This window comes from Microtus pennsylvanicus, chromosome 3, assembly GCF_037038515.1.
Source record: "Microtus pennsylvanicus isolate mMicPen1 chromosome 3, mMicPen1.hap1, whole genome shotgun sequence".
NCBI classification, from domain to species: Eukaryota; Metazoa; Chordata; class Mammalia; order Rodentia; family Cricetidae; genus Microtus; species Microtus pennsylvanicus.
The window spans coordinates 143,758,946-143,901,583 of record NC_134581.1 but is presented as its reverse complement, the minus strand read 5'-3'; the positions used below and the strand labels follow the sequence as shown (position 1 = coordinate 143,901,583).

At 45.2% G+C, this 142,638-nt stretch overlaps 4 protein-coding genes, 1 non-coding gene and 1 pseudogene across 7 annotated transcripts; 4 read left to right on the top strand and 2 right to left on the bottom strand.

The window, feature by feature from the left end:
* The first annotated feature begins 32,690 nt into the window (after positions 1-32,690).
* Spink4 (serine peptidase inhibitor Kazal type 4) lies at positions 32,691-38,351 on the top strand. Its single transcript, XM_075967498.1, has 4 exons — positions 32,691-32,808; positions 34,494-34,534; positions 36,098-36,210; positions 38,102-38,351. The coding sequence occupies exons 1-4, from the start codon at positions 32,733-32,735 to the stop codon at positions 38,145-38,147; spliced, it is 276 nt and encodes a 91-aa protein (XP_075823613.1). The 5' UTR covers positions 32,691-32,732; the 3' UTR covers positions 38,148-38,351.
* A 6,841-nt stretch (positions 38,352-45,192) lies between these two features.
* Positions 45,193-57,183, bottom strand: Bag1 (BAG cochaperone 1). Its single transcript, XM_075967497.1, has 7 exons — positions 56,643-57,183; positions 55,381-55,509; positions 51,641-51,723; positions 50,517-50,630; positions 47,672-47,779; positions 45,919-45,981; positions 45,193-45,453 (listed from the first exon to the last, which is right to left on the bottom strand). Exons 1-7 carry the CDS (start codon positions 56,917-56,919, stop codon positions 45,364-45,366), a joined length of 864 nt encoding a protein of 287 aa, XP_075823612.1. The 5' UTR covers positions 56,920-57,183; the 3' UTR covers positions 45,193-45,363.
* Positions 57,184-57,442: 259 nt separating this feature from the next.
* Chmp5 (charged multivesicular body protein 5) lies at positions 57,443-73,288 on the top strand. The gene is made up of 8 exons (XM_075967499.1): positions 57,443-57,615; positions 58,403-58,507; positions 59,445-59,491; positions 61,573-61,666; positions 62,259-62,330; positions 68,260-68,368; positions 68,871-68,983; positions 72,599-73,288. Exons 1-8 carry the CDS (start codon positions 57,547-57,549, stop codon positions 72,647-72,649), a joined length of 660 nt encoding a protein of 219 aa, XP_075823614.1. The 5' UTR covers positions 57,443-57,546; the 3' UTR covers positions 72,650-73,288.
* Positions 73,289-81,390: 8,102 nt separating this feature from the next.
* Positions 81,391-81,860, bottom strand: LOC142846904 (large ribosomal subunit protein uL23 pseudogene; annotated as a pseudogene).
* Positions 81,861-85,555: 3,695 nt separating this feature from the next.
* Nfx1 (nuclear transcription factor, X-box binding 1) lies at positions 85,556-142,345 on the top strand. Of its 3 annotated transcripts, XM_075967509.1 has the most exons (25): positions 89,905-90,015; positions 90,073-90,389; positions 91,249-92,232; positions 98,403-98,561; positions 100,084-100,161; positions 103,528-103,633; positions 107,024-107,095; positions 107,959-108,098; positions 111,979-112,078; positions 112,176-112,393; positions 114,268-114,365; positions 117,726-117,756; positions 120,738-120,817; positions 122,800-122,908; positions 123,381-123,500; positions 126,101-126,180; positions 132,245-132,475; positions 133,073-133,146; positions 134,743-134,844; positions 135,324-135,365; positions 136,731-136,829; positions 137,321-137,387; positions 138,804-138,949; positions 139,545-139,649; positions 141,689-142,345. In XM_075967509.1, exons 3-25 carry the CDS (start codon positions 91,794-91,796, stop codon positions 141,759-141,761), a joined length of 2,769 nt encoding a protein of 922 aa, XP_075823624.1. In that variant the 5' UTR covers positions 89,905-90,015; positions 90,073-90,389; positions 91,249-91,793; the 3' UTR covers positions 141,762-142,345. The 3 variants fall into 3 exon arrangements, with proteins under 3 accessions (XP_075823623.1, XP_075823626.1, XP_075823624.1); XM_075967508.1 differs by lacking the exons at positions 89,905-90,015; positions 90,073-90,389 and adding an exon at positions 85,556-85,665; XM_075967511.1 differs by lacking the exons at positions 89,905-90,015; positions 90,073-90,389; positions 132,245-132,475; ... (6 more) ...; positions 139,545-139,649; positions 141,689-142,345 and adding exons at positions 85,556-85,665; positions 128,824-129,374.
* LOC142847444 (small Cajal body-specific RNA 4) lies at positions 122,101-122,228 on the top strand. Its single transcript, XR_012910198.1, has one exon.
* Positions 142,346-142,638: the final 293 nt, after the last annotated feature.

Sequence of the window (142,638 nt, the reverse complement as noted above, 5' to 3'; positions counted from 1 at the left end):
AAATCAAATACCAATGAATGTGGTTCTCTGATGGCCTCCTTTTCCTCTCTCTTAAAAAAATGTTGTGTGTGTGTGTGTATGAGAGAAAAAGAGGGGGGGGGGGACTGAGTGGACAAGTCTGGATCCAGAGTCTGGCCTCTGATGTCACTTTATCCTTGAGCTGAAAGTCTCCAAAGAAAGAACTGTATCTCTGAAGCCCTGGAAGTCTGTCTTAGTTAGGGTCTCTATTGCTCTGAAGAGACACCAAGATCACGGCAACTCTTATAAAGAAAAACATTTAACTGGGGCTCACTTGCAGTTCAGAGGTTCAGTCCATTATCATCAAGGCAGGAAGCAAAACAGCGTGCAGGCAGACGTGGTGCTGGAGAAGGAGCTGAGGGTTCTTACATCTTGATCCGAGGGCAACAGGAAGTGAACTGAGACACTGGGCATATCTTGAGCCTCAAAGCCCACCCCCACCATGACACACTTCCTCCAACAAGGCGGTACTGACTTCAGCAAGGTCACACCTCCTAACAGTGCCACTCCCTATGAGTTTATGGGGCCAATTACATTCAAACCACAAAGCTCCATATCAATCAGCTACCAGCTGCCTGGCAAGGTTCCCTGAGAGAACCCCAGCATCCTGCTGGCCCCAGGAAGCTTCAAAGCTGCAAACCAGGCATGCCCAGGCAGAGAAGACATCAATGGGCCTGCAGGTGAAGGCAGAGTCAAGCTGGCCCAGCAGCTAGGCTGTCTCACCCACAAAGAAAGGGAGGGGAAGAAAAAGGGAAAGTCAGGAGGGAGGCCATCAGGAAGGCAGGTCCTGGAAGGGAATCCAGGGAAGCCTGACCTGGGATAGGTAGAACAGAAGTCAGGGGTGAGGGTGGAGTGGATGTACACTCCCTGTCTGCCACCTGGTCTTGAGACCCCTGCCCACACCTCCACCTTCACCTCCATCTCATCTCATGCCGTGCTTAGCTCTTCCACAGAGCTACTTACAGACAGAGCCACTCAATATCCAGACAGATGTATTGTTATGTGCTTTCGAGTGTATAGTTCTTCTGTCTGAATTGCTTTTCTGTTTCTGTAGCTGAAGGCTTCCTGGGAATTATCACCTTCTCCATGAAGTATTTGCCACATCGGATATTTGCCTCTGTGCTAAAATCCACAGGTATCAGACAGGTATGGTGGCTCACACCTTTAATTCCAGCACTAAGGAGGCAGGGTGAGGTCCAGGACAGCCAGGGCTACACAGACTCAGGACAAAACAAAACAGAACAAAAATCCATAGATGTTTTAGGATTAATAAAATGGTCATTTATTAGCTCACTACAGTATTCCCAAACTTTCGTGTATAACAGAATCACCCAGATTTGTTAAAACTCAGATTGCTGATGTTGATTCCAAGTCTTGGTTCTGACCAGGTATAGTGGTGCACGCCTTTAATCCCAGCTCTTGGGAGCCAGAGGCAGGAGGATTTCTGTGAATTTGAGGCCAGCCTGGTCTGCATAGAAAGTTCCAGGCTGGCCAAGGCTATAGAATGAGACCTGTAGTAATAAGTGTGGAGGGGCTGTGTCCCCGGCACCCGGCCGCCCCCACGGCTAGCTTTACCCGAAATAATTACATGGACACTGTATTCTTTTAATCACTGCTTGGCCCTTTAGCTCTAGCCCTTACTGGCTAATTCTGATATACCGATCAACCCATCTCTAATAAACTGTGAGCACCGGTCTTACCGGGAAAGATTCAGCATGTCTGACCTGGCGGCTTGCTTCATCGCATGCATCTTCCCAGGAGGCGGGGAGCATGGTGTCTCTCTGAGGCATCTGCCCCCGAGAGGAGAGCTGTGGAGTCTGAGCTCACTTCCTCTTCCTCCCAGCGTTCTGTTCTGTTTACTCCTCCCACCTATCTTCTAACCAATGAGGACCAAGCAGTTTCTTTTTATTTAACCAATGACCTTCCTCCATCAGAGACCTTGTTTAAAACAAAACAAAATCAGGTTTCTGATTCTGATTCTGGTCTTCTAATGAGCTCCCAGATGTTGGTTTTGCTGCAGATCCAAGGAAAACACTAAAAGAATCATGAATTTAGCACAAAATCCTATAATTCCTGGATATATCAGGTGTTTATATGCTAACTCGTTCATTTCTTTTTTTTTTTTTTTTTGGTTTTTCGAGACAGGGTTTCTCTGTGGTTTTGGAGCCTGTCCTGGAACTAGCTCTTGTAGACCAGGCTGGTCTCGAACTCACAGAGATCCGCCTGCCTCTGCCTCCCGAGTGCTGGGATTAAAGGCGTGCGCCACCACCGCCCGGCTTGACTTGTTCATTTCTTGTCTACTGAGGATATATGCCTTGTGCTAGACCTAGACCAGAGGGTGAGTGTTCACTGATGCGTACCTTGGGCAGAGAATTTGCCCCACAGAGCTTCCAGTTACCTGGAGGAGACAAATTCAGCAAATAAATGTTATCACGAAGTTTGTGATGACAGGGATCAGTTTAAAGGTGGAAGGAGAGAACAACTCCCACAGATTGTCCTCTGCCTTCCACGTGTGCACTGTGGCAAGTGTGCACATACATTGCACATATGAAATAAACGTAAAAGAAAAAGAATACGACAAGACATTGTGGTAAGTGCTCTGCTGTGAAATTAGAAGTGTAAGAGAAAGAAGAGCAAAATTGATTTCGGCTGCTTGATCAGGTGAGACCTTTTAAGGGAAGGGACATTTAGTCAAGCATCTTTTCTTTTTTGAAACTCTGTGCCACTGTGCCCCTCAGGCTGGCCTTCTTCTCCTGGGCTCAAGCAATCGTCCTGCCTCAGTATCTCAAGTAGCCGCCACTGCCATCCCTGGCTCATACGTGCACACTTTCAGCAAACAGTTAGAGGGAAACTTGCCGAGTTGTCTTGCTTTCATAAAAAAAAAATACTGGAGATTGAACTCAGAGCCCTGTAGATACCAGACAAGGCCTCTACCACTTATTATCTACTTCCAAATGGCCAGGATAATAAGCTGTGTGTTTCTTGAAAGTTAGATTCTTGACTTATTAAAATTTGTGCTTTCAGGGCTTGGGATGCAGTTCAGTCTGCAGAGAGCATGCATGAAGTCCTGGGTTCAGTCCTCACCACCACATCCACCAAGCTGCTGTGGAATAATCCTGTGCACTGTGAAAACATGTTGCTCTCACTGTTAATAAAGAGCTCACTGTTAATAAAAAGCCAGACAACACACTTAAGGATGTTGGGATGAAGTGGGGAGTAAGCCTGGTTCACTGCTGCTGAGACGTTCTTACATGAGATATCAGGCTGTTATCACCTCTCAGCAAATGTTATTAATTGGTCTAGAATGATGGCCAAAGGCTTCAGTCCGACTCTGGATGAAGGGTTCCTTCCCTCCCCGTGTCTCCATAGTTTCCCCTTTGTATCCTGCCTCCTCACCAAGGTTCTGGTGGTACCAATGAGACGAAAGTAGACACTTAGCTGACTCCTTTAGAATATGTCCAAATCCTGCCCATAATGTCAGGTAGCCAACAGTGTTGACTCTTCCCTAGCAGCTCCCTGGATTGTGGTTGCTTAGTCCCAGCTCATACAACTGCCGTCACCTCCCATGCTCCTGAATACACCACACAATCACACAACTGTATAAAAACTTGTGTACTAGTCAGGGTTCTCGAGAGTCGCAGAACTTATGGGATGAATCAGTCTCTCTCTCTCTCTCTCTCTCTCTCTCTCTCTCTCTCTCTCTCTCTGTGTGTGTGTGTGTGTGTGTGTGTGTGTGTGTGTGTGTGTGTGAATGTATGCATGTATGTATATAGGGAATTTATTGGACTGACTTGCAGGCTGTGTTCCAACAGTGACTCGCTGTGAACAGCAAGTCCAAGGATCCAGTATCTGCTCAGTCCCCCGAGGCTGGATTTCTCGGCTGGTCTTCTATATAAGCTGGAATCCCTAAGTAGGTTCCAATGCCAATGAAAGAATGGATGTGCCGACAAGCCCGGGGCAAGCAGGCAGAAAACTAATGAACCCTTCCTTCTTCCATTGTCCTTATACACACTTCCAGCAGAAGGCGTGGCTCAGATTTAAGGTCTGTGCCATCCCACCTCAAGATCCGGTTCAAAGGCGCGTGGTCTTCCTACCTCAAGATTCGGATCACAAGTGTGCCCTCCACCTCTGGATTGTAATTCATTCCAGATATAGTCAAGTTGACGACCAGGAGCAGCCATCACAGTCTGTAATCTACTAATCAACTGTGTGCAAACTATACGGGACACACATGCTCTCTGTGTCAGTCTCAAAAGGGCTGTGGTGAGATTCTTGCTATGATAATTTATCACACGACTTCAAAACAAAAATGTAACAAGGCCTAGTAAATAGTGGAGTTTATTTAGATGCTAAAATTGAGTCATGATAAAGATAAGAAAATACCGAGACCCCTCTGGACTGTTAGGAAACGGAAGAGAGTTCTGACCAAACTCCTCTTCCCCTGAAGGAAATGACGCAGAGATAGGGATCACCCAGCTCAGCATGCTTCAGACTCCCATACGCTTGCTCATGGGCTCATCCACACTGCTAGGCTCCCAAGTCCTCCTCGTAGGTCAAGAAACTGGAATTCAGCAGAGAAATTCCAAAGGATCTGGAAATAGGAAGAGAGCCCCTCTCTATCTAAAAGGGACAGAAATTAAACGTGAAGGTTCTCAACAGACAATTCTCAAGAGAAGAAGGCAAAAGATTAACAACTTGGACTTGAATACCTAACTCCAATATCAGCTACAGAAATGCACAGAGATTTCAAGTGTCTACGTTTGCAATGTATAACACACACACACACACTTGAAGGCCTACATGCACACCCTTTCTTTGTGCATGTCAGGGTGTCCTGGGATGGTTTAAATTGGCCCAGCAGAATGAAATTTTCACAGTTCTTCTGGAATCATTGGATACTATAGCTACAAATAGTCTCTGTCCCTCTGCTTCCCCTGGACTGGGTTTTCTCCACCCACCTGTTCCTGAAGCCACTCATAAAATAACCATTCTAAAGCTTAATAATAATTACATACTCTTTGTCCTATTAGCTCAGGCTTCTTATTAACTAACTCTTACATTTAAATTAACCCGAAATTAATATCATTTTATATTTTACCACGAGCTCATGGTTTGTTACCTCACATCTTGCTTCTTGCAAGGCTACATGGCATCTGCCTGGCTCTGCCTTCTTTCTCCCTGCATTCAGTTTAGTTTTCCCACCTAGCTACCTTCTGCCCTGCCATAAACCAAAGCAGCTTCTTTATTAACCAATGGTAATAAAACGTATTCACAGCATACAGAGGGGCATCCCACATCAGATTACTAAGTGTTAAAGGTCTATAAAATGTCTTAATTTTTCCCAAGAAAAGAGCAGGCTGGGCGTCCTTGCATAGCATGTACAAAGCCCTGGGGTCCATACCTGGTACTCTGTAAACCTGGGATGTAGAACATGTCAGTAATCCCCAAATTTTAGAGGTGGAGGCACATGGATCAGGAGTTCAATGTCATCCCCAGCTATATCATGAGTTTGAGACTAGCCTGGAACACGTAAGATTCTGGGGAGGGGGGAGAGAATGGGAGAGGGGGACTGGTATTTGCCATCACTTTATTTCTCATTTTGATCTGTCCTAAGAAAATCACTTGAAATCCATAAACAAAAGGCAGCAGAGACAAGCACAAGACGCCAGCTCAGTGCTAATCACAAAAATGTGATTACGGTTCTGGGCAAAGGTGAAGGCTGGAAACAGCCCAAAAGCTCCTCAATGAGAAGCACACATTAGCAGAACAAGCTGCAGCCATGCCCAATTACGAGTCCTGCGGGCTTCTTTCCTGGAAAATTTATTAGCAGCACTGTCTAGGGTGCGGGCTCCAGAGCTTGCAAGGAAATATCTTGATTGCGTCCCTGAGACCAACACCCAGTTCTCGGCCTCTCAGAGTCAGAAACAGCTTTTCTAGTTAAGAGTGGTCTTTGGGGAATGTTAATTTAGCCCATTTCTTAGTTCAGTGTGGATGACATCCCTTTCTAAACAGCATTGTACGGCCACTGGGCCTAAGCTGCTGCTGAGATGGTGTCGGAAGAGGGGAGAAAAACCCGAGGTTCTTGGTGAGCACCATGTGTGAATAAAAAGGAATGCAGAGAGCCTTGCTGGATTTTGCAGACCGTGGCGACACCTGCTGAAATGTCCCTGAGCTACAGAGTTAGGAACTGGTGCTTACCTCAGTGTTTTTCCCCAAATGAGACACAAGAGGCCAGCTTCCTTTTCCACACCCTCTGGCCCATGCTCACCGATTCTCTTTTTATTAACTCATTTTTGTTCTTCGCAAAACAAATGAGGAAGTATCCAGGATGGGAGCTGCTAAACCAGCTGTCATTTCTTCTCTGTGCACGTGGCTTTGGGATTGTGCTAAGTTTCAAGGTATTGCCTCTCCGCTCCAAATTCAGTGTACGTGGCTTGCTCTAGGGTAGCGGTTCTTGACCTGTGAATCGTGACCACTTGGGAGGTTGAACAGTCCTTTTATGGGGCTCCTGCAATCCTGCATATCAGATATCTACATTATGACTCATAAAAATTGCAAAATTACAGTTAAGAAGTAGCAACTAAATCATTTTGTCGGGGGGGGGGGGTCACCACAGCATGAGGAACTGTGTTAAAGGGTCACAGCACTAGGAAGGCTGAGAGCCACTGCTCTAAAGAGATACTGTGGGAGGAAGGAACTCCCCCGCCCCGCTTCTTCTGCTATGGTCTACTCCTGTAGCTTGCTGCATCTGGCTCCCACACCACAGACAACTTCTCCAGCATCCAGCCCCTCCATGATGTCAGCATTGGGTTTATCAACACAGATGGCTTCTCCAACACACGCTTACTAGAGCACATGGTGACCAATAGCATCTAAAGGCCAGTAGCTTCCCCTAATACCATCCCTACATGGTCTAATAGAGAGTAAGTCTGGCAGGCACCTCCCAAGTACCTAGAAGACAGATTTCAAGTGGGCTCAACTCCTATGGAAGCACAGTGACTACCATCCAGTGCAGCAAGGCACACTATCTAGATCTTAACCATGCTAATGATCAGACTAAGGAGGGATTGGCAATTAAGGATGAGACCTCCTCAGGGTATAGCAAGAGCTTTGTAAGGAGCAACTGTCATCCCTAAGACTGGGACAGAGCATCCAAGACAGAAGTTCCATAGCTGGGACCCAGGTCTTGGAGTTTCTGTCTTGGATTTAGGTTAAACCTTCCCTATTCTAATTACTATATGGAACCTAACTGGTAGAGGATCTAAGCTATACAATTTAGTCTTTCTATCTGGATGATTAAAAGTGACCTTTCAGCCATGTATACTGAAAAGTGGAGAAGGAGCTGGTCTGTGGAGCACAAGAGAAGAATAAAATAGGTTCTGAGTTGGGCACAATGGCACATGCCTATAATCCTAACACTCAGGAGGTAGAGGCAGGAAGAGGTCGAGACTAGTCTAGGTTACACAGTAAGTTTAGGTCAGCCTGGGATGTAGTGATATTTCATTTGTATTTTAATAAATAAAACTTGCCTGAAGTTCAGAGAGTAAAACAGTCTCACTGACCAGCCTTACAGACCAGGCAGTAGTGACACACATCTTTAATCCCAGCAGCCAAACTAGTTTGCCATAGAAACTGGGCAGTAGTGGTGCACACCTTTAATCCTAGCATTGGAGAGGACTATAAAATGGGAGGAAACAACTCTCACTCACAGTATCATTCTGAGATTCCTGGAGGCAGGATCGCCATTTCAGACTAAGGTAGAGGTAAGCTGCTTTGCGGACCGACCTCAGGTTGAACCCCAATATCTCTCTCTGGGTTTTTATTAATTGTGCTACACTGGGATACAAAAAAAGCAAAGAGCGAAACAAAATGTAACAGTAACAACAGAAACTGGAGAAAGTGCTTAGCACTTGCTACTTTTGTAGAGGACCTGGGTTTGTTTCCCAGCACCTACACCACAAAATGCAAAAATCTTTTGTAATTCTAATTTCTGAGGATCTGAACCCCTCTTCTGGACCCTTCAACATCTGGCTCTATTGGTGCATGTATATACAAGCAGACACATATTCAACACATACAAAAATGAAAAAAAAACTTAAAAATAGCAACAAAAAGATGATGAAACTCTATGATAATCTAATAATTTAATAATTAATGTATCCTATCCCCCAACTTAGGCTAGCTTTTGTATATTTCTGTAGCTTTTAAACAAACAAAAAAATTAATATATTGACTCTGAGAGATATTGTCTCTCCACAGTCTCTACTCAATCAGAATATTAAAAGTTTAGAAATGTATCTTTGAGGTAATATTTTTTTAAAGACATTTCTTTTTTTAATTAATTAATTAATTTATTATGCGTACAACATTCTGCTTCCCACACACCAGAAGAGGGCGCCAGATCTCATTACAGATGGTTGTGAGCCATCATGTGGTTGCTGGAAATTGAACTCAGGACCTCTGGAAGAGCAGTCAGTGCTCTTAACCTCTGAGCCATCTCTCCAGCCCTCTTTGAGGTAATATTTATAGAAGTCAAAATGATAGACCACTAAATCTAATAATAAAGAATGGGAATATTACAGTCTTTAAGAAATTCCTCGTCTTGGTCTCCTGGGTAACTGGGGTGGGGAGGCAGTAAAGGTCAGGGGGTAGGGGATGAGAACATGAGGGAATGGGGGATGGTCGAGTTGGGGGAGGAGTGGGATGGGAGAGCAAGGAAAGGGACATCTCAATAGAGGAAGCCATTATGGAGCTAGAGAAGAATCTGGTGCCAGGGAAACTGACCCCAGCTAAGACTCCTAGCAATAGTGGAGTGAGTGCCTGAACTGGCTTTCCCCTGTAATCAGATTGGTGACTACCCTAATTGTCACCATAGAACCTTCAGCCAGTAACTGATGGAAGCAGATGCAGAAGCCCACATGCAAGCACTAGGCAAAGCTATAGGGAGTATGGCATCATGATGTGGGATTCCCCTCTGTAAGCTGTGAATACCATTGGTTAACAAAGAAACTGGCTTGGCCTGATAGGGTAGAACAGAGCTAGGCAGGGAAAACTAAACTGAATGCTGGGAGAAAGGAGGCAGAGTCAGAGAGAAGCCATGGAGCCACAGCCAGAGACAGACATGTTAAAATCTTGTTGGTAGGCTACGAGCCTTGTGATAAAATATAAAATAATGGAGATGGGTTCATTCTCGATGTAAGAATTAGCTAGCAATATGCTTAAGTAATTGGCCAAGCAGTGATTTAATTAATACAGTTTCTGTGTGGTTATTTTGGGAGTCTGGGCTGCTGGGAAACAAACAAGAGGAGGGCGCCTGGGAACACACTAGCGGTCTCCCTACAACAGCACCAGACAAGCAGGAATAGTGCTGGAACAGTACCTGAGAGCTTACATCTGAGCAACAAGTGCAAGGCAGTGTGGGTAGGGAACTGAGCCTGTCATGGGCTTTTAAAACCTCAAAGCCCCCTCCCAGTGACATACCTCCTCCAACAAGGCCATGACTCCCAATCCTTCCCATGACAGACAGTTCTACCAACTTGGGATCAAGCATTCAAATATATGAGCCTATGGGGGCCATTCTCATTAAGACCACAGCAATCTCCAAACACATTTTTCTTAAAGCAGGTTAATACTTGCCTACATGTGAGTGACCATAGACTTGATTGCAGCACAGAAACCAGAGAGAGAGAGAGAGAGAGAGAGAGAGAGAGAGAGAGAGAGAGAGAGAGAGAGAGAGAAGTTTCTGGTTGGAGTCAGCATAGTAAGTGCTGTCCAATGGGAACTCATGTCCTGAAACAAACTAGAAAGATGGGGAAGTTAAGGCAACATGGGAAGGAAAGGATTCTTCACTCCAAAATCAGGTTGAAATTTCTTTCCTCCTGAGATTTAAGAAGTTCAGCATAATAACAGAATTTCAAGTAAAGCTTGCCCACATATAGGCCATGCTCCTCTTATGTAGAGTATTTCAAATAAGAATGTTCAAATATAGTCTGAAGAGATGGCTCAGCTCTTAAGAACGCTTGCTGCACTTGCAGAACTGGTTTCCTTCCAGGCATCTACATGGTGCCGCACAACCACTTGGGATCTGGACCCAAGGGATCCCAAGCCTGCCTCTGATCTCCACGGGCACCAGGCATGCTTGTGGTACATACACATAGGAGCTGAAATTCTGCAACCGTCTAGGAATCTCACAAGCTCCATTTACACAGTTAAAGAGATGTCAAAACCCCCTTGTGCAGCCTCTTGTGACCCATGGTTTTATTTCATCAGATTGTAACCCTACCCATGTAAGGCACCTCAGAAATCACCTATAAAAAGGAAAAGAAAAAAAGGATGAAACTGAGGTGTAACTTCAATAGCCACCAAAATCATATCCACGACTACTGTGAGAGCTGGAGAGCTGGCTCAGTAGCTAAGAGCACTGGCTGCTCTTGCAGGGAATGGAATGTTTAGTTCCCAGAACCCACAGGGCAGCTCACAAATATCTGTAATTCCAGTTCCAGGGGATCTGATGTCCTCTTCTGATCTCTGCAAGCTCTGCATGGAAGTAGTGCGCGAACACATACTCAGACTCATATGTACATATAAAATATAAATAAATAAATATTTAAAAATAAAAAACAGCTGGAAGTATATATATAATAAAATATTATATATATAACTAGTTAATAAAAATATATTATACTTATAATAAAATATATACAAAATGCTTGAGATTTTTCTTTACTTAAAAAAAAGAAAAGATGTCTCAGTATGATTCTTTAGGAACTCAAACTCACATTTGAGTTGGAGTATCAGTTCCCTAAGTCAGTATCCCTCTATCTCTCCCTCTGTCCCTCCATCCCTCCTTACCTCTCTTCCCTGTGCTTAAAACTGTTCAAGAGCTGGGCGGTGGTGGCGCACGCCTTTAATCCCAGCACTCAGGAGGCAGAGGCAGGTGGATCTCTGTGAGTTCGAGGCCAGCCTGGTCTACAAGAGCTAGTTCCAGGACAGGCTCCAAAGCTACAGAGAAACCCTATCTTGAAAAACAAAAACAAAAGTGTTCAAAATCTCCAGGTTGGGGATGCATGGAGCAGCCTCTAAACCCTGCCCCATGGCCTCTCACAATCTTATTTTGTAAATTGGAAGCTGTCTCAATTCATGAATCACAAATCAAGCCAATCAGATCTGTAACTAAACAAGCTATGGGCTTTGACATGGCTCCCCACCCTACCCCCAGTGCTAGAAGACCCAGTGCAGGGCTTGGTAATGCTAGGCAAGGCTCTGCCACTGAACTGCATCACCTCCAGCTCGTAATTTTGTCTTTTGAACCGTAGAGCTGGGTATTGTCCGTTTGTCCCTTCAGATCAACCTCCACTGTTTTCTGCTCTTCCTTGCTCACTGGGAGGTTGACTGGAGAATACTCAGCTGTCTGCCTTCCAGTTCGGGTCTGCTGATCAGTGGTGCTGGAAGGAGGTGTGAGGACCACAGGGAGACGTCAAGGTGTTACTACCCCCCCATGCCCTCCCCCAGACTGCCTGGCAGGCCTCAGTGCATGTCACCACCTGAAAATTAAAAGTTCCTGTCCAGCCTTCTCTCCCAGAACAGCTTCTGCTGTTGTTTCTTCGGGCCTCCTGGGAGGACATCTTCATCCCAGGACACTGGGCCCAAGTGCCTCCTGGATTCCCATTTGTTACTTTAACCTCACTGGCCCCACATAAACAGTCCCAGCATCAAACTCCTCAGTAACACCTTAATCACCTCCGTTGACATCCCAGCGGAGGAGGGGAGTAGAGGGTCAGTGTGCTTTACAGAGAGACAGATGGAGCTTTCTGACATGCATGTCAAAGGAAGTAAATGCTTAATTAAGATCACGGTGAGGCGGGCCTTTAATCCCAGCACTCCAGAGGCATGGTCATGTGAGCTCTATGAGTTTGAGGCCAGCCTGGTCTACAGAGTGAGCTCCAGGATAGACAGCCAGAGCTATGTAGTAAAACCTTGTCTCGGGGCTGGAGAGATGGCTCAGTAGTTAAGAGCACTGACTGCTCTTCCAAAGGACCTGGGTTCAATTCCCAGCACCCACATGGCAGCTCACAACTGTCTGAAGATCCAGATCCAGGGGATCTGACACCTTTACACCAATGCACATTAAATAAACCATAAAAAAAAATTTAAAAAAAAAAAAACCTTGTCTCAAAAACAAAAGCCTTTAGAGGCAGGTGTTTAAATTATCGCTTCATATTCTTCTGCTGTTAGGTGTTTGATTAACTTTCCTTGTTAACTGTTGTGGGGAGAAGGGGACTGTGAGAGAAACTTCATCAGTTAGAATGAAGAGTTTAGAAATCTCAGAGCTGGCACATTGGCTCAGCAGCGAGGAGTGCTTGCTGCCGAACCCATATCCTAAGTTTGGGTCCCCAGGATCCACACTGTGGAAGCATTAATGGGCATGGATAGAATCTAGGGGGCAGACGTGGAAATTTCCAGGCTCTTGTGCCACATCCCTTCCTTAATTATTCATTAGTTTGAACTTTATGTGTGTGGGTGTTTTGTCTCCTTGGATGTCTGCCTGCGTGCCAGGTACCCACAGAAACCAGAAGAGGGATGGATCCCCTGGAACTTGTGCCACAGGTCATTGTGAGCAGCCCTATGGGTGCTGGGAATCGAACCCGAATCCCCTGGAAGAACAGCCAGTTCTTTAACCAGAGAACCATCTCCCCAGAGCCATGTCTCTTATGAATCGTACAGAGGCTTGTGGAAAGTTACAAGAAAAGGGAACGTCTGTTAAGGAAGAGGCACAGAGGAACCTAGAGGTGCACCAGGCCTCCCCAGGGGCCTGACTCCCAGAGGGCAAGAAAAGAGAGAAGGAACTGAGAACTGAAGTCCCCTTTTATGGCTCACTAATGTAATAGTAACACCTGCCTCCTCCAAGTTCATTAGCTGGCCTTGGCTCTGGGCTACTGGTCTTTTGTTTCCTGCCACCTTTGCCTTCTGCACATTGGCCTCTAGAACCTTCATCTCCCTTTCTGACTTCCTATTCGAGAATCAACTCGTGCAAATGGTCCTCTGACCTTCGAACCTCCATACAAGCACCGTGCAGTCTCTCTCTCTCTCTCTCTCTCTCTCTCTCTCTCTCTCTCTCTCTCTCTCTCTCTCACACACACACACACACACACACACACACACACTAAATGAATAGTGTAATTTTTTAATTTATTATTTTAATTTCATTTTGCATTTTGACCACAGTGAATAACATAATTTTTTAAAAGTTTTAAAGGAGAAGAAGGGAAAAACCCTCAGCAATCCTCCCAGCTTCTCAACACAGCCGCAGTCACAGTGTGATGTCCATCTGTCCCCGCTACAGGGCCATGGCTAATCAACGTAGAGAACCATAAGATAGCGTGTTAATTATGATTACAGAAATTCTAACAACGAAGAGTTCATAGTGCACTAGGCAGAAAAGCAGGGAGTGCAATGCATGGCTCTTATAATCTCAGTTACGTTAAACCTGAACAAATACACACGAGGCAAAAAAACTTGTAAAAATATTTTTCCACCAAAATATACAGCAATTGCATATATATTTTGTCAGGGTAACCTCTTTCTCCAGAAAGGGGTTAGGGAGAGCCTGGCGAGATGTGCGTGCCTGTAGTCATGGTGCTCTGAGGGACTGGGAGCTCAAGAGTAATCTGGGTTATTGAGTCAGAAGTTGTCCAAAGAAAGGAAGGAAGAGAAGGTTGGGGGGGGGGAAGAGGGTAATGGAAAGATGAGAGGGAGGAAGGGAGTGAGGGGAGAGAAAGAAACAAAAAAAGAGTAGCCTAGCTTAGTTAGAATGAGTAGAGATGTAAATTAGTACCCTCGTCCTTTCCATAGAAACATAGTCATGCCTCAGGGCGGTCTGCTCAAGATGTGCTCTCCCCATCCCATCTGTTTATTATGTTCCTACCTGCCTCTCTTCTGAGTAGTTGGTGGAATTAAGAGGTCTACTTATCTATAGTTACTGAACATTGGAGAACCCACATCTCTTCTGGTTCTATGGAGATGGTAGACAGGTTCCCCCCCCACTGGGAAAAACTAGACCTCTCCCTAGGGGCAGGGAAGGGGCAGGGTGGGCACAGGGGCAGGTGAAGCGCTGTAGGGTGTTGGTGTGTCTGTATGTTTTATTTTGTTGAGCTTATCTATGTCCCCGTTTTCTGTTTCCCTTTCTGATAAGTACTTTCCTCCTGGGTTAGGCAGCTATGGCATTTGAATGAAATGGCTCCCATAGGCTCGAATGTCTGACTGCTTTGGCCCCAGCAGTGGAACTGTTTGTGAAGGATTGGGAGGAGGTCTGACTTCATTGGCGGAGGTGTGTCCCTGGGGATGGGCTTTGATATTTCAGAATCCTAGCCATTCCCAGCCAGCTCTCCCTGCCTCCACCTTGTGGATCCGATGTGAGCTCTCAGTTACTGCTCAGCACCATGCCCGCCTGCCTGCCTGCCTGCCCACCCAAACTCCCTACCCTGACAGCCATGGATTTTCCCTCTGAAACTGTAAGCCCTGTTAAACGCCTTCTTCTATGAATTGCCTTGGTCATGTTGCCCCTTCATGGTAACAGAAAAGTAACTAAGACAGCAGCCTTCACCCAGCACAGGCTCAAGGGTGTGGCAAAAGCCTTGCTCTTGCTCTGGAACCTGCTTGCCCTAGCTGTGTTCAGGGCCAGGAAAGAACAGCTTGCTCAGCTTCTGATGTACACACCCTGAATGTTCCTGTGTTCTGATGGGTCAGGCTGCCCCAAATCCTCCTACAACTTCTCTCGTGCCCAGTACTAAAGATCAAGAAAATGTAGGGGAAAAAAAAAAACAACTTCTTCAGCTTTGGGCTCTGCAGCCCTGTGCCTGGCCACAGGCCTGGTTCTAACCAAGAAAGTATCTCTGAGAAGGCGTTATGGTTCTACCGTAAAACATTTTCTACAGGTTCGTGTGTTTAAACACCTGGCCCGGTGAGCGGGGATGTTTTAGAAGGATGAAGAATCTTGGGGACATGGGGCCTAGTGAAGCAGAAGCATGCCGCTGAGAGCAGGCCTTGAAGGTGGTGTTTACTTCTGGTTCCAGCCCCAATTCTCTACTTCCTGATCTTCCAGAATATGAACAGCTGTGCTGCAAAGCTCCTGACAGCACAGGCAGAGCCCCGGCAGCTGCCGTGTTCTTTCCCCACCACGATAGCTGAACCGCCTGGGCTGAACATATAATCCGAAATAAACTTCTTCCCCAGGGAGCTTCTCTCAGGCTTCTCTCACGGCAATGAACATGCAGGAGTGACGGGAACAATCTTTTCCACCTGAGCCCTCCTTATCCCTTCCCCAGCCGTCACAGGCGGCTTGGCAGGAAGGACCTCAGGCTTGGCTCTGTTTCCTGCCCTTGCTTCTTGCATGGCTGCTTAGCTCTCTGTGCCCTAGCTTACGGAATCAGTCACTGTTAGGTTCAAGCCAGGAGAGAGAGATGCTTTTCTCATAGCCTCCGCTTTTCTACTTCTGTACTTCTTTCCTGCTCTCCCTGCCTGGTCTCCCTTAGAAACCGCTAAGTCAGCCTAGGCCTAGACCACCTCGGATCTCCTTAATGCTCAGGTGCCCGCTTAGCAGCTCTAGGGTGGAGCCTGAGGCTCCGTGTTTCTATCAAGCGCCTGACACTGCCATGGCACCCGGGACCCAGATATGAGTTCTGTGTCTCAGGGAAGATTGTCAGAGCCCCTGGGGTCGGAACCAGTCACACCAGGACACTGTTCTCAAGCACCTGCTCCCACCTTTACTGTGTCTTGTCATAGTCCTGGCCGTGGTTGGACTCTCCTGAGTCTGCCCATGTTCCCCGCTAGTATTTGGGCCCTTGGAATAAGGACTCATTATAGCCTGAATCCCTGCCATGGAAGATGCTCAACAGCTTGCTGATGGATAGCTCTTGAAGGCAATTCACAAAAGGTATAGATGGTTAATATCTAAGGCAGCGTTTACTAAACTGCTAATCAGGATCTTGATTCTGAAAATTGTTTGGGGGAAAGGGGTGAAATTTTTAGAATCACTTAAACTGGACAGAAATTGAATACCTAAAGAACTAATGAGCTACTGGTTGTGGCCGGTGTCTAAGAGAGAGACCCAGTGCACAGATCAGCCTGCTCTTGACCACGGAGTACATCTGGAGCAATCTGGTGGGTGAGGGCCCTGAGAGGGAATGCATGCTAGCATTCACCAAGCAGTGTGGTCTAGCCGAATTGGCAAGCTTCTGGCCCCATGAAGAATCCCTGTCTCAGAAAGAAGGCCTCAAGTGCCAGAGAGATGGTTCAGCAGTTAAGAGTGCTTGTTGCTCTTTCAGAGGACCCGGGTTTGATTCCTAACACCCACATTTGGCTCACAACCACCAGTAACACCAGTTTCAGGGGATTCGGTGTCCTCTTCTGACTTCTACAGGCACCAGTCAGGCCCCTGGAGCACATATGTATGTGTAGGCAAAAAACAACAACAACAACAAAAAAAAAACATGAAATTTAAAAAAAAATCTTAAAAATGTTTAATTAATAAAAATTTAAGTTTAAAAAGGCAGTAGCAAACAATAGAAGACACCCAATGTTGACTTCTGGCCTCCATATGCACCCCTACACACACATACACACAAACACAGCTATACACACACACACACACCTATATGAATTCTAGTTGTTCTTAATAAAAACCTAGAGTCGGATATTAGGGGGTGAAAGCTGAGAGATTAGAGAAGCAGGGAAGCCAGCCACTAGACCTTTTACCTCTACCTAATCCTCAGACTGAAGGGGCGCTCCTGTTCTCAGACTGCTTCAGATTGCTCCTCAGACTGCATCCTCCGTCTGCCACGGTATCCACCACACCTCAGACTGCATCTGAGCTCCTGTCTCTTCCCACCTTATTTCCTCTCTCCACAGCCATATCCCTTCCTGTCTCCACCTCCCTAGTGCTGGGATTAAAGGTGCTGGACTCCCAAGTACTGGGATTAAAGGTGTGAACCATCACCTCCTGACCTATAGTGGTTTAGCTCTACACTCTGATCTTCAGACAAGCTTTATTTGTTAAAATACAAAATATCACTACACCTATACACACATAGGCATACCCCATATATATCTACACACACATACCTACACACGCACACACACCTACATACACACACATACAGGTTATCCCCTTACACACACACCTACACACACAGGTATATCTCCCTATCTCCCTACACACACACACACAGAGGTATATTCCCCCTACACACACACACACACAGGCATACCTCCCAACACACAAACACAAGTACACGAGAACATAACAAAACTTTAGGACATTGCTTGAATTCAGCTGTACTTAGCACCAAAAGAAATTTGTAGGTGATTTATTAAGAGAAAAAAAGGGATAATGTGTGTGAATGAAAAAAAATGAGAATTAGAAGCCTCCCATTCCTGGCTATATAGTCAGAGAAATTGGCATGCAGGTCCAATAGAAGACACACAGGAGAACATTTTGTCACTAAGGCATTTGTGGGTGCTTGGAGATCTGGATGCAATGATGGATCCACAAGAAAGGAAACAGGGATAGCACGTGATGTGTTGCCTGTTTATCTCATGATTTTCTTTATAAACAAGATAGCCCATGCTGGCCTCTAACTCATAATCCTCCTGCCTCATCCCCCAGGAGCCTGCGGTTACAGGTATGAGCCACCATCTCTGCCAACCTCCCACTCTCCTACCACAGTGAGGATCAATGAACTAGATGCACCTACAACAAAAATGGTTCTTCAAGCAGGTGCCACGTGGAGGAGAAAGAGTAAGAAAGAGAAAGAGACCGCCAACACAATACTAATGATGAGAGTGAAAAATACACGACCACAAAACAAGCTTCCAAGAAAACCATTCACACCTCTAATCCCAGCTCTTAGGAGGCAGAGGCAGAGGCAGGAGGATATCTGAGTTTGAAGCAAACCAGGTCTACATAGTGAGTTTCAGGCCAGACAGGGCTATACAGAAAAGAAAAGAAGAGAAAAGGAGGAAAGGAGGAGAGAAAGAGAGGAGAGGAGAGGAGAGGAGAGGAGAGGAGAGGAGAGGAGAGGAGAGGAGAGGAGAGGAGAGGAGAGGAGAGGAGAGGACTCACTAGCCAGTCGTAGAGTGCCTGTAGTTCCAGCACTTTGGAAGTAGAGGCAGAAGGATCAGGAATTCAAGGTCAGCTTCAACTACATATTGAGCTCAAGGCAATCAGGGCTGCATAGCTCAGAAATAAAATGCAAAAACAAAAACACTCACAATAGATTGAGTTACAAATCATCATTCAACATTTCAACTTTTAAAAATTAGATCTCACTGCCACCTTGTGGTAGTAACTCCAAATTGAGCCAGAACTCCAACGAAAAGGGAGGGGAGTGGAGAAAAACATATAATGCAATAAAAACAATTTAAAAGAAAAAAAAGTGTTTTGTAGCTGGATGGTTTCTTATTATATCCCTGGCTGTCCTGGAATTCACTCTGAAGACCAGGCTGGCCTCAAACTCAGAGATTTACCTGCCTCTGCCTCCCAAGTGCTAGGATTAAAGGCGTGCGCCACCACTGCCCAGCTACCTTTGTCTTTTAAGATCTGGGAGGCCACTTTACCCTTTAAAAACAAACAATCAAACAAAACAAATAAAATTTATATACAGTCAATAGTTCAGGTCAGTTGTACATTTTGAGACGACATCAGGAGGCTATTGTGTGAATGTTATAGTATTTTTTACAGATCAAGCACATGCTGTGTCCTCCGAGGCAACCAAGAGAGGCAGTAAGGATGGACAAGGTGACCACAGTGCACCGCTTTCCATAATTAGAAGCAGTTTATTTTAATCAAACAAAAAACATATCCTGGAGCCAGGCATCGTGGCGCACACCTTTAATCCCAGCACTCAGGAGGCAGAGGCAAATTGGTCTCTGAGTTCAAAGCCAGCCTGATCCATAAGAACAGACAGGAGGACCAATGGAACCAAATAGAAGACCTGAACATCTTCAAACACTTGATCTTTGATAAAGAAGCAAAAAATATCAAATGGAGAAAAGAAAGCATATTTAACAAGTGGTGCTGGCATAACTGGATATCAACATGTAGAAGAATGAAAATAGGTCCATATCTATCACCATGCACAAAACTCAAGTCCAAATGGATCAAAGATCTCAACATAAAACCAGCCACACTGAATCTTATAGAAGAGAAAGTGGGGCGCCGGGCGATGGTGGCGCACGCCTTTAATCCCAGCACTCGGGAGGCAGAGGCAGGCGGATCTCTGTGAGTTCGAGACCAGCCTGGTCTACAAGAGCTAGTTCCAGGACAGGCTCCAAAACCACAGAGAAACCCTGCCTCGAAAAACCAAAAAAAAAAAAAGAGAGAGAAAGTGGGAAGTACACTTGAACTCATTGGCACAGGGACCCACTTCCTAAATAGAACGCCAGCAGCACAGACACTGAGAGAAACAATTAATAAATGGAACCTCCTGAAACTGAAAAGCTTCTGTAAAGCAAAGGACATGGTCAACAAGACAAAACGACAGCCTACAGAATGGCATCAGACAGAGGTCTGATCTCCAAAATATACAAAGAACTCAAGAAATTGGACATCAAAAGATTACACAATCCAATTTTTAAAAAAATGGAGTACAGACCTAAACAGAGAACTCTCAACAGAGGAATCTAAAATGGCTGAAAGACACTTAAGGAAATGTTCACCATCCTTAGTCATCAGAGAAATGCAAATCAAAACAACTCTGAGATTCCATCTTACACCTGTAAGAGTGACCAAGATCAAAAACACTGATGGCAACTTATGCTGGAGAGGATGTGGGGAAAGGGGAACACTTCTGCATTGCTGGTGGGAATGCAAGCTGGTACAGCCCCTCTGGATTTCAGTGTGGTGATTTCTCAGAAAATTAGAAAACAACCTTCCTCAAGACCCAGTAATACCACTTTTAGGTATATATCCAAAGGATGCTCAATCGTGCCACAAGGACATGTGCTCAACTATGTTCATAGCAGCTTTGTTTGTCATAGCCAGAACCTGGAAACAACCTAAATGCCCTCGAAAATGTGGTACATTTACACAATGGAGTACTACACAGCAGAAAAAAATAACGACAGCTGAATTTTTCAGGAAAATGGATGGAGCTAGAAAACATTATTTTGAGTGAGGTAACCCAGACACAGAAAGACAATTATCACATGTACTCACTCATAGGTGGTTTTTAAACATAAATCAAAGAAAGCCAGCCTACAAACCACAATCCCAGAGAACTTAGACCACAATGCAGACACTAAGAGAGACTTACATAGATCTAATCTACATGGGAAGTAGAAAGTAGAAAAAGACAAGATCTCCTGAGTAAATTGGGAGCATGGGGGGACCTTGGGGGAGGATTGCAGGGGAGAGGGGAGAGGCAGGGAGGGGAGCAGAGAAAAATGTAGAGCTCAATAAATATCAATAAAAAATGTATTTTAAAAAAGCCAGCCTGCCGGGCGATGGTGGCTCACGTCTTTAATCCCAGCACTCGGGAGGCAGAGGCAGGCGGATTTCTGTGAGTTCGAGACCAGCCTGGTCTACAAGAGCTAGTTCCAGGACAGGCTCCAAAACCACAGAGAAACCCTGTCTCGAAAAACCAAAAAAAAAAAAAAAGCCTGGTCTACAAAGTGAGTTCTAGGACAACCAAGGCTACACAGAGAAACCCTGTGTCAAAAAACCACACACACACACACACACACAAAGCATATCTTAGTAAAGCATACACTAATAACATAGTAATTTATTTTTCTTTAATAGTGTTTTTTGTTTTGAGATGGAATCAGTCTATGTAACCAAGCATAACTCACAATTCTCTTGCTTTCCCTCTTCTGCTGGGATTATAGGCATTCAACTTCAAAGTGGGCCACGTGCTCATTTATTGACATTGCCAGGCATCATATATTGTACATAATTGTAGGAGGTGTAGTTTTATTGTATTTAACCAGTGTGTGTGTGTGTATACATGCCACAGCACTCACGTGGAAGTCAGAGGACAATGGGCAGGAGTCAGTTCTCTCCTTCCACCATGTAGGTCCCGAGGATTGAACTCGGGTTGCCAGGTCTAGCTGCAAGTCTTTGCCCACGGAGTCATCTTGCAGGGCCCGAGCCATACTTCTATACAATTGGCTCTGCATGGGTTTGTCTGTCAGCATTCCCACAAACATGTGAGATTGCACTGTGCTGTTACAATGGCCAGGACATCTCCGCATGTTAAGAGTTTTCCAGCTTGCTTCTGATCTTCCTTCCTTCCTTTCATTTTTTATTTTTATTTATTTATTTTTTTGAGAGAGAAAGGGTTTCTCTGTGTCAACCCTGCCATTCTGAAACTTGCTCTGTAGACCAGGCTGACCTTGAACTCATAGAGATCCTACCGCCTCTGCCTCCAGAGTTCTGGATTAAAGCAGCCCCCACCACCACCAGGCTTCCTTATAATCTTATAGATCTTGACTGAATATATTGCCTGTGGCCTGCCCACTGTTGAACCATCGTTATGCAGCACATGGCTGTCTTTAAAGGGTCTTGTTTATTTGCTTCATTTTTCTCAGTCCTTGGGATGAAGCCCAGGGCCTTGCACGTGGCAGGTAAATGCTCTACTGCTGACCTATGACCCCAGCATTAATTTGATGATTTTTTGACAAGTGTATGCACCATTGTAATCAATGTTCCAAGCAAAAAGTATGGCACACAGGGCATGGTGGCTCACGCCTTTAATCCCAGCGCTCGGGAGGCAGATCTCTGTGAGTCTGAAGCCAGCCCGGTCTACACAATGAATGCGGACATGACTAGCTGTGAGAATGTGTTGTTGAGGGAACCCTTTCCTTATGAGGACTGTATTCCAGGTATCTAGTTAGGGTATTGTCCTCCCACTCCATTTAAATGTCTTATACATGCATCTCTTTAGGAAGCCCCTACGGTAATAGGTTCTCAAATGACTTTTCACAAGTCCTCTAGTGTTAGTTTTCTCTCTCCATGCATCTACTGTGCCTCCGCATCCCCTAGCACATTTAACCCTCCGTGTTCTATTTCTCCCTCTTCATTTCTCTATAACACTTTACTTCCCCATCTGTGAAAGATCTCCTCCCCAGTGGTCGGCGTACAGAGAACAAGAGACTTTGGAACGTTCAGCCCTGAAATGTCTGCCTCACAGCCCTCCCCTCGGACTCAAGGACCTATGAGGAAGAAGGGCCAGAACTGTAAGCGCCAGAAGTGGTTGCGGACTCAGAGGAAAGAGCATTGTCCAGACACACAGTGCAGGTGCACATGAATCTCCAAAGACTGTGACCAAGTGTCCAAGACCATGCAGGCTTATGCCAGACAACAATCCCAGCATGGAAGAGGGGAGGTGAGCATGAAGCCCCACGCCTGTCCAGAGAGCTCCCAACAGTCATCTGATTGCTGCTAAGAGATAGAAAGGCTGATACGAGGTGGTGCTTCTGGGGCCTGTCAGAGAGGAACCTGTCCTCACCAATCAGGTCCACAAATCTGGGACTGAGAGAGCCACCATGAAGAGACCCTGTCAGTGTGTCAAAAGCTTGGCTGCAGCATTTATATTGCCCCATTAATCCAGTCTAGCAGGAGGGGACTCCCCCTCCCCCTTTGAAAAAAGGAAAACCAACACGCAAGGTCACATGACAAATAAGACACAGCTGTACATCAAAAGACAGGTTCCTGCTCTTTCATGTTCCCAGCCTGGCTTCAGTGGAAATCCAGGAGGAAGAACTCGCAGCTGTCGGACAAGTTAAGAGGAAGGGGTGCTGGTCAGGGTTCCGGGACCCCTTCCGGCAGTGGGAAAGGACACGGAGAGCCAGAGACTACACCCTGCCCACACCCACCGCAGAGAGTGGCAGCAGGATCTTGGGCTAGCTTTCAGGCTGGGCAGGAGGCAATCACCAGGGATGGGCTCACCAGTTCTGACACCTCACCCGCCGACTCTCCAGCATAGTAAATATTTATCAAGTGACACTGGAACAGAAGAAACCCCTGCCTCGCCTGTCTCTGGACCGATGCCCACAGATGTGAAAGGTCCGCTTGGAAGTGAGTGGCTTCTTGAGAGGAAGTGGACCAGGCCGGGTCCCTTGAACAAGAGATGGCTTTCTCAGGCTCCCAGGACCAGCACTGAAAACATTAGCGTTCAGGACCCTTGGGTCAGGACTTCTGCTAAACCACATAATGGTCAATTATTTCACTCTGCTCCTTTGAGAACAAGGTGGTACATGCCATCTTGGCCGATGATAGAAGACTAGTTCCCTGGCCACGCTGATTAGCCAAGGGATGAGCATGTGCTGTGAAAAACCCAATCTCAGTCTTTGCTTGGGTTTGGAAGGTTTGTTTTTGTTGTTGTTTGCTTTGTTTTGTCTATTGAGACAGGGTTTCTGTGTGTAGCCTTGGCTACCCTGGAACTCACTCTGTAGATCAGGTTAGCCTTGAACTCGCAGAGATCCTCCTGTCTCTGCCTCCCAAGTGCTGGGATTGATGGTATGTGGCACCACAGCCCAGCAGGTTTGGAGTTTTGGTTGTTGCTTGCTTGGTTGTTTTGACACTTCCTGTTTGGACTTGATTTGGTTTTGGGTTTTTGAGACAGGGTCTCTCTATGGGCCTTGCCTGTCCTGGAACTCTCTATGCAGACCTTGCTGTCCTGACACTCGCTAGTGAGGCACTCTTGCACCAAGTCATCGCTCAGCCTGGCCTGGGATTGCAGCTTGCAGTCATGTCTGTCCCCTAGTGGTGTGGATTAAGCTACAGAAGGTGAGCATGGTTACAGCCCCCAAGAGATGCCCTCTTCTGGTCTCCTCTCCTGCATAGGTGTGAGCATGTTTGCACTTCCCCCAAGTATATGCGTGCACACACCTCTGTGTACGCTCAGAGGACTCGGCCCTCTAGCTGGCCTGTGGGTGGCGGTCCTCTAGCTGTACTGTGGGTGGAGTTGTTCAGGTGGTGCATGCCTCAGAACACCAGGTCTCTCATGCAGGTCCGTTCTGAAGGCAAGACCTAGACGATAGCCCTTCCACCTTTGTGGTATCGAGGCAGAACTCCCTCCATGCACCAGTAGAGAAACTGCGAGCTGTGACCCAGAAGATGGTCTTGGAGTAGCTTTTGGAGAACCACATGTAGGTTTTGGGGAAGATGCTGGGTTCATGGACACCCAGACAAGCTGGCCAAGAACAATAGAAAATGTGTGGTCCTTGGAATAAAACACCACCTCCTTCAGACCTGTATGCACACAACGCAGCAATGACCAGTGTTGGGCCCTTAAAGCCCCGGAGTCATTGGACCAGCAAAGACTCAGGAACTAGGTTCCTTGCTGCCTCGAGATTTTGTCCAATGCCAGACATATTCACGGAATTAACTAGAACATGACATGCCAGAGCTTATGCAGAATTCTCGTTGGGGATGTGAGGTGGACTGGATGTCCTTGTCCCTCTCTCTCAACAATTATGACATTCACATAGTCAAGACAGAGTCAGGAGCAGTGTAGGTAATATAGAGATAGTTATCTGGGCAGATGGTATCCTGGCTGGGGTGGGCTGAAAAGAAAATCAAGGCGATTCCTAGTGTAATAGCGAGAGAAGCACAATGACAGATATCCACGCAGAAGCCTAAAGGTAGCCTGTCTCTGCTTAAGTGTTCAGAGTCTGAGAGCTGAAGTTTGAGGATTCATCAGCTGTCCACTTACAGAGGAACTTTCAGGTCATACTGAAGAATTTGGTTCTCATTTTTGAACCAATGGTGATTAAATAATTCTCTTTGGATTGGTTAATTATAATGGAACAACACTAAACACAGATATGACATGGCCACTTTTGAGTTCTAGAGAGATCGCTCTGGACCTAAGTGTGTAACTAAGTGGTAAAGTATATATATATATATATATATATATATATATATATATATATATATATATATATATACACATACTCAGTGTGTGTAAGGCTCAATCCACAGCCTGCAAAGTAAGAGGGAGAGGAGGCAGAGAGGAAGGAGAGGAAGAGGGGGAGAAGAGGGAGAACAGGGGACCACTGCTCTGGAAGCAAAGGGTTGTAAAATAGAAGAACGTGGAGGTAGAGAAATAACCTAACTAATGGAGGTGACAAGTCCCAGAGGCCAAACTACAAGGAATGTAGAGGAAGTGAAGGGGTATAAGAGAGGCCTCGTTGCTTAAGGTGAGAAAGACACTCAGGGTGAAGCCCACCCAGCTCTGCCAGGAGAGCACTGAGTACCAGGAACATGGGATACTGACTACCTGTAAGTGTGAGCAGTCTGGGTAGATGCCCAACTGACTTTTGGACACACTAAGTAAAGGAGTCTATAGGATACCGAGGAAGAAGAAATATTCCCTGTGTGAACTGCAGTTTCCAGGATTAAAAAATGGTGTAACTATGTTTAAAGATTCTCCAAGGCTGGCTGATTAGAACTGTGACTGTGTAGAGCTGGATGTTTTGTGTCCAGAGCCAAATTATTCTGGGCTATCTTCAGTTTCCAATTATTCAGCGATTTATCACCCACCTGTTTCTGGCCCAGCTTTCTTGTATCTATCTCTGAAAACTTCTGGAATGTTCTTTAACAGACCACTAGCTTTCACCAACCCCAAAGCTAAGAATGTCCTCAGATTGTATCTGAGACCATGCCAGAGACTTCCCCCTTTCTGCTGTAACCCGCCTACCTGACGCTCCCACCTAGGTATTTGAAAGGTGCCTTGATTTATGACTTTCTTTTGTTCTGTAACCATAACAACTCATGAACCTGTCTCCACATTGCAACATGTGATTTAGGCTAATGTGAGTTCATGCTCAGGGCTATAGTCACTTACATTTGACTCAACTAAAACCACAACTGCCTTCGTGTCGAGAGCTGGGGTTTGCAACACCCGACATTCTGCTATTGCTCTGTCTACAGCTTAACTGTCCCCATCCCAAGCACCCACCCTCGAGAGTGCCAATGCCTTAAGACTGGGTTCTTGGCCTTATTGGTCTCTGGAGTTCTAGGAACTGGCACAGGATTGGTGTGCCACATAGTAGGTGCCCTGTTCTGTCCACTGTGTGGCAGGATGGGATGTGCCTATGGGGAGATGATCTCAACCATAATCTAGGCCAAGTCCTCTTTGGATGACAAAATGGTAAACAGAACTACCCAGCAACCAGGTCTGTGGGAATGAGACTGCTAACCCTCTCTGTTCGAGGAGGGAAGGAGGGCCACAGATTCACCCCTATGATTCAAACCTCCACTCCACCCTGCCCCAGTTAGAAGTGCTGACATATGTCAGAGCTCCAAACCCTGAGAGAGGATGGGGCTTTGCGGACTCCTGTATATAACATTAATTTTAACTTAGTAATTTGCCAAGCTAGACTTAATGGAATCTCCTTTTTAAAAATTCCTCCGTGGGACTGGAGAGATGTCTCAGCGGTTAAGAGCTGTGGAACTGCCTGGTTTCAGACCAGGCCTCTTTAATTGGAGTGAGTGCTGACCCCTGGGCTCCCTGCAGCAAGTACATGGGCAGGTGAAGGCCCTTTAGATTTCAGGAAGGGTGGAGCAGGATATGGGCCAGAAGCCAGGGAAAGTGGGCTAAAGACAAGCTGGTCATATTGACCATGCCATCTGGCAGGCCCGAAGCCTGCTTGAGCACAGTTAATCCATCCCAAGCCAAACAAGATGCTGCTCCCTCCACCCATAAACTGGACTTATGACTCAGAGCTTATGGACGTGATGCTGCTGGTGTTGACGAGGGACGGTACCCCCAGGAGAGCTAGCCCTGTCCCAGGCTGAGCAGATGGCATGAGGATCCCTGGTGAGGCCAGGAATATTGGCCTAGCCAAAACAGATGTCCTGGTCTTTACCCTAGTCGGGCAGATGAAGAAATGGTGCCCAGGTTTAGGCATCTCTGTACTAATTGTATCATCCCAGACCTGTATAGGCCTTGGTCAGGCTCCTTCCAGGCATCCCTGCTCGGTTCCCTTCCCTGCTGTCATCATGGCTGCTCCTACTTCATCTCACATTCTTCTCTCCAGGGCCCTCACAGCCTCTGGGAGTTAGCCTGCTAGTAGTGTGTATTTTCAGACCTATTTTTTAGAAGATTTTATTTTTAATTATGTATATGTGTTGTGATTTGCATGTGAGTGCAGCGCTTTCAGAGGCCAGAAGAGGGTGCTGTAAGCCCTGGAGCTGGAGTTGCAGCCGCTGTGCAAGAGCAGTACCTGTCCTTCTCCACTGAGCATCTCCCCAGCAAACTCATTCTCATTTCTTAGATGAGTGACTATGTGTAGGACCAAAGAGGAGGAGGGGGCAGGCGCTCAAGTTCCCCCAAGGACCTGGTGCCTGGCTGGGACTTGAGTGTGGTCTAGATTACATCTCCTGCAGGTTATTTTCTTATTCATTTCACCCCAGCTATAATGGACTTCCTGGTATTTACTTTTTGAGATCTGCTCCCGCCATTTACATGCCTCTGCTTGGGAAGTTCTTCCCTCGACCCTGCAAGGCTTGTTAACTTCAGTAGATGTAAGAGCCTTATAACACGGATTGTTATCCCACTTATAGCTGAGTCCCTGAGTGCCTATGATTCAAAAACTACACAACATGAGAGACACTTAGTAAATGCTTGTTGAACAAGGGAACAAATCCAGTCTGCCTCACTCCTGATCCAGAAACTGTCTGCTAGTCCCTTTGTGCATCAAAAGAGCAGCCAAAGGAGAGGTGGGAGGAGAAGAACTTGGCTCAGGATCCTGGAAAGCAACCTTATCCTTTGCTAAAGACACAGCAAACACCCTGACCCAGGTCACGCCCCTGTACCTGGCTGTTTCGGGGCAGTCAGAAGTATTGAAGTATCAGCAGGAACAACATTTGCCCTCCACTTCAGAGGAGTTGGTGTCATATCTACCATGGTTTCTCTGCCTTCTGCTTTCTCTTAGGCCAAGAGCTCGGTGTTAATTGAGCACCTACTGTGTGCCAGGCTTAGGGCAGATAAACGAAGTATCACCCTGTATCTCAGGGATCTCAAAGCTGTCAGCAAAGCAGACACGCCAACATCATCAGAACACGAGGGAGATGGAGCCATGGGAGCAGGGCACTGGGGGCGGCCAGTGACCGCAATGCCAGGCTGACAAGGGGCACTCGGAAGGTTTCAGAAGAGCTTCTAGGGCTTGCTCTGAAGGGTTGGGATTGCAGTGGAGAGTGGGCAGCATCATCCGAGATCACACATGGCGTAGGGCTAGCGGGGTGACTCAATGGGGAACACTCACACAGTGTTCAAGGACCTGGATCTAATGATCCTCAGGACACTCCTGCGCTCCTGCACACAGAAGAGGGTGGGGGATACATTCCACAGGGGATACAGTTGAGCTAAAGTTATGCAAGTTAAAGGAATTCAAGTCTTGTGAACAGTGAGGAAACCTGGATGGGGTTAGATTTTGAAAGGCTTGAATGTCGGAACCAAATGCAACTCTGCAGCATTTTGGGCTAAGGCAAACCAGTTACCTTTTTAGTGGTTTATCTAGGTCACTTTACTCAGGGGAGTTTGGAGTGGCGGATGGGAGCCAAGGTACTGAAGGCCCTGCCGCAACAACTGGGATGCAGACAGTATAGCGGGCTGGGCTACACCAGTGGGCTTGGGGGGGGGGGTTTCAACAGTGCTTCAGGACCATTGGCCATGGCAGCTCATACCTGTCATCAGAGCACCTGAGAGGCAGAGGACGGAAGATCAGCAGTTCAAGGTCAGCTTTGTCTATATAATGTGTCTGAGGCTAGCCTGTGCTATAGAAGACCCTGTCTAAAAGCAAACCAGAAATATTTAGGACGCAGACACACACACTCAGGGGTAAGGCAAACAAGGGTGAAGGTTAGTTTATGAGATCCCATTGTCGGATGTCACTAGAGCATGGGGTGGGCATGGGAAATCAAGATAGGGTTGACCCCAGGGCCTGTCCCAGGCTCATCCCACAAACATTCCCAGCTCACTGACCTTACCCTGCTCCAGGACTTTTCTAGTCTTTGTTAGAACAGGGCAGTCTCTCACATTGTTTCCTCAGTCCGCAGCACCATTCCAGGAGGTTACAGTCTGCCTTACCCCGGGCTTTCTTGACCCATCCCCATAGATAGGCCCATCTTCATTTCTCTCATATGACACCAGGGTGTCTCATTTATAGGATCTGCTGAGATGGTGACTATACAGTTCTGCTGCTTGACTAGATGCTGTGGAATGTGTGTTTACACTGTGAGAATGTGTCTTTGCCAAAGTCTCTTCTGATTGGTTTAATAAAGAGATGCCTGGCCAATAGCTAGGCAAAAAGAAGGTAGGTGGGACTTGCAGGGATAGAAAGGACTCTGGGAAGCAGAAGGGTGGAGTCACTGGCCAGCTGGAGAGGAAACGGGAGGTACAAGATGGAAGAACAGCAATGCCATGTAACAGAACATAAATTAATATAAATGGGTTCATTTAAGGTGCAAGAGCTAGTTGAGGACAAGTCTAAGCTGAAGACTGAGCTTTCATAACTAATAAAAGTCTCTGCGTTGAACTTGTGGTCCCAAGGAGAAAGTACCATTACAGTTAGAACCTGCCACCCCGCTGCTGAACCTAGGCCGGAAGGAGGACTACAGCCGTTATTCCCAGATGCATTGATGCTTTCATCATTGAGCTGCTTGTTAAACACATATTAACGGATGGGCTGTGCATTCGTGAATGAGGTTCGTTTAGATGGATTGACCATCATGGGCACCATACAATAACAGGCAGATGGGATGGTAGAGGACTCAGCGTGATGTGGGCTGCTCCGCCATGTCCTTGGGAGGATGCACAGTTCCAGGTTCCTGCTTCCTTGCAGCAAGTAGAGCCATTGGTAGCGTCTTAGGGTTTCTATTGCTGGGAAGAGACACCATGTTCACAGCAGCATTTATAAAGGAAAACATTTGAGGTGGCCGCTTACAGTTCAGAGGTTCAGGTTATCATCATGGTGGGGACCATAGCCGTATGCAGGCAGACAGGCAACAGGGAGTGGGCTGTGACACTGGGCAGTATCTTGAGTATATGTGAGACCTCAAAGCCCACCTCCACAGTGACACACTTTTTCCAACAAGACCACACCTACTCCACAGGGCCACACCTTCTAATAGTGCCACTCCCTTTGGGGAGCATTTTCTTTCAAACCACCACATTCTACTCCCTGGTCCCAAAAGGCTTGTAATCATATCCTAACACAAAAATGACAGCATCCTGCCACACTGATAGAAGTCTGAAGTTCAAAATGAGGAAGAGTCAAATTCCTATGTCCCCTCTGTTCCTTTCTTCCTCTGATGTGGGACAATGACAGACAGGGAAGAACTTAGGTAGGCCCGGAAAACTAAACTGAATGCTGGGAGAAAGGAGGCAGAGTCAGAGAGAAGCCATGTAGCCCCCTATACACAAACACACACACACACGTATACACAGACCCCGGAACTTTACCCGGTAAGCCACAGCCTTGTGGCGATACACAGATTACTAGAAATGAGTTAAATTAAGATAGAAGAATTAGCCAGTAAGAAGGTAGAGCTAATGGTCCAAGCAGTGGTTAATATAATATAGTTTCTGTGTAATTATTTTGGGGCTTGGCATCCAGTAAACAAACAAACGGCCTCCTTACAACAATAGTATATGGGGGGTCAGAGGACAGTTTTCAGGAGCCCGCCCTCTCTCTGCTGAGCCATCTCAACAGTATTTTTGATTCTCTGAGATAGAGTCTCAGGTGTAGTCCCGGCCAGTCTTGAACACCTGGAAGCAATCCTCCTGCCTCAGCCTCCTAAGTACTGAGGTTGCAGGTGTATGCCACCGCAGCCAGGTTGGCATGTCTCTCTTATGTTCTATTGAAAGGAGGTTACAAGGTATGGGGCTGAGTTTAGAGTATGTGAGCCTGCTGTAATTTATTTCATTTTGTGGATGTGTTTATTTTGTGTATGAATGTGCATAACTGGTGTTCGAGGAAGTCAGAAAAGAGCTTCAATCCCCTGCATTACTAGAGTGATGCTTGTGAATCACCCTGCAGATGCTGGGAATTGAGCCCAGGTCCTCTGCAAGAGCAGTCAGTGTTCTTAACCACTGAGCCATCTCTCCAGCATGCCATAATTAATATATATGTGTTAGTTGTACCCACTTGGTGGTACCAAAAAAGAGGGTGGAGGTGGAAGGCTCATTAGTTAAGAGCATATACTGCTTTTGCAAGTTCAGTATATATCATATCAAATGACTCAGTCGCCTGTAACTCACACTAGTGGATCTGATGCCCTCCTCTGAGCTCCACAAACACCTGCATTCACACATACACACACACACAGATACACACATACTGACACGCATACACACACCCACACACCCACATGCAGACATACACACACATTGACACACACAGACACACCCACACACAGGCACACATACCTAAAGGAAAAAAAAACATTAAAAATATTTTTTAAAAAACAAAAGTAAGTTTCTGGGGCTAGAGAAATGGCTCAGAGGTTAAGAGCACTTGCAGCTCGTGCAAAGAACCCGGGTTTAGTTCCCTGCACCCATACAGTGTTTCACGACCATCCTTAACTCCGGCTGCCGGGGAGCCAACATCCTTTTTTTGTTGTTGTTTTGATTTGGTTTGGTTTTGGTTTTTCTCTGTGTAGCCCTAACTGTCCTGGAACCAGCTCTTGTAGAGTAGGCTGCCCTCAAGTCAGAGATCCGCCTGCCTCTCTCTCCCAAGCGCTTGGACTAAAGGTATGCATTACCTTACTGCCAGGCTTTTTCTGATCTCTGAGGCCCCATACACACACATGGTGCACACACATATACATAGGCAAACACTCATACACATGAAATATAAATACATCTTTTTTAAAAATCTCTTTTAAAAAGTTTTTAAAATCAATTCTACTTACATTTCCCTTTTTCCACACTTGGCATCCCTGTGTGCTGTCAACAGCACTGACCTCAACGCAGCCCTGGGAAGTAGGCAGAGCCAGACTCACCATCTCTGTCTCGTGCATGGGTAAACTGAGACCCAGCTGGACAGCCCTGGCAGTACTATGTGGAAAGATGAGGCAGAAAATTCAAGTTCAAGGCTTGCCTGGTCTACAGAGCAAGTTTGAGGTCAAACTAAGCAACCAAGTGGAACCCTGTCTCAAAGAGGGAAAAGAGGGCTGGGGATTTATCAGCAGAAAAGCATTTGCCCAGACTCATGAGGCAAACCTCAGCACCAAAAACAAATAAACACGCAACCGAGGTCCAAGTAAGCAAAGTGGCTTTTCTGACGTCACAGATTTGGCAGAGGTGGCGCTGGCAAAGCCACCATGACTCTCTTTCCTAGTGTTTGTCTCCTGCTGCCCCCCACATACTTCTCAACCGCCCCCCATCTCTGCCTTGTTCTGTGTTTCTCTCTACTTCCACGCCTTCCCCTTGCTTTAACCGACAAACGGAGTCAGCTTTGCAAACCGTCCAAACCTTTGCACGCTCTGGAAACCAGCCCAGTTCTAGCCCTGGCCCTGGCCCCAGCACCATGTCACTACAAAGCCGGCGTCATGCCTTGAACAAGCCTTTTCCAGGTGTCAGGATGAAGAGATTAACTTGGGGTGACACTCTGGCTGCCAACTGGCCCCAGATAAGATAAGGGTGGAGATCAGTGCAATAAATAGGCCCCAGCCTCGCTCTTGGCCCAGGCCGTAGTTGGCTGAGGTCATGGTCACAAGCAGCATGGCTATGCACCTGTGGATGGTCACCCTGACCTTGGCTGCCTTCCTTACCATGGACGGGGGTAAGTGGGCAGAACCTGGTTTCTCTGAAGCTTGGTCTTAGTAGGTGAGCTTGGGTGTGGGGACAGAAGCAAGATCTGGAGCTTCCTGTGAGCCTGGGCTTGCTGAGTAACTCTTTCTTCAGCATTCATCTGCTACATAGGCAAAACACGGACTGAGAGAAAAGAAACCAGTTCAGTCCCGAACCCAAACTGCCAAGTCCTCGTCCCTTGGCACTGTGAGGTAGGATGCTCTTCCAGTTCAAAGCTGCATTGAGAAACTATGACCTGGGCAGACAGAAGGTGCGATCAGGTCTCAGGTTGGCTGTGGGGTGGCGAGTGCTAGGAGAGACTTGGCCTGCACCCCCTCAGGTTCCTAATCTGCTTTGATAAGGTATAGTATGGGACCCAGGACAACCATTTAATCCTGTGGAGGGGGCCCTTGAGTGGCTAGACAGCAGAGGTGAGCTTCCTCAGACCTGGAGCACCTCAGCAGTCTCAAAGCTCCTGTCCCAGATACTTTTCTAGCCTTTTAACACACGAGGGACCAAAACAAGAAACGGTACCATCCCAACAGGGCTTAAACCTAGCGGGATTGAGGAGGGGAATTGATCATACATAGCATATAAGAACATGAAAAAGGCTAAGAAATATGAAGCTGCGCGATGGGGTTAGGAGGGAGCTGCAATTTTAAATCGGAGGAGGTCTCTTAGGGAGGTCCGGGTTGGAGGAAAGCTTGAAGAAGGTAAGGGAGTGAAGATGTTTTAGACAAGAACGGTCCAATGGAGGGAGCAGCCAATACAAGGGCCCCGCTGGAGAAGCATGTCTGGAATGTTTGGGGTACTGAGCGGATTGAGGGAGCAAAGAGCATGGTACAGAATGAAAGCAGGGGAGAGGAGGGCAGGGGAGGGGAGGGAAGCAGCTGGGAACTATGTCAGGCAAAGGAATTAACGTGAGAACCTTGTGCTCGGAGAGTGGGAGCCAGAGCTGCAGCGGAGTCAGACATGGAAAGAATGCTCTCGTTTGTATGTTGAGAATAAGCAGAACAGGGAAGCAGAGACCCACTGGGACTCCCTAGACAGGAGTCATAATGTTATAAAGCGGGGCCTGGCAGGACCTCAGGGGCCTGGACTCCATGCCCAGTCCCTCCTGTTAGTCACAGATCTGGCAGCTGGGTCAACAAGGATAGTCCTGCAGGCTCTGGTCAGATGCTTACTCCCTCCCACCCCACCCCTCCCCTGCCCGTTCCCCATTCCCCAGCACCCCCTCCATTAGGAACATTAAGCAGCCTACTTTGAAGGTCCTTGTATACATTTCAGATTCCGGTTAAATGAAGGATTCGCCTGGGTGAAGGGCAAGGGATGCCTGGGTTAAATACAACCCTTCACAACCCCAGGAAGAAATTCTGACCCTGTAGGGTTCTGTACTCTCCTTTCCCTCAACACTCTTCAGTGCTCAACTCCTGAATGATCTCTGGATGGAGCACCGAGGAGTGCACAGGAGCCCCAGAAGCCTGGGTTCGTAGGGAGGCGGGGTGACCCCTGTGACAGCACTCGACTTAGCGGCACAGCTCAGATCCAGTTTTCTCCGTGAACTGTGGGGACGGGAAGGAAAGCTTCTGAGCCTTGAAGGATGGGGAGAGTGGGAGTGGAGACAGCTGAGACAGTGGATCCGCATGAAGTGTCCTGTTGCTCTTTTTTGTCTTTCAGAGGTGCAGGTGGCAGCAGGAAGGATTGTCTTCTTGAGAATGGTAAGGTCATCCCTCTGCAGGAGTCCCATCATGCATTCTATACATCCACCCTTCCGCTGACACCTTCGATGGTACCAAGGGGGCCAAGGTGACCTCCCGAACTCACACTCTCCTCAGAATACCCCCTCCAGATTGAGCAGGCCCAAGTTCGGCCCTTGGGATCTGCCCCAGACCTGGTCTCCAAGGTCTTTTCCTCGGCGGGTACTCCCTCGCAGCAGAGCAGGACACTGGCCTGCTGTACTTTGTGTAGCACAAGAGAAGCTATAGGTATTAGGCCAGAGGAGTCCCCAGCTCAGCGAATGGCCCTGTGGAGCCTGCCAGCCTTTCCGAAGCACAGCTCATCATTCGTCCGCTGCCCTGCCTGACTCGGCCTTGGGTCTCAGACCCTCGGAGACAGGGCATCTGCAGGGCCCTCAGAGCCACCTTCCCAAGCAGCTTCTTCCGTATTCATTAGTCCCTCGGAACCCAGCCCCACTTATTTGGTACCAAGAGCCAAATACTTTATATACATGACTCCAGCTAATCCTGCATTGAGAGGGACACCATTATCCACCCTTTTCACTGAGGAGAAAACTGGGGCCTGGAGAATGAACTAATTTGCCTAAATTTACAGAGCAAGTCAGGGTCTCCAGACTGTAGACTTTAGTTGCCTTGTGTAGCACTGGCTGATTTTCTACTGGTTGAGTTGATAAGCTTGAGCTTCTGATCCTCCTGCCTCCACCTTCCAACTGCTGGGATGGCAGGTGTGTGCCACTATGCTTCCCTCACCTTCTCCTTCACCCAGGCTCCAACCCCAGTCTTAACTGTGTTCTCTCTCAGCCGGGAACCTTTCAGTCTGAAACCAATTAAGCTATAAGCCCTGCACCATCCTTTCAGCCTTCCCACGAGGGCCTACATGACCATGAAGGGGGTTGGGAGAGCTCTGCCAGTAAATGCTTGCCTTGCAAATGTGAAGACCCAAGTTTGATCCCCAGCACCCATATAGTCCCAGTACTTGTGAAGTGGAGATAGGGGCATCCCTAGGGCTTGCTGGACAGTTGACCTAGCCTCCTTGGTGAGTTCCAGGCCATGAGAGAACCTGTCCCAAATGAATCAGGTGAGTGGCTCCTAAGGAGCAACATCCAATGTTTAATGGCTTCTGCATACATGCAGCCCCCCCCCACCACATACATGTACACAAAAAAGACCATATTGGTATTGGTGAGTAAAAGAGCCCATAGGATATAAGACATTCCCTAGGAATGATGGATGGCTGTTTACTAGGCTTACAACGGACCAGCAGCAGAATTTCTAGATGCATTCACTAAAGAGTATGTGAACCAATCCCCAGGGGCTTGAAGGCACAAACTTTCTACAAGCACACACACACGAGACTAAGCAGGATGCCACATGTGACCAGGGTTCAACAGACATAGGCTCCAATGTATGTACACATTCAGCCACATGCACTCACACAAGCAAACATACCATAGAGTCCTGAATAGTTGATTTCACATTCCAAGCAGAGCCCCTGGGCCCCTGACCACTGCCTCTGAATCTCCCTACTACTTCTGTTTTCCACAGCCCATCTGTGAGCACATGGGAGAGTCTCCAAAGTGCCCCAAGACACCTAAACCGATCTGTGGCACGGATGGGGTGACATATGAAAATGAATGCCATCTCTGCGTGACCCGGATGTAAGTTCCCTCCTCCATCCAACTAATTGGGAGGCCCCCTCTCTGGTACATGCACGTCTGAAAGGAACAGGGCTTGAGCTCACCTTCGCCAGAGAAGAATCCCCAAACATTTGTCTAACTGAATGAACTAAACATAACTCAAAGGAAGCTCAGGTTTCCAGGACAAAAGGAGGCAGAAACCCTGAGTGATGGTCCTTGTTCTGCCCGAGTGACGAGAAAATCTCGTCTGATCTTTCATGCCTCTAGCCAACTATTATTTACTGAGCACTTACTATGGCTAGTCCCCAGAGCCTCTCTAGTTTTCTCAGAACCAGGCTAAGAGAGAGAAGTCAAGCCAACAGCAGCACAGCTCAAGATTTGGAGCACACAGGAAAGGAACAGGGCCAGGGAAGACTAGAGGTAAAACCCAAGCTCATCCCTGAAATGTAAGTAGAAATCGGCTAGAAAAAGAAGAAAAATAATTCCAAGTAGAAAAAGGAGATTTTGAAAGGCCTATAAAGGAACATTAGTTTATACTTAAGGAAGTACAGGAAGTTGGGCATACTAGAATATGAAATGGGGGAGAGGTGATAAGCGAGTCCAGGCTAGACCACGACCTTGGTATATTAGATCACGTATTTGGTCTCAGTTTTCTCACCAGTAAAATTATCAATCAAACTGAGAGCCCAGTGAGATCATGGGGAGAAATCTTTGGCAATGCAAAGCTGTCTAGGCAGATGTGTAAGTCTGTATTGGAAGAAATGTAAGAAGATACAATACTGGCTTTGAAAAGGTCTTGGTCAAGATTCATGGGTAGGAGGGACATTGCGGGCAGAACTGTCAGGCACAGTACAGGATTGGATGTGAAGGGTGAGTGGAGAAGGGGTAAGAACAATTGCCCTTCCTCCCTTCTTTTCCTTCTTCTGAAACAGGGTTTTGCTATGTTGTCCAGATTGGCCTTGAATTCATGAACTCAAGGAATCCATGGTTTGGTTTGGTTTCAGTACTAGGAACTGAACACAGGACTTTCGATTCTAGGCAAGCACTCTACCATCTAAGCTACAGGTCTTCCTCTAAACAGGGCCTTGTTAAGTTGCATAGGACTTGAACTCATTATATAAAGCTCGGGGAGGCCCTAATGCCAGAATCCTTTGCCCAGCCTCTTGAGTAAGGGATTCCAGACCTCTAGTTCCAGGTCTAGTAACATATTCACTTACGGCCTCGGGTGGCTAAGATGGGGCTACAAGGGCAGTTCTGGGAGGCAGTGATGACTGTGGATGTTGGTCCCTGGTATATCTTGGTGGGGCCATGCAATAGGTGCAAAAACAGGTAGGACAGAGGTTTGGCAGTGATGTGGGAGGTCCTTCTGTCCGTGTGTTGCCTTTATTGGTTAATGAATAAAGAACTGCTTTGAGCCTATAGCAAGGGCAGAACAGAGCTAGGCAGGGAAGATGGAACTGAATGCTGAGAGAACAAAGGCAGAGTTAGACGCCATGGAGCCGCTGGAGATAGACTTGCTGAAACTTTGCTGGTAGGCCACGACCTCATGGTGATATACAGATTAATAGAAATGAGTTAAATTAATATAAGAGTTAGCCAATAAGAAGCTAGGGCTAACGGGCCAAGCAGTGATTTAAATAATATGGTTTCTGTGTGATTATTTTGGGGCTAAGTGGCCAGAACCAACTAGTGGATCCTTGCAACACGGCAGCCATCAGCAAGCAGTGGTAGTTGAGACACCAGTAAGCTGAAAGTTCTCAGGATAGGTTTAAGAGGGTCAGTTTATAGGGTTATGTACACTTAGATCTGGACATTTCCAGGAGGGGCTCAGCAGGGAGGATGGGCTGGGCCTGGCTTCTACCCTTATAGTTCCCACAGTTAATGGCCTCATCCTTACCTTCTCTGGTGCTAGAGAAACAAAAGAGGACATCCAGATCATAAAGAACGGCAGGTGCTGAGCCCAGAGACGCACTCCGGCCATGAGACTTCAAGCTAGAGAACAGCAATGCTCCAGAGGCTATGATGCGAAATAAAAGATGCAGCCCAAGCCGGTGAAGGGGACCAGTCTTTGGGAACTCTGGGGAGGAGGTGGCAGCAAGAGATGGGATCAGCCCTGACAGCTCTCTCAGCTGAATCTATCAATAGAGTTATTATTAACAGAATCATTTTCATTGCTGCTTTATGCCTAATTTTGTTAGTGTTATGAATCATAATGTAAATATCTGATATACAGCCCCCAAAGGGGTCACAGCCCATAGGTTGAGAACCACTGCTCCAGCCCATAGTATACAGTGAATAACCTCTATTGGTCAAAACCTATAGAAGCATTTGGTTTATTTTGTTTTTGTTTTGAAATAGTCTATGTAGCCTTGACTGGCCTGGAATTTGCTATGTAGATCAGGCTAGCCTCAAACTCAAGAGAGATCTGCCTGCATCTGCCTCCTGAGTGCTGGGATTAAAAGTGTACCTTACAACGCTCAGCAGAATTTGATTATCTACGGATAGATGTTTTCTTGTTCATATGTCTGCGTATGAAGAAGCCAGAAGAGGTCAGCGGATCCTCCCCCTCCAGAACTGGAGTTAGTGTGAGCGGCCATGTGGCTGGCTAGACATCAAACCCAGCTCTCTGGAAAGTGGTCAGTGCTCCTAGCCACTGGGCCACCTCTTCAGCTAGAAGCCTCTTGATATGATGGCAGGGTAACGAAGTGTGGCGGGACCTGGCCAGGTGATAACAGTTTTACCCAGGTTCAGATTCCCGCTCTAGGGGTCCAAAAAGGACAGAAATGCTCCGGAAAGCCGGTCAACAAAGGCAAAAAGCCAACATCCCTTGGACCAGTGAGATGAGAAAACCAAGCAGCGGATGCTGATTTACAGGTAGCAGGGGCTTAGGTCATCTACCAACAGACCTTTCCATTGCTACTGATCAGCTGTTCCCACCTACAGGTGACAGTATAGCATTAGGTATTGGTTGTAAAACACAAAACCAAAATAGTAGACTTAAATACGTAGAACTTAGTTTTCCTCACACGGATCTATGCAGACTGACAGCTCTGTGCTCCCTCTGTATTGTTCCTCAATCACCCTCGCCTCTGCCTCTGTCTCTAAGTATAAGGCAGCTGTTCTGACTGCAGCCTTCATTTATATTTCAGGGCCCAGATAAGGAAAGGGCACCACCCACCTCCAAAGACGCTTCATGCAACACATAGTATGTTCATATCCCAATGTCTAAAATATCATCTCTTGGCTAAGTAAGAGCAAGGAGACTGAGAAACCTAATCCTATTCTCCGTTAAACTAAAAATTTGGAGCAAGTGTAGGAGGGGGAAAAAGCATACTGGTGGCATCTGGAAGTTTCCATCTCAAGTGGCCAGTCTCTCACATAACACACATAAACCAGCCAAGCGTTTCCTCAGTGACCCGTCCTTCTCAGGACTCCATTTGCTCCAAGGAATCACAAGGTTAAAACTTCGACAATGTGCCTGATACCCCACTGGAAGAAGAGCGTAATTCCCTATTTACATCTGTGGTCTGAAATGCAGGTGTGGGCTCTAAAGACGATATAGTGTGTGGGGGGGGGGTGTTTAGGAAAAGGTGTTGGTGCCAGGTGTTACTAAAGACAGAAACCATGACCTTGCACTTACCCAGCCAACTATCACTGAGCTACATCTCCAGCCCCTCCCAGACTCCGTCCTACAGCACACGGCCATGTTGACCATTGCCCACTGGTCAAAAGATTCTTCTTCAGGTCTTGGAAATAAACAGAAACAAGTTCCTCTGAGGCTGTGTGGGGCAGGAAGGTGGCTCACAGCTAGGTTTCCTGTCTTGAGGAAGAGCAACGCTGGGAGAATGATGAGGGCAACAGAAGGGGTAACACCCGGCTGTGGGTAACGTGGGAGCTCCTCCAGCCCAGCTACTTTTGACCTTCCAAAGCCACATGGCCTAACTTCGCTGGTATCTTCTATTTCTATATTTAGTTAGTTTTTGTCTTTTCAAGACAGGGTTTATCTGTGTAACCCTGACTGTCCTGGAACTTACTCTGTAGACCAGGAACTCACAGAGATTCACCTGCTTCTGCCTCCCCAGTGCTGTGATTACAGGCGTACACCAATACCTGGCTTAATATTTTTATTTTCTGAGAAAGGGTCTCATAAGTAGTCCAGGCTGGCTTTGAACTCAGGATCCTCCTGTCTCTGTCTCCAAAGAGCTGGGTCTATAAGCAGATATATTTGCCTATAAAAAAATTATGGGTTCTGCTCATTTTTCTCTTTCACTGTATCTCTTCGGAATTAAGTTCCTGGTACCTTCAAATAAAAAGAAGCCCTGACCACCACGTGGAGGAAGGCTTCTCAGGAGAGGCGGTCAGCGGTGATGGTGCCGTCTCTAATCCCACTTGGGAGGCCAATACAGGATTACAATTTGGTACCAGTCTGGGCCACATAGCAAAACCAAACCTTCAGTGATGAACAGCGATGAGCACAGAAGGGGAAGAGGCTGAGGGAACACTGAAGCCACAGTGAAGGGCACGTAGAAAATGCTGACGAAATAAACATGCGAGGGAAGTCTTCCAGCTCTGAGGCTGAAGGACAAGTTTGTAGAGTTACACTCCATGGTCATCCTATGTAGAACTAATCTAGTCCTGGAGAAGTTGGTTCCTCGTCCTGAGGCAGAGCCGCCCTGCAGATGGACAGGTCTATGTGGGCGGGGCCTGTGCCCTTGCCCACCATGCTATACACCTGCAGCCGAAGTCTTAGGGCCTCTTTTCTCAACCTCTAAACGAGACATCGGTCAATGCCATAAAACCCAGTGCTGACAAGAGCGCTTCCGGACCAAGTACAGCTGTGGAAATTCCACACTCACTCTGGATGGACACACTCACCATCCACTTGAGAACCTACTAACGTTAGGCAACATGCTTGACCTGTGGTCAAGACAAAACTCCCCACCAAGGGAACTGCAGTCCAGGTTAGAGGCAGTCAGATGACTCCACAAATAAGTCAGCCTGTGATTGGGTGCTGAGGGAAAAGCTATGGGCAGCACAGGACACCAGCTGCGCCTAAATGGTCTCAGCTAGGGGCAGTTTTCCCTGTGGAAGACACTTAATGATATCCTGAAAGACAGCAGGAGCCACCTAACAAAACAGAGAGGAAAGTTGGAGAGAGGCTGTCCACACAAGAGAGAGCAGCGGGCACAAAGGTCCCGGAGCAGTAAACACCATGAATCTCGGAACTGGCTGACCAGTGGGGGCTGAGATGAGTGAGACAAGACAGAGGAAAGGACTCTGGTTCTTTCTTCTGAAAGCTACAATGGCTGTTGAGACAGGGTCTCACAGCATGCCTCAGGCTGGCCTTGAACTTATGGCAATCCTCCTGTATCAGCCACTCTGGTGCTAGGATTATAAGTGCAAGTTACCATGGCTGGCAAGGACTGTAGGGTCTTTATCCTAAGTGGCACTGGAGCCACTGGAGGTTTCCAGATAGAACTCAAACATACTTTAGCATCATTCAGATGAACTGGAGAGCGGTGGAGGAATTGTTTTGATTTTGTATCCTGTTGTTATGATAAATGCCCTGACAAAAGCAACTTGAGGAAAAAGGGAGTTATTTGACTCAAATCCCAGATTATTCCATCATGGGAGAAAGTCACAGGAACTTAGGGACGATAGTCACTTTGAATCCACAGTAAAGCAGAAGGAAGGATGGATGCATGCTTGTTAGTGCTTGGCTTGCTTCTACTCATAGTTCAGAATCCTCTGCCCTGGGTATGATGTCACCCACAGTGGACATGTCTTCCCATCCCAGTTAACATAGTCAAAATGACCCCTCAAGGGGCTGGAGAAATGGCTCAGTGGTTAAGAGCACTGACTGCTCTTCCAGAGGTCCTGAGTTCAATTCCCAGCAACCACATGGTGGCTCACAGCCATCTGTAATGAGACCTTGGAGCCCCTTTCTGGCATGCAGGCACACATGGAAGGAATGCTGCACACATAATAAATAAATAAATCTTTTTTTAAAAAAAAAAAAAACAAAATGACCCCTCAAAAGACATACTCACAGGCCAAGCTAATCTAGACAATCCATCGGTGAAACTCCCTTCCTGAGTAATTCTAGATCATGTCAGGTTGACAACACTCACCTGCAGGGAGATGGAGAGGACTGCTGTGCAGGTAAGAGCACAGACTGCTCTTTCCAGAGTACCCAAGCTCAATTCCCAGCACTCATGTCAGGCAGCGCATAATCACTAACTCCAGCTCCAGGGGAATCCAGCACCTCTGGCCTCTGTGGGTACTTGCATAAATATATGCATGCACGCATGCATGTGCACATGTCCAGATACACACACACACCAGCTTACAAAAATACATCTTAAAAACCAGAACAAGGGCTGAAGAGATGGCTCAGAGGTTAAGAGCATCGTCTGCTCTTCCAAAGGTTCTGAGTTCAATTCCCAGCAACCACATGGTGGCTCACAACCATCTGTAATGGGGTCTGGTGCCCTCTTCTGGCCTGCAGGCAGACACACAGACAGAATATTGTATACATAATAAAAATAAATAAATAAATGTTAAAAAATTACTTTAAAAAAACATAACAAAACTACCCACATCAATATAGGGTATAAACAGGAAGTTAGAATGAGAGTGTGTATGACTCCATGCCAATTAGGAGGACGATCAGGGATTGAAAGCATTGGCTCTGTTTGGAGGACATTAGCATGCTTGCCTAGCATGCACAAGGTCCTTAGTTTGTTTCCCAGCGCTACAGAATGTGGGGGGGGGGGGAGAAAAGAAGAAAAAGAAGAATGCTGGAGGGATGGCTGGGCAGTTAAGAGCACTGGCTGCTCTTGCAGAGGACCTGGGTTCAGTTCTTAGCACCCACGTGGCATTTTACAACTGTCTGTAACTCCAGTCCCAGGGGATCTGATGGCCCTTTCTGGCCTCTGTTGCCACCACACACACATAGCACCCAGCGTTGTGGTGTAGCTCTGCCATTCTTTCCCATTTCCTCCACCTCTTTATTATTATATATGTGATCACAAATATATACAAAGAACAGGGCCCAGTGCTAAGTAACTTTGTGTGCTCGTGTGTGTGCAGGGGCTAGAAGACAACCTCAGGCTTTGTTCCTCCAGAGCCATCCACCCTGTCTATCCTTTTTAAAACAGGGTCTCGCGCTAGCTAGACTGGCGGGTCGGTGAGCCCCAGGGATCGGCCTCTGTTTATCTCCCTGGTGCTAGGACTATAATATGCACCACCACTCTCAGCTTTAAAAACAAATAACAACAAACAAACATGGGTTTTGAGGACCTCTTGCTTATGTGACAAACACGCCCCCAAGTCCCACAGTAACTTCTTGCTAACTGTGACCCAGGGCCAAACAGCTGTCCCAGAAAGGATGGTGGAACTGTTCCAGTAAGTTGGGGATGGGTTAGGTTGGGCCCTGAGTCCTGTCTACCTGTTTACCTCTACTCCCCCCAGGTCTGATGTCTTACCTACCCGGTCCTAAGTCCCTGGGACTTCAGTGACCCCCTCTTGGTAACAAGATAAGCCTCACTGGGCCTGTTGAAAGCCTGTATCCTGAGTACCATGCTAAAAGTGGGTGAGAGCAACCAGCTAGCTTAAAGGAATTCTAACACACAGAATCTCTCAGCTTCATCAAACACAAATGCTGACAAGCCACAGTCGTCTTTCTCACACAACAAAAAAATCAACACTGTACACAGTTGTGTATACCTATAGTTCAAGAACTCAGGAGGCAAAGGACCAGCCTAGGCTGTATAGCAAGACTGTGTTTAAAGGAGGGACACACATGGGCAGCCATGAACATACACACACACACACACACACACACACACACACACACACACACACACACACACACACGTACATACACACACGCGCACATGCACGAGCAAGCAGGCAGATGGACAGACGGACAGACGCAGAGGAGAAAAATTCCAAATATTCTTGTGCTTGATGACAACACACGAACTGGTTTTAAAGCAATGGAGGATCTGGAGAGATGGCTTAGCAGTTAAGAGCACTGATTGCCCTTCTAGAAGAGCCAGCGCCCACATGACAGCTTGTAACTCTCTCTAGCTCCAGTTCCAAGGAGCTACGACATCCTCTTTGGGCCTCCATGGGCACTGCATGCACACAGTAAACAGGCATTCATGCAGGCAAAACTCAACTGTACAAGATAGAAATAATGTAAAAATATTAAAAAACAAACAATGGAAGGGGACGTCCAGGACTCAACAGGAACAGTCTCAGGGAAACCTGGAGCTCAGAGGGTATGGCTAACGGAAGCTGCCAGCTGGCTTTCGCCCCTACTTCTCACACTCAAACCACCATGCCTTCCAGAGCCATGGTTTTGAACTGATTTCAGGCAGAGACTCAGTTGGCACTGGGTTCTTAACAGTCTGGAGACTTGTCTGGGGGCAAGGTCATCCACATATTAACCACAGGTTCCACCCCAAAATAGCACCTTGAATGTAGGCATAGTGGTGCACACCTTTAACCCCAGTACTTGGGAGGCAGAAGCAGGCAATCTCCAGTTTACATAGTGAATTTCAGGATAGCTAGAAATACCCAGGGAGTTCCTGTCTCAAATATTAATAAAATAATAATAATTATAATGACTGTGGCTGGGGAGGAGCAGGGGAGGATGAGGACAAGGTCTTTAAACCCACAGTCCAGTCAGATGTTCTGAAATCAGGACAATAGGGCACTCTGGGGATTGTCCACGTGCCAAACTTCTATCTGTCACTTCTACCTGGGAGCAACTACCTGGTGATTCTGGACTGAGATCACAAGGTCACGAATCTGAAGATTAGGGGGCCCTACAAACCTGGAACTAGCTCCAGATGAACTAGAGCTCTGCCCAGCCCAGAAAGTTCCTGAATGTCGAGAGCCAGTAACCACTGGGTAGGAAGGCCCCTCTCCTACAAAGGGAACTGCTGGACAGCACAACCACACAGAGCCAGAAGGAGAACACAGGAGCTCTACTTCAGAGTTGCAGAGATAGTACTTCTTCATTGAGAACCGATGGAGGAGTAGGGAAATTGACATTTAGCCAGTTGCTTCTGGCAGTGCTGGAGAAACAAGCGGCTTCTGTTCCATAGAGGGCAGAGCCGTGAAGCTGCTCTTCAGGCCAGTACAGTCACTCTCTCCTACACTTCATTCAGCGAGCGCCAAGTTTGTAGACTGCAGCCGCTCTGTCTCTTGGCAGATGTATTGCTCCACCGTGTCGCACTCAGCTAGGAACACCTATGAGACAGACACAGGCAGTGAAATTCCAGGCCTTCCGAGGACAAGCCAACCACTGCCCATATGAGGCTCTTTATTCAGTCATCTGAGGAGCCTGTTGATCAGATGCCCAAACTGATTAAATCAAATACACAAGGACAAGAATCCCCATCTCGGGTCATGCTAATAAATAAACAGTAACAACAGACCATGCCTCTTAGTTAGTTCATTTTTTGAGACAGGGTTTCTCTGTTTAACAGCCCTAGCTGACATGGAACTAGTTCTGTAGACCAGGCTGGCCTGGAACTCACAGAGATCCACCTGCCTCTGCCTCATGAGTGCTGGGATTAAAGGCAGGTGCCACCATCACCCAGCCAGACCATGCCTCCTAACCACGGTTCTACACTTCCCTGTTTTGAGCAGATAAACACACATACCAACACACTAAATATATTACAGCCTCTCATGTATTACCATATAACTCACCTGAACCTTTTTTACCAAATTCTTCCTTTTTAGCCTGCTGTCTTTAAAATTTTCTGGTAGGACCTATGGAAGAAACAGTTCACAACTGACATCTGTAATGGCAGTGACAAGAGACAATACACCCAACAGGTCCCCAATATAAGTAAGATGTGCACTTTCAGGCATCATCTCTCCCATTCTGCATCCTATGAGGCTCCTCTCATGGCTCTTGTTCCTATGAATGGTCCCTCCCTTGATTGCAATGTCTGGGCTGTAACCTGATCTGAAACACAGATTTTGTTTCTTTACTGTTTCCTACATACAGATCCTAATATGCCAGGAAAAGTACCTTCTGTTGTTTTGGGGTTTGCTTATTTGCTTGTTTGGCTGGTTTTTCGAAACCGGGTTTCTCTGTATATCCCTGGCTGTCCTAGAACTCACTCTGTAGACCAAGCTGGCCTCAAACTCACAGAGATCTGCCTGCCTCTCAAGTACTGGGATTAAAGGTGTGCACCACCGTCGCCTGCCTGTTTTGTTCTTTTTAACCCCTCTGTCACAACAGAACTCCAAGCCCAGAGGAATTCACTCTCAAGAATACAGCATCAAGCTAGAGATACCCTTACATTAATCTGTTAAAGAAAGCTTGGGTCAGCGATTCAACAGCCTCCCAAGATCTGGCTATGGTTGAAGCCTGTAGAAGAAGCAAGCTCAATGACATCACAACCTGAGGTTTAGAAAAACAAAGACCCATGTTTCCTTAACCACAAGATTATAAAATTCTTGGGTTCCGGTCCACAACCACACACACACACACACACACGTTTGTCATCTATATTACAAAGCCCTGTGTTGGTGGGCTGTGAATGCCCAGGTCAGAACAGAAATCCCATATATTCACCCAGAAGCTAGCATGCTATCCTAGTTTCCCCCTGTTGTGTGATAAAACACTCTGATCAACTGGGGGAGGAAAGAGTTTGTTTGGCTTAGACTACCAGATCACACAGTCCGTTATCAATGAAGCCAGGGCAAAAACCATGGAGGAACGCTGCTTGCTGGCTCACACTTTAGCTTTCTTTCTAAGGTTTATTTCTTTTAATTTTTTTTTTCGAGACAGGGTTTCTCTGTAGCTTTGGTTCCTGTCCTGGAACTAGCTCTTGTAGACCAGGCTGGCCTCGCACTCACAGAGATCCGCCTGCCTTTGCTTCCCAAGTGCTGGGATTAAAGGCGTGCGCCACCACCGCCCGGCTATTTCTTTTAATTTTAATGGATGTTTTGTCTATATGTCTATCTGCACCATATGCATGCCTGATACCCAAGGAGGCCAGAGATGACATAGATCCCCTGGAATGAGAGTTAAAGATGGTTGTGAGCCACTATGTAGGTTCTGGGAGTCAAACCCAGGTCCTCTAGAAGAGTAAGCAGTAGTATTAACCACTGAACCGTCTCTCTAGCTCAAAGCTAGCTTTCTTATCCAGTCCAGGACCAGCTATCTAGAGTGATGCAACCCATAATGGGCTATTTCAATTACCCAAACAACCTCACCCCCTCCACGTGCCCATAGACCACCCTAACCTGGGTACCATCAATTGAGAGGCACTTCTTAGGGACCTCTAGGCGGTGCTGACAGCTAAAGCTAACTAGGACACACAGTATCTGGCACACAATAGTAGATGCTCACATCCCCGAGTAACAATAGAAGTGCTATGCTGGCAGAGCAAAATGGACGGAAATACTGTCATTAAGAGCTAGCACCTCTAAGCTGAGTATTACTTACCATTGTGTCAATCTCTTCCAAGATCTTCATGAACTGCTCAATTGTGGCCTTTACTTTCCTATCAAGTTTGCAGAGAGCCTCTGCTTGCAATTCCTTAGCCAGAAAACCCTGTGAAGGAAAAGGGTGTTACCGTAAGTGTTTCTTGAGAGTTGTGGAAAGCCACGCCACTATACTGATGAAGTGACCCAGAGTTTACCTCTGCTCTAATAAGCCAGGCTGAATCCCTTTTGACAATTAGAAATGCTGACCTTGGCCAGTCTAAGAATCCTAGCAGGCTGCAGGCTACAGGCTGCAGGCTACAGGCTACTGTTTCTCATGTGGTCCACTGGGCTCTGAATGCCTGTAAGGCCCAACTAGAGTATAGCCCTTGGTCACAAGGGTACACATGCACTTAAGAGGCAGACATCAGGGCTGGAGAGATGGCTCAGAGGTTAAGAGCATTGACTGCTCTTCCAGAGGTCCTGAGTTCAATTCCCAGCGCCCACATGGTAGCTCACAGCCATCCGTAATGAGATCTGGTGCCCTCTTCTGGCCAGCAAGCATACAGACAGACAGAACACTGTATATATAATAAATAAATCTTTAAAAAAAAAAAGAGGCAGACATCAGAGCACAATATGTGGACATCGAGGTCGGCATGAGGTGTCTTTGTCAAACACTCTCTGTTTGGTGGTTTGAACAGGAATGGGTACCCTCAGCTCATATATTTGGATGCTCAATCTTGAGGGAGTGGCACTACTTGACAAGGACTAAGAGGTGTGGCCTTGTTAGAGAAAGTATAGCCTTGTGGGAGGAAGTATCTCACTGGGCTTTGGGTGTTCAAATGCTCAAGCCAGGCCCAGTGCCTCTCTCTTCCTGCTGCCTACACAGACAGGTCCGTATGATAACAGAGGATGACTATATTTATTTTAGTTCTGTTTTGAGACAGGGTGGTCTCCAAGTCACTGCTTAGTCAATGCTGCCCTTGAGCTCCTGATTCCTCCACCTCAGAAGAGCTGGGATTACAGGTGTGCAAAACCACACCTGGCTCAAGCGGCACTCTCCTTATTAAACCACCTTGCTTGCTATTCATTCACATCTCTAAGACTAATGATCTGCTAACTGATGGCTGAGCAGAAATTTCTGAGGATGGCTATCAAAGCAGTGACAAATGCATATTTTACAACACACAGCAAGAAGTTCAAAATTACTCAGAAATCCAAACTCAGTGGGAACTCCTTCTGTACCTGTGTTGCTTTTATTGGTTAATGAATAAAGCTGCATTGGCCTATGGCAGGGAGAACAGAGGTAAGCAGGAAAACTAAACTAAATGCTGGGAGAAAGTAGGCGGAGTCAGGGAGACACCAAGGAGAAAGATGCCAGCCAGAGCCTGCCAGAACCTTGCCCATAGGCCATGACCTTGTAGTGAAGCACAGATTAATTAATTAAGAGATGGGTTAATTTAAGATTACGAGCTATCTAGAAACATGCATAAGCTAACAGACCAAGCATTATTTTAATTAATACAGTTTCTGTGTGATTATTTTGGGTCTGGGATGCTGGGAAACAAACAGGCAACCTCCACCTACATTATCAAAAACAATCATAACTGTTCAAAAAAATTCATGTCTAAGGGTATTCAAAGAAGCATCATATGTAACAGAAAAAAATTATTAGGTAAAACAAAAAAGAATAGAAACTAGCTTAGATAAAACATGATATGCAACAAAATATGACCATTTTCAAAGACACCAGAAAATGTTAACTTTTTAGTCAATAAAAGAACAATTTACCAAATGTACATCATATTGAAATTTTTGATAAAATGATAAAAAATATTTTTCAGAACAATATCTCTGGATCACAGGTACATACTTACACACAAGAAGATCAGTAAGGTGAGAACTCAAGAACAATGGCAATGGGTTTCTGATCCTACTGCACATACTGGCTTTGTGGGAGCCTAGGCAGTTTGGATGCTCAACTTACTAGACCTGGATGGAGGTGGGGGTTCCTTGGACTTCCCACAGGGCAGGGAACCCTGATTGCTCTTCAGGCTGGGGGGGGAGGACTTAATTGGGGGAGGGGGAGGGAAATGGGAGGCGGTGGCGGGGAAGAGACAGAAATCTTTAATAAATAAATAAGGAAAGAAAGAAAGAAAGAAAGAAAGAAAGGAAGGAAGGAAGGAAGGAAGGAAGGAAGGAAGGAAGGAAGAAGATCAGTAAGGGCACGGAGTTTAGGGAGTGATGGGCCTTGGTCTGAATCTATTTGTACGTACATTTAAAACTCTTGTATAAGTACCACAAATTATTATTATTATTATTTTATTATCTGGTTTTTAGAGACAGGATTTCTCTGTGTAGCTCTGGCCATCCTGGAACTCACTCTGTAGACCAGTGTGGCCATGAACTCAGAGATCTGCCTGTCTTTGTCTTTTGAGTGCTGGGATTAAAGACCTGGTTGTCACTGCCCAGCACAAATTAATTTTATAATCAAAGGACAAAACAGGACAGGGGAGATGGCTCAGTAATTAAGACCTGAGTTGTGCTCCTAGCATCCACATGGAGGCTCACAACTTCATGTAGCTCCAGCTCTGGGAGAATTGGAGGCCCTGGCCTCCCTGGCCACCAGGACTCCCATGCACATACTCTGGGAGAATTGGAGGCCCTGGCCTCCCTGGCCACCAGGACTCCCATGCACATACTCTGGGAGAATTGGAGGCCCTGGCCTCCCTGGCCACCAGGACTCCCATGCACATACTCTCACACATACGTACATAATCTTAAAATTAAATAAATGGTTTTTTAAAAAGCCTACTAGGTAATAATATCATACCACTAAATTAGAATTGAAATGGCTAAGTTACCTGTTGGATGCCAAAAAGTTCTTTGTTCAAATTTTCCAAGTGGTAAGCTGTCTTCTCTACAGATACTTCCAAATCTTTCAACTTCTTTAACTCAACTTCTTCCTCTGGATTGCTCTAACGCAAAGAATAAAAACAAGGTCAGTAATCCCAAAGACTAGCTGCCTCTGTGAGAAGAACATCTGACCACCACTGCGCTAAGCCACTCTCTGAGGAGGACTGAACCAACCGCTGCAGTGAAGTGACCTAAGATCCCAATGCCCAAAGGGGGAACGTACTAGAATCCAGATGTGGCTCCCAGCTCTTAGCCAGCTCCAACTGAAACTACTACAGCTTCCTCAAACTGACCATGGGTACTGCCTGCTGCCCACACTGTTCTCACAGACCCTTCTCCTTCCTCTCACCCACAGCTGCCAGAGCCAGCAGCTGCCTGCTTTCTTACACTCCCCTACACTGTTCATTCTTCTCCACGGCCAAATCTCAAGCCTGGTCCCCCAGGTGCCACTGCATCACAATGCAGGGTGGGCACAGTGCCCATCATGGCAGGGCAGGGCCACAGCCCTCACCTGTCACCAACGCTTTCTCTTGCCCCTTAGTTCAGTCTGAACCTTCTCACTCAGAGAGCGTTTTCTTCTTGTAGAATGGAAGGCAGCTCCTAAGACCCAAGCAAGAGTTCTTCCACGTAGTCTACAGCTCTAACAAAAGCTCTCCTGAAAATTCTAAGTACAGCCTGCCCCTGGCACATTTTAACTACATCAAGGTAGCAGAAGCTTAATCACCAGAGTAGAAAAGCACAGATACTGCACCTACCAAACTGGTAATCTCACCAGACCTCACTCAAGGGAAACGTCGCCAATTCTGAACCTGGGTAACCAATTTGGTCTCTCTTATTTTTTTTTTTTTTTTTTGGTTTTTCAAGACAGAGCTGCTCTGTGGAGCGCTGGCTGTCCTGAACTCGGTATGTAGACCAGGTTGGTCTCAAAGGCAGAAGTTCACTTCCTCTTCCTCTCAAGTGCTGGAGTTAAAGATGAGCGCCACCACCGCCCAGCCAATTTGGTCTTCTATACTGAATCATGTATGGTTCTTTAGTCATTCAATTTAAAATTTTGACGAAAAAAGCAATTTACCTTTTCCCCAATTAGCATGACTCGGCAACCATTTTGTATTCCAAGTGCTGACAATGGTGTCTCCATTTCTTTCAGAGATTTTCCTGAAAAAAGCAAAGGCATGCCAAATTGTATCATCTGTACAACACTAAAACTAGACTTTGGCTAATGTACATGAGAAAGAGGTGGGATTGGAGCCCCACCACTAGCAGTGGCGCTACTGACATTGAATAGCTGCAGGAAAGAGTCAGTTTTCTTTGAGGTGTGACCCCTCATAGGTCTGCCTCATTCAGGGCAGGCCCTGTATGGACTCAAATGGAGGAAGGGGCGAGGAAATGAGTATGAGCAAATACATTGTGTGAATTTATCATAAAACTATTGTTAATTAAAAACAGAAATACAAATCTAACCTAAAAGGGGGCCTGAGAGATGGTGCAATGGTTAAGAGCAGCGGTTGCTCTTCTAGAGGAAGCCTACTCAGAGCACTCAGGAGGCAGAGGCAAGCAGATGTCTGTGAGCTCAAGCTTAGAACAGGCTGTGGACCAAGACCACGTTCCAGGCCAGCACAGACTACATAATGAAACCCTGTCTCAAGAACCAAAACCAGGGCTGGAGAGATGGCTCAGAGGTTAAGAGCATTGCCTGTTCTTCAGAAGGTCCCGAGTTCAATTTCCCAGCAACTACATGGTGGCTCACAACCATCTGTAATGGGGTCTGGTGCCCTCTTCTGGCCTGCAGGCATATGCACAGAATACCGTATACATACTAAATAAAAAGATATTTAAAAAAAAAAAAAAAGGGGGCTGGAGAGATGGCTCAGTGGTTAAGAGCATTGCCTGTTCTTCCAAAGGTCCTGAGTTCAATTCCCAGCAACCACATGGTGGCTCACAGCCATCTGTAATGGGGTTTGGTGCCCTCTTCTAACCTGCAGGCATACACACAGACAGAATATTGTATACATAATAAATAAATAAATATTAAAAAAAAAAAGAACCAAAACCAACCAAACCAACAAAAAGCTTCATGTTTGCTAACAATAAAAAGATAAATTGGAATTCTTTTTAAACGTCTTTATCTGATAATGTCATTTCTTGATATTTATCCTAAACAAATAACTGGAAATATATTTATATAACAACTATTAAAAATAAAATATTAAGGGACAAAGTATTAATATAATTCATATAATAGACATAGTCCTTTAAAATTTATTATTATTTTATGTATAGAGGTATTTTGCCTGAATGTATGCTTGTACATTACATGTGTGGCTGGTGCCAATGGAACTGGAATCCCCTGGAACTGGAGTTATTGACCAGTTTAGAGCCTCCATGTGGATGCTGGGAATTGAACCTGGGTCCTTCAGAAGAGGAGCCAGTGCTCTTAATTGCAGAGCCATCTCTCCAGTCCCTAAAGGTTTTAAGATTTATCTTTATTTATTTGCTTTTTTTCAAGATAAGGTTTCTCTATGTAATAGCTTTGGCTGTTCTAGTGCTTGCTTTGTAGACCAGGCGGGCCTGAGACTCACAGAGATCCTCTTGTCTCTGCCTCCCGAGTGCTGGGATTAAAGGCATACACATACCACCACCTCTGGGGATTTATTTTATTTTTAATAATGTATATCTGTATGCATATGTTGGTATGTGCATGTGGCTACAGTTTCCATCTCTCCAGCCCCAAGAGATCACTTCTATAAAATAAAAGATTTTAGAGTCATGAAAGCTCTTTTCGGGGATGAAAGATGGCTCATGGGTTAAGAACAATGACGGTCCTTCCAGAGGTCCTGAGTTCAATTCCCAGAAACCACATGGTGGCTCACAACCATCTACAATAAGATCTGGTGCCCTCTTCTTGCCTGCAGGGATACATGTAGACAGATGCTGTATACATAATTAATAAATAAATCTTTAAAAAAAGCTCTTTTCTGCTCAGGATATTTCAGTGAATGCAGGTAAACTCAATATTATAAAAAGAAAATGTAAAATACATGGGCTGAGGATAGGGCTTAGTGGTTTGGTACTTGCCTAGCATGTTTGATTAAACCACAATATCATTTAAAAAAAATTGGGAAGACCCAAAAAGACAAATATGTACTCACTCATAAGTGACTTTTAGACATAAATCAAAACAAACAAACAACAAAAAAGCCTACAATTCACAATACCAGAGAACCTAGACAACAAAGAGGACATGGATCTAAACTACATGGGAAGTAGAAAAAGACAAGATCTCCTGAGTAAATTGGGAACATGGGGATCAAGGGAGATGGTAGAAGGGAAGGGGGAAAGAAGGAAAAGGGAAGAAGGGAGGAAGAAGAAGGGAGGGGAGCAGAGAAAAATATATAGCTCAATAAAAACAGTTTTAAAAATTAACAAGTAGTATTATCCACGAAAACATTTCTTCTTTATGCTTTCTGTTTTGAAACTTGATCTCTTGCCATTCTCTGTTCCTCTCCCCCCTCCCCTTTCTCTCTGGCAGAGTCTGACTTATTACCCAGGTTAACATGGAACTGGCCTGCGTCTCCAGAGTACTAGGGTTATAGGTGTGTGTTACCATACTCAACTTTGAAAGATACGTTTCTATTATCTTTCTAATTCAGAAAATTAAATTATTTAAAAAGGAAAAGACATGGGGCATGGTCATTCATAATCAGTTCCGAGATGGCTTGAGCTCTAGGAAACTATCACTTTCCCACCAAGAAAAAGGCAAAGATCTATGCTATGAAATATACATAAAATGCTTCCTATTACTATACTCTAAAGTTACGCCCTTGCCATAATGTTCATTATTAAATTCTTTACAATGACCAAAACCTAATGAGATAAATCTGGCCCTATCATGTACTAGAATAACGGGTTCTAAGGGAGTGGGGAGGCCGAGGATAGGAGGGGTGGGGAGGAGTTAGTGCCTCAGAAATCAGCACCAGCATCATAAACACACCCTGCCCATCCAGGCTCCTGTTCAGTTTGTTCAAAGCCTCTCTAATCAGCACTATGTCAAGTACTGGCAAGAACACTATCTCTGCTGTCATACTAACAAATCAGATATTAGGCAACTGAGGTGACTTTACTTAGTAGTAACTTCAATACAATCATGCAGAACATATAAAGGGAAGGCTGTCCATATGTTTTCTCAAAAAAGGTTAACATCTGTCATCATGTTACCCCAAATCTGATACTCATCCAGATGTTTGCAATGTCTAGTTAGAGCAGGTCCTTAATAAATACCTGGTAAATGAATGAAAGAAAGAAAATAGCTCTGCTTTGAATACTGAAAGATGGGACTAGAGAGATAGCTCAGTCATTAAGAGCATTTACTGCTCTTACAGAACATCAGGGTTCAGGTCCCAGCACCCACATGGTAGCTCACAACCATCTGTAACTCCAGTTTCAGAGAAACTGACACCGTCTCCTGGCCTTCGTGGGCACTGCACAAATGTGGTGCACAGACATGTATGTCAGGCAAATACCCATGCACACATTCACACACAGAAAACTGAAAGTCACCAGTAGGTAGGACTAAGCAACTTAAAATCTGTCCTTACAGGGTGGTGGTGGCACATGCCTTTAATCCCAGCACTCAGGAGACAGAGGCAGGCGAATCTCTGAATTTGAGGCCAACCAGGTCTACAGAGTGAGGTCCAGGACAGCCAGGACTACACAGAGAAGCCCTGTATCCGAAAACTAAAATAACAAACAAATAAATAAAATGAAATCTGTCCTTTGGCCATAAGTACTCAAAAACAAATAAGAAGCACCTACCCTTAAATATGAGCTTCTGAAAAGGCAGTGGAACCCCCGTGGCCTCTTCCACATGCTGAGCTAGGTCTTGCACACATGGTTCACTATTACCCTGCTGTGGGGTAACAAGAAGGTCATACCTCTCATTGCCTGGAGGGAAAGAAAAGCATTCAATGAAGACAATGCTTTCACATAAACCAAAAAGTAAGCTGATGCTGTTTTATGGTGCTGAGGATGGAATTCAGTGCCTTGAGCTTGCTGGGAAGGGCTCTACCACTGAGCTATGGCCCCAGCTAGAGTCACACTTGCATGCAATTGTATGCAATTACACATATACAATTATACAAGACTTGTTGCATGCCCTATCTTAAAACCCCAGGACAGCACCATACTGCCGCTATCAGTCTAATATAGACCTCCTTGAGGGAAACCTTCAACTGGCAGAGCAGAATCAGCCCTTAGATCTAGTTTATTCCAAAGTCCACACTTTACATCACAGCCGCCCGACTCCCTATTGTCTCCCCTGATTCACCCGCAAGGGGCTGTTGTCCTCCACATCTTTCTTCCTGGGCACACCTAAGTACACCATAATTAGTGCTTAGTAAAGACAAACGAATAAATCCATTTTTTAAAAACACAGGTGCCAATTCTTTCCTAAGTAGGTGGAGTCCAGGTCCAGCTTATTAGACTACTCTCCCAATTGATCCAGGGTCAGAAGGAGCCCTAGTTCCCATCTGTGCTTCACAGACCAGAAATCAGAGGCCTTTAAAAAAAGAGACGTCCATCTCAAGGTCACTCAAAGCTGCTGGACACAGAATCATGGTTTCCAGATGGCAAAGTATGTGGTTCTTTCTCGCGTACTTTCCAGTGATTGGTTCTGTTTTAATTTCACCAGGTGTCCAGAGAGTAACTCTTGGACCCACTGCCCACTGAACCTGCGGTTCTGTGACATTCAATACAGAAAGTACTCGGCAAGTTATGAACAGCCCGAAAAGGTAAGTTCAGACTTAGAGGTAGATGTCCAGAACCACAAGAGTTCCACACACAAGATGGCCAAATACAAGGCTGACACTTTATTACTGACGGCACACACTCAACTACGCTTCCAAAATAGAGGGCCTAACAGATGTCCAGGGACAAAACAAACTGGCCACACGGAAAGATGTCCTGACACCAGACCCAGGCAAAAACAAACCATCCACACGAACATAGCCCATGCTTGGCTACAGATGGCCAAATTCACAGATCCCAACCCTACCTACGGAGCCCATCCTGGTACTCACTGTGGGTGACGGTCACGCTAACCCCAGTTGTTTCTATTTCCTCGGTCTGGACCATCTCCTCAATCTGGGCCATGCCCTCGGTCTGGGTCACTTCTTCGGCCACGGCCACCTCTTCGGTCTGGGTCGCCTCGTCGATTGTGATCACCTCCTCTAACTGGGTCACCTCCTTGGTCCCGGTCCCTTTCTTGCTGCGGGTCGCTTTCTTACCCCTGATCAAATCCCTGCAATGAGCCACCTTCTCGCTTTGAGCAGAGCGGGGACGGACTTTCTTCTTCATCCGCGGCAAGTAAGCGCCGGCGGCGGCGGCGCCCCCGGTGGATCGGTCATACCCGCTGACTGCACTGTGGACAGACGAACGCTGAGAGGGAGGCGAGCCGCGCTCGGCCAGGGGCTCCGACTGGCGCGACTCCCGGCCAGGCCGAGGGGCGCGCAGCCGGGGTCCCAGCGGCTCCCGGTCCCCTCGCGGTCTCCGAGGGCTGCTGCGATCCGCCAGGCCCGCGTTTGTTCACCGCCCCGCGGTGGCCGTCGACGGCGCAGCCTTGCAACCCCGCCCTACTACTCACCGGCCCCACCCCATATGCTCGCCACGCCCTCGGAACTGACCCCGCTCCATGGCCCCGCCCTATCCGCCCAGCTGCGTCTAAGCCACACCCACTTAGCCGAGGCACCGCCCCATCCCTCCCCCAAGTCCCGCCCCCAGAAGTCTTTCCGCCTCTCCCAGAGCTCTACGCTCCTTCTCTGGCAGGAGGAGCTGAAAACCCGGAAAAAGGATTGGGAAACTCCAGCGAGCCCTCTGCGCTTGCGCTTGGAGGGGGGGAGGGGAGGCCGGAAACTGAAACCAGAGCGAATACGCTTCCGTCTCTGGTTTTCCTCCAGTGTTTGGGTTTCTTCGCCGCCAGCCAAGATGAACCGATTCTTCGGAAAAGCGAAACCTAAGGCCCCGCCGCCTAGCCTGACTGACTGCATTGGGACAGTGAGCATTTGACTTTGTATACCTAGACTCAACTCCGACCGGCCCGTACCGAATTCCTACTCCACCCCATTCCTGGCTCGGGCCCATTAAACCTCAGTCTTCTCCATCCTCACCCCTTCCATTCCTGTTTTCCAAGTCATTCCTGACCCCACAAACCAGAGACTCTGACACTTCATCACTGCCTCGCCCTTACTGCACTTAAAACCCTTTCCGATGCCCCCTGCGCCCCATCCCTTCTTTCTCGCTTTGGTCCTCACATTCCAACCTGCCCTTCCTGGTTCATACACCCCACTTCGTCCAACCTGGTCTCCTACCAATCCTTTTCTCATCCCTCTTTCCTCGCCCCGGTCAGGGTTAACATATCTATCTATACCTTAGTCATGGATCTGAGTAGCACAAAATTCTGAACCTTGGCCCCTCCAGATTAAACCTGATTTCGGAAATGGCATTAGATCTCATCGTACCCTGTGTCCACTGGCTCATTCCATACACCTTCATGTTGAGTTCCCAAACTGACAAGTCTCCCACTTGGGAAAACTTAACCAACCCAGTGATTCCCAAATTATTTTCTCGCTGGAGAATCTGGGAGGTGGGAGAGAGTTGATGAAAGCCTCTTCCGATTATTCTGGCTGGTATTCCCCATCCTTCAGTAAACCACTGTTTTCCACTCTTCGCTATATCCTTCCTTTGTTTTCTCCTCTTCATCCATATTCCTCGCTCTCCTCCTGCCCCTTCCAGTGTAAATATATTATAATAATTACCACTACATTTGACATTTTCCTCCAAGGTGGATAGCAGGGCAGAATCCATTGACAAAAAGATTTCCCGGTTGGATGCTGAGCTAGTGAAATATAAGGACCAAATGAAGAAGATGAGAGAGGGTCCTGCCAAGGTAGGTTAATGTTGACTGCTGTAGGAAGTACTGTGTGGGGCAGTGGTGGGAGGATGCAGAAAAATACAGCTTGATGTGTATACACGTACGGATATATACTCTTCGGGAAAGGGAGTACAGCCAGATACAAGAGGAGGCTGGTCTTTATTTAATGATAATGGGAATTGATATGTTCTAATAGATCTCTGCAGACGAGGGCTTGGTTGTACTCAGAATTTGGGTGTGGTCAGGCTGCTCAGACTGGGATAGATATAATACAATGGCAGGCCAGGAAAAAGTACAGAATTAGCTTGTAGGACCAGTGTTCTAATACTATCGCTGTTTAATAGACTATGGATATATAGCTATCTTGGTTTTTTTTTCCAGCTTCATAACTTATTAACAGTGTGAACCAATACATCACTCAGCCTCAATTTTCTCATCTGTGAAATGAAAATAACACATCTGTTGTAGTGTGAGGATTAAATAACAAGTCACCTACATGGCATTATGCCTAGAATATAGTAGTGTTTGGTAAATGTGCATGAAGAGCCAACAGAAAGAGGAAACAAAGTTTATGTAGAGGTTCTCAGCTTCTAGAAGGGAGAGATTTTGAGGTTGTTGTAAGCTATTTCTAACCTGAGGACATGGTAGAGGTTGAACATGTTGTGTTTAAATTGAAGGCGACTGAAGAGACACAGTGGGCACAGTTGGGGCTGGCAGTGGGTACATCAGGAAAAGGGAGAGTAGTTCAGGACATTGAGGTGTGGGGTGCAAAGGGTGCCGAGGCTTACTAACTAGACATTGGAGTTACCTGTGCTTAGGGGAAGAGTAGATAAGGAGCCTCTATGTCTGCCCTTTTGAAGAAGAAAGCAAATAGGCACACGAGTTTGAACATTGGGAGATTTCTTTTGCCATATGTGTTCCCCTTTTTTATTAAATCTGTTTTTCTCCTCAGAACATGGTCAAACAGAAAGCCCTGAGGGTTTTAAAGCAAAAGCGGATGTAAGTCATATGCACCATCTCTCTTCTAAGAACAGTTTAAGCCAAAAGCAAAAAGGTCTTCATTCTTTATTGCTTTCATATCATTTTCTAAGTATTCTTGATTTCATTGCAAATTTCCATAATCTTCCATTGTTTAATGTTACTAACTTAAGCTTAGGTGCTAGCGACTATGACTATGGCTGGCCATATGGCTTGGCTTTCCCGTTGCTTAGTTAGTATGGTCTTCTAGGTTTTGTTTGTAAAGTTAGGGTGCTAAGTATGTGCTCTCTCGCAGCAGGACAAATGTACAGGCCCACAGTTGGTTTTCAGTTACTGTGTCCCGGTGTTTGTGCAAAACCCAGTTAATATCTGGTGTCCCCCCTCCCCCCCGAGGACTGCTCAGCCTGGGAGGTCATCCGGGGAGTTGTAGAAGCAGAGCATACTCAGCTTGTAGGAAACCAGAAGAATTGTCAACAACTCTGTTCCAACTTTGAAATGACTTTGTAACATATCGGATGCTGTCTTTCATTTTTTTATATTAAATCCCATTGGAAAAAGCTAATAATGCCTACAATGGCCAAGATGTGTTTTAATATTACCTTCTTAGTGGCAGTTAGTTTTAAAGTATTTTGTTTTTCTTATAGAAGAAATACAGTTGGCTTCAATGACATAGGCCTATAATCCTAGCACGTAGGAGGTAAGGGAAGAAGGACCAGGAACCTATGAGCCTTGGCTTCATAGAGGAACCAAGGCTGGCCTTGGCTACATGCAACCCTATCTAAAATTAAGTAAATAAATAAACTGAGTATGGTAGCATGCACCTGTAAACCTAGCGCTTGGATGTGAAGGCAAAAATATCAGAGGTTCAGAGCTATTCTTGGCTAGTAAATTCTAGACCATCCTGGGCTATATGAGTTCCTGCTTCAAAAAAGATATAAAAAAAAAAACAACCCTTTTTTTTAAAGGGGGGGGGAATATAGATTTATTGGAAAATATATCAAGCAAACAGATGTAAAGAAAATTTATCTAGATTCGTAGGAAACTGAAATTATAATGTGTCTTCTATATAAGCTATTCTTTTCCACTTTATATTTTTTTCCTGTTTCTATTTTTAGAGATGTGGTCTTGCTATGTGCCAAGACTGGCCTCCAGCTCTAATCCCCTGACTCAGCTTCCCAGTACTGGGATTAGAACCATGTGCCACCCTGCCTAACTTAATGGAGTCATCTGCTCCTTGCCTGGATCATGAATTACCTATTTTTCTTCTGTTAGTTAAATGGTTTCCAAATGTTATGTAAAAATCATGGTGACAGCTGGGCGTGGTGGCACATGCCTTTAAACCCAGCACTTGGGAGGCAGAGGGAGGCAGATCTCTGAGTTTGAGGCCAGCCTGTTCTACAGAGCGAGTTCTAGGACAGCCAGGGCTACACAGAGAAATCCTGTCTTGAAGAAGAAAAAAATCATGGTGACATAAGTCTTTGACATAATATTATAATTGGATAGAAAACTTTAAAGAGTATCAGACATTTAAAGTATCAGTATTTCTAGTATCAGACATCCGATTTACATTAAGTCAGATGTATAGCCTCATTATGAATACAGGATTATTAAAGTGTCCTTAAGTGCACTTCGAGTCTACCTGAAAAACATATAGCTATATGTATGAAAAACTTTAAAAAATAATCATCCCTTTTGCCCCAGGAGTTCCACTTCTGAGAATTCATCTTGGGAAATAATTAGAAAACTATGAATAAGATGTAAGAAGATACAGTGCAGACAGGAGCAGTGGCAGACACCTGCTTTACCAGGATTTGGGGAGCTCAGCAGGAGGGTCACTACAAGTCTGAGGCTGACCTGGATTACAAGACCCTTTTTCAAGAAATAGAAAAAAGAAACAAATAATATGTTGTTAAGTGGGAATAGTTAAAATTCAGAAACATTCAAGGGAAAAAGGTTTGGAGGGGCTTTGTTAGAGTGGGTAGTTTTTCATGGTTTTGGCTTTAGTTTTTGGTTTGTTTGAGAAAATTCCCGTATTTAGTTTGAGGGTCTTCCTTCCTAAGGGTTTGTCTGTCTCCCATTTCTAATTCACTGTCTCCACGAAGGTATGAGCAGCAGCGAGACAACCTTGCCCAGCAGTCCTTTAACATGGAGCAGGCTAACTACACCATTCAGTCTCTGAAGGACACCAGGACCACGGTATGCCCAAAGCACTTTTCCCATTTTAATTTGTTTGTTTGTTTTGTCTTTTGAGACAGGGTTTTTCTGTGTATCTTTGGCTGTCCTGGAACTCGCTTTGTAGGCCAAGATGGCCTCAAACTCAGATCTGCCTGGCTCTGCCTCCCAAGTGCTGGGGTTAAAGGCGTATGCCACCTCCTCTCAGCTCTATTTTAATTTTTAAATCTCATACACTTTCCCATGGTTTTTAAATGATGTTTAGCAAACATGACTATGTGTTTGTATGCTTTGCCTGCATGTTTGTTGAGTGCCTTGTGTGCCTAGTATCAGAGAAGTCAGAAGAGAGCATCAGAGCCCCTGGATCTGGAGCTGGAGATGGTGGTGAGCATGTGGATGCTGGGATCAAACCCAGGTCCTCTGCAAGAGCAACAAATGCTTGTCATGACTGAGCCACCTCTCCAGCACAAACATGACTTCTCAAAACAGTGTACTTTTAGGGCTGGGATGTAACACAATGGCAGAATGCTTATGTATGTATGAGGTCCTGGTTCAAATCCTTGGTACTTCAAAATAAAAAAGCAAATATGTTGTGCTTTCTTCTACCCTTCCTTAGGTGGATGCCATGAAACTGGGAGTAAAGGAAATGAAGAAGGCATACAAGCAAGTCAAAATTGAACAGATTGAGGTGAGCTATCTGCTGGCTTTTTCGAGATGTGTGTACTTGTTACTACAAGGTTGAGAATAACGTTTGTGGCGAGAAATACAGAGAAAGGGGATGAACTCCGGGCCTGCTGTTTACTAGTGCAGTGACTTCTGGAAAGGGAAGGATGCTAAAGGCCTCAGTTTCCTCACTGCTAGTGCAGAGATCCCAGAGATCCCATAATAACCACACACAGTTATTATACAGGTGAGATGTGTGAGCTGTCTCCGAGTATTGTGCCCTCCCCCAAAAAAAACTTGCAAAGAAGCCCAGACTAGCTTTGAACCTTGCCTCAGCCTTCTAAGTGCTAAGATTAGAGCGTACGCCATGATGTTAAATGAGTATGTGTATGTAATTGGTTTACACAATTTCTTTTCTAGTATTTTGAGGAATTTTCTTTCCATTTGGTAATTAATTACTAGCTTCTTGAAGTTACCATTTCCTTTGAGGTCGAGGATTTGGTCAGGAAGGTAAGGCCTGTAAGCCTGGCTATTCAGTCAGCTCCCAGGTGAGCATCCCCCGTGGCAGGCAGAGGAGGTGGGAGTGAGCATCCCACGTGGCAGGTGGATCTGGCCTGGCGGGAGTGAGCATTTCATGTGGCAGGCGGAGCTGGTGGGGAGAACATAGTGGCCTGCCAAAGGGAAAAGGCTCCTTCCTATATCTATGGCACAATGTTTACCCTCTGTTTAGAACCCCTCTTGCCTTGAAGGAAGGGATTTAATTTTCTTCTTTCAGTCTTTATCCCCATTGCCTTGAAGATACATTACCATACTTGAGGCCCAGGAAGTATTTAAAGGCTAAAGGTGATGCCATACTGTTCTAGTCGAGGGCATTGGTCCCCTGCCTTACTCCTTTCCACTGCCACCTTACTCCTTTCCACTGCCGCCTTACTCCTTTCCACTGCCCCCTTACACAGCCCTTGAGCGATCCTAGTCATTCCCAAGTCTCTGTTTACGTGGCATTAGGCATTGTTACAGCTTTCAGGAAATTCACTGAGAACAATATCCTGTGTGCTCATTTGTATAATACCATTTACAGCTTACTAGTCCCTGAAAGTTGGGTAGTACTCTTTGTAGTGTTGTTTTGTATTTGAGACAAGATCTTGTTTTGCAGCCCAGGCTAGCCTATCTTACTATGTGTGCTGGCCTTCTCCTGCCTCAACCTTCCATATGTGTGGATTATGGACTTGTGCCACCTCTCCTGTGGGTTCAGTGAGAGCTGTTTAATATGAACATAAGAGAACCTTTGCTTATTCTGGCTTCCTTTCTTGGGGGTTTTGTTGTTGTTTGGGGTTTTGTTTTTATTATTATTATTATTATTTTCTGAGACAGGGTTTCTCTGTGTGTAGCCCTGGCTGCCCTGGAACTCACTGTGTAGACCAGGCTGGCCTCAAACTCAGAGATCCACCTGCCTCTGCCTCCTGAGTGCTGAGATTAAAGACATGTGCCACCACCACTGCCTGGTTGGCAGGAAAGGGGGGTGGTGGTAAATTTTTTTTTAAGATTTTAATTTTGACTGTAAATATGTATGTATGTGTGTGTGTGTGTATGTATGTCTATGTGTGGGTTTTTGCATGTGTGTGCAATCTCTTCTGAGACCGGAAAAGAATGTTGGAACCTTTGAAGTGAGATTTACAGGTACCTGTGAGCGACTCATACGATGCTAAACTCAGGGCCTCAGAAGAGCAGCACATATTCTTGACCCTAGACCCTCTTTCCAGTTCAGGCTTTGCTTTGTGCCTGAGACAGGATGTCGTTCTGTAGCCCAGGCTCTTCTAGAATTTACTATATTGCCTAGGCTAGCCTTGTCCTTGTGGCAGTCCTCCCAATCCTCCTGCCTCAGCCTCCACAGTGCTAGCATTACAATGTATTCTACCAAATTCAACTTCCTTCTGGCTTTTGGATGTCTCCCCATCTCTCCCATTACCCTTCTCTGCCCCTACTGGACTGTAGCATAACAGACCCCATTAGCATGTGTATTTCTTTTGGCTAAGCTGCAGACTTTGGAATCTTTTCAGGTTTATTTTTCTAATATAATTATAAAACATTTTAGTTTTTTTTATAGCTCTAACTTTTACATTTTTTGTTTCTATGTATAATTGTTTTTATCCTTTAAAAAAAAAAAAGACTTCAGGCCCAGCATGGTGGTGCATACCTTTAGTCCTAGCACTTGGAAAGCAGAAGCAGGAGGATTTCTGTGAGTTCGAGACCAGCCTGGTCTACTCAGGGAGTTCCAGGACAGTCAGGGCTATGTAGGGATTCTCTGCCTCAAAAAACAAACAAAAAAGTTGTGTTTTTATTTTTCAGTGTATGTGTGTCTGGTGTCTGTGCACATGAGTACAGTGCCCATGGAGGCCAGAAGAGTGCAGCAGATCCCAGGAGCTGGAGGTAGAGGTGGTTGTGATCTGTCTTCTAGAAGCTGAACTCAGGTCCTGAGCAAGAGCAGTACACACTTCTAACTACTGAGCCCTCTCTGTCTCTCCCACCCACCCCAACTCCCTTTTTAAGTATTTTTGTCTTTGTTTTTCCCAGACATTAGGGCAAATATAGTTTTTAGAGTAGTCCTTCTGTTTAGTTGTTTTTGTTTATGCAGTATTGAATTTAAAGATAGATTAATACTTTGCATGGTGACTTTCTTTTTTTCTTTCTGTGTCTAACCTAGACTCTATAAATAGAAACCCTATGCATAGGCTGTGTTGTGGTTGCAGGCCTGTAATCTCAAGACAAGGAAGGCAGAGGCAGAAGAATCATAAGTTCAAGGCCAGCCTAGGTCACAAAGCAAGGCCTTGTTCATAAAAATAAGATTAAAAAGAAATCTTACTCGTCAAATGATTGAGAAGCAACAGACATACACACAACACACACACACACATTTTGGACACGGGATCTTACCATGTATGTGGGACTGGTCTAGAACTCACGACAATCCTCCTGCTTCAGCCTCAAAGTGTTAGAACTCCATGCCTAGCTGGGGAGACTTCTTGATATGTAGCACCATAAACCTGATTTGACTCCGCCTTCTGTGACTTTTCTCCTTGGTGAGTGTTTCAACAATGCTTCTCGTCGCAGGATGACGCATGTGCACTTGGGGTTTGACACCCAGGTGTACAGAAGGGCATTCTACTTGGTGGTCTCTCCACTTTCATATGGAAAAACAAGCTAGGCTGCCAGGAAGGAATTCACAAATGACTTGTTGCTCTGGAAATTGTGAGTGTAGCGGGGGGGGGGGGGGGGGGGTGTCTCTGAAAATGCCATGGCCAGCAGGAGAGGCAAGAAGGAAGTCTACTTCAACACAACTCAGCCAACGTTGGTTCAAACTCTGTCTGACACCGGGTAGTTAGTTTCAGGCACAGCACAATCTGGAAAAACTTTCCTGATACTAATTAACTCAGTCCTGTGTGCACAACAAAGCTTAAGACATGACTGCATCAAAACTCTCGTGAAATGCAAGTGGCCTCTTTCACGTAGATAGGTTCTACAGATTAACTAAGGAAGAGTCGGAGAGCCTTGTGGCCTGTGACAGTACAGAGGTCACCAGGCCGTTAACCCCTCTGCTCCCAGCCTTCTGGGCCAAAAATATGTTATCCATCTCTCCCTATGAAGAGACAGCCCTGCGTGTTTAACAGTTCTGGTATCCCTAGCGCTTATCTGAGAGCACAAGGACCCCACGCCTCCTCCAGGAAACAGTGGTGCTGAGTAAGACCTGCTGCCCTGTGAGGAGTGGCCATATCTCCTCTATATATGAGAATATACTGATGTTTGATCTGGGTTTTATTTTTTTTAATTTTTAAAATTTTGTTGTTGGTGGTGGTGGTGGTATTACAGATTGAACATAGGGCCTTGTTCGTGCCTCACCTCTTTTTTCGACTTTCTAAAATTTATTTATTAGTTTTTTAGATGGGGTCTCACTAAGTTGCCCAGGCTGGCCTTAAACTAAGTACTATTTTATATACATTATTGCAATAAATCTTACAGTAGTCACATGAAATTTTAAAAAGTTTACTTTTATTTAATGCATTATGAGTGTTTTGTCTGCATATCTGTATGTGCACTGTGTGTATGCCTGGTAGCTTTGAAGGCCAGAAGAGGCATCAGATCCCCTGGAACTGGAGTTATAGATGGTTGTGAATGTCATGTGGGTTCTGGGAATGCAACCCAGGTCCTCTGCCAGAGCAGCAAATGCTCTTAACTGCTGAAACATTTCTCCAGCTTTTTTAAGAACATAATTATGTATATGCATATATGTGTGAGGAGGGGTTTGTGTATGTAAGTGCAGTTGTCCTTTGAGGCCAGAAGAGGGAACCAGGTCCCATATTAAAGCTATTGCCTCGAGCTCAGGGCCTTAGAGGTACAGTATGTGATCGTAACCACGAGCCATCTCTTAGCCCAATCATCCCATTTTTTTAAATGAGGAAAATAGGGCTGAGGGTAGAGTACTTGCCAACCATGATCCAGACCCAGGGTTCCATCCCCAGTATTGGGGGGTGGGGAGGCACAGACTAGACTGTTGTAAGCTCCCATGTGGGTGCTGGGAAACAAATGCTGATCATTTAAAAGAGCAAGACAGTAGTGCTGTTAACCGCTGAGCTGCCTCTCCAGCCCAGGAAGGCTGATAGTGCTTCTCACTAAGTAGTGCAAGATTTGAACTGGGACAGTAACTCAGTGTTAGAGCACTTACCTCGCATGCAGAGTACCAGTTGGTTCCAGTACCACCACCATCAAAGTTCATTTCTAAGTACTAAGAGAAAAGAAAAGTAGAAGCCAGAAGTCAGGCCTAGTAGCATACACCTGTAATCCCAGAACTTGATAAGTAGAGGCAGGAGAATGAGGGATTTAAGGTCGCCCTTAGTTACAAAGTGCATTTGAGCTCAAACTGGGCCACATGAGATTCTGTCTCAAAAAGGGGGGGCAGGGATCCTCAGGAGTCCTTTGGAGCATCCGTGCTTGGTTGACTAAGCCTGTTTCTGACTACTGTCATGTAGAATGGGGACTGACAGTTATGGAGTTTATAATTTCTCATTTGGGGCTGGTGATCTGGCCCAGCAGGTGAGCTTGACCCCAAGCCTGGTGGACCTGAGTTCAGTCCTTGGGATCCACAGGTGAAAGGAGGAAACTCCCAGAATTGTCCTGACTTGTGCACTGATGGCACATGCTCCCATATACGTGCACACACACACAAACACAAGCACGCATGTATGTGCATAAATAAATACAATTTAAAAATTAAATTTTAGTTCTCATTCCTAAGTGGAAACCTTACCTTGTCACAGTAAACCCATCTGGGGGATCCTTACTTACCTGCTACAGAGGTCCATTGTTTACTTCTCAGTAAAACTGCTTCCTTACACTTGAAGAAAAAAATGAGGATCAGCAGAAAAGAGTCTGGAGAAGAGGCCACAGGTGTCATGTCAGGCCAAGAAGGTGGAAGAAAAGGCCCTGAAACAGCCAAAAATCAGGCCAAGAAGATGGATAGGAAGGCTTCTAGGCAGAAACAGTGAGAAAGCCAGAAGAAACTTGGGAAGAAAAAGCCAAGGCTAAGAGGAATTCAGAAATCTGGCAAAAAGTAGGCTTTTCCTTGTCCCTAAGATTACAGTGACACTTTTCCGTTCCTCTTTAAACCCTGGATTCTCTGCTGTTACATCTTTTGCCCCCTGTAGCTAGAATGAATGTTATACTGGAGCCTGCTGAAGATTATAATAAACTTTAGTTTAAAAACAAAATCATACAGTCTAGCTTTCATTCAGCTGTTTCCACCTTTAAACTCAGCTGTGAGTTTCAGGTAAACTGAGTCTGAAGTCCTGCTGGAGCCTGCTATGCCTCCTTTGTTGTGTTCTGGGTTCTGTGTCACCTCAAATTAAACCAATTAATTTTAAGAGGCTAAAAAAGAAAGAAAACCCTGTCATATATTTCCATAGGATTTACAAGACCAGCTGGAAGATATGATGGAGGACGCAAATGAAATCCAGGAAGCCCTGAGTCGCAGCTATGGCACCCCAGAGTTAGACGAGGACGACCTGGAAGCAGGTGAGTGCTCTGCAGTGTGTGTTAACTTCAGAGTCATTCAGGAGCCACTACCTGGGACCGGTACCCAAATGCTGGTTAAAACTCCTCTCAGGACACCAGACATGGTGGCGCATGCCTTTAAGCCCAGTACCCCAGAGGCAGAGACAAGCCGATCTCTGTGAGTTCAAGGCCTGCCTGGTCTACATAAAGAGTTCCAGGACAAGCCAGGCGGTGGTGGTGTATGCCTTTAATCCCAGCTCTCGGTAGAGAGAAGCAAGCAGATCTCCGTGAGTTTGATCTACCTGCCTCTGCCTCCCACATGCTGGGATTAAAGGTGTGTGCCACCATTACCCAATGAAAAGTTTTAAATTAAAATAGAAAAAATAAAGATTAAGAAATAGAGACGAGTCCCTTTTCTTTTGTATTATATTTGCTCATTAACAAATCATTTGACTAACTTTTGGGGGAAAAGAAGCCAGTTTTCTCTTCACAGTTTTCTCTGATGAAGCATGTTTAATTTCAGAGTTGGATGCACTGGGCGATGAGCTTCTGGCTGATGAAGATAGTTCCTACTTAGATGAAGCAGCCTCTGCACCTGCAATTCCAGAAGGTGTTCCCACTGACACAAAGAACAAGGTACTGTTTTCCCTAAGGAGTCTGCTCAGGTCACTGCCTGTAGTCAAACAGTCCTACAGATAACTAATGTGGCCACAGGCAGGACAGGTTTTTTGAGACAGGGTTTCTCTGTAGCTTTGGAGCCTATCCTGGAACTTGCTATGCAGAGCAGGCTGTCCTCAAACTCACAGACATCTGTCTCTGCCCCCAAGTGCTGGGATTAAAGGTGTGCATCACCACTGTTTAGTGGGACTCCCTTTTTTAAGATTTACTTATTTTCTGAGTTTTGCCTGCATGTATGTATGTATACTATGACTTTCCATACAACATATTAAAGGTTTTATATCCACCACTGGAAATCTAAAATATAGTCCTAAATTTAGTAGCTCTGATCATTATTTTAAGAATTTTTGAAAGTCCAGTATTCCTGCATTGGGCAACTAAAAGCTGCATAAAAAATGTCAATGAGACACCGGGTAGTGGTGGAGCACACCTTTAATCCCAGCACTCTGGAGGCAGAGGCAAGCAGATTTCTGAGTTTGAGGCCAGCCTGGTCTACAAAGTGAGTTCTAGGACAGCCAGAGCTACACAGAGAAACCCTGTTTCGAAAAAAAACAAGCCGCTGAGACTCAACAATGTTTTGTTTTGTTTTCGTTCTCCTGGGACTGGGGGCCTCACACCTGCTGGGCAAGCACTCTTCCACTGGAGCTGTATCTTCTTTTGAGACGGGGCCTCATCAGGTTGTTCAGGCTTTAAGGCCTCTGCCTCTAGACCATCTGCGGTTATACAGTGGCATGTTATATATGTAATCAGCCTGTAAACTAGCACTAGGCGCTATCTACACGTTTTACCATTCCATAGAAGAGCATTGATGACACATACATGAGCCTTGTTTACTAATAGTATGTGTTGGGGTGTGTGTGTGTGTGTGTGTGTGTGTGTGTGTGTGTGTGTGTGTGTGTGTGTGTGTGTGGTATGTGTTTTGCTGGGAATTTATTCTTAGGGCCTCACACGTGTTAGGCAAGCACATTATACTGATTTATATTTCCAGTCTGTTTTGTTTTTGTTTTGTTTTCTTAAATTAATTAGAGACAGGGTCTCAGGTATCCTTCACTCCTGAACCAAGCAATCCTTTGGCCTTAGCCTCTCTCAAGTAGCAGAACATATAGGCAATCCACTTCTCTATTTACCTTTTGAGTGGTCATATTAGAGTCCCACTCCTAAGCTGGCAAGTTAGCTCAGTAATTGAGTACTTGCTGTTTTTTCAGAGGACTTGGGTTCAATACCCAGTACCAACATGCTGTCTCACAACCATCTGTAACTCCAGTTCCAGGGTATCCAATGCCCTCTTCTGACCTTTACAAACACAAAACATGCAGGCAAAACTCATGCACATAAAATAAATATTGAGAGAGTGGAGGGGACAAATGAAAAAGTCCCTCTCCGGACATACTAATTATATTGGATTAAACTATGAAGTATAAAATTAAGTATAAAACTTACTAAGTAAGACTGGGAATATAGCTCGATTGACAGAGTGCTTACCTAGCATGGACAAGCCCTGGATGTGATCCCCAGATCACATAGACTATGTGTGTGGCCACAGGCCTGTAACCCCAGTACTGGGGAGGCAGAAGAGGAAGAGTAGGAGTTCAAGGCTACCCTTGGCTACAGAGTGAATTGGAAGCTAACCTGAGATAAATGAAACCCTATATGGAAATACAGGAAATACAGGGATGGAAACCTTACTATTAGAAAGATCCTAGTTCAACAAAGGAGGAGAATCGGGATTTCTGACACTGTGACAGATCACTTAGCTGTTTGTTTTTGTTCTTTGCATGTGTGAAGTATTCACGTGATTGCTGTTTAGAGCCGTGTAGGCCTTATATGTAAAGGACTTAATCCCTAGCTCATACTGTACAATTGTCATCGTAAACAGAGCACTTTACTGCATATAAAACTCCATTCCCTCTTAGTTAATGTTGCTAGTCTAATGTGTTATTTGTCATGGATATTTATAGCCCCTGTTTTATCTGGTCTCCCCATAAACATGCTGAGTACTCGCAGTACCGCTGACTGAATTTTTCTGTAAGGTCCAGCCCTAAATCTGCCTTTATTCACATAGAATTCTGAGCAAATTAGAAATCCGTGTCTTCTCCTTGTCTTAGCTAGGGTTACTGTTGCTATGATGAAACACTGTGATCAAAAGCAAGTTGGGAAGGAAAGTGTTATTTGACTTACACTTCCACACTGTAGACCATGACTGAAGGAAGTCAGGACAGGAACCTGGGGGGAAGAACTGACACAGAGAACTGCTTACGGGCTCGCACCCCATGGCTTGCTCACCCAGGACCACCAGCCCAGGAATGGCCTCTCCCACATCTAGCACTAATTAAGAAAATGCCTAACATGCTTGCTTACAGCCCAGTCTTATGGAGGGAGGCATTTTCTCAATGGAGATTCTTTTCAGGGGACTATAGCTTATGTCAAGTTACAAACTAGCCAGCACAGCTCTGAACATTACTTCCTCTCGCTATAAAATGTGAGGAGCAACAGCTGGGAGGCAGGTAGTTTTGTAGGCCTTTTGTAGGTCTCTGTGAACGTGCTTCTCCTCATACCCTGCCTCCTTCCTTGAGCTCAGAGTACCTCTCTGGCTTCTTTTTTTTTTTTTTGGTTTTTTCGAGACAGGGTTTCTCTGTGGCTTTGGAGCCTGTCCTGGAACTAGCTCTGTAGACCAGGCTGGTCTCGAACTCACAGAGATCCGTCTGCCTCTGCCTCCCGAGTGCTGGGATTACAGGCGTGCGCCACCACCGCCCGGCCCTCTCTGGCTTCTTAAAAGTCCCAGATGCAGCCGGGCGGTGGTGGCGCACGCCTGTAATCCCAGCACTCAGGAGGCAGAGGCAGGTGGATCTCTGTGAGTTCGAGGCCAGCCTGGTCTACAAAAGGAGTCCCAGGACAGGCTCTAAAGTTATAGAGAAACCCTGTCTCGAAAAACCAAAAAAAAGAAAAAGGAAAAGTCCCAGTTGCACAATTGCTTTAAATAATTATATAATTATCAACTCTTTAGTAATTACGCTGAAGCTATTTTTGTGATCACTACTGTAACCCGCCTTTCGGTTTCCTAGTAACAAGTCCCTGAAGCATCTGTGGTATTTTAACACAGGGCCTCACACATGCGAGGCAAGCGTTCCTCCACTGTGCTGCATCTCCAGCTCTTTCCAGTGTAGGACACAGATGACCGTGAAGAGGAACCCTTAGCCGACCCTGGCTGATTAGTGGCAGAGTGTGGTACAGGAAGCAACTGTGCACCTGAGACCTCCCTTCAAGGATTTGCCGGTCTATAAAAAATAGATGGGAGTGAAAATAATGTACCTGGAGGCAAGGACTTCACCCTCCCTGCTGGCCCTAGCAGTCACCGAGCCTCTTTCTGGGTCTCCTCTTTGTTCTTCACCCTCTTTAGTTCTGTGCCTGTTTCATCAGGCCCCTTTGCCTTGGATGAAAAGGCTCATTGTCAGCTTCTGAATGGGATTTTAGTTCTGATTGATTAAATGCTTGGACATGACTTCTGCTTACTAAATGTAATAATCATTTTTACCAAGTCGGAGAGCAGCACTGACCCTCAGTTTCTTCTCACAGGACGGCGTGCTGGTGGATGAGTTCGGACTACCGCAGATTCCAGCCTCCTAGACTGCAGCATTCCAGCACATGAGACAAAACTACGGATTCTGAGACTAGGAGATATTTCCCAATTTGCCAAACAGATTTAGATTTCTTTCCTTTCTTTGAAGGAAAAGCTGATTGCACCGTTCCTGTATCTTAATTTTTTCCGTTAAGAGAGTCATTGCTTGGGGGAAGCTGTCTTTTACTAAAATTTAATTCTTTTTCTTTTTCCTTAGGAAAGACTAACTGAAAAGTCTTTGACTTTGTATGTCCTGTTTTCATCATTAATAATTTGGAATAAACAAGGGGGTGAGACTAAACTTTATGGTAGTGTAAGTGCAGTCTCAGTGTGACTTGATACATTGATAAGGTAGTGATTATTAATGGGATTGAGACTGTCGATAGTATGCTTCAGAACCACCGTCTATTGTGGTGTTATAGGTGGGTTTAAGTGATGGGTTTTTGATACGTTTTGCTGTGTCATGTGAGCAAGTCATTACTCTGTCTAACATTGGAATGAACTGTCACTACTGGATCATGAGTTGCTATTTTGATCCCATGGTTCCCTCGGTATTATAGCCTGACTTGTAATTAATGGATATTTCTTGATATTTAATGTATAGGACATTTATTTATACTCAATAAATATTTTTCAAAAGGATATAATTGTAGCATCACTTCAGCCTAAAACCTCCGCTACAGAAACCAAGCCTAACCAGTGGCATTGGCATAGCAGCCTCAGCGCAGGCTTGGGGATATCATTTATTAACTACCGTTTCTTATTAGTACAAGTTGTACTTGCCTCAGGCTCTCATGAGAAGTAAATGAGGAACTAGGCCTCAGGACTCAGTTACCTTTGATGTGCTGTTTTCCCATGAGGGACTAACAATAAGAAAGAAAACCCGGAACTTCATCCTTTTCTTGTGAACTACCTAAATTATTGATACATATAGTAAGTCCGACTGCTACCTGGTTTTAGGGTCTCTGTTTTATTATTTTTTAAATGTTCTGCTTATGAGTGTTTTGCCTGCCTGTGTGTCTGTGCACCACATGTTAGCAGTGCCTCGCAGAATTACAGACAGTTGTGAACTGCCTTGTGGGTGCTGGGAATTGAACCCGGGTTCTCTGTAAGAGCAGCCAGTGCTCTTAACACTGAGCCGTCTCTCCAGCTCCTGACTTCTGGATCTTTACTTTCTTTCTTTCTTTTTTTTTTTTTTTTTTTTTTTTTTTTTTGGTTTTTTGAGACAGGGTTTCTCTGTGGCTTTGGAGCCTGTCCTGGAACTAGCTCTTGTAGACCAGGCTGGTCTCAAACTCACAGAGATCCGCCTGCCTCTGCCTCTCCGAGTGCTGGGATTAAAGGTGTGTGCCACCATCGCCCGGCTTTTACTATCTTTCTATGTGGTGGTTAGTCTTGTCAGCCTGGTGGGATTTAGACCCACTTAGGAGACAAGCCTCTGCTGGTGCCTGTGAGAAACTGTCTAGATTAGGCTAATTGAGGTGGAAAGCCCACCCAGTTGGTGGCATGATTATGGGATGGGGTGCTGGACTGGCAGAAAGGAGAGAATGGCTGAGCAGAGGGCCTCACCACTCTGCTTGCTGAGTTCTGACGCAGTGTGACGAGCTGCCTCAAGCTTCTCCCAAGTGACTGACCCTCCATGGTGGGCGTACCCTAAAACTGTCTGCCAAAATAAACCCTCAGTTTTCAGTTGGTTTGTCAGATATTTTGTCGTCACAGGAACCAGGCAACCACCCTTCTTTTCTCATCCAGCGTATACTCGGTCTGCTCCCTCTCCAACCTGGCTTGGCAGCTGATGTTGTCATATACACCAGCTTTTCACAGTTCTGCAGATGAAGCCAATAAACTAACTGAATCCTAGTTGTTTTGATTCTGTAAGAAGCCCAGGAACTACCAAGAGCAGTGAGCCCCTCCCTCCAGAAGCTCAGTCTGATTACGAGTGGGATAAGGCATACCTGTAAACCCTTTCCCATGGCCACAAACCCCGTTTTCTCAAAAAGTCTTCCATGAGCAAATATACAATGCCCATCATAACTTCCTTCAAGCCTTTCTTGATTTTCCTGCCTTGTCTGAGTTTTCCCACTTGTCTGGTCACTTGGTCTCTTCCCTGGACTCTTCTTTCTCACTCAGCCCCTGAAATGTTTCTTCCATTATGGTTACAATGTATATTCTTTTTGGGTTTTGTTTGGTTTTTGTTTGTTTATTTTTGTGTTTTTTTTTTTATAGACAAGATTCTCACTAAGTAGTTCTGGCTGTCCTTGAACCCACTATGTAGACCAGGCTGGCCTTGAAACAGTGTACACTCTTTTTTTAGGGGGCTGGATTTTTTTTTTTTTTAACACAGGTTTTCTCTGTGTTCCTCTGGCTGTCCTAAATTTGCTCTGTAGACCAGGCTGTTTTAGAACTCAAAGAGATCCACCTGCCTCTGCCTCTGCCTCTGCCTCTGCCTCCTGAGTGCTGAAATTAAAGGTGTGGCCACCATCTCCCAGCTGAAACAATGTATACGCTTGAGCAGTCTCATGCCTGAGAACTTCAGGAATCCCGTACTAATGACTCAAAATACTTGCCTTACCCTCCTATTATTTTCAGTTCTGAGTGTTTCCATTTTAATGTCTATGATGGTTAGCTTTAATTTTCAGTTTGATACAGCCTAGAATCCCAAGGGAAAAAAATTTCAATAAGGAATTGCATACGTTGGGCTGGTCTGTGGGCAGGCCTGTGGGCACTGTCCTGCGTAGTTGATAAGGGAAGACCCAGCCCCGGTGGGTAATACCATTCCTAGGCAGGGATCCTGAAATGTTGAGAAGTTTGTCAGGATGCAGGCAAGCAAGCATGTATGCATTCAGTATTCTCTCTGCTCTTGACTGGATATGGTATGGCTACTGCTGGAAATTCCTCCCATGCCTTCCCCACAAAGGTGGACTGTGACCTGGAATTGAACTCAAATAACCCTTTTTCTCCTCTAAGTTGTCTTGTTGTGTCAGGATGTTTTATCATCGTAACATGAAACTAGACAATACCCTGACATTATCAGAACCTAGTATAACCAAATGATAGCATTGTCGGGGATTATCTCAGCAGACATGCTTCCTTTCATTTTCCCTTTTTTAATGTGATTTTGCTGTGTTACCAAGTTGGATATTCACCATTACTTCTTGCCATTTTGTCGTGGACTGGTTTTCTTTTTGTTGTTCTTTTGTTTGTTTTTATTTGTTTGTCTTTTGGATACAGGGTTTCTCTGTGTAGGGCTTTTTGGCTACATCATAACACGGAAGAAAGCATCACATGGAGAAATTATAAGAGACTGAAAACAAAACCTCCACCCCTGTTAGTCATAGTTCACCCACTCCTACCATAACGACTGCTGTGGGATGATGCTCTTGTACACTGTAAAGATTTGTCACTCATTGGTTTAATAAAATGTTCATTGGCCAGTAGCCAGGCAGTAAGTACAGGCAGGGTGACCAGACTAAGAGAATTCTGGGAAGAGGAAAGGCAGAGATGCAGCCACCAGCCAGATGCAGGAGCAAGATGAGAATGCCTTACTGAGGAAAGGTCGCAAGCCACGTGGCTAAACATAGACAAGAATTATGGGTTGATTTAAGGTGTAAGAGCTAGTTAGTAATGAGCAGTTTATAATTACATAAGCCTCTGTGTGTTTCTTTGGGACTGAACAGCTGCAGGATCAGGCAGGACAGAAACTTCCATCTACAAATGGCCTTAATCTATTCTTTTTTTTAATATTTATTTTATGTATATGAGTGACCTGTCCTGTCTTCAAACACACCAGAGAGGAATTCAGATCGCATGGTTGTGAGCCACCGTTAGGAAGGACCTCTGGAAGAGCAGCCAGTGCTCTTAACTGCTGAGCCATCTCTCCAACCCCCTTAACCTATTGAGAGCTGAGCCCCTGTGATCCAACCACCTCTTGAAAGGTCCTACCTTTTAATACTCTTGAAATGGCAAAGTAAATGTCAACATTGAGCTGGAGGGGTATTCATATGTATGTATGTATTGCTAGTTTAAATGTTTTATTTAATAACATCTTTAATAAACATTCCATCTTAACCTTAGTGTTAACACTTTTGTTGTTTAGTAAAAAGCAGATTCATGACCTCGCAGTAATCTAATCTGAGGCTTCTTGGTGGATTCCCAGAGACATTGCCATTGAGGAAGCAATGACGTACAAAGCACACCCGTGCCCCAAAGCTTTTCTCAAATAGGTTTTTGAACTAGCATATAAAGGAGTTCTTCCTTGGCCTCGTCTTTAATGGTGTTTTCTGCTTCATTTGATTTTTCACCACCAATCAGATAGGATGCTCTTTCTAGAAGAAACTGTTCCCTTTTGGGAACATGTTCTATTAGTTCCAGTTGGAGTCTCACAAGAAAGCTGCCGAGGCTGTGGCTGTGGGGTAAAACTGGTAAGGACTTCTCCGCTGCGTCTGTGTCTGCAGAAGACAAAGACTGTCTTAAAAGCGGCTCTGCTGCTCGGAGGTGGAACACTGTGTATTGATCTCCATTTATTCTTGTTTCTGAAGTAATATTAACCTTTGTGATGCTATTTTATTTCTTTTAGAAAGTGAGTTTCAGCCGGGCGGTAGTGGCGCATGCCTTTAATCCCAGAACTCTGGGAGTCAGAGGGAGGCGGATCTCTGTGAGTTTAAGGCCAGTCTGGTCTACAGGACGGACTACAAAGCAACACAGAGAAACCCTGTCTCAAAAAAACAAAAAACAGAGAAAGGAAGGAAGGGAGGAAGGAATGAAAGAAGGAAGGAAGGAAAAGAAAGAAAGAAAGAAAGAGAGAGAGAGAGAGAGAGAGAAAGAAAGAAAGAAAGAAAGATGAGTTTCTTGAATGAACAGAAAGTTGTTTTTTATCCAAGCTGGGCTGTAACTCTCTGACTCTCCCCTAAATAGCTTTCTTCTCACCATGACAGCCACACTGCACCCACCTCCAAGTCTTGTAATTTTTAATTTTGGTGGGTGACAGTTGGGTGTCCACGTAAACCATGTTAAGCCACCAAGCAGCAGTCACTCTCCCTAACTCTTCCCTGCTGGCTGTGTCCTACTCATGTCTGCTGTTCTCCGACTGTTCCCTCCTCTCTACCCCTGGAGTGTTAGTGTTCCTCAGGATTCCGGCTTTTATCCACCACACTTTCTTTGCTCTTCTGTACTTTAGTGAAACCTCAGCTATTTTTGTGGCCTTCACTACTGACCTTCAAGTCTATGCTTCTAGCGCTGGTCTTCCTCCTGAGTTTCAAAATGCTATTTGTTTGTTTTTAAACTTTTCTGAGAATTTTCTATATGAATGCACCCTATTTATATCATTCCCTCCCCCCATCTCCTTGCTTGAGCTCCTCCCACATCCCCCACTCTCTTAAAACCATGAGCTCTTCTATAAGTATTACTACAGAAATATGTGTAACCTAAGGCATTCATTTGAGATTGGATGACCTTTGGGGCTCATCCTCGGAGAGGACTGATTCTCCCTTCCTCAACAGCGTTGACTGTAGGAATTCCCTGCATTCCCGTTGGCATGTCCACTGGCATTGTCATTACGCAGGTCTTGTTTAGGCAACCATAGGAAGATTTCCTGAGTGCAACAACTACAAGACACTAACAGCAAGCGTCCATCCTGGTCCTCTGACTCTTAAAATCTTTATGCTCCCTCTACCAGATAGATGGGCCCACTGGTACTGAGTACCCCACGGTCACTTCCTCTTTACATTGTAATCAGCTGTGGGTCTCTGGTAGTTTCTGTAGGCTGCAAATATCCAGCTCTTTGCCAGACAGTGCTTCGGCTGTCCCAGACTCACGCCAGCGCCTCACAGTCACATGTCAAGACAGCCCTTCTCTAGATCCAAATCTCTGCTCTTTCCCCCTCCAACCAGTGAAATCATTATCCTAACATCCAAACAGAATGTTCTAGAATTGCCTATGTCTTACTTCCTCCTACATAGCCAATAAAACATTAAGCTTTGCTTTAAAAAAAAATCACCTTGTTTATTATGGGGGCACATGTGTCACGCTGTGCATGTGGAGGTCAGAGGAAACTTGCAGGAGTCAGCTTCCTCCCCACACTGTAGGTCCTGGGGAAATAACTTTATCCACTAAGTTACTTCACTGACCCCAGGCCTTTCTTTTAACTCCTAAATCTCTCTCTCTCTTAGTTTTTTGAGACAGGTTTCCTCTGTGTAGTCCTGGCTCTCCTGGAACTCACTCTGTAGACCAGGTTGGCCTTGAACTCAGTGATCCCCTGCCACCACTGCCTGGCCTAATGTTCCTCAAGCCCAGTTCCCTTCTCAGTTTCCACTGGCCTAGATATATCTCATATAATCTTTCGGAATGAATGACCCGCTTCCTCTACATGCACAATTTACTTCCTTGAATTCATTTGTCTTGTACAACTAATCTTTCTGAAAAAAAAAAGTACATATGACTTAAAATCACTAACAGCTCCCTGTCATCACAACTGCCTGTAACTCAAGCTCTAGGGAATCCAGTGCCCTCTTCGGGCCTCCAAGAACACTCAGACAGAACGTGGTATGCAGACATACATACACTCAGACGAGCATACCTGAACACAAACACAAAACATTTTTTTTAAAAGAAAACCCTTTAACAAGAAAAACATGGCAATACCAACAGAAAAAATAGGCAACAGATATGAATAAGCTATGACTAAAACAGGAATAATTTATGAATTAATTTAAAAGAGGAAGTCCATGAGGTCATCAAGAAATATTTAAGGTTGGGGGTTAGCAAGAAGATTCAGCAATAAGGTGAATTCTTGCTGCCAAGGCTGATGACCTGAGTTAGATTCACCCAGATCCATATGGGAAAAGGAAAGAACCAGTTCCCACAAGTTGTCCTCTGACCTCCACACACATGTCATGACACATGCACACACACACACACACACATATATGTATATATATATATATATATATATATATATATATATATATATATGCATCCATCCCCCAATAAATGTAATTTTAGAACATTTTTATAAAGGAAGTGTTCCAATTCAACCTAGATGTGGTATTGTACACCAATATTCACAGCAGTAGAGAGACTCATACTAGAAAGACCATGAGATTGAAGGCCTAACTTGACTTTATAATGATACCAGTTTTTAAAAATCTTTAAGCTCAATAGTTTAGAGAAAACCAAAATAAGATGATAAACCTACTGGGCACAGTGGCACACACCTTTAATCCCAGCACCTAGTGGGTAGAGACAGATCTGTGAGTTCAAGACCAGTTTGGTCTACATAGAAAGTTCCAGGATGGATCTACTTCGTGTTCCTGGAGAAGCCTGAATTATTTAACAAATGCAGATTCTTCATTTATCACATATAGTAAGCAGAGTTGTTGTATAGTTCAGAGAAAACTGGGTTCTACAAAATTGGGTTTTACCTTGTATTTGCTTTCCAAACTGCCTTATCTCTGAAAGTGATCTGTTCTTCAAAAATTGTGTGTGTTGAGCCTTGAGCATTTTCTCCAAGATTAGAATACTGAATGACAGAAAAGGGCATACACAACCTGGGCTGTGATTTTCCACCTATGGAGACTGTATCAAAGAACTGGACAGATATTGATGCAGTACTTCCTGAACTAATTTTGATGCATCATTCTTGGTAATACCCTGCCGATTACTGATTCTTTTTTTAAAGCCATCAGGTCTATATTGTGGATGGAGGTGAATGCTCCCCTGTCAGTCATTTCAGGAAAGCCTTGGATGAATAGGGAAGTAGGAGAGTGTAGTAATAAGAGCGGAGGGGCTGCGTCCCTGGCACCCGGCCGCCCACATGGCTAGCTTATGCCCGAAATAACAACACACAAATTGTTTCATTTAAACACTGCTTGGCCCTTTAGCTCTAGCCCTTACTGGCTAATTCTGATATCCCGATCAACCCATCTCTAATAATCTGTGAACACCGGTCTTATCAGAAAGATTCTAGCCTACGTCCATCCTGGGTCGGAACTTCATCGCATGTGTCTGCCGTGTGTCTGCCTGCGGAGCGGGGCATGGTGTCTCTGCTCCAGCGAGCAGAGCTGTCAAGTCTGAGCTCACTTCCTCTTCCTCCCAGCATTCTGTTCTGTTTACTCCTCCCACCTATGTTTTAACCTATGAGGGCAAGCAGTTTCTTTATTGCTTAACCAATGAAGTCAACAGATTGATATATGACACTCCCACATCAGGAAAGAATTTCTTCTAGTCTGTAGTCTGTTGAATCAAAACACAACTCTTGCTTATATGTATAAATAATATTCTTTAAGATTTATTTATTTATTTATCTGCCTGCATGCATGTCTGTAGGCCAGAAAAGGGTACCAAATCTCATTACAGATGGTCGTAAACCACGATGTGGTTGCTGGGAGTTGAATTCAAGACCTTTGAAGAGCAGGCAGTGTTCTTAATCGCTGAGCCATCTCTCCAGCCCTGTGTAAATGATATTCTATATTCAGGACCAATTATGAGTGACCATGAGTGAGAACAATGATTAGGGTTGTCCTGATATTTTACTGTAGAAGAAAAAGGTTATTGGAACTTTTATAGTTACAGAATGGAAGAAGTCATAAGTCAATGCTTTGGTCAAGTACAATGGTGGGGATATCAGGTAGGTGGGTAGTCATCACAGAATCAGGGTGACCCATCGTCTTCCTTTTGGACATCAGGGCCACCTACTCAATCTTATTTTTTTTATGGTGAAAAAGTGTATATTTAGAATTAGCCGGCTAGGCTCAGTTTAGATGATTCCAATCTTGTTGGCAACATCCAGATCATCATAATCAGGAGCCAACCAAACATACGCCTTCTTCTCTCCGTCGGGCCTTATGAGGGTGTTGACTTTGGCCACATCGATGTCATAGAGTTTCTTCACAGCCTGTTTGATCTGGTGCTTGTTGGCCTTGACGTCCACAATGAACACAAGTGTGTTGTTGTCTTCTATCTTCTTCATGGCTGACTCGGTGGTCAGGGGGAATTTGATGATGGCATAGTGGTCAAGCTTGTTCCTCCTGGGCACGCTCTTCCGGGGGTATTTAGGCTGCCTTCGTAGCCACGGGTCTTGGGATGCCGAAAGGTGGGCGATGTGCGGATCTTCTTCTTTTTGTGGCTGTGGACGCCTTTCAGCACTGCCTTCCTGGCTTTCAAGGCCTTCGCTTTAGCTTCGGCTTTGGGAGGGGCAGGAGCTTCCTTCTTTGCTTTCGGCGCCATCTTGACGAAAAGGGTGGCCTCCACCTACTCAATCTTGACAGAGTTTTAGGGACCCACCTCTCCTTGTTCCTCTGTTGTTGGGATAGGGGACAGCCTTGACAACCTCACCAAACCCCATCACTTAGTTACATCTTTAAGGATATCCACCTTGGCCACTCCTTTCTGTGGTGCCAATCCATCCCATCCCCTTGCTGAGAAGGGACCTCTTAGCCAAATTGGGAGCCTCTATTTCTGTCTCTTCCCCAATCTCACTTGACCAGGCTTTCACCTCTTCCCCTCCTCCTCCTCCTCCAAATCACACAGTCGGAAATCCCTTTTCCCTTGCCAGCCTCCCAGTGCATCCCTGATTATGGGACACCCAAAATCCTTCTATAGCCAAATCCAATCCTCCTCTCATCAGGCAACTACAAAATCCTTTTGTTCCCATCCAGGGCAAAAGCAGATGTCACCAGCCTATCTGGTCCTTTGGAAAGTTTTGCTGTCTGTCTATATGCAGAGATGAGTGTGTGTTTTCTGTTGTGTCCATAAGTCTTGTGGCAAACATGGGAGCTGGGATAGAAATGAGTCGGGCTCAGCTGAATGTATGAATACGGTGACATCTTTTGTTTCTGACTGGTCTTCGGGTGTGTAAGCTTTCTGTATTCTGTGTTTATTGGTTTTGTTTTTGTTTTCTCTGCCTCTACCAGCTGCCAGCCACCACTGCTAGTCCTGCTTGCCGTGGCTGTTTTGATGGCCAGGGCTCAGGATTTATCTCTGAGCTTTCTAGTTACTGAATTCAGTTTAATGGGGACTCGAATGTCTTTTGAGTGTGGATAATATTAAAGTCGTTGCACTTTATGGGAAAGCTGGCTCTGGAGTTTGGTGACGGCTCCTCCTCCTCTACACCCAAACACGTTTGTTTAAGGTGGACCACCTGACTGTGACAGAGGAAGAAGAGCGAAACAAAGGATCTAAAGGAACTTGCTTTGCAATGACTGCGCTCAGTGACAACCATGTGTGTCTCTAGTAAACGGTTAGATGGAGGATGCGAAAGCTAACGTTCTGAGGGTCCCAGAAAGTATTTTAAGGCACGTAAATGACAGTTCTGAAGGAATGAGAAAGTGACATAAGAGAATAAAAAATGTTTCAGACTCCCCCACCTCATCCCACCCCCGTGCTATTGTTATATTAAGATTTCAAAGGTTCAGGAAAACTATTCTCAGTGGTTCAACCAGACCACTCCAGTGGTAGGGGCTGGAGCCTGCTCACCAGCAGGTTGCCAAAAGGAGACACTTGTCCCTATGGCACCTAAACAGACTTCTAAAACACCTGTCCCCTATGCTTACTTTCTCTATGCTCAAACAAGAAATTACTGTTGATGTTGGCCAGAGGTTAATGGAGACTACCCTTAGTGGTCCTGTAGGAGTCATGATGCATATTCAGGGAAGCATGTTTGTGCAGAATGGGGCATCTTTTATATCCTAATCAAGGACCTGTGGCACCCCAGATGGGAGATGTGGATCCCTGGTAAACTTCAACATTTATCACAGCTGCCCATGAGGCACGATCACAATACAGAGGGTACACACCCTGCTCTCTCAACCCCTAGGTACAGGCGCTGTTAAAGAAGTGGTCCAAAGCTTCCCAAAGGTCCTGCATCCCTAGTATCACCCCTCTTAGACGATATTGACCCCACCTCCCCATTACACCGTCTTGTTTCAGACCGTAACCTCCACATATCAGCTTGACTAACCACCATTTGTGGCCTGCTAGACTCTCTCACCTCACCACTCTAAGTCTAACAGCTCTGAGGGGAAAGGTATCCTGGCAGTCAGGAGCCAAGGACTATCACAAAGTCATGCTGAACAATAAACCTCACAAGAGAAATTTATTGGGAAAGACACGGGGAGGAAGAGTGACTGCTTCTGCTTGGGTGAGTAGCAGCAAAGAACTAAGAGGCAAGCTTTATATAGTTTCTTGGTGGGTGGAGCTGTCCAGGGTGACCTGATCTTGGGGCAAGCTCAAGGATTGGTGGGGTTTTGTGGCCAGATTTTGAGCCCCCCCCCTCCGTAGGGCAGGATCTGGAAAGGGCCATTAGAGAAGCCTAGACTCAAGGAGCTAGGATTGGCTGTTTTGACTGTTAGAGAAGTTTGGGATATTGCCTAGCCATTAGCACCTCAAGGAGCTCACAGCCTCTCCTTAATTGCAATAAGCTAAATAACACTACCACCCCTTATCTCTCTTAAGTATCTCAGTCTGCTTTAACTCCCCAGGGACACACTTTGTGGGTACCCTGGATTCTGCAGATTGTGATAGTACCTTGATCCTAAGTACTACCACCCAGTCCAGTCCCTTATGTCCAAACATTCACAATGCTTCAATTCTCTTCAGCACTCAAGTTTACCACTGCCTGCCTGCTTGGTGGTCCAGGAGTTGTGTCCTGGTGTTCCTTTTTCCAAAACTAGGGGTGGTACCTGGTGAAGAACCCTTGCCAATTCCCAACACAATGTTTACAGTGGCAGGCTATGACAAAGGGGCAGTTCAGGTCATAGCCTCCAGCAGTCCTACTGGAGTGCGTGGCAGGACTGTTTCCCTAGCTATGTACCATTGGTTTTCCTATTGGTTCACCCAGCATCTCCAATGGGTGGCTCAGACCATCCTCACCTTCCAGGGCCTCATAGACTCGCTGGCCCCATAGTGCTACAAAATCGGCGAGGATTAGAGTTACTAACAAAATCCCTCCAATCCCAGGTCATCCTGGAACCCTGCCCCTCAAGAAACCCTATATAAAGCCTGCTTCTCACTGGAGCAGAGGAAGCCACTTTTCCTCCTGTATCTTTCCCAATAAATCTCTATTGTGAGGTTTGTTGTGCGGTTGACTTTATGGTATTCCTTGGTTCCCCACTATCAGGATATAGCTACCTTTCCCCTCAGAGCTGCAACATCTTAACCTTTCTGAGTCATTTTTTTCCCCAAATATATTTCCTAAAGGATTCCCAGATTTGCTGGGCTAAGTTAATCAGGGAAGGCTAAATTAACCCAGTAGAAAGGGCTTCTTAATCTATGGGCGTTAGAAGGAAGTACAAAGCCCTGAGACCAAAGTGGTCACAGACATCGTGGAGAATGTTTGAGACAGGGTCTTACTCCGCCACTCTGGCTAGCCTGGAACTCACTTTGTAGATCAAGATGGACTCAAACTCAGAGAACCGCTGCCTGTGCCCCCCAGAGTGCTGGGATTAAAGGCTTGGGTCACCGCAACTCGCCTTGGCAAATAAAACCCAAAATAGAACTAAAACATTTGTATTTGCTGATGCACGCCTATAAAGGAGGCTGAGACATGAAAGATCCACCCCGCCCCTATCACACCCCTTTTGATTACTATAGTAGCCCCACCCCCCACCCCCGCCTCCTCGCCGCCTGCGTGAGCCAGGCAGATTGTATCCGAAGGCCATTTAAAGCTGGGCGAACGGCAAGACACGACAAAAAGGCACTGCAGCCGGAGGACACAGCACCTCTCAAAACGAGAATCAACACAAGTGCGGCCCAGCTCCCGAGATTCGGGCCCCCTTTAGCCACCCGTGCCACCCCACCCCCCCCCCCCCCGTTCCCGCCAGGCCGGTTGCATTTGTCTGAAGTCCCAAAGGCACCATTCCACGGTAAACTCGAGTGGCACCACCCCCTCGTGGCCATCTACGCGCGCGCAGGCGCGACTTTTCGGCGCCGGAAATCCGGGACACGTGACCAGGTGACAGCCCTCGCTCGGTGGCGGGGCTCGCTCGAGGTGCTGCGGCACAGCACGGGATGGCGGAGGCACCTCCGGTCTCAGGTACTGTCCGTGTCCCCGCGTGGGATCTCTAGGGTGCGGCGATGTATTCAAGCTAGGAGATCGGAAAGATTCGGGCCCTTAGGTGGCGAGAGGGGCGCGTGCTGCGCGTGGACAGTGGCTCGCAAGGGCCAAGCCACGCGCGCCGCGCGGACGGACCTCTCCAACATCTTCCATAGGGTGGTGAAGCTCGGCCCCTGGGTTTCCGAGAAGAACGGACGGGTCCCGGTGCCCAGCGAGGGGACATAGGGGACGTGGGCATCCCACGCCTCCGCGGGGCTCCTTCCGGCCTTGCCGAGGCAGCGCGACCTGAGTCCGGCGGGCGGGCTGGCGGGCGGAGGAGGCGGCGGCGGCGAGTCCCGGTAGCGGGCCCTGGAGTCCAGCGAGTTTGCGCGCAGCGCTCTGGGAGTGTTCTCAACCTCCCAGAGCCGCGGCGTTCCGCGTGCACGCCAGCGGCTCCAGCCTCGAGGGCTTTGAAATCCCACTTTGCCCCGACGTGCGTGATCCAGCCTCAGTTTCCTCGTCTGTCAGTTTGGACTCAGTAAGCTAATTTCCGGACCCTACACGTTCCGTCCCTAATTGTTGGCTCCCTTGCCTTCCCGGAGCTACTCTATGGTTGGGACAGCCTCATTTGACTGTTAATAGAAGTTTTTTCCATTTTCTTCACGGTGCATTGGTAGATCCGGGGTTTCAGATTTTGTAGACATCGATCAAAAAGAAACCCTTTGCACTGGGATATTAATGCACACTACCTAAAGCGTAAAAATGAACCAGGAAACTGAAGAGTTGGTGCCGTGTTTGAAAACACTACAAGCTCTTCCAGAAGAACCGCATTCGGTTTGCACAACCACCTGTAACTCCAGCTCTAGAAGATCTGACGCCCTCTTCTGACCACCGAGGTTATCAACACACACGTCATATATATCCTGTCTCCCTCTCTGTACACACACACACACACACACACACACACACAGTACAAAAAAAGTTTTTTAAGTGAACCAAATGTTTCAGTGGTGTAGGGCATAGTGGTACATGCCTTTAATCCCAGCACTTGAGAGGCTGAAGCAGGAGGATCTTTAAGTTCAATCCATCCACGTGTTCAGTTCCAGGCCAGCCAGGGTTACATAGTGAGCCCCCATCTTGGAGGGCGGGATGAGGGTTGAGGGGGAGAAGCAGTAGTTTCTTTTACTATAAACAGCATATTGTAACGTTACGATAAAACAACACCCAAACAAAACCTGCTTGTCACAACCCGCTCCATAGAAAAGCAGCCCAGCAGTGTCCCGCTTTGGCTTGAATTATAGTTATGCTTTCTGACAGATTGATAGGACGCTAGTCACAGCTAGTCAGACTGTGCGTGCGTCTGTACCGAGTGACAGGGGAGATGTATGTTCCTGTCTCAGTTGAAAGAGTGTAAGAACACCGCACTGGCACACCCTAGATTTGGCTAACCCTTCTTGGGAATGGGAACTTTAGGCAGATACATTGCTCTCCTCCCTCTCTAGGCCGCCACTAACCCAATACCCTGAATCCCTTGGGCTTCTTCTCTGTCTCTGTCACCTCTGACTTCCTTCCAGGCCGGTATGTGTCCGAAGCAGAGGTGGGTGAGGTCATTGTGACTCACAGCTTTAACCTTTGGGACTGTGCTTCCACTCCCTGGAGCGTTTGCTGAGTCCCCTTGCCCAAGGAATCCCTACTTCCTTGTTTCTCTTTTCTTTATTTTATTTTTTCGAGACAGAGTTTCTCTGTGTATCTTTTTTAAAAAAATATTTATTTATTATGTGTACAATATTCTGTCTGTGTGTATGTCTGCAGGCCAGAAGAGGGCACCAGACCTCATTACAAATGGTTGTGAGCCACCATGTGGTTGCCAGGAACTGAACTCAGGACCTTTGGAAGAGCAGGCAGTGCTCTTAACTGCTGAACCATCTCTCCAGACCCCTTCTCTGTGTATCTTTGCGCTGTAATCCAGGCTGGCCTCGAACTCCCAGAGATCCACTTGCCTCTGCCTCCCAGGTGCTGGGCTTAAGGCATCCCCACCACATCCAGCTGTACTTTTTTTATAGCCTTTATCCATCATCACTAGCTCACACACTCTTCTAAGGCAGTGCTTCTCAACCTTTCTGATGCTTCAGCCCTTAAATGCAGTTCCTCACGTTGTGACCCCAACTATAAAATTGTTTTCTTAATTATTTATTTTATTTTGTGTACATTGGTGTTTTGGCTGCAGATCTGTCTATATGAGGGCATCGGATCCCCTGGAACAGTTGTGAGTGAGCTGCCGTGTGGGTGCTGGGAATTGAATCTGGATCCTCTAGAGGAGCGTCCAGCACTCTTAGCCACTGAGCCATCTCTCTCGCCCCTGCTCCCAATAAATTATTTTTGCTGCTACTTCATAACTAATTTTGCGACTGTTATAAATCATAATGTAAATATCTGTGTTTTAGGTGGTCTTAGGTGACCCCTCTGAAAGAGTTGTTCGACCTTCCAACGGATCGAGATCCACAGTTGAGAGCTGGTGCACTAAGGTCTTTAAATGTCAGACTAATCTAGAAAGGGGAATCTTTTTTTCCTGTGTGATCAGATTTCCTTCTTCCCCACCCACCTCCGAAACAGAGGTTTTCTGTGTAACCGCCCTGCTGTCCTGGGACTCTGTAGACCAGAACGGCCTTGAATTCACAATGATCCCACCAGGTTCTGCCTCCCAAGTGCTGCCCAGCCTGTGAACAGGCTTTCTAGTGCCAACTTTGTGCACAGCACTACATGTTGCTATGCTTTGTTGGGTCGCCCAATGCCTCTTGTAATAAATATAGTGATGCTTTGGTGAGAAAACAGCTCACTACAGAAAAACGTCTGCTTAAATAGTGGAACAAGTGTCTGGCCTGTGCCATAGTACAGTTTCCTGATTCATGTGCCCCTTTTTCCTTCCTTGTGTCTTTTTAAGGGTCCTTCTGAGGTTTTTCTTAGGTCTAGTGAAAACACCACTCTGTATGGCTAGACAGCATGTCTGGATCTGTTTACTACTACTCAATGTGAAACATCCTTTACCAGGCTATTGGGCAGCTTTACTGACCTTTTTGTCCGAGCCCCTCCCCCCATCCTTGCTTTTTCAAAGCAGGAGAGAAATGTATAGCACTTCTTGGTACAGTTTATCCATTCCCACTTGTAAGTTTATCTCATGTTTTCAAGAATACCTCTTCTGCTCTGGGAGTCTGTCTAATCTTCTTGCCATTTTGTGAGCCCTTCCACTCCACCCTCAACACTACCTATGTGGAAGTGTTTGGGACAGATCCTGGATTGAATGAGAGGTTTCTCTGTGGCCAGTATGATCTCACCAGTTCTTCACTGTGTTTCTGTGCTATCTGCTGCCTTGCCCTGTCAGTGTGCAATGTACGAATGAGGACAAGTCATGAGTGCTACGTGTCCTAAGTCAGAGTTCAGAGCTTGCCTTGGAGTGTCTGTGGCCTCAGGCAAGTTACTGTGCTTTCTCATCCGGAATGTGACGATTAAATGAGTTAATGGGGCTAGAGAGATGGCTCAGCTGTTAAGAGGACTTGGTGCTCCTCCAGAGGACCAAGTTTGGTTCTTAGCACCTACGCACCTGGTCGCTCAGGTCACTTCCTGTAACTCCAGCTCCAGGGGATCTGATATCTTCTGCCTCAGGACCCCCACACACTCATGGTTGAGACTCACAGAGATTCCTACACGTACACATTTAAAACAGAATAAAGAAGTTAACACATGAAAAGTGCTTAGGTGAGTGTGTGGCACATACTAAGTCTACAAGGTTTGCAGTTTATCCATTGGAGTCTGTGTCAGATAGTCGTAGCTCTAAAAGCAATAATAAGGTATCATTTTAACCGCTGTAGGCATGCTATTGCTTTACTTTACCAACTTAGTTTCCCTAGCAGCTCTGATGAGGGATTATGTTCTCAATTACATATAAGAAATCTGGGACTAAGTAACATTAAAACATGGTAAAGCAGGGATATGATGGTGCTTGCCTGTAATTATATCACTTAGAATATTGAGGCAGGAGGATTTTAAGTTTGAAGCCAGCCTGGGCTACATATTGAAGCCTTTTCTCATGCCAGAAGATAGATAATTTAAAACAAACAATAAATGGTAGGCAGGGACTTAAATTTATGCCTTACAGACTGTTGATTGCTACTGTGACTTTGTTACTGACTAGTTTTGTGTCATTGGGTAGATAGTTTCTTTTTTTTTTATTTTTTGAGACAGGGTTTTACTACGTAGCTGTGGCTGACCTGAAACTCATTTATGTAGACTAGGCTAGCCTCAAGCTTACAAACATCTGCCTACCTCCACCTCCTGAGTGCCGGGACTAACAGTGTGCACCACCATGCCCCTGACCTGGCAGATGGTTCTCCTGAGTGCCGGGACTAACAGTGTGCACCACCGTGCCCCTGACCTGGCAGATGGTTCTCCTGAGTGCCGAGACTAACAGTGTGCACCACCATGCCCCTGACCTGGCAGATGGTTCTCCTGAGTGCCGGGACTAACAGTGTGCACCACCGTGCCCCTGACCTGGCAGATGGTTCTCCTGAGTGCCGAGACTAACAGTGTGCACCACCATGCCCCTGACCTGGCAGATGGTTCTCCTGAGTGCCGAGACTAACAGTGTGCACCACCGTGCCCCTGACCTGGCAGATGATTTCTTTAGGCTTCAGGAACTGAGCTGACTGTATTTGGAATCACCTTGTGGGGTGAGTGAGTAGGCTGAAGTTAAAGTAAGGTTAGATTTTAAGGCTTGGAAATTTTAGAACATATTGTAGGAGTTACATGTAAAATCCCAAACTGTATTCCAAGGGGGAAGAGATGGAGACTAGCACACTCCCTATGCTAATATTATCTGTATGGGATCTTTTAGGTGCCATAATAGCCTTTGAAATAAACATTGTTATCTTTCATTATAGATGTAGAAACTGAGGCTAAGGTGGTCAGGTGATAACCCTAAGCTCATTCAGATTTTAATCCCATTTTAGGCTGATTTCAAAGCCTATTTGCTTGCTATGATGCAATGCTGCTTTAGTGTTTTGAAAGACCACATGGAACTTCCTGACCAATATCTCATCCCTAAACCTGACTTTCATTTTTTATTGAGACAAAGTCTCACCGTGGAACCTGGGCTGGTCTCAAACTTTTGATCCTATTGCCTAGGCCTTTTCAGTTCTGGGATTAGAGGCATGTACCCACATGCTCTGCCCTCTTCCAAGGTTTTAGTTTTGGTTGTAGGGGCTCATATAGCTAGCTCAGGCCCTTCTTGAGAGGAGATTACCAGTGTATACTACCATGCCTGGCTTTGGCTTTTCTAAGATTTTTAGATAAAAGTGTATTCGTGGTGCAAGATGGCCTAGGCCATCAGTGGCCATCGGTGTGCCCACGAGACATGGGTACTAATTGATCTTTAAGGACTGAGAGCCGACACCTTCACAAGAGACTGATCTCATTAAGCCTGTTTTATACAACACCCTTAAGAAAATATTTTTTAGATGTGCCTTTTCGAGGCATGGGGTTCCTAAGTGGCATTAATTTCTTACTTGATATCTATTTCTTGTTCCCTAGGCACTTTTAAATTCAGTACAGATGCTGCTGAGTTCATTCCTCAGGAGAGAAGAAATTCTGGTCTGAATTGTGGGACCCAAAGAAGACTAGACTCTAGGATTGGGAGAAGAAATTACAGTTTCTCACCTCCCTGTCACCTTCCCAGGCAGAATCCTTACGATGACATCTCTGCTATTCATCAGCACAATTACGCCTCTGGAAGCAAACCCAAGAGTCACCAGGTGTTTTTCCAGTCTAATAAATCACTCAAGAACCATGGCCTTCACAATCAGCCATGGCAGAAGTTGAGGAATGAAAAACACCAAAGCAGAGTCAAGAAATCACAAGGGCTCACTGACCAGACGTCAGATGCATCCAGTTTAGAAAGTGTGACCAGGTCAGAGAGTGGAGCAGACCTTAGGGAGCATAGCCCTTCTGAGAGTGAGAAAGACGTGGTTATTGCAGATCCTAGGGGAGCAAAGCCCAAAAAGGCAGCACAGCTTACATACAACTATGGCAGAGGGCCAAAGGCCAAAGGGAAGCCCAAATGCGAGCTGGGTAGTAGAATGAGCCCGAAGTCTGAGGATGAAAGCACCAGACCTGTGGGGGCTTCCCAGACTGACTTTTCAGATGCGTCCTGTAGAAAGGCTGTAGTGGATAGCTGCGTGTCGAGACGGAACGAGCAGAGAAGATACCCACAGAAAAGGCCTCCGTGGGAGGTGGAGGGTGCCAGACCACGACCAGGCAGGAACTCACCCAAACAGGAAAGTCAGCGACATTTAAATTCAGGGCCTAAAAACAACATGCCCCCCATTCCAAAGGATAATCTCAGAGAAAGACCAACAAAGTCAGCCTGTGACACTGGGAATTTGGCCGTTGTCAACAAGTCTTCCAGAAGAGTTGACCAAGAGAAGAATGCAGGAAGGAGACAGGACCCTCAAGTGCTCTCTCCTTTCCCCAGAGGCAAACAGAGCCATGTGCTGAAGAATGTGGAAACACATACAGGTCAGTGTGCCTGGAGGGGAGGGAAGACTGCTTGAGGGTAATTTTCAAGCACTACACTCATAATTTAGAAACCATAAAAATAAAAAAACGGTAGTTGTGAAGCCTACCTTAATTCAGCACCTACTTGGATCCTGCCACTACCCATTGCTGCCCTCACTGGTAACCTCTTTTTTTTGTTTGTCTTTGAGACAGGGTCGTAAGCTCTCTACCACTGAGTTATAACCCCAAATCTTTATTACTTGAGACAGTCTTAAATTACTCTGGGTGTCCTTAAATTTACTCTATAATCCAGGCAGGGCTTGAACTAATGCTCTTCCTGCCTCAGCTTCCTGAATAGCTGGTATTACAAACCTGGACCACCAGGCCCAGCACTCTTTCGGTTTACTGATTTTCCTCCAATAAATTATTATGTAAGGGCTTTAAATGTAGCTAACGATGCTAAAGCTCTCTGAGTTTCAGATTCTTTTTGAGTTACGGTAGCAGAAGCAGGACATGGTAACATTTCGTTGCCCCTGTTGATTACAGCTGATGCAGCTCTCCTCATCTTGTTGGTTCCACTGCAGTGGTTCTGTCTCCTGTCTTAACTCTTTTTTTCAGCTCATTTTTGCTCCTTCAGCAGTGAACAGTTTTTCCAAAACACATCCTGAACTCATCACTCGTCTGTCTTGGGTTCCGTCACTGTAGGTTCTGACTTCTGTCTTCTGTGCCGTACCCTGTCATTTTCCTCCAGATTCCTTCCTGTTCTGTCTGTCCAAGCTGTTGGATGCAGTTCCCTCTGTCTAGAGTCACTACCCCCTTAGCTCACTGCTACACTTTTTTGTTATTCATTTGATTTACTTTTTGTTCATTTTTCACTTTTCATTTTTTTATGTGTACGTATATCTGTGTACTGTGTGTGTGCCTGGTGCCCATGAAGGCCAGAAGAGGTTGTCAGACCCCCTAGAACTGAAGTTACAGCTGATTGTAAGCCACCAATTCTGGGAATCAAACCCAAGACCTCTGGAAGAATCAGCCCGTGCTCTTAAGCACTGAGCTAGCCCTCCAGCCACTAACCCTGGCTAGCCTGGAACTTGTTTTGTAAACTAGGCTGGCCTTGAACTCACAGAAATCTGCCTGCCTCCTGAGTGCTGGGATTAAAGATTTATTTTGTGTGTGCACCTGAGTGTATTTATATGCATCACTGTGTGTACCAAGAAGCCCTCCGAGGCCAGAAGAAGGGCATTAGATCCCCTGAAACTTCAGTTACAGGTGGTCATGAGCTACCACAGGGGTGCTGGGAACTGAACTCAGGTCCTCAGCAAGATTGGCATACCACTGAGCCATCTCTTCAACAGTAAAGTCCTTTAGACAGGAGCTCACTGCTTCCCTGGCTGGCTTGGACATGTAAACTCCCAGAATCCCTCTGCCCTTCCAAGCAGTAGGATTGAAGGTTTGTGCTGCAGTTCCACTTGTGAATGTAGATGTTTCGAAAGTGAGTTTAGTTACATATCCAGGGGCCTTTTCTTATCCCTATAGTATTGTCTCTTCCAGTCTTTTACAAGCTTGTCTTTTTTATCCCTATACATACTTCTGTTTCCAAATTTATTACTCGAAACCATAATTTGAGCACTTAATCTCAGCACTTGGGAGGCAGAGGCAGACAGATCTCTTAGTTTGAAGCTAGCCTGGCCTACAGTGAGTTTCAGAACAGCTAGGACTACACAAGAGAAATCCTGTCTCAACCCACCCCCACCCCCAAGAATGAAAGAAACCATAATTTATCTCCATGATAGTGTTTGGAGTCACTATTTATAAAAAAGTCTTTCTTTTTTTTTTTTTTTTTTTTTTTTTTTTTGAGTCTCCCTATGTAGTAGCCCTGGCCTCTGGATGCTGGAATTAAAGGAATGCACCATCACCACCTCACAGATATATGTTGATTTCTTTGTTTTTAGATATAGGTGTCCCCTGTGTAGCCCTAGCCTGGAACTTGTTGTAGACAGGCTGACCTTAAACTAACAAAAATCTTTCTCAGCCTCCTAGTGCTGGGATTCCAGGCATGGGCCACTGTCCTTGGCCTAGATACCGTATCTTTCTTTTTCCTTGTGGTGTTCTTGCCTCACACAGCTCTTAGAACATAGTTGAGAGTCGGTTCTGACTGGTCCACAGAACTTGTGTTGACCTAAATACTCTCCTGTAAGGATGTTCTGAAGCATGTGTTCTCTCTCTTCACAATTACCGTCCTGCCCCCTTCTTTACAAATAAACCTTTTACACTATTTGAAGACATTCCTCATTTTGCACTGAGTGTGTTATTACATCAAGGCAAAGAGCTAGGTATGGCAGCGAGCATGCCTTTAATACTAGCACTGGAGAAGACTGAGTTTGAGAACAGACTGCTGCTTAGCAAGACTCTCTGTGTATTGGGGGTGGGGATAACTTCAGTATGTAAGCTCTTCCTCATGATCTTTTACCTTTATTGATCTCCTTTTGGTTTATTGTGAGCCTTTGACCTAATCAATGATGCTACCACCTGCCCAGGGCCTGTTTTTTCACTGAGCTCCCCGCACCTCACTCCCACAGTGTTTCTCTGTGTAGCCCAAGCTGTCCTTGAACTCAGATCCACCTGTCTTGCCAGGTGGTGATGGACAGTGGCCACACACCTTTAATCCCAGCACGGGAGGAAGAACCAGGCCAGCCAGAGCTGTTATATAGAAAAACCCTGTCTCAAAACAAACAACAAAAAAAGAGCTGGGAGTGGGGGTGTACACCTTTAATCTCAGCACTGGAGGCCGAAGCTCCCAAGTGTTGGGATTAAAGGCATGCATCATCACCTGGCTAGTTTTCTGTTTTTTAAAACACAGGTATTTTATGTTACTTGCGTTGTCTTTAAACTTTCTGTGTAACCTAGCCTGGCCTTGAACTCCTGCTTCAGTCTTAGTGCTAGATTACAGGTATGTGCCACCAGGCCAAGTGTTAGCCTTGTCTTTGTTGTTTGTGTGCTGGTTGTTTTTTGGTGTTTTTTTGTTTGTTTGTTTTTTGTCAGCTTGAAGCAAACTAGCATTATCTGGAAGTGGAAATTTCAATTGAAAAAATGCCTCCATCAGATTGAACTGTAGGCAAGTCCATAGAGGCATTTTCTTGATTAATAATTGATGTGGGAGGCCCACCCCATTTTGGACAATGCCACCCCTGGGCAGGTAGTCCAGGGAGATATAAGAAAGATAGCTGAGGTCTAGAGAGATGGCTCAGTAGTTAGGAGCACTGGTTACTCTTCCAGTGGGTCCAGGTTCAATTCCCAGCAGCCATATGACAACTCACAACTGTCTGTAATTCCAGTTCCAAGGGATCCAACACCCCTATACCCCTATACAGACGTACATGAAGGCAAAAAATGCCAATGCACATGAAATAAAAATAAATTTAAAAAGAGAGCTAACTAAAGGTGAGTGTGAAGACAAGCTAGTGAGCAGTGGTACTCCATGGCTTCATTCCTGCTGTGTGTGCCTGCCCTAGCTTCCTCCACAGTAGACTAAGCTTCAGCTAAAATAAATCCTTTCCTCCCCAAGTTGCTTATGATAATGGTGTTTTATCACAGCAGTAAAAAGCAAGCTAGGATAATTTGTTTCTGATTTTGTTTTTTAAACTCAAAGACAATTTTTATTGAAGTTTAAAACAAAAACCCCCAGGAAAGCAAGCTGTAAATTTTAACAGCTGCCTATAGAGAAGAATGGAGAAAAGAATGGGTGGGGGAGGGTGCCCCTGAGTCAATCTGTGTGGAGGTCAGCCCTGTGTCAGCAGCAGAGCAGAGCTGAGCCACAGAGCAAGCAAAGCCCGAAGTGTGAGGGAAAGCTTAGAACAGGGACTTGTTTGTTTTTTGAATTAGTTATTTGGTGAGTGGACCTTAGTGTAAGGGTCTGAGACTTGGTGGGAAGTTGGGGGTTTGTTGGTGTATCTGAAAAGTTTGAAGTCAGTTAGCACCCAGTCAGGTAGGTCTGTGTTCTCCAGGTTATTCCAGTGCGCTGTGTCCTTTCACTGACATACTGTTCAACTAGAATCATAGCAGACACAGTCATGGCTCAGAAATGATGCGAGGCTCTGGTGCAAAAGGGCTTCTGGGAAATGAAAAAGAGCCATGGTCAGACAGGACTTGCAGCTAACACGGACAAGTCTTGGCACTGAGACCTGATAGTTCACTAGCACAGAGCAGCTCTAGAATTCCGCTACTACCATATTTTACACATTAGACATGCTTTGATAAAACCTAAGAGGAAGGTATTGTTGCCAACGAGAGATTTATATTTCTCTCTCTAAGATCTCTTTGGAGCCATTCATTGTTTTTTTTTTTTTATTGTGGGTGCCCAGTATTTCCAAGGTACCACTCTAATAAAAATCTTGGTTCCCAAGGAGAGTATCTTCTGTGTATATAGTTAGATAATAAGTAATATGTATAATACGTGGTTTATCATGAGACAGGGTCTGACTGTGGCCTAGGTGAGCCTCTGAGTCTTTATTCTCCTATCTCAGCCTGGAGTGCTGAGATTACAGGGCTGTACCATGATGCCTGACATTGTCGGGTAGCTCTAAATATTGAGGGAAAATTCAGTGTGCAAGAAGAATAGATTGTGTTCAGGGGGTAAATTGTAACTTTTCTAAGTGTGCTGAGGACTGTGAATGAGAAGTCACATTTTGAGTAAATACCGGAGTGGATGAGGAGCTGAGCCACACAGCTATCTAGGGCAAGTCTTCTGGGCACAGGATGGAGCATAAAGCCCCAGGCAGGAGTCTACCTGGCCGTGAGGAAAGAAGATGCGCAGTGGGACTGGGAGGAGGAGGTGAGGCCACTGTGAGGATCTGGACTTTTACAGTCACCAAATAAGAACTATTGAAAAGGGCTAGGGAGATGGTTAGCATTTAAAAAGAGCACTAGCTGCTTTTGTAGGGGACTCAGATTCAGTTCTAACACACATAACACACACATGTCAACTCACAACAGTCTGTAACTCCAGTTCCAGAGGATCTGACACTTCTGGCGTCTGAGGGCACCAGGCACCCACACATACATATAAAATTTTTGTTTTGTTTTAACTGGTAAGCTCTGACCAGAAGAGTACACCTAAGAGCACCCACCTCTGTACCAAAACTGGAGGTTGAACCCAGGGCCTCTTGGTGCCAAGCAAGCACTCTTATTACTGAGTTGTATGCCTACCTTCTTTCCCTTTTTATTTTGAGACAGTGTCTCACTAAGTTGCCTAGGCTAGTTTGCCATTATTCTGTATCAGGAAGGTCATGAACTTGTGATCCTCTTGCTTGAGCCTGCCTAGTAGCTGGGATTGCTGGCTTACAGCCTCTGGGCCAAATTTAATTTACAGTTTGCTGTTCTTATTGCTGGGGTCTAAAGGAAACAGAAAGCAGCTTAGACCAGAGTGGGAGAAACAGATATTAGATTCTAGACATAGTCTGCAAATTGCTGACATAAGACCCTGTCTCAAACTCTAAATAAATAAGCAAATAAAATGACAATTGCAAGGTAAACCGATGATTACTTTTAGGTTTATTCAGTGCTTACTATTCTTTATTATTTGTGGGGTTTTGAAACAAGTATTTTTTTAATTTTATTGATTTTTTTTTTTTTGAGCTCTACGTTTTCCTCTCCCCTCCTCTTCAACCCTCTCCCAAGGTCCCCATGCTCTCAATTTACTCTGTCTCAGGGTCCTCATTGTTGTCTAAGTTCTCTGGGATTGTGATTTGTAGGCTGGCTTTCTTTGCTTTATGTTTAAAAACCACTTATGAATGAGTACATGCGATAATTGTCTTTCTGGGTCTGGGTTACCTCACTCAAAATGATTAAAACAAGGTTTTATTATATAGCCCAGGCTGATCTTGAAATCTCGTGCTCCAGTGAGACTCCTGAACCCTAGGACCACAGGCCTGAGCTATAGCTCTGAATAATCTGGGTGGACTTGGGAGAATGTTTACTCCATTATAGGAATCCCTACCTAAATGTCTGCTTTCTCAGTCCTGTCTCAGCAACTTCTGCCCATTCTCAGCTTCTAAGTCTGAATAACCATTTATTCAGAATCAGATATCCCTTTAAGTCTGTTAGAATATATTGTCAAATGGCTTATTTCTCTGTTGACTAAAATAAGGAATGGTTTTCTATGTTTCAGTTTGTTTATTTGTTTTTTTAAACAGGTTCCCTAATTGAGCAGCTAACTACAGAAAAATACGAATGTATGGTGTGCTGTGAATTGGTTCAAGTTACAGCCCCAGTGTGGAGCTGTCAGAGCTGTTTTCATGTCTTTCATTTGAACTGCATCAAGAAGTGGGCCCGGTCTCCAGCATCGCATGCAGGTCAGTCATTTGTGTTTCCCGAGTTGTTTCTGCGCAGTGCTTTAATAAATTTGGGTTATAAACCTGGCTTTAAAATGCTAGCCAGGAGGTGGTGGCGCACTCCTTTAATCCCAGCACTCGGGAGACAGAGGCAGGTGGGTCTTTGTGAGTTCAAGGCCAGCCTGGTCTACAAAGCAGGTTTCAGAACAGCCAGAGCTACATGAGACTCTATCTCGAAGAAAAAAAAAATTCCTCTTAAGCATTTATCTGTAGGTAGAATGTTACTTTATTCTCTTGTTTTATGATGGGACTTAAGTTGTAGATCTTAAATAAACCAGCTAAACATAACTACGAAAATATTTAGCCGTGAAATCAATAATTTTTTAATTGGAAATGGTAGGTTTCATTGAAGTGCAACTATAAAAAGTGGTTTTTTTTGGACTAATGAAATGGCATAAAGTGGAAGGGTACTTTGTATCAAATATATATTTCATAGGAGAGAGCCAACTCCTGAAAGTTGTCCTCTGATCCCCAACGTGTGTCATGGCTCTCTAGAGCACACACACAAAAGAAAATGTAATACCAAAATGATTTGAGAAAGCATTCATTACCAGGTGTAGTGGCTCACACTTTAATCCCAGAAGAAGTTGGAAGGCAAAGGTGGAAGTATTTCTGTGAGTTTGAAGCCAGCCTGCTCCACATAGCATGTTTCAGGCTAGCCAGAGCTACACAGTAAGACCCTGCTCCCCAAAAAAACCCGTGTGTGTGTGTGTGTAGTTTGCTTAGACATTTATATAAATTGTTTAATTTATCCTTCAGATATTAGGTTATTTCTGCATATCACAAATTTCTGTAGTATTATAGGTAATGCAGATCTTGCTGATAACATGCTCCCTGTGTTGTGGCTTTTTAATTCAGGACATAAGGATTTTCCTGTATACCCAATAGTTTTTCTCTTCAAGTTAATATTGAAATTAGAGATGATGAGCAAGATGGATACCTACTTGATTCACTGTGTTAGTAGGTCTTTGTAGCCTGAATACAGTATTTAATGAAGTATTCAACAATGTGATTTACTTGCCTTTTTTTTTTTTCTTGAGAACTTTATTCAGGAGTAAAGCAATAAGACGAAATTAATAAATTAAAAGTTAGAGGGAGCACCTCAGGGTGAGAGTTACTTAAGAGCCTAGATCTGTTTCTTAAATGTCTGATAATATTCAGCATTTTAATTCTAACTGCTTCAATGATGTGAATTCCTATAGATTTACTTTTTTCTTTGTGAAACAGGGTCTCCCTAGACCTTGAACTCAGAGAGATCCTGCCTCTTGCCTTCCAAGTGCTGGGATTAAGAGGATATGTCACTATATTTGGCCAGAAGTTTAAAATTACAGTACTGCTTTTTCAGGAGGGTGCAGAGGGGAAAGCCCTAGAGACCTGGATAGACCAAGCACACTCCCTACTGCTGAGCTATATCCCTAACTCAGCGTGTGCTGTGGAAAGACATTGTATTGATAGATTCTTTTCTTTCTTTCTTTTTAAACAGATGGCCAGAGTGGTTGGAGGTGCCCTGCTTGTCAGAATGTTTCTGCACATGTTCCTAATACTTATACTTGTTTCTGTGGTAAGTTTATTTACATACACTGGAGTACTTTTTATTCCTACATTGTACCTCAGTGATCTGCAGGGCTCGCTTCAGAAGTGCCTGATAGACCTCAAAGTAAGAAGCTCTCCTATTGTACTCATGCTTCCATCACCAGGTGGAGCCCTGGGCCGTGGTGCTCCTGGCGGGCTCTTCTGGAGGTGGGTCTTCTGATTATGCCAGCCAGGCTCATGCTGGTTCTAAGCAGTCAGTTGAGGCAGATACTGATGTGTGTTCCCCCTCAGTGCTAGCTGTAATACCTTTTATTACCTTTATTAATTTTAGATTTAAGCCATGTACAAAAGATAGTGTTTAATTTAAGACATCAATCATTTGTCTGTATAGTGGAGAGATTTTTCTATAAATTGTCAGTACAAATTAACCTTGAATCTTCTCTTTCTATAGAATAGTTTTTTCCTTGTTTTGCCTGTTTTTTTAATTTAAATAGTTTTTTTAATTGATTCTTTGGGAATTTTACATCATGTACCCTAATTCCACTCACCTCCTGGTCTCCTCATCTTCCCCTCACCCCTACAGCACTCCCCCAAAAAGAAAATAAAAAAACAAAGCAAGCAAACAAACAAGAACAAACCAAACCAAAAAGAACCTCTTCATTTCTCCATCTTTCCCCCCTCTGCAACTCCTCTCCATTCGTCCTGCTGGCACTGGGAGTGGTGTGTCACACAGTACACACTTTGTCCCGTCAGCTTCACTAGCAGATGTTCTTTGTAATGAGTCCCTGCTCTGGTTTCTGGTACACCATCATCATTGGATCCTCACCTAAACTCTCCTAAGGTAGTCCACGGGCTCCCTAAGTCATGAAAATCCTGCTGATACTGTTCCACAGGACCAGCCTCTCGTGAGTTCCAGCAGGTCCTAGATGGGTTAGACGTTAGAGTAGGCCAACCCAAGACCCAGGTATGGGCCTAGGGGTAACTGAGCTGGTCATTCCAGGCTACTGGAACCACTAGCCTCAGGTGAGAGGATGGAGCCATCTCCCCTATGCCCATGCCATCAGGGTCACGGTTCTCCCTCACCTGTGGTGAAGGGTGGGGACCATCTCTCCCAATGCAGGGTCAACTCTCTGGCTGCAATGTCCAGCAAGAGGCAAGGCTAGCTTTTCCAGAGGTAGTGAAGGGTTCCTATGGCCCCTGAGGTGGCACAGGCCACAGACATCTACACAACCCAGCTGCAACTGGACCATGAACCCAGATGTGGCCCTCAGCAGCAGCTTGGCTCCTGACAAAGTGACATTTTGGCTCCAGGTGGAAGCACTGGCCACTCAGATTGGGATGGCTCTGGTGGCAGCATGGTCCCCAGACATCACCAAGGCCTTAGGTTGCCTCCCCAACCTGGGCTTTAGTATGACCTTTGGTGGCAGTACATGCCATTCAGATCAGCACAGCCCCAGAGCTAGTGTGACCCGTGGACACCAACATGGCCCCAGACCTTGGGTGTCCACATTGTGTTTGATGGTAACAGGAGCCTCAGACAACACAGACCCTGGCTGCAGTAGGGCCACAGACCCAGACATGGCCCTCAACTCCAGCTCAGGCCCCAATGTCACAATGGCATCAGGTAGCAGCACAGGCAGGCCACTCAGATCTGCATGGCCCTGGCTGCAGCATGACCCTTGGACACCATCATGGAGTCAGGTGGCTGACCCAACCCTGGGCGTCCACCGACCCTTGGTGGCAACAAGAACCACATATGTCCATCCAGACCCTGACCACTATGGGACCACAGACCCTGGCATGGCCCTCAAAATAGCAACCTGGACTGAGGTGACACCAAGTTTTTCCTGTTTTTTTGTTGTTGTTTTGAGATGATCTGTGTAGCCCTAGCTGTCCTGGAACATACTATGTAGACCAGGCCAGACTTGAACTCACAGAGGTCCGCCTGCCTTTGTCTTCCTGAGATTAAAGACATGTGCCACACTCTCCAGCTCCCTTTTCCTGTTTTTTAATAACTACACCTTTTTGGTTTTTGTTTTGATCCAGATGCTAATTTCTACTGCTAGCTGTATGTCTTGTTTTGTATTTCTCCTTCATTTTAGTAACTAATCTGCTAGTTGATTTTCTTTCTTGACAGTTTGTTTCTCCCTTTGAACCGTTAGGCTTTGCATCTGCCTTTGTTGCCTCCCTGAAACTGTCTTCAGAAGTCATCAGTGACCCTGGCCATGTGGGCTGATGTATAAATTAACTTCTTGGGCAACGTGACTCCCTTGACACCTTTGACCATTCCCTTTGTAATCCTTGTTCTATTTCTTTTTGTATACTATCTTTATGGTCCTAACCAGTTTGCTCATATTCCTCCTTTTTTCATGACAACTAAGTGACATCAATTCCTTGATTCCTTCACTAGCAAACATTCTCTCCCCCTCTGTGGTTCTTGGTTCAAACCCAGAGCCTCCACCTACTGGGCAAGCACTCTGCACTGAGCTCCCCTTTTATTACATCTTACTCCACTCTCTCACCCGGATGCCTTTCCCAAAGAACCTCCATTTGTCAGCCTCTTCTCGCTCTGGCTTCTCTTTATGTGGAAACTGCTGGTTGTGTAGGTTTTATTTCCAGAACCCAAGTTTAGTGTCCTACTGGAAAGGGAATGTAAATTAGACATAAGAGGTCACTGGGAAATCAATGAGATAGACAGAATAATAGTAAGACTTAACGGATATGCATTTATTGTGACTTTTGCGATAGCCTTTCACTCTAGCCCAAGCTACAGGAAGATCTCTGTGAAGATTTGTATGGTGACATTGGCTATGAGATTGTGGTCCTTTTATGCCTACTGTGAAGCTTTAGAGCCAGGCTCCTCCACAGGGGTTTATGTCTTCATCCACAGCCTCTTCCAGTTTTTTAATAGCTACACCTTTTTGTTTTTTGTTTTGATCCAGATGCTAATTTCTACTGCTAGCTGTATGTCTTTTCTGTCCTTTCTCTACCCACCCCCTCAGCCTCGCCCACAGTGCCAGAACATGTTAAAGAAGTGTCCTACCACTGAGCTGTACTCCAGTTCTCTTCCTTTATTTCCTTCTGATCATTACCGCAGATAATTCTTTGTTCATTTATTTAAGATTTCTTAGTTAATAGATTTTGTTCAGTAGTCAAAATGGTATTTTCATAGGTAAAAATGACTATCTTTTTCAGGTAATCTTGATGTTAAGATTTATCATGCTAAGTAGAGTGTTTAATAAGTAGCATCACAGTCAGCTTTTTGTTTTAGCATGTGAGATAACAGTTGTACTGCTGAAAACCATACTTAACGTTTCACACTGTACTCTGTTTCGAAACGTTGGGAATATGGTTGAAATTTATAGCATTGACTTTCTCATCTGATGTGTTGTAGGTAAAGTAAAGAATCCTGAATGGAGCAGAAATGAAATTCCACATAGTTGTGGTGAGGTTTGTAGGAAGAAACAGCCTGGCCAGGACTGTCCACATTCCTGTAACCTGTAAGTTGGAGTGATGGATTTCTGGGGACTCAGTGGGTGTGCTTTGCTAGTGCCTTTAAGTACACATACCATTACCACGGAACAAGAGGGGTAAAGAGTGCCTTTGTAGTGAGCACTCTGCACAAGTTATTAATCCTTTCCACGGCCATGTGTAGGTATGATCATTTCTACTTTATAGACGAAACTCAGGAAGGCTAACCCTCGTGCCCAGTGTTGCAGTGCTAAGAAGTGATAGGGCTGGGTATGAAAAGCCAGTGATCCTTCCACTGTTTTGTACTGCTAGCCCTAAAAAGAAGAGAGCCTTGGATGTCTATAGGGAAAGCACTTGTTTAACATCCTGTATGGTAGAATTTTGAGGTTGGGAGGGGTGCTTGTTTTTCTTTTTCACAAAATTGTGTTACCCATATGATTAATTAGACTTTCCTGTAATTGCTTTTAATTTCCGAAGGATTGCATTTGCCGTCATTTAGAATGCCCCTCCCCAGAATACAAATTGCAGACCCTTGTTATCACATGGTCCTCTGGAAGAGCAGCAAGCACTCTTAACTACCCCACCAACTCTTCAGACGCCTATAGATTTTAGAATTTTGTTGTTCTTTAACAGCCCTGGCTGTCCTGGAACTAACTTTGTAGACCAGGCTGGCCTCTGCCTCCCAAGTTCTGGGATTAAAGGCATGTTCCACCAAACCCAGCTTGTTTATTTAAAAAAAAAAAAGAAGAAAAAAAAAGACATGAAAGGAGAAGGGGACTAGCTGGAGTGGGAAGAAAGGACAAGAACAGACAATGGGGTGGAGGGTGAGCATCATCAAAAATATATGATATACATGTATGGGCTTTATTATTTGTGTGTGTGCATGCATGTATATGCAGGCCCCCAGACCCACATGGAAGTGAGGGGAGCATTTTGTGCTGTTAGTGCTGTCGTTCCTCCTTTACATGGCTTCTGGGGATGAAAGTCAGCAGGTCACAGGCTCAGAAAGCAAGCACCTTTACTTGCTGAGCACCTCCACTGCCCTGTTTTGTTACTTTGTTTTGTGTTTTGAGACAAGATCCGATGCTATAGCCCTAGCTACCCTCATCCACTCTGTTATGCCTCACCTTCCCGTGTGCTGGGGTTACAAGTGTGAGCCAGCACTGTGCCCAGGAGAGAAACCACTATTTTGAATGATATATATTCATTTTTTAAAAAGGCCTCTCCCCAATTTGTAGAAATTCCCAAAATAGGATTAAAGAGAGGTGACTTGGGTCAAGGTGCTTGCTGCAAAGACTGAGACCTGGGTTTGAGCTCAGGGGTCTACATGGTAAAGAAGAAGACTGACTCCAACAGCTTGTCTTCAGACCTGCACATGGCATGGTGGACCACGTACACACAAACACATACAAAATATAAGTGGAGTTTCTTACCCAGTCTATGATTGACACTGGTTCTACACGAAGATAGTATTTATCAAACCATATTTAAATTCCTTTTTTTCTTCTTCTGACTTCCACAACATTTTGTTGAGATGTCTGATTCTAGCCTAGAGCACATCACTAAGCTCAGTTTCCCGTGCCCTCCAGCCCTGTGCTGGGATTCTGTTTCCTCCCTGCATGCTGTGCTCGTGTCAGCCACCTTCGCACTGGTACTGCTGTCACCAGCTGATGGGACATGTCTGTTCTCCCCGTGGAATGAGCGCATTCCTTCTTTCCTTCCTTCTCCCAAGAATCCAATCCAGGGTCTCCAATACTAGGCAAGGGTAAAAAGGGGGGGGAGGGCTGGAGAGATGGCTCAGAGGTTGAGAGCACTGACTGCTCTTCCAGAGGTCTTGAGTTCAATTCTCAGCAACCACATGGTGGCTCACAGCCATCTGTAATGAGATCTAGTGCCCTCTTCTGGCCTGCAAGCATACAGACAGAACACTGCATACATAATAAACAAACAAATAAATAAAGAGGGAAGGGCTGGAGAGATGGCTCAGATGTTAAGCGCATTGGCTGCTCTTCCAGAGATCTTGAGTTCAATTCCCAGCAACCACATGGTGGCTTAAAACCATCTTAATGAGATCTGGTGCCCTCTTCTAGCCTGCAGGCATACACGAAGAAGGAACAATGTGTACATAATAAATCAGCCAAAAAAATAAACGTGGCACGGTTTGTGGGTTTTGTTTTGTTTTGTTTTTCCCAAGACAGGATTTCTCTGTTTAGCCCTTGCTGTCCTGGAACTCACTCTGTAGACCGGGCTGGCCTCAAACTCAGAGATGCACCTGCGTCTGCCTCCTGAGTGCTGGGATGAGGCATGCACCATCACTGCCTGTCCACACATTGAACCAAAGACCGTATATTTTAAAGTGTCATCTTTGTCAAACCCAAACTAAAACAGGATTTTGAGTTGAGTTTGAGATTTATTTATTTATTATTGTCATGTGTAACAGCTCTAGCTGTCCCAGAACTCTAGACCAGGCTGGCCTTGAAGTCACGAGACCTTCCCGCCCCTGCCTCCTAAGTGCTGGAATTAAAGGTGTGTGCCACCACTGCCCGGCTACTTGTTTTTCTGAAATGATTGTTATTCTGAAATGATAATGCTGTCAACTTTTTCTACATAAAAATATTTATTATTGTCTTTTTGAAGCAGTCTTACTTTGTAACCTTAGCTGGCTTAAAGTTCATTATGTAGATCAGGCTGGCCTCAAATTTGCAATGCTCCTTCTGCTTGTGCTTCCTCAGTGCTGGAATTATGTGCTACCTCATCTGTTTTAAAAATATAATTTTTTTACCCCAGTTTTTCGAGACAGTTGCTTTGTGTAACAGTCCTGGAGGTCCTGAAACTCACTTTGTAGACTGGCTTCGAGGTCACAGAGATCCATCCTCCTACCTCTGCCTCCATTGTGCCCAGCCAATTTGTTTCTTAATTAAGTGTCTTTCGAGAAATACTAAGACATTGTATAGTAGGCTTATTTGTGGCCTGTCCTAGTTTGCTTTTGTTGCTGTGGTCAGAAGCTGACCAAGATCAATGGGAAGGAAAGGGTTTATTACACTTCTGAGTCAGAACCCATCAAGGAAGCCTCAAACGAGCTTAAGCAGGAGCCTGGAGACAGGAACTGAGGCCAGGCTTAAGCAGAGGTCAGGAGGCGCATTTCTTGCTCTTCATAACCCAGGACCACCTTCCAAGGTGCTCCCTCCCACAGTGGCGCCGTCAGTCATCAGTCAAGACAGTGTCACAGGCATGTTCACAGGGCAGTTTGATGAAGGCAGTACCGCCCTCGGCTGAGGTTTCCTCTTCCCTGTTGTCCAAGTTGGCAGCAAAGATTAGCCATCGCCTTGCTGTATTCACAGCAGGACACAGCTGAGGCAACGTTGTTTGGATTTTGGTACATATAAATGGTTTCTTTATTAAAGCTTTTTCTCTTACAGTCTCTGCCATCCTGGACCCTGCCCGCCCTGCCCTGCTTTTACAACTAAAGCATGTGAATGTGGACGCACCAGGTAAAGTTAGAACTGGACTGAGGAAGAAGTCAGTTTCCATATGCACGATTCACATGTGATTGTCTGATGTAGAAGATTAGTAAACAGATAGAAGTAAATGGTTGGCATAAATAAAGTCATCCCTGATGTCCCTGGGGACTTGGTTCCAGGACCTCTGGGGTTAAGGCAAAGCTAGAACCAAAGCTCTGTTAGCATCTTGTGAGGTAAGCGTTCTGGCTGTATGCAGTGCAAACATGCCTGGTCCCAGGACACTGCTCTTGTGCTTCTAGTCTGAGCGTCTCAGATCTGGGCACACTGTTCCTTTCTTCCCTGTTTCAGAGGAAGCTGGGCAGAGTGAGAGAAGAACCCAGACTTCGCCCATCCTTCCAGGGTTCTTTGCCCTCCTGCATACTGCTCAGTAGAAGACAGATGAATGATGATTAATTACCTAGGACAGATTCTCAGAGCGAGCCTTCATTTCTCCACTAATTAGAAAAGAGGGAAAGGCAGGAACAAAGGAGAAAGAAGTGGATGGAGAGAATAGTTGAGGAAATAAAAATTGGTAGGAGGGGGCCAGAGGGATTGCTTGGTGATTTAGAGTGCATGACCATTGTAGAAGACGAGACCATGTTGGGCAGCTCACAGCTGCTGGTTACTCCACCTCTGAGGGGTATGACATCTGTAGCCTCTGTGGGCACCTGCATCTCTGTTTATAAGAACAGAATTTTAAATACTAAAAATAAATCTTTAAAAATTAGAAGAAAACATGTTAGGGGCAGCAAAATCAAGAGAAATGTTTACTGGGTGTTAAGGGAAGGGTTTGGATTTTACTATTTTGTTTATATAGTGGGGACTTTCAGAGTAATGTATTTGTATCTTTATAGGCACACAGTTCGCTGTGGTCAGGCTGTCTCGGTCCACTGTTCTAACGTGTGTGAAAATATTTTGAACTGTGGTCAACACCACTGTGCTGAGCTGTGCCATGGGGGTCAGTGCCAGCCTTGCCGGATCATATTAAACCAGAGTAAGTGGAATGCACGTGTTAGCAATGCTCAATGCATTTTTCTAGAATTGTGTGTTATGTCAATTATATTACAGCAAAACTGTTTCCAGAAGCCTATACTAGAGGGAAGGTTTGGGGGATGGGCATCAAAAACAAGCTCATAGTGAGGTATCTATCTATGTACTTAACCAGGGTTTCTAAAATGAAAAAAAAAATGCAAGGGCATTTGGCATCTTCATTCAGTGTTGGCAGATGTACAAAATGCTAGTCATTTTGGACAACTGTTTGTCAGTTTCTTATAAAATTAAACATATGTATATGTTATGATCCAGCCATTCCGCTCTGATATTTGCATACCAAGTATGCAGAGAAAGGACTGTACAGGAATATGTGTTTCTAAGAACCTCAAACTGAAAACAACCTAGATGTCCTTTAACTGGAGGAAGGAACAGATAAGTAAATTTTTTTCCTTTCCTCTTGAGACTGGCCTTACTATGGTGGCCAGAATGTTCTCAAATCCCTAGAGCTCTGCCTTCCCTTCCCAAGAAGCTGGGACTGAGGGGTGTACCATTAAATAGTCTTTTGGCCACATATGTAGTTTATTTTGTCACGTGTTGATTCTTCTAGGACCTTTTTCAGCCTTATGTAGAAATTGAATGCACATTGCTTCTGGGTGTTCATTAAATGCCAAACATACAGCTTAAGGCTGGTTCCGTAATACTGTTCAGGCAGCTGTGACCCTTGACCCTGCTGCTACTCTTGTGGTTCTGTCTCTCTTGCTAGGCACACCCAGCAGCCTTTTGGTATTGAAGTCGTGATCATTTCCTAATCAACTAGAGAACTCCATTTTGTTTTTATTGTGATTTTCTGCACTACCCTCCTCTCCCCCTCCATTTGTATATATGATTGTGTGGTATATGTTCATGTGTATAATAAGCATGTCAAAGTATGTGGGCACAAGTGTGTTCCAACAGGTGTCCCATGTGAGCATATGAATACCTGAAATTGGCATTGAATGCCTTCCTTAATTACTTTCTACTTTACTCTTTTACATTTATGGCATTTATATATTGTGTATGAAAGTATGTGTGGGAGATTGAATCAGTTCTCTCTTTATGCCTCATGAGTTCCAGGGATCAAGTTCTGGTTATCAGGTTGGCAGTAGGCATCCTTACCTACTGAGCCATCTCACCAGCCTCATTCTCCATTTTATTTATTGAGTCCAGAGCTCTTTGATTGGCTAGTCTAGGTAGCTAGCTTGCTCTAGGGATCTCCCATTTTGTCTCCTGAATATTGGGATTATAGATGGCCTTCCACACCTGCCAGCCATTTATGAGGGTTCTAGGAATTAGTTAGAACTCTGGTCGCCTTGCTTGTTTGGCAAGTGTTTCTTTTCTTTCTTTTTTATGTGCTTGATCACTTTTATAAACCTTCCATCATGTTAAACACACCCCTCCCAACAGGACTTATCAAACAGGCAATCTGAGACAATGCGTAAATAGACAACCTGAAGACCTTTACTTTGATCTGCATTTATTTTATGCTGAATTTATTTCCATGCCATAAGTTTTTGTTTCTTCTGGGATATCTTTTTCTTCTGTGCACCCTCCTCTTGTGGCTTCGGGACAGTTTGTTCATTTCAGTGAGGATCATCCATTGTGGCAGGGGAGCTCATGTACTGATTCATCCTGTGCTCTGTCAGTTCGTCAGCGCATCTTTGGTGCTTTGTTCACTGGACGATGGTGTAGACCATCCATCTAAACCCTTCCATCCAGCGCTGCTCTGTGTTTTTAAGCACATGCAGCAGAAACTCAGCACTTTTTTTTTGACCACTGACCCTGTGTCCAGCCCCACTGTGTTTGGCCTGGGCTCACCTACCGCCTCCACCATTGTACCATCAGAATGCACCCTTTGCTCCTTTAAAGTGACATCTTCCAGGTATTTTGGTGGCTTTTCAGATATGCATACCCTTGATGGCCTGGGCAGTTTCATGGATGTTCTTAAAGTGAACCCAACAATTTGATCCTCTTTGCATGATTTTGTAGGTTTTTCTGGGTAAAGAGGGTAGCAAACCATCTTCACAGGTTACCTCAGGCCATTTACATCTTGGCAAGTGTTTTTCTATTGAGCATTCTCCCCAGCCTAAATATCCTGCCTATTAATTTACTCTTTCTTAGTTATAGCTGTATGTTATTACCTCTGACAAAAAGACTGCTCTGTTTGGGTAGAAATACAGCAAAGAGCCTGGCATGGGGACTGATACCTGAAACCCCTGCCTTTAGAGGCTGAGACGGGAAGAGTGAGAGTTTGAAGACCACCTGAACCATCATAACAAGTTCAGGCCAGCCTGCCAAGCCAGACCCTGCCTCAGAAGGAAAGGAAAGAAAGAGAGGAAACAAAGCATGACAAAGGAAAGGCTGCTTGTAGGAAGCTTTTGGTTGCTAGATTTTGCTCATCAGTTCATTGATCCAAAAGTATTAACTGTTCCCTTTGTCTGTATTGATTCATACAACAAATATTTGAAGAGATAATGAGTTTTAGAGTGGTGGATAAAGATGCACATATTCTTATTAGAAGATAGAATGTCTTTTGTTTTTTTAATGTGTATGGGTGTTTTGCCTGTGCATGCATGCAAGTGTGTGTGTCTGTGGGTGCATGTGTGTTTGATACCACATACATGCCTAGTGCCCAAGGAGGCCAGAAGAAGATATTGGATTTGTGAAACTGGACTTACAGGCAGTTGTGAGCCATCACGTGGGTGCTGGGGAATTGTACCTGGATCTATAAGAGCAACTAGTACTCTTAACCACTGAGCCATCTCTCCAGCACTGGAATGTTTATTTTTAAAATGTAAAAAGTTTATGTTTTGGTGACTTGAAGCTATCTCTTCCCATATGCCAATAGTTCTGTCTAATACACTATTTTATAGATAGGATTTTTTAATTCATTCATTTATTTATTAAAGATTTTTAGGATTTTTTTTATGAGTTCTTACTATGTAGCCCTGTCTTGCCTAGGACTTGTTAATAAACCAGGCTGGCCTTGAACTCAATTACATTTATTCTTCTGTTCATTTTCTGTACCAGTAGATAGCCTAAGTTGTCCTTAGGAAGAAATTACCATTAATTAGTTACATGGAATTTCAGTTTTGTTTCTACTCTTTTGGTCACCATTTATCATGAGAGCAAGGTATACATGCATAGATTAATTTGTGATAAATATCCTTTGTGGAAAAAAAAAAGTGCCCCCCAAAAAAGATTGTGGGGCGGTGGTGGCACACGCCTTTAATCCCAGCACTCAGAGGCAGGTAGATCTCTGAATTCCAGGACAGCCAAGACTACACAGAGAAACCCTATCTCAGAAAAAGAAAGAAAAAATTGTAAAGTGATGCTTATGAGAAAAATTATGTAATTTAATGAAAATAACTCTTCAGATTTAACAGTAGTAGTATCCAAATTATTAAGAATTTCATATTGTGGTAATGTTTTTTAATAGTGAGGCCTTTTTGAAAGCATTTGATATAAAGTATCAAGAATCCATTTTGCTTGTGTTGAAGTGAACATGGGGACTCTGGATGTCAGCTGCTCTACTACCATACCACCAATTAAGCCTGCAGTGCCCTCTGCCATGGGGCTCCCCTAGCCCTAGGTACTAAGTTGTGTCCTTTTAGTTTGAGGCAGTCTGAAGGATATGTTGCGAGGCCCTAAGAGATATTGGCGGAGGAACGGGAGCTTTTATTTGTTCCCATGTAAAGCTCTTAGGTGTGTCAGAGAGCTCCTGTATAAACCATAGTAATTTCAGCATCATGTCTGACCTATGCTAATGAATATTTATAGACTATTGGGAATATTTTTAAAGCATGGATAGGTTGCTAATTTGTCTTTTAAATTGTGTCCTCAAGTGTGCTACTGTGGCAGCACCTCCCGAGATGTGTTATGTGGAACAGAAGTGGGGAAATCTGATGGATTTGGGGACTTCAGCTGTTTAAAGATATGTGGCAAGTAAGGTTTTATGTTTTCTTACTTAATTTAAGTTGCTTTTAGTTAAAACTTCATTTTATGTAACAGTTACATAATTGTCTATTGTTTTTATGAAAAGGGACTTGAAATGTGGGAACCATACCTGTTCTCAAGTGTGCCACCCTCAGCCTTGCCAGCCTTGCCCACGGCTCCCCCATTTGGTGCGATATTGCCCTTGTGGCCAAACACCTCTCAGCCAGTTACTGGAACTTGGAAGTAATGGTCGGAAAACATGCATGGATCCTGTCCCTTCGTGTGGAAAAGTGTGTGGCAAACCCTTGTCCTGTGGTTCCTCAGGTAACTAGTTGACATAAAATTCATTTTATAGAATTTATTTGGGAGCTGAAGAGACAGCTCAGTGACTAAAAGGACTGGCTGCTCATCCAGAGACCCAGGTTCCATTCTCAGCACCCACATGGTGGCTCACAACTGGTTATCTGTAATAGCATTTCTAGAGGATCTGATGTTGTTCTGGCCTACGTGAATATAGAGAAACCACACATGGTGCACAGACATACACATAAAATAAAAATTGAAAAGTTTTTTTTTTAATGAATGTAAATGCTTTAACTAAGTAATAAATGCCACTCTAAAGAGGTTCTCATAAACATAATAATCAAATTTGGACAGGTACTTTTTTTATCTTTTTACTCAAAGTACTCTTGTGAAAATACAGATTTCCCAAGTGATTTCTCCAATTTTGTTGACATCGTTGGTTCTCTGAGTACCTACCTACTCTAGTACAAACACCGTATATATATATGTGTGTGTGTGTGGACAAATCCAGCATTCCACACATGTTTGCATGCCATCTTTTGTAATAGGAGCATGCTAAAACAACTGGGGGGGGAATTTAGGTCTGAAATTCCAAATGACAGAGTCTCAGCCAATTAAAGCACTTAAACAGTGCCTTCTAGCTAAGCCTCCTGGATAGCTGAGGGCAACACCTTGAGCATCGTTTTTGGATGGATGCTTTTCTAAGATGGGAATCTTTCTATGCAGCTCTGGCGAGACTGGTACTATGTAGCTGAGTCTGGCATCAGATTGGTGGGTAGCTTCCTAACACAGTCTCTCCAGGGCTGGATGACTGATAGGAGCCACCATACCCAGATTGTATCATCTATAAGAAACCAGTCACTGAAGATAATTCTTTCCCGCTGTGATTGAGCACACATCTTTCTGTGGAGCCCCTCAGGTTTATCAGGCTATTTGCTCTACTCTTGTGTGCAGTTTGGATTGTTTTATATGCTTTCTGAGGATTTTTGTTGTATGTTTCTTGTTAATATTTTTAGTGTGGCTGCCTCTGATCATTAATGATACCTTGCTTCCTCTTTTGTGACTTCTGATCATTTGGATATAGAAATCAGAAAATTTCATCAGACTTTCTTCCTAAAGCAGGGTTTTGTGTATCCCAGAATTACCTCACACTTGCTATGTAGCTGAGACTAACCTTGAACTTGTGATTCTCTTGTCTCCAACTCCCAAGGACTCTGACTAACAGGCCTTAAATTCATTATATAATCAAATTGACCTTGAAATCCCAATCCTCCTGAGTGCTGTAATCACAGTCATGCACTCCTTATGAAATTTTAGTACAGTGCTGGGGATCAGACCCAGGGCGTTCTGCAAGTTAGGCAAGCACCCTACCAACTGAGTTATATCTCCTGTCTCAAGAAAGGATAAAACAGAAAATTTTACCCTAAATCTGGTTAGCTATCAGGTGAATATAGGTTGTCCACGTCTATAATGACAACAGCCTCAGTTGGTGGAATTATGGATTGTGACTTCAGAATTATCTGTGATCCCCAGGTAGCTTATAGAGTCCGGAGCATTTCATCGAAGTCATACATGATTAAATTCTAGGGAGATGTGAATCTAATATAAAGACTTTGCTTGGCACCTAAAGCAAAGGTCAGAAAAATCTATGCTTTGTGTCAGCAAGCAGCATGCATACCAAAACATATTCCAGTGACTGATGCTAGTCTGTCTTTGAACGTGCCCGGCTTGAATGAAGGGAAGCTGAGGGAGAAGCACTGACCACATTCTTCTCCCTCAGCTCCACTTTTGGAGTTATTAGGAGTAGAGGTGGAAAAACGGTGTTGGTAGTGAATTGGAAGAATCAGAGTAAGTCGCTGCGATTCTCACTCCCCCCTCTTTCCTTTGTATTGAAGATTTTATCCATACCTGTGAGAAGCTCTGTCATGAAGGAGACTGTGGACCATGCTCTCGTACGTCAGTCATTTCCTGCAGATGCTCTTTCAGGACAAAGGTAAACTGTTAGAATCCCTGTCATCGTCTCCTTTTTAAATGGTGATTGTCAGTGAGGAGGACCCAAAATAACCCAGTTTACTCACTGGATCCCACCTATGTACACTGACGTACCTACCGTGCCCCACTCTTAGGATAGACTGGAGGGTTATAGCACTCACGGTTCAGAGGTCAGTCACAGGGGTGAGGCAGTGTTAGCAACTGCAGGTGTGAAGAAGGAACAAAGACTGCTCTCATTTAGCCAAATGAGAATTGGACACAGCCCTCAAAACTCCTCCCCTGAGAGTTTGGACCGCTGCTGAAGTAGCCAACGTGCTCACTTAATTCTTCTGAGCTGAAGGTCAGGGGCCCCAGGACCTCACACAGCCTGGTAATTTGGCAGACTCTTCTAATTCACTGAAAAACTGAAAACTATCACAGTCATTGTTACAGTTTTTCTTTTGTCTTTTTCTTTTTTTTTAAGATTTGTTTATTTATTTTATGGAAATGAGTACTCTAACTGTCTGTACCTCTGGAAGAGCAGCCATCTCTCCGGCCCCATCAGTGCAGGTTTATTACTAGGAAGGGACACAAACTAAAATTAGTCCGTGAGGAAACATGTAGGAAAGAATATGAGAAGGGAGCACATGTGAAGCTTTTGTTTGTCCTTCCCCATGGAGTTGGGACAGCATTACCTTCCAGTATCTGACAGTTTATAGAGAGTAGTCCAGCCAGGAAGGCTCACCAAAGCCTGTGTGTTGAGAAGTTTATTGTACTGGTATGATTTACCACCTACAAAGCCAGTCTGTCTTTCCAGTTTGCATGACCAAAGCCTCAACCTTAAGACTGTCCAGTGTGGTCAACCTGCTTCTATGGCATAGTCTTAGACTATCCAGTTAACACAAACCATAAACAAATAATGTTATTCGACTAAACAGCATCTTTTGAGAGTCAAGTACAGAAGTCAAGATTCAGTTTCTAATTTCAGTCTTGGGGAGTCTGATTGGGCTTTGTGTTATAAAAAGGCATTTGACCATTTTGGAGTTGGGCTTTAGTACCCATTTCTTCTCTAATCAGAAGAGGCATGAAGTCTTGGGATGGGGCCTTCTAAGTAATGATCTGCCCTGCTCCTCTTCCAGGAAGTCATTTCTGCACATATCAGGACCTCCTCCGAAGAGCATAGTCTGGGGTGGAGACAGACCTCAACAGTTGATTTTTTTTAATAAAGTAGCCAAGGTCTGGGCAACCATTGATTCCCAAATAAGTTTGAAGATACAGTTATCTTAATGGATAAGATTAAGAATAAAAGAAAAGAAAAGTAAACATTATTATGATGGAAATTGTGTTGCGCTTATGAGGTATTTTTCTCAGCGTCACAGTATATGTAAATGTTAGTTGTGGAGCCGATTACACTTTGTAAATGCCATATTGACTGCAGTAGTTGGGGTGTAGCTTAGTGATGGAGCGTGTGTTGAGCGTGTAGGATTTTTCTTTTCTTTTTTTCAAGATAGAGTCTCTGTGTAGTCCTAGCTGTCCTGGAACTCTCTCTGTAGACCAGGCTGGCCTCAAACTCAGGAATCTGCCTGCCTCTGCTTTCCAAGGGCTGGGATTAAAGTCACATATTGCCTGGCTATGTGGATTTTTCACAAATGTTTCTTGTAATGGGGTGAAAGCAAATTTGGGGGGATGTTGTTTTGTGTGTGTGTACACGCATGTGTGTGTGCGTGTGTGTGTGCATGCATATTTGTGTGAGGGTTCCACATCCCTTGGAACTGGAGTTACGAACAGTTATGAGCTGCCTTGTGGGTGCTGGGAATTGAACCCAGGTCCTCTGGAAGAGCAGCCATCTCTCAGCCTTTCTTTTCTTTTTCTTATTGATTTGTGTTTTGTTCGAGACAGGGTCTCAATCTATAGCCCACACTGTACCTCACAGTACTGCCCAAGCTAGCCTTGAATTCAAGGCTGTCTTCTTGCCTCAGCCTCCAGAGTGCTGAGATTGTAGGCATGCCCTTCAGTTTGTTTTTTTTTCATAAATGGTATATCATTTATTCAATGAAAAAAAAAGAGGAAAATTAAGCCACTTTCATTCATTTCCTCCCAAACTCTCAAAACTCCCTTCCCTCATTTAGAAACAAGAGAAGAAAAAAAAAAACCACAAAACAAAAAACCAAAACAAACCCACACTGAGAGATACATTTGTACAAAAGCTACACAGCATCCCAGCCCGCCCCTCACAATATTGGATGGGTGTTATTACAGAAATGAACCCGCCTGACAGACATGGAAAGAGCTGTGTTGAACTCAGGTTCTGTAGGTTACAAGCACTGTAAAAATATCTCCACTTGCATCTTTCAAACTGGAAAGTGATCACATAACAGCCCTTCAGTTTTGTACACCTCCACATTTATTTGCAGCTCCAATGGCCAGTTTTGTAAATCAGAGCCATTTTTACAAAATGAGCCAAATACAGGTGCAGCTTCTAGGCAGCCCAGCTCCTTCCTCCTCGCATGACTGACTGAGTTCCCCGTCCACCGGCCTTACCACACATGTTCCAGCACATGTTCCACTCGACCGTGCAGCAGCAGAAGGCATGTGGTAGCCTTTGGGGGTCCTCTAGCATAGCTGAAACCACAGTCATAGTTTCAAAGGTCTGCAGTATTTTTTTTTGGCTACAGTATTTTCATGGGTACTGTAAATACTTGCCCTTAAATGACGACAGATTCTTGCCTATTTTCAATTTTTTGTTTTGTTTTGTTTTTCGAGACAGGGTTTCTGTCTTTATTCCTGGCTGTTCTGAAATTGGCTCTGTAGTCCAGAGTGGCCTCAAATTTATAGAGACCCACCTGCCACAGCCCCCTGAGTGCTGGGATTAAGGGTGTGTGCCACCACCACCCAACTCTAATTTCAATTTTTAAAAATTATTTTTTAATGAGTTTATTTTTTGAGATAATGTCTTATTATGTTGCCTGGCTGTCCTTGAATTGGTTGTCCTGACCGTACCTTCCAAGTGCTGGGATCACAGGTGAGGGCTAGCATACTTATCTTAGATTCTTCATTCTTATATCCGCTTTTCATGGATTTTACTGTTTGTGTCCTGGTTAGGTAATTGTTTCCCTTTGTTTTGATGCCTTTAGCTACTCCTTTCTTTCCAGATTTCATAATTCCTAATCTGCTCTTAAGCTTAAAGATCAGGCTTCAAAGATTGTTGGAATCACACTACGTAAAAGTCAGGAAATCTGGGGTCCTGTTGTGAAGCTCACTGGCATAAGTGAGCTGGCTCCAGGCCAGAGTTGGTGAATAACGCAGTTATATTTTGTGTTCTTCTGCAGGATCATTTTTATTACTTCTAAAGTAGCTATTGTTTCTTTTTCTTTTTCTGTAGGAGCTTCCGTGTACCAGTCTTAAAAGTGAAGGTATGACTATAAAGGGGCACCAAAGGACTTTCTGGAATGAAGATAATGCCCTGTGTATTCATGAAATGTTGATATATGTCTTTGTTAAAATTCAGTGAAGAAGCATTTAAGATTGTCCATTACATTTTTAACATTTACAGTAAAGGGGGGAAATCATTCATTGAATTCTAGTTAATAGATTTCTTGGGGGGCAGGAAGCTGACTGAACTAAATACATTCATGTCTACAACTTACTTTGAAATACTTTTTAAAAATTAATTGAATCCAGGTGTGGTACATGTATAAACTTTTCTTGTTTTCTTTCATTTAGCATCTTTTTTAAATTTGCCATTTTTATGGCTGAATAATACTCCATTTTGTTAATATATACAGCATTTTATTTATCCATTATTAAATAGTTGATATCTATGTAGGTGATTTCTACTTTTTGGCTACTGTGAATAATGCCATTATAAAGCTTAAATATTAGTTTGTATTTTTTTTCTTTTTTAGACAGGATTTCCATGCTCCAGCTGGCCTCTAACTCACTCTATAATCAAAGATACCCTTGACTTTCTGATCTTCCCAGCTGTCTCCCAAATGCTGGCATTATAAGCATGCACCATTATGCCCAGTTTTTTGGTTATTTTTTTAAAATATTTAATTATTATGTATACAATATTCTGTCTGCGTGTATTCCTGCAGGCCAGAAGAGGGCACCAGACCTAATTACAGATGGTTGTGAGCTACCATGTGGTTACTGGGAATTGAACTCAGGACCTTTGGAAGAGCAGACGATGCTCTTAACCACTGAGCCATCTCTCCAGCCCCCTTTTTTTGGTTATTTTTTTTTAATTATAATTTATTTTTACTTTCTGTGCATGGTCTTGCCAGCATGTATACCTGCGTGAGGGTGTCAGATCCCCTGGAAGCTAGAATTCCAGACAGCTGTAAGCTGCCATGTGGGTGCTGGGAATTGAACCCAGGTCCTCTGGAAGAGCAGACTGTGCTCCTAACCACTGAGCCGTCTCTCCAGCCCTGGTTTGTTTGTTTTTTTTTTGTTTTGAGGCGGGGTTTCTCTGTGTAGCCTGGCTGTTCTGGAACTTGCTCTGTAGACCAGGCTGGCATCAAAGTCAAGGACCAGCCCGTTTCTGCCTCCCAAGTGCTAGGATGTGTCACCATACCAATCTGTATGCCCAGTTTTCAAACAAATTTTTGTTTAAATAACTTTTTAAAGGTATATTTTATTTATTATATATAATGTTTTGTATGCATGATTGCTTATGCCAGAAGAGGATATTGCATCTCATTACAGATGGTTGTGAGCCACCATGTGGTTGCTGGGAATTGAACTCAGGACCTCTGGAAGAGTGGTCAATGCTCTTAACCTCTGAGCCATCTCCAGCCCCATAATAATTAATTTTATTTTATGTACATTAGTGTTTTTGCCTGCATGCCTGTGTGAGGGTTTCAGATCTTTTGGAACTAGAGTTATAGACAGTTGTGAGCTGCCATGTGGGTTCTGGGAATTGAACCCGGGTCCTCTGGAAGGACAGTCAGTGATCTTAACTGCTGATCCAACTCTCTAACTCCTAAATAACTTTTAAACTTTTTCATTTTACTTATTTTTGAGACAGGGTCTCACTTTGTAGCCTAGACTAGCCTATAGCTCATTATTTGTAGCCCGGGCTGGCCTTAAACTTATGCAGGTCCTCTTGTCTCAGCCTCTGGTTTGAGTGCTGTAATTGTACATGTAAACCCACAACACCCAATTACTGGTTTTTGTTTTTTGAGACCATATCCAGGACTATTCTGGGGCTCACTGTGCAACTAAAGATAACCTTTAACTTCTGACCCTCCTACCTATAGCTTCTGAGTCCTGGGTCTGTAGCTGTGCACCACCACGCTTGGTTTGTGCAAGTTCTAGCCCTACCAGGCCTACGTAGTGACAAGAACATTACTGCTGTCATAACATTGTAAAATGGGTGGGGTTTTGGTTTTCATTTCCTTAATGGCTAATGATGTTGCACACCTTATGTTCTTATGGCCATTTGTGTCTTTGTTTGTTTATTTGTTTTTTAAAGATTTATTTATTTATTATGTATACAACATTCTGCCTCCATATATGCCCACATTCCAGAAGAGGGCACCAGATCTCATTACAGATGGTTGTGAGCCACCATGTGGGTGCTGGGAATTGAACTCAGGACCTCTGGAAGAGCAGCCAGTGCTCTTAACCTCTGAGCCATCTCTCCAGCCCTTGTGTGTCTTTTAAAAGGGGGGAAAGATCGCTCCAAGTCATTTGTACTTTTTAAAAATGAGGTTGACGGTCTTTCTGTTGTTGTCAGTTTGTAATATGTGTCTGGATCGTAGATGCTTTTGAGGTGTGTGATTTGCAAATAAGTTTCCATTGTATGAGTTGTTGCTGCTTCTTTATGGTGTCCTTTAATTTCATATACAAAAAGTTTTTGTTATTGTTGAGTCCAGTTTATATTTTTTGCCTTTTGTATGCTCCTTAGGCGTCCTGGCCCTTCCCCCCTCCCCTTCTTTTTGGTGAGGATTGAACCCAGGGCCTCCCATACATGGTAGAAAAGTGCTGTAACACTGAGCTAACCTAATTCTCTAGTTACTTTTGAAAGTATATATAAAACATGGAATTACAGTCCATCTTTTCTTCTTTGTATGTGGTGCTGGAGACCACTTGGGCCTTCAGCAGACTCTATACACACCCTACCACCAAGTGAGTCTCTAAGGCCCATTTGAATTTTTGTTAGATATGCATGTACTCCATCTATGAATAATGAGTGTACCTTTTCTCTCCATCCTTACCCATACCATGTATTAATCAGCTTTGGTTTTGACAGGTGGGAATAAAATTTGAAAAGCATTTCATCAGTCATTTATTTACTTTATTACTTATGTATTTCTTCAGCCTATATTCACTCATAGGTATGAATGTTCACATCTTTTGTATGTTTTATTTCTTTAATTGGCTATAACAGATGCTACATTTATGTGTGACAAGCGGTGTAACAAGAAACGATTGTGTGGCCGGCATAAGTGTAACGAGATATGCTGTGTGGTAAGTGGACTTAGCATTGGTTGGTGTAGTCGGATTCTATTCATCTGGAAGCCTCAACCCTCAGAATGTGACCCAGATTTGGAAGTCGACCTAAACGGTAGAGTTTCTCCCACTCCCCACGTGCACTCGCAGACAACCTTTTTAGGCTTTTAGTGTCATCCGCTGCACAGGGGAAGAAAAGGATGTGTGGAAGGCCTCCTCCAACCCCAATCCTAAGAAGCTTTAGGTTTTTTTTTACTTTTTGAGATTTCCTTTTATTTATTTATTTTGATTTTTTTTTTAAAGTTTTGATGCGAGGGGGGTGGGGTGGGGTGTCTGTTTTGGTCAGTATGGGGATTGTATACGTGAGTGCAAATGCCTACAGAAGCTAAAAGTCAGTATCAGACCCCCTCTGGAACTAAAATTACAGGCAGTTGGGAGCCACCTGGCATGGGTCCTTTTGCAAAAGCAGTAAATGCTCTTACCTATTGAGCCATCTCTCCAGCTCCCAAGACAACTTTAGAATGGTCCTTTGGGACTGTGTTGTCCCAGCATAGTGGGCCATTTCAGAGGCCAAAATAAGTATCCTGGGTTTTGTTTCTTTTTAAATACAGGTTCTCCATATATTGCCCTAACTGGCCTAGACATTGCCTTATACTAGGTTGGCCTTGAACGTAGGATTTTTTAAAGGCACAAGTTTCATTTATTTAAAATAATTGTTTCTGTAGACTTAATTGTAGGTCCTCTACCTGACATTGGTATTCTGTTAATCTGTATGTGTATACATATATATGTAATGAGATACTGATGCGTATAAGTAAAGCCACATATATACATACAAACAAGGGATAATAATAACAAGGTAGTGTAACTATATATGTGTATACATATATATGTAATGAGATGCTGTATGATACATATAAGTACAGCAACATATATATACATACTAACAAGAGAGAATAATAACAATAACAAGGTAGTGTAACTATATATGTGTATATGTTATTCATGTATATATGCTTGTTCCTTTTTTTTTTTTTTTCCTGGAGACGGTCTCACTATGTAGCTTAGCAGGCCTGGAACTTACTATGTAGGCGAAGGCTGGCCTTTAACTCACAGAGATCTGCCTACCTCTGCTTCTGCTTCCCAAGTGCTGCTATTCAAGGCATGCACCACAACACCTGACACAGTCTTTAAAAATTTATATTTTGCAGCTATGGAGATAGTTAAGTTAGTAAAGTGATTACCTTACAAGGATGAGGACTTTCGTTTGAATCCCAGCACTGTTTAAAAATGCTGGGCATACTGGAGGACCAAGAAGGCTGAGTCTGATGAAGTAAGACTTTGCTGATACACTCCTCCTAGACAAAGGGGTGGGAATAACAGCCCTTACTGGAGAAAACCACAGGGCTGACTGTACTACCCAACATTTTTCACTGTCTTTGCTATTTTTTTTTTATTTTTTTTAATTAATTTAACATCTATTGAAGAGAAGTGGTTGTGCTAATTTAACACTGTAAAAAAGAAAATGCTTGATTTCCAGTGCTGGGAAGACATAGGCAGGAGAATCCCTGGAGCTTGCTGCCAAGCTATTCTAGCCCATTGACGAATTCCAAGTTAATGAGAGACCTTATCTCAAAGGAGATGAGAGTGTTCTGAGAGTGGGACCTGAGGCTCCTCTCATTCCCACACACGTGTACCTAACACACATGTAAAAACCCTCGTCTTGACAAAGAAAATAGTGATTTTGTTGTGTTCTGTACCAAGGTGGGTGAGTCAGTGTTTGGAAATCTAAAGACTGCTCTATCAGAAAGTTCAAAGCGAAGCAGCGAGGTAGCACAGCAGAGCCCATCCACACAGCATCCAGCTGCAATAGGTGTCTGCTCATGACTAATCTCATGTCAGTCCTGTCTTCCCTTCTTCCGTTCATAATGTGTGCAGCCTTGTTATTTTGTTTATAAAATGGAGAAGAATCATGAACAAATAGAAATCTCTCCTCTTAGGACAAGGAGCACAAGTGTCCTTTGATTTGTGGGAGGAAGCTCCGTTGTGGCCTTCATCGGTGTGAAGAACCTTGTCATCGAGGGAACTGTCAGACCTGCTGGCAAACCAGTGAGTACCTTCACTGTATTCGTCAAGAGTTCCTGGAGCCGGTCGTAGTGCCATATGTCTTTATTCAGCACTTAGAGGCAGAGGCGAGCCCATCTCTGTCAGTTTGAGGCTAGCCTGGTCCACATAGTGAGTTCTGGGACTGCATGTAGCTAGAACTACATAGTGAAACCCTGTCTCAAAAACAAAACAAAAGTTTCCTGGCATATTTTGAGCAGGTGGTTTGCTTAGATTGGTACTATTTCAAGCATGTTGAGACTTTGTAGTTATTCCTAGCCAGGCGTTCATATAATGACAGTACAGGAGACAGCAGGGCAGTGGTGAGCAGATAGCAGGTGTGTAAGTACAAAACCCCAAGTTCAACCCCCAGAACCAGGCAGGGGCTAAATAAATGACAAAATTAAATATACCTATCTCTGTATATTATTATATCCCAAACTCAGGAAGGCTTCCTTTCTTTCGTCTATGCCCTTAGGTTTTGATGAATTAACCTGCCACTGTGGTGCCTCTGTGATCTACCCACCAGTCCCCTGTGGAACTAGGCCTCCCGAGTGTACTCAGACCTGTGCCAGAGTACACGAATGTGACCATCCAGGTGAGTCCCACCGTGTTGCCACCCCTCACGGCCTACTCACAGCCTGTGGGTTAGCGTGTGGCTGTGTAGAGGACTCAGACCATCTGGGTTAGCTGCCGTTGCTCCCCTGCTTCTGTGAAGGTGTATCTTGTATCTGTCATCTAAGCCACCGCCAGTACTTGACAACACACTCACAGTCCTCCAGCTGTCAGACGCATCCCGGAGTGTGGAAGAACCTCGTTTGTTTCTCAGACTCCTCTCCCTTCGTTGCCTCAACTTTTTGTACATATTTCAAAATTGGACTTTTTTTTTTTTTTACAGAATTAAAAATAATTTAGTTAAAGCTCAGCAGGTAAAGGTGCTTACTTCCAAGCCTGGTGACCTGAGTTTGATTCCTTGGTCCCTGTGGTGAGAACTAACTTCTGAAACTTGTTCTCTGATCTCCACGCACGTGCCATGACGCACACACATGCACACACATTCACACACAGCAAAAAAAATAAGTAAATATGATTTTTAAAAAAATCTTGAATTTGGTTTTGTTAAATTATAAAAAAATTGGGTTTGAGAGTTGTCTCACCAGTTAAGAGCACTGGCTGTTCTTCCAGAGGACCTGGATTCAATGCCTAGTACCCATATGGCAGCTCATAACTGTCTAAAACTCCAATTTCAGGGAGTCTGGTGCCCTCATGTACAGGTGTACATACAGGCAAAGCACCACATAAAAATAAATTAGTTTAAAACTTTAAGTCAAAAGATTGATATTAAATCACCTACTATAGCACTTTTTTTAAAGATTTATTTTTAATTATGAGTATGTCTATGAGTATGTACATGGATGCACAAAACATAAGTCCATTCCTCCAGATAGGGAGCCCACAGCATACCAAAGACCATCTTAGTGAGCCCATGAGTTTTATTGGTGTTGGTTACTTGCAGGAGCAGAAATGACTCAGTGACAGCTGAATCAGCATAGTGTACCCCAGCACAGGTGACAGCTCACAAAAGCTGGGAACCTAGAGCACTCCGCATAACCTGTGGGAGGCTCAACACTGGAGAGTGTCCTTTCCTCTAGGCAGCTGGTCAGGTCTCAGGGTCTTTGTAGCTTGGCTTGTTTGAGAGCAACCCTCTGCTGGCTTTTTTTGACTCCAAGAAGGAGTGAAGGACCAAGGGACCTAGTGAATCTGGTCAGTTTCAGGAACTTCCTAAATCTATTCTGAGTTAGTTTGCCTCTGGCTTCAGGAGCTTCTGAGATGGTGGACGGTTCCGATCTCAGAGGAACTGATAAGCAACAGTTCGTTGTTTTACTTACTAACCCCACAAAATAACTCAGGGCCCTGGATCTGATACCTACATGAAGTCTAGCCATGTGATTTGAGTTAAAATTAGATGGCTGGCTCTCAGTTTTTTAATTTAATATAGTAAAACAGAACTAAACAAATTTATCATGAAGTAGAAAACCTTTTTTTGGGAAACTTAGAGTGATCTTCCCAGCATGGTTTGTAAATTCCTTTCTTGGTCATTATACCAGCATGAAGTGTCCAGGCCAGTTCCTACCCAGCCCCTCTTTTCTACTAGCTTCCAGGAATTACAGATGATGTCCAAATCCTGCTGGGTAGTATCCTTAGTAAGACTTTTAAAACTTATACATTGTGGTCTACCTGCTTTTGTTTAGCATTCATTTTCATTTTCTTGAGTGTCTTTTGAATATCCAGCATGGTGTCGGTCAGAGGGAACTTCAGAGAATGAAAAAAAATCTCCCATCACTAGAGTCTTATGTTCCTGAGAGTTAGAGAATAGTGGTCAAATGCCTATACATGCATTTGGGCCACCTCACAGCCTTGTGTTGGAGACCTAAAACATGAGGGAGTATAGGAAGCTTAGATAGGGTACTCACTTAATCTTTGGCACTGAAAGTAATCAATAGAAGCATTTAAATCATTAAAAAATTATTTTGTATGGATGGGTATTTTGCCTACCCGCATGTCTGGTGACTGGAGGCCAGAAGAAGGCATCCGATTCCCTGGAACTGATCTTACAGTGGTTGTGAACCACCATGTGGGTGCCAGGAGTTGTACCATCTGTGCCGCCCACAGCAGAGCATCTTACACGGAATAAATGACGGCTGTCTGGATGTTAGTTACCGGTTCACACAGAAGCAGGGGCAGACCAAGTGGCTATCTCTCTCCCTTAGCTTTTTTTCTCATTCTCGCTCATTTTTCTTTTCTAAAGATGTGTGTGTGTGTGTGTGTGTGTGTGTGTGTGTGTGTGTGTGTGTGTGTGTGTGTAAGTAATTGCTGCATGTATGGGTGCCACCATAGGCAAGAAGAGGACATTCAGTCCCGTAGAGCTAGTTACAGCCAGTTGTGACCTATTGGCATGGGTACTGGGGCCCAAATTTGAGTCTTCTGGAAGAGTAACAAACTTTAACTACTAAGCCGTCTTCCTAGCCCCAGATGCTCATTTTCCAGTACTTAGATATAAAGCCAGTTATGTTTCTACTTCCTCATGATCATTTAGAATAATTCCTAACTCCGGGATCTAAAACATTTATGGCATGTTTATAGTATTTGTGACCTTATTTAGACGTTATTTCTAAAGTTCTCTTTCTGTTTCTGCAGTGTATCATTCTTGTCATAGTGAGGAGAAGTGTCCCCCCTGTACCTTCTTAACTCAGAAGTGGTGCATGGGCAAGCATGAGGTAAGTTTGCTCTCTCCTAGGTGTCTGTAGTTCCAGTCAGAAATGTATGCTTAGTTGCTTAAACGTTTCTCAAGTCTCATTTCTCAAAATAAACATAGTCTAAGAAGCAGAAGCTTTCTGTTATCATCTTTCTCACTTTTGTGTCAAAAATTCCATACAGTAAAATGTATCAGGGGTTGGCAACATAGTTCATCTTAAAGACACCGTAACACAGCTGAGTTTAATTCCTTTAACCTTACATAAAAGGTGGAAGGAGAAAACTGACTGCATAAAGCTGACCTCTGACCTTCACATGGATGCCAGAGCATACTTGTATGTACACACACAGTAATAATGCAGTAAAATAAGTTTTTGAAGTTGATTTTATTTCATGTGTATGAGTGTTTTGCCTGCATGTATGTCTGTGTACTGTGTGTGTGCCTGGTGTCCGTGGAGGCCAGAAGACCCTCTGGAACTACAGTCACAGATGGGGTTGTAAACTGCCATGTAGTTGCTGGGACTCAAACCTGGGTGCTCTTAACTGCTGAGCCATCTCTCTAACTCAGATCTATCATTTTAAAATCTGATTATAACCTTGAAATGTAGCAGAGTTGACCGTGAGAGCACATGCTATGTGTTGCCCTGGCTGCCCCGAACTTGCCCTGTAGTCCAGGCTGACCTCAAACTCAGAGATTCATCTGTCTCTGCCTCCCAAGTGCTGGCACTAAAAGTATGCAATACTGCCACTGGGTTGTGTGAAATTCTTAAACAGTGTATTTTAAATATATAAATAAATGAGGCTAGAGAGATGATTCAGCTGTTAGAAACACTTGCTGATCTCCAGAGGACTTGGGTTTAGTTCCCAGCACCCACATGACAACTCACAACCATCTGACACTCCAGTCCTTAGGACTCCTGTGTCCTCCTCTGACCTGAGGGAATAAGGCATGCGTACATACATGCAGGCAAAACACTTACACAAATAAATAAAATTTTAAATATCAGTGTATATTTAGGAGCCAACAAGATGGTTTAATGGATAAAGATGCTTGTCAAGCCTGGCAACCTGAGTTTAATCCTGGGTCACATGGTAGAAGAGACCCAGCTTTCTCAAATTGTCCTCTGACCTCCACACAACAGCTGGCACATATGTGATCACACACATTGACACACACAAACATTACAGTGTTTTTTAAAAAATATTTTATCTATTATGTACAATGTTCCGCCATTATAGATGGTTGTGAGCCACCATGTGGTTTCTGGGACCTCTGAAAGATCAGCCAGTGTTCCTAAGCTCTGAGACATCTCTCCAGCTCCAAGTTAGAACTTTTTAATGCGCATTTATTACAGATAGCTGAAAAAATACTGTTCTGGTACAAAAACACTTTTTTGTTGTGCTGCAGGTTAAACCAAGGGTTTTGCACTGGTTGGGTATATTGGTTAGTTTTAAATAACACAACTTAATACAACCTAGATGGACCAGAGGAGAGAGTTAATGAGAATTTAGATCAGGTTAGCCTGTGGGTGTGTCTTTGGAGGATTATCAGTTGATAATTGATATGAACCCAGTCCACAGTGGAAATCACAGTTCCCTAGTCATGGGGACCTGAACCATGAAATAGTGGAGAGATCAGGCTGGGCAGCAAACAAGCCGCACCCCCTCTTCTGTGATGGTGGATGTGCTGTAACCTTCTGCTGAGTTCCTGCATTAAATTCCCTTCAGTAATGACTGTAGCCTGAAATTGTAAGCCAAACAAACCATTTTCTACCAGGGCTTTTTCAGGCTGTTCTGTCACCGCAACATAAAATGAAACTAGATCCAGGATTGGTGATGAGGTTGTTGCTCTGGTAAACCTGGCCATGTTGCTTTCGGGGGAAGAATATAGAGGATTCTAGAAGTGGGCTGCACAAGTCATTGAATCCTGTTGACAGAGCTAAATAGGTCATCCTAGAAGGCATGTGTGCCCTTCGAGAGCTGATCCTTAGGGTTTCAGGGGGAGCGAGGACGTTATCAGGAATTGGGCTTTTCAGGAACTGTTGGCTAATAATTTGTGTGTGGTGATCAGGCTGGGGCTGAAGAAACATTGATAAGAGATCAGCAGCAGTGGGGCAGAACTTTCTGTGCGTCCTAGAGACAAGCATTCCCTTGGGGTCAGCACAAAGAAGCTGACCTAGCTATTGTCCAGGGGCTAGGCTACATCTCAAGCCTGCAGAACTTGACATTGTAGGAGTTACCACATGGTACTGGTTTTGAAGGCACAAAGGGGTCGTGGAGAGCAGCTGAAGCCAGACACCATGTGTCAGGGTCCAAATCCCTACAAAGAGTCCCTGAAAGGCACTTGGTGAAGGTGAAGCCTCAGTTGCAATGGAGACCCCACAGTATTGGAGATGCCAGGACTTCAGAATGCCCCTCAAGGATCGCTGCTGATGTGGATGGATCCAGGCTACGAGAGAAGCTGTGTGCCCTGTGGATGTCAGAATTGAAGCAGTAAGGCTGCCCGAGCCCCCTGGAGTCTGGAAGATTACATTATGATTGAGTCCCCCATGTTGGACTTGAGCTACAGGATTTGGGTTTTGCTTTGGTGTAGCTGCTTTTATGCCCTAGTTCTTCCCTATTAGAATAAGAATGTTTAAGTGTGTAACTTGTTTTTTATCTTTCAGGAGCTCACATTTAAGAAACTTTGGACTTTTAAAGAGACTTTGGACTTTTGAAGTGTTGGAATTTTTGAAGACTTTGGGGGGCTTTTTTGAGTTGGACTATATTTTATATTAAGATATTGCCATGAGATTTGGGGGCAAGAAATGTAAATTATTGTTCATAGTGATATGTTTGTGTGCTAACTTGACAAGGGGTGGATTGTGCTGGTTTAACTGTTAATTTGACCCAACCTAGAATCACCCAGGAAGAGGGTCTTAATGAGAAGTTACTTAGATCAGATTCGGCCTGTGGGTGTGTCTGTGGGGATTACCTTGATTGTTAGTTAATTAATGTGGGAAGACACAGCCCACTGTGAGAGGCACCGTTTCTTAGGCAGAAAATCCTAAACTATGTGAATGGAGAGATGAAGCTGAGCAGCAAGCAAGCAATGTGCATGTATTCATTTCTCTCCTCCCTGTGTGGACATGACTAGCTGCTTGAGTTCCTGCCTTGACTAAATGCAATAATGACTGTAACCTGGAATTGTAAGACAAATAAACCCTTTTCTCCTCTATGTTTCTTTTTGTCAGGCTATTTTATCTCAGCAACAGAAATGACAAGAGTCCTGTGACTGAGCTGTAGCCCTAGCCAGTGAAAGAACTGTTCTTTAACACTTCGTTGTATAGCCAGGGATATGTGATTCATGATTCTACTCCCAAGATGATACATTTTGTGGCCTGCTCTGTTACTTCATAACTCTTGATATCTGTAACATGTTTTCAATATTTTTTCATCTTTAAAGGACATATTTTTTCTGTACTTATTTCCTGTGGTGGTTCAAGTCATAGCCCTTCATGTTCCTTCTCTTTATATCATTTTTGTGGTTGCTTTGAGGCAGGATTTTGTATAGCTCAAATTGGCGTCGAATTTGCCACCTCGCCAAATCTCTTGGACTCCTGATCTTCCTGACTCTATCTCCTACAGGCATGCATTCAGTCTGGATCTTACTTCCTCTGTCAGCTTCTCTGCTGTAAAATGCTCGTGTGTTATCTTTATTCAGTAAATAATAGCTGAACACCTACTCTGTGCCGGGTACTAGACTAGGTATGGGGTGATTGACTGACACACTCCTGCCCTTGTGGATCCACTATTCAGGGGTGAGTCCGCAGACAGTTGTTAAGTTCCATAATGTGAAGAATGCAGAGTCCTCGGGGCTTAGATCTGACAGTCATTCAAGATGAAATAACACTAGAAAGGACAGTAAGATGCAAGCAAGTCAAGTGAGGAGTGGGTGACAAGAACACAGAACATACGCAGGATATAGCCCTAATTCCAAAGCAATTGGGAGCATGTGTGTTCTAGATCTGGAGGCCTCTTCAAATGGTGTTATTGGAGCTAGATGTTGTAGCAAACGCTTGTGATCTCACCATTAGAAAGGCTGAATGAAAGGAAGGAAGACAGACTTCGAGGCTAGCCTGGGTTGCACAGCAAGACTCCATGTCAAAATAAAAAGTCGTGTGTTACTGGAATGAAAATTGTTTCCAAATTTCAACAGCTCTTGAAGGAATTTGAGTGAATACATAAAAGTAACCTTGAAGCTGAGCATAGCAGCACATACCTATAGTCCCGGCACTTGGGGAAGTGGAACAAGAAAATCAAGAGTTCAAAGCTAGTCTGTACTACATAGACCCTGTTTCAACCAGGCAGTGATGGCACTCGGGCATCAGAGGCAGGCAGATCTCTGAGTTTGAGGTCAACCTGGTCTCCAGAGGGAGTTCTAGGACAGTCAGGGCTACACAGAGAGACCTTGTCTTAAAAAAACAAAATCTTTGATCTCATGGCAGTAAGTTTGTAGCCTGTCTGTCCAGCAATGGGAGGCCTAGAAGCAGGCAGGTTCTCAAGAAATAAAATGAGTTGAGAGTTCCTGTTGCCTCTTCCTTTTTTAAAAAATCATATTTGTGTGTGTGTGTGTGTGTGAGAGAGAGAGAGAGAGAGAGAGAGAGAGAGAGAGAGAGAGAGAGAGAGAGAGAGAGAGAGATGAGGAGAAAGCTGTGTGCTGCAGTTTTGCATGGAGGTCAGGTTACAGCCGCGGGAGTTGGTTCTTTGCTCCTGTATGGGTCCTGGGAATTGAATTCAGTTCATTGATCTTGGCAGCATGTGCTTTTACCCACTGAGCCAACTGACCAGTCCTTGCTTGTCATTCTTTACATCAGCTGGCAGATATGATGGAATAGTTGGCTGTTTAACCACAGTGTAGCCCTCTGCAGCATGCCAAGGCGATCTCTGTCCTGACACTCAGACTTACGAGACTGGGTGACAGTATCATCTCATCCTCATCTGCCATAGGGATTCTGGGGGAGGGAGGGAAAGGTGGGATGTTAAGACAGGGTCTTGCTCCCAGGCTGACTTGAGACTCAATCATCCTCCCTCAGCCTCTTGAGTGCTAGGACAGCACACATGTACCACCACCATGGTTACAGCATTTCAAAAGGGTTCCCTAGTTACCTGGTCTTTTCTGTTTATTACCCATTTATTAAGAAGTTTGTTGGGTCACAGGTGGCTAGTGCCACGACCTTATCCTTAAAGTTCCCTTTTGTTTTTCTTTCCTACGCACTTGAACTCTTGGACTTAGAAAACCTTTAACTGTTGCCAGGCAGTGAAGGTGCACACCTTTAATCCCAACACTGGAGGCAGAGGCAAGTAGATCCCTGAGTTTGAGGCCAGCCTGGTCTACAGAGCAAGTTCCAGGACAGCCAGAGTTGTAATACAGAGAAAACTCTGTCTCGAAAACAAACAGAAATCTGTTTTCAGTTCAATGAGATTTTTTTTAGGTTTTTGTTTTTAATATTTATGACTGTGTGTGGTGGTACCCAACTTGAATTATTTAGAAGAGGCAGGTGGATCTCTGTGCTTTGACTCCAACTTCATCTACATAGTAAGACCCTGCCTCAAAAAAAAAAAAGACTTATTTGAGCCAGGCACTATGGCACATACATAGAATCCTATAATCAGGAATCCAAGGTCACCTGTGACTGTATAATTTGAGGCCAGCCTGGGCTATTGGAGATCCTGTCTCAAAAATTCCTAAACAGGGCCAGCCACATGGTTCAGCAGGTAAAGGCACCTGAAACCAAGTCTGATGACCTGAGTTTAGTCCCTGGGACCCACATGCTGGGAGCTGGAGAACCAGCTCCTACAAACGTTCCTTGACCTCTGCATGGATACTGTGGCACACACACTGAGTTAACATGTCAAAACAAACGCACGGCTCATTTTCTGAAGAGTAAAGATAGCTCATGCGTCAGTGTTTGCCGAGCGTGCATGAGGCTCCCAATTCAGCCTCAGTGCTGCCCCAAAGAAAAAGCAAAAGCAAGTATTCTAGGAGTAAAGCTTCACCCTGAACGCACACAAAGATGAGAACCTGGCTGCTTCTCTCTCTCCTAGTTACGAAGCAACATCCCCTGTCACCTGGTTGATATCTCTTGCGGATTACCCTGCAGTGCCATGCTACCCTGCGGGATGCACAAATGTCAAAGACTCTGTCACAGAGGAGAATGTCTTGTGGACGAGGCCTGCAAGCAGCCCTGTACCACCCCAAGAGCTAACTGTGGCCACCCATGTATGGCACCCTGCCACCCCAGTTCACCCTGCCCTGTGACAGCTTGTAAAGCCAAGGTAAGTGTTGACTCAGCTACTAGTGAGTCCAGACTTGACCTGCAGTGGTCCCTGTCTGTGCGCCCAGAGAAATCATGCAGTCTGCATGACACTGTGAGGTGCTGGCGCTGTACCCAGCAAACGAGAGATAGGTGGTCCCTTACAGTAAGATAGGACAGACAGATAATAGCTAAGTGATGTCTCAGGTGATTAGGACTCTGGTGTCATAAAAGAATAATTATACCTGCATGGAAGGTAAGTGGGAGATTTGGTTTGGTTGAGGGGTCAGGAAGGGCCACCCCGATGAAAGCAGGGGTCGTCTGGACCTTGGTTGGACCTTTGTCAAGTGGGTACCCCGGATTCAGTGTTACAAGCTTCGTTCTAGGTTTGCCCTTTCAGCTGGGAATAAGAGACGTACTTTGCAGACGGGCGCTATGACAGGACACATGTGCCTCCTAGCACGTCCATTGCTATGCCGCCAGTCCGCACGTGTGGTAGTTAGAGAAGCCGGCCCCAGCCGTCTGGTGTCATTAGGGAAGGGCTTTAGCAATGAAGCCTGCCCGAGTCCCCCACCGTTCTCTTGTGGGAAGAGTCACGCCACGCTCACTGATATTTCAGGTAGAGTTACAGTGTGAATGTGGGAGAAGAAGAGAAATAGTGATCTGCTCGGAAGCGTCCGGCACCTATCACAGGTGAGTGCTGCAGCTGTCCTCGAAGTTGCTGGGTCCGGTTGAAGGGGAGTCATTTCTTCTCCAGTGCTGGAGACTGAACCCTGGGTCCTGCGCATCCTAAGTTGGTAAATGCTCTGCCATTGAGCTATAGCTCCAGCTGTAGGCACTTTGTGGTGTTTGCTGTTGTTTGTGAGCTGTTCTTGTTCTCTGTAAGATTTTGCATTTATTATCTGTGTGTATGTACATGTGTGTACACACACGGCACAGTGCATACGTGGAAATAAAAGGACGTCTTAGGGGAGTTGGTTCTCTCCCTCTGCTGTGTGGGTTCCAGGGATCAAAATGAGATTGTCAGTCCTGGCTGCAAGCACTGTTTACCTGTTGAACCATCTTGCCAGCGCCTTAGAAAGCTTTTAAAGTAGACTTTTACTGTGCTGGAGAGGTGGCACAGCAGTTAACTTCCAGAGAACCTAAGTCTGGATCCCAGCCTTCTGATCAGGCAGCTCATAAACTGCCTATGACTCCAGCTTCAGGAAATCCAATGCTGTCTCTGGGCTCTTCAGACACCCACACAAACACATGGCACACATGCGCGCCTGTACACACACACACACACACACACACACACACACACACACACACATCATTTATATACAATGATAAAAAATTTTTAAAAATATTTAAGTGCTGCCAGGCAGTAGTGACTCAAGCCTTTAATCCCAGCAGAGGCAGGTAGATCTTTGTGAGTTCGAAGATAGCCAGAACTACAGAAAGAAACCCTGTCTCAAAAAAAAAATTAAAATAAAAATAAAAATTTGAGTGCCTTTTCTTGCCTTTAGTTTGTGAAAGCAATACTTTACGTCCTCCTTTCCCACTCTTTCCTCTCTTTCATCTAATTATACCGTGAGATAGAAAGGAAGATGTCTGGAAGTTAGGTAAGGCGCTTTACTGTTGTACCTTTTTTGTGTTGGTGCCGCAGCTAAGGTAGTCTGTCTCTCATTACAAGCTGAGGGTTTCAGATTGTTGTGGTAGATATCCTATGGCCTCTGTGGTGCTACAGAGATCTGTGTATAGCGGTGGAGTGTCAAGGAATGGTTGGCTGTGTATATCTCCTAACTAGATGTGAAGACATGCCATGCTATCTGACTACAGACTTGCATAGATATCTAGTTGGCTATTTGTTGGTTTTGTTTGATGGTTTTTCTTTTTTGAGACTAGATTTTACTTTGTAGCCCTGGCTGGCCTGAACTCACTGTGTAGATCAGGCTGACCTCAAACTTGCAGGGCTCTACCAGCCTCTGCCTCCCAAGGGTCGGGATTAAAGGCGTGCGCCACCACGTCTGGCCTGATTGGCTGTTTGAAGAGAGTATTGGGTATTGGCCTGGAAGTTCTGGAGATAGAAAGCTGTGTTAGCGCTTCCCTTCCCGTGAACTGAGGACATGTACCGTAAACATGTCAGTCGTTTACATGTAGTGCTATGGTAAACATGTAATAACAGATGAGCTCCCGGGGTCACACGGGCTACCTTGTGGTTGATGACCTTTGGAGGAAGCTGTGTCCCTAGCATGGGAGGCTCTTATGACCCTGCAATGCCTCTTCTTTCTCCTTATATTTCAGAATAGCTGCTATTTCTATGGCCTCTAAAATAATGGACATGCAGCTGGGAGATTCAGTGGAGATCAGCAAGTTCATTACCAAGAAGGAAATCCAGCAAGCCAGGTAACTCTGGAAGGGTTGCCTTCTTCCTCCAGTTCCTCAGTTTCTACAGGAATTCACCTGTCTCGGTCCTCCACGGCAGTGTCTCACACACAGTTGGTAGTCCACAGACTGGGGTGTTGGGACCAGCAAAGACCAAACTAGGTTTTCCAGGCCTCACTTCAGTTAGCTGACAGAGAAAGCAGGGGAGACCTAAATTTACCTAGTTCAGCCCACAGAACCAAGATCCAAAGTGGGGACCATATCTAGAAAGGGAAGTGGGGACCAATCGGAAGCCCACGAAGGGCTGCTTGACTCTACTGTGAGGCCTGCTCATCTCCCCTTTAGCCATCTTGGGGTGCTAGTCAAGCCTGAAAATTAGCCTCCTAACTGCTGCAGGCCGTAAGCGAGGGCTACCGTGTTCTCACGTGGTCTACCTGGGCTCTTCCTGGCTGGGAGCTGCGGACCTGGGCCCTGACTGTCTGTCCCATTTGTTTATCAAGGTTGCAGTGTGACGAGGAGTGCTCTGCTCTGGAAAGGAGAAAGTAAGTGGTTTCAAAGCTTGTTGCTTCTTGAGCCCTGTGCTGCTAACGGGGAGACAGCCCTTCATCACCCGGCACCTTTGCCAAGTCTTCACTCTGTCAGCAGAGGAGTGTGCTCATCACAGTTGAATTGTCTAAGACACTAAACCACTCAGGCAATTTCAGTGTGTTCAGAAACACAAGCTGTGCCGGGCGATGGTGGCACACGCCTTTAATCTCAGCACTCGGGAGGCAGAGGCAGGCAGATCTCTGTGAGTTCGAGACTAGCCTGGTCTACAGAGCTAGTTCCAGGACAGGCTCCAAAGCCACAGAGAAACCCTGTCTCGAAAAAGCAAAAATAAAATAAAAAAAGCCACAAGCTGTGTGGTTATTTTGTGACTGGCTAACTTCTTGATCCCAGCAGAGATAAGAGGCTCTAAAACATGTAGAAATATAAGGAGCTGGGAAGATAGCTCAGTCTATAAAATATTTGCCACCTGAGCACAAAGCTGTGGGTTCAGAGCCCTAACACCCAAGTAAGAGCTGGCATGATGACACACACCTGTAACTCTAGCATGGGAGGCGAACGGAGACAGAAGGATAGAAGAGAGAATGTGGTGCCCTCTTCTGTCACGTAGGCAAACATGCAGGCAGAACACTCATACAACTCATATTCTACATTGGCTCATAATGAGTTTGAGGCCAGCCTGGAATACATGAGACCCTGTCTCAAAAAACAGCGTGTATCAGGGAAGATTTCTGTAGTAGAAAGGGGTGAAAGTTCTTGACTTACATAAGAACATATGCTGAGTTTACTATGGTCTATGGTAAGCTGATGTCCATCTCTTACTTCACCAAACTTGTGGATTAAACTTTATTATAGGTTTGTATGTATAGAAAACAACAAGCAAAGGGGTGTGAGCCCAGGGGTGAAGCTTAGCTGGTAGAACGCTTGCCTAGCATGCAAGCGGCCCTGGTTTGATCCCTCACCCCACGAGCCTGTGTGGTGGTCTCCGGTAGGCAGGCTCACCGTCACCCTTGGTTACGTAGGTATTTTGAGGCCATGCTTCAAAAATAAATAAATTAATAAAACAAAACAAAAAGTGGGATGTTTGGAAGACAGCTCAGTCAGAAAACGCCGTCCGTCCAAACATGTGACCCAGGTCTCAAAACCAAGGTGGACAGCATCTGAGGGCCACGCCCAAGGTTGACCTCTGCCCTCCACATACACACATGTGCACAGGCAGTCCCCTTTCCCCCCAAACCAGAATGTTTTGGATTCAAACGTCCCTAGGGAGTCTTGAAACAAATCACCTGTAAATAAAAAAAGGGAGAAAATTTTCCCTCTCCTCTTTCCTTTACATTGGCTTCTTTCTCGGTCATTTTCAGGAGGTTGGCAGAGGCTTTTGACATCAGTGACGATTCTGATCCTTTCAATGTTCGTTCTTCAGCATCCAAGTTCAGTGACAGTTTGAAAGATGACGCCAGGTATGTAACTGGTTATCCACTTTCCTAGCTGTGGCTTCTGAGCGTTCTGATTAGGATTAAAGACGGTAATTAGTATGCGCTTCTTCCATTATTACACCAGATAGCGTTAACATGTATTGCAAGAAATTACATGTTTAGCTGGCTCCTTGAAGAACTGAACTTGTGCTTGAGGGGTGGTCCCCATAGCAGGAGTCTCGGCCTTCCAAGGGCCACATAGGTTCCAAGACAGGTGTCTGAGCCACCTCTCAGCCCTCTCTCACTGTCCTTCTCTGGGACAGTAGCGGTTCCATTTCTGGCTCTCTGGTGGCTGTTTCTCCTCCTTTCTGCCTGCTTCTTTCTTTGCTGTGTGCCGTACTCTCTGTTACCTGGCGGGTCCTCACCTCTGCACTTTCCACCAGCCTTGTCCTCGCTCTCCCTGGAGGAGAAGGTGAGTGGAGATGCTCCCAGAAGAGCAAGAACAGCTGGAACTAACCGCTGCTTTCTCGTTTCAGGAAAGACTTAAAGTTTGTCAGTGACGTTGAGAAGGAAATGGAAGCACTTGTGGAAGCTGTGGATAAGGTGAGTAGACTCGTCCAGCTGGGCATTTCTCTGAGGCCTGCTTGAGTTCAAAAAGATGTTAATAAATAAGTTCCAGAAGCATGGTTAGCCTAGAAGGTTGTAGGAAAAGGCTGTGGATTCCTAATGTCCAACCATTCTAACATTCATGGAGACCTGGGTTACTTTCACCATTATAGGAAAGAGAGCTTTAGTTAAGTGTACATTAAAAATAACCCTTGGCCAGATACGGTGGCACACGCCTTTAATACCAACACTCTGGAAGCAGAGGCAAGTGGATCTCTGTGAGCTTGAGGCCAGCCTGGTCTACCAAGTGAATTCCAGGAGAACCAGGGCTATACAGGGAAACCCTGTCTCAAAAAAAAAAAAAAAACAAAAAAGAAGGCTCAATAGTAATACTTGGGTTAGAAGGTATGCAGGACTCCTCAGGTGACTGAAAGGTTGCCTATGATAGGAGAGCACATTCTGTTTTCTCAAAGATGGGCCGGAAACCCTTGTGGGGAGGCTAAAGATGAAGATGGGAGGGGGCGGACTTAGGAGAGTGGGCCCTGATCCGCCAGGGATGTCAAAGTGGCACTCTGCATGGAAAAGTAATTTAGTGAACGGTGTGGTGATGGCATCGTTTATCCCACCACTTAGGAAACAGACAGGTGGGTCTCTGTGTTCGGGGTCAGCCCGATCTACATAGCAGGTAGCAGGATAGCCAGGGCTACACAGTAAGATCCTGTCTCTAAAAGAAAAAAAAAGCAGTGTGTCAAGAAGCAGCCAATCCTGCTCGGGTTCCCTCTGCTGTCACCAGGCTCCCACTTCCTTCCTCTCTGTTCCCCTTCCAGCAGGATACTAGCCTGAAGAGGAAACTTAATTTGTTTCTTTTCTGTGTAGGAAACCTGAGCAAATGTATTTCTGTGTTTGTGCACCTGTATCTGCGTACTTCACAGCTTGAGGAAACAAACTGTGTGGGGAGTTTGGGTTTCTTGTTTAAGTCCTCAGTGTGTCTCTGCATTTCTCGGGAATGCCGCCCCTGGGTTATGGGCCGCTCAGGGAGAAGCACGGCCTCCGTGCCGCTTGTCTCTGCTTGGCCCTGCTCGTCTGCCTTCCCGTTGTAGGAGTGTGGCATCCACCATGCTCACACACACAGTAGTAGGCCATCTGAACCACTTTAGTCGCGGGCTGACAAGGTGACTTCATGGTAAAAGCACTTGACACATGTACACACCTGACAACCTAAGTTTGATCCGCAGCACCTACAATGAAAGGACAGAACCAGCTCCTAAAGTCACCATCTGACCTCCACAAAAAATAGCAATAGTAAAGATTCAAACTGGAAAAACTAAAGTAAAATTCCGTGACCTTGATTGCCTATGAGCATTTTCCGTTTCCAGGGGATGGCGCTAATCAGTGTTTCCTTCTCCCAATCAGGGAAAGAGCAATAAGAAAAGCCACTGCTTCCCCCCCATGAACAGAGACCACCGCCGCATCATCCACGACCTGGCCCAAGTCTATGGCCTGGAGAGCGTGAGCTATGACAGTGAACCAAAGCGCAATGTCGTGGTCACTGCAGTCAGGTGGGTTGACCTCCTGCAGTCTTTGTTACTTCCTCCTCCTCCTGGAGGGGTGGAAGGGAAGTACTTTTCTTCACAACAGTCTTTCACCATTGCCTGAAGATCCAAGCCAGAGAGCAAAGCCCACACCTCACTCCACAGGGCTGCAGACGCTAGAGGGGACGTTTCTGCAGGTGGAGGGGATGTGATCAGAAGGCCTGCTCCTCACTTCTTCACCGCTCTGTCTGCTGCTCCTCCCTCTGACCTCCCAGCTCTAATCTTGGCTTGATAGAGACAGAAAGAATGCTAGGCTCTGACTCAGTGTTGTCGTCGGAGGAAACGGAGGTGGCAGTGTGAGACAGGACGGACCTAGACTCACCATCTGAACCTAGAGCTATTGAGAGAACGTCACAGTGATAGAAAGTGGATGTGGCATGGGAGGGGGTGGGCAGCAGGTCTGACAGGGACCTGCTGGGTGGGTGGAGGGACAAACTGAATGCAGGTTGACCACCCCTGAGACAGTGGTGTCTGGGTGTGCTTGACAGCAGCAGTGCAGCCCGGTCAAGGCCGTTTCTGCTCGTGAGCCCCGCTCTTCAGCTCTCTCCTTTACTCCTCTCAGAGGGAAGTCCATTTGTCCTCCCACCACGCTGACCAGTGTGCTTGAGAAGGAAACTCAGACGCGGCCTCCACCGCCAATTGCTCATCACCGACACCAGACAGACAAGTAAGATTCTTCAGCTGCTTCCCAGCAGAACTGGTGTGGGCAAAGGAGCTAGGACGGGTACCTGTTGGGGCTCCGTCTGCCGTCGCTGGCCTCCTTGGGCTTGTGTTTAGAGTGTGAATGTCCACAGAGGTTTTGACTGGGGCCTCAAACACATTTGTTCAAGCCAGCAAAGCCTTACGAGAAGTCTGACAACCTGACTGGGATCCTGGGACCCACATAAAGGTGGGAGGGGACAGTGAGCTCCGCAGAGATGTCCTCTGACCTCCGCACACACACTCACAGACTAATAACAGGAAATAAATAGACTAGTCGTTGAATAGTTTCTGCAGTGTGTGTTGGCATGGAAGAGGGTTTCTCTGCCTCTCCAGGTAATTTAGAACTGGATGCAGTGACTGCAGATGAAGTGGTGTGGGGGTATCGGTTGGCAGTGACAGAGGCGAGTAGAGACGTTCACTTTGAGGTTTATTTAGTTTTGGAGGGGTAAGCAGCAGTGCCCAAGGAGAAGGTGAATCTGGGGAAGGGGTGCAGACAAGAAGGCTCGGGGCTCCAAAGGCAGCCACAGCGCAGCAAAGGTCACATGCGTCCTGTGTGACAAACATGAGCGCTGTGGAAAGTTAAAGTGGTATGGGGTTGGGTAAAGCGACCACACAGCCTAGTAAAGACAGCCAGGCCAGGCGTGGGTGGATCACCAGATGGTCACAGCATTAGCCTTGCTTGTAAGGGTGGTGGGTAAGCCTGTGTTTACAGCCCCACCAGTTAAGACACTATCATTTTACTATAATATATTTACTATAAGTGTCATTTTCTATTGTTGAAGGGAGAAAATAAAATCATTTGAAAGGCTGGGCAGTGGTGGCACACGCCTTTAATCCCAGCACTCAGGAGGCAGAGGCAGGCAGATCTCTGAGTTCAAAACCAGCCTGGCTGGTCTACAGAGTGAGTTCCAGGACAGCTAGTCTACACAGAGAAACCCTGTCTCAAAAAAAAAAAAAATCTGGTGTCCACAGAGTTCTGAAGAGCATGTTGGATCTTCTGCAACTGGAGTGGCAGATGGCTGTGAGCTGCCTTGTGGGTACTGGGAGTTGAACCTGAGTTCTTTGCAAGACCAGCCAGTAGTGCTCCTAACCCTGAGCCATCCCTCCAGCCATGGCTTTCACATTTCGCTCTACCTACATCTGTAGGGTTTGAATGATCTTTATGATAAAAATGCTATTTTGATGTAAAGAAAAAGGCAGGAATCTGCCCAGCATTTTTGTCAGCTGAGCAGAGGAGAACCATCTTCTCCTCTTCCTCTCCCTATCGCCCCTGGAGCCGAGGGAGATGACTGAAAGTTACTCTGGAGCCCACAGGTCCCTCTTCCACTGCGGCCTTCCACACAGTGCCCTGGAAGCGGGAGCCTCCGCTGTGGTTCCTGCACAGAGGCTCACACAGGCGACCAGGGCAGTTTACAAAGTCATCTTCAGGATCGCAACCCTTGCTGCTCCTGTGGGCTGGACAGGCACAGCCTCAGCCCCAGGCAGCCTAGATTTGAGTCAGCAGGGTCTGTGCTTCCGGATAGACAATGGTCCTTTGATGTTTGGATTAGGTTTGGTTTTTTGAGACAGGGTCCTGTATAGCCCTGATTGGTCTCAAACCCACTATAGCCAAGGATAACTTTGAGTTTCTGATCCTCCTGCCTCCACCTCCCAGGTGCTGAGGTCACAGGTAGGTAGTTGTTTGGAAAAACGTGGAGCCACAATTGTATTCATTTCCACTCAGACACAGCCATGGGGAGCCATTAGCCTGCTGGGGTACTGTAAAGATTATAGAATCTTTACCCCCTTGCAGGATTTTTTGTTTGTTTGTTTTGTCTGATTGTTCTCTATATAAAGCTTTATTATGGAAGTTTTTTAGAGAAGAAAAAATAATGTAATGAACACCTCTAGGCTATTGGCCGACTTCAGCACACACTGCTACGTGGGTTCCTGCTGTCTTCCCAGCTGATCCGGGACTTTCTGAAGACTTAGGAAGAGACTGACTTCTCTTCGCTTACTTTGCAGGAATCCTGGGAGCAGTAGTTTACAGAAGATAGCTAAGGAGCCAGTGATCGACTACTTTGATGTCCAGGACTGAGAAGACACATGTTTAGATGAAAGAGTGATTCTGTGTAGTGGAGACTCATTCGCCAGCAGATTAATCATGCTCATTCCTCCTGCGTGGCAGAGCCCCCTTGTCTACTCCTGCCCCAAGTATCTCACTGTGGCCAGATCTCTGGCTGTGTGGCCACTGGATTTTTAGTCATGTGATCGAAGAGGCTCCTCACCCCATCACTGTGACTACTAAGAGGGTTGGGGAGTATCATATTTTATTTGGATAAACCAGAATTTTTTCCCAAGCTGACTTTGTGGCACCTAGCCGTAATTCTAGTTGTTACCATTGTTCACCTGGTGGGTGTGGAAAGACGCTTGAAGTACTGACCCTTGGTAAACCATTTCTGGAATCATATGTCTCCGTAGACTGGGCAGGTTATAGAATTCCATTTCTCAAGTCCTGGCATCTTCCACCACATCACCAAGCCTACCCAGGGGCAGTAATTGTCCCCCACAATGGTAAGAACTGAGCAAGCTCTTCTGCCATGTTCACACTGTGGGCCGATGAACTACCTACTCACTGTAGCCCTGAGTCCTCTCTGATCGATAAAGATGCTCACACAGACAGCTGTCCTGTGTTGGTTTTTCCTAGGCCTTCAGAAGCCACAGCGACTCTCCCTGTGTCTGAGCTCTGACCTGCTGTCCAGAGCTCACACCCAGCAGCCGCCGCAGTCATTCTTCTGTGTCCTTTAGCGACCCCTCCTCATCGCAGGCTGGACTCTTTTTTTTATTTTTTATTTTTTTGGTTTTCAAGACAGGGTTTTTCTGTGTAGCCCTGGCTGTCCTGGAATTCACTCTGTGTAGACCAGGCTGGCCGCAAACTCACAGAGATCCACCTGCCTCTGCCTCTGCCTCCCGAG

Coding starts and splice junctions, on each gene's coding strand:
- Spink4 (XM_075967498.1), top strand. CDS start 32,733: ATGGTCACAAGCAGCATGGCTATGCACCTGTGGATGGTCACCCTGACC. Junction 32,809..34,493: donor CTTCCTTACCATGGACGGGG/GTAAGTGGGCAG, acceptor TTTGTCTTTCAG/AGGTGCAGGTGGCAGCAGGA. Junction 34,535..36,097: donor GGATTGTCTTCTTGAGAATG/GTAAGGTCATCC, acceptor TGTTTTCCACAG/CCCATCTGTGAGCACATGGG.
- Bag1 (XM_075967497.1), bottom strand. CDS start 56,919: ATGAAGAAGAAAGTCCGTCCCCGCTCTGCTCAAAGCGAGAAGGTGGCT. Junction 47,780..50,516: donor AACTTTTTGGCATCCAACAG/GTAACTTAGCCA, acceptor TTTCCTTCACAG/GGTTTTCTGGCTAAGGAATT. Junction 45,454..45,918: donor ATTTGGTAAAAAAGGTTCAG/GTGAGTTATATG, acceptor TCTGTCTCATAG/GTGTTCCTAGCTGAGTGCGA.
- Nfx1 (XM_075967508.1), top strand. CDS start 85,641: ATGGCGGAGGCACCTCCGGTCTCAG. Junction 137,388..138,803: donor TTGTGGAAGCTGTGGATAAG/GTGAGTAGACTC, acceptor TCTCCCAATCAG/GGAAAGAGCAATAAGAAAAG. Junction 139,650..141,688: donor CACCGACACCAGACAGACAA/GTAAGATTCTTC, acceptor CTTACTTTGCAG/GAATCCTGGGAGCAGTAGTT.
- Chmp5 (XM_075967499.1), top strand. CDS start 57,547: ATGAACCGATTCTTCGGAAAAGCGAAACCTAAGGCCCCGCCGCCTAGC. Junction 57,616..58,402: donor TGACTGACTGCATTGGGACA/GTGAGCATTTGA, acceptor TTTTCCTCCAAG/GTGGATAGCAGGGCAGAATC. Junction 68,984..72,598: donor CCACTGACACAAAGAACAAG/GTACTGTTTTCC, acceptor TTCTTCTCACAG/GACGGCGTGCTGGTGGATGA.